The sequence below is a fragment of the Anastrepha obliqua genome, chromosome 5 (genome assembly GCF_027943255.1).
Source record: "Anastrepha obliqua isolate idAnaObli1 chromosome 5, idAnaObli1_1.0, whole genome shotgun sequence".
Lineage (NCBI taxonomy): Eukaryota > Metazoa > Arthropoda > Insecta > Diptera > Tephritidae > Anastrepha > Anastrepha obliqua.
Window position 1 is genome coordinate 62,418,368 of NC_072896.1, and position 105,616 is coordinate 62,523,983.

The following is a 105,616-nucleotide window of genomic DNA, read 5'->3' on the forward strand; positions in this document are numbered from 1 at the left end:
TTTTTTATAGCGTTTTGAAGTTTTCTATTTTCATGAGATTTTGGAGTTTTACCTGTACGCTAAATTTGACTTATAAATCGACCTTTGTTTGATTTAATCGATTTATTTTGTCATAGCTTGATGCAGAAATTTCGTACATGTACAAATAAACTTATTTTGAGAAGAACCTATATCTCAATACGCAATTTTGAATACCAAAATTTCGAAAAATTGTATGTTTTTACCATTTTTTACTGTAATTATGAAAATAATTAAAATTTCTCACTATTTCTTCTAGCAAAAATGTTGCAAAATGTACTAAAAAAGTCATTTATAAGATAAAAACGTAAAACTGAACTTTAAGTTTGTTATTTTCTAAAAAAATAAATTTTTAACAAGATTTTTCTTCATAAAAATAATTTTTTTATACTCTGCTTTACGTTTTTTTTTAAATATCTAAAAACTCTGTAGGTAAAAATATTAAATAGATTAAGTAAAAAGAATATAGACTTGAATTCTTATAATTTTTTTTTTTTTATTAAAATAAAGAATTTTTACGTACTAAAACCTTAGAGACGAGCTCTTTTCGACAATGATTGAATTTCAACATCATCATTATCAGAGTAATCAGATTCATCAGTAAAGAATTCCATGCCTGTCTCTTCTTCTTCTACCTGATATTCTTTTTCCTCCTGGTTACTCCATTTTCCTTCATTTTCTTCCTGGTCGTATTGAAAAATATGTTTACTCCACCAACATATTTCGGCTAGTATGGCACCTGGAGCTCGTTTTCCTCGGTATCTTGACTCAAATGGCATCGCAGTTTGATGGTAGCGCTCTCCTTGCTCATCTGATTCTGTCGACAATTGTTGACTAAAATAGTCCAAATGTTGGTGAAGAAAGTGAATTTTTAGCGACATATGGACCCCAATTTTGGAAAAAGCATCTAGCATTCGTCGCACAGATTCTTTGTAATTTGGAGAACGATGTTTGCCTAAAAGTCCAACTATTATTTCTTTTAACGATTCCCACGCAACGATTTCATTGTTTATTAGGACCCTGTTAAAGTCTTCAGACTTTACCAATTTGCGAATGTCAGGACCATTTTTTGTGCAACCAATTAACTAAACCAACATAACAAGCTCTACACACTATGTTTGGCGCCCAAGGTACATTCAAAATAACTTCACGATCAAAATAATGCCTGTATGCCACAGTAAAATCATCACTGATTGATCCATGCTTTTCACTCGCTGGTATGAAACGTCCACAACAATAGCAGAAAACGTTAATATTTGCAGGACAATTGTACATTTTTTATTTTCTTAATTCATAAAAAATTCACGTAAATGAAATTAATAAATTCAAATATGTTAACAAAAACCGTATTGTTCACAAAATATTTAGCGCGTCAAATGTGTTTTAGGAGTTGTTATGCACGAACCTGATCTCGCAAGACTGCTGCGATCTTAGAACAGGTAAAATCGTTGGGAACAAATTTTGGAATTTCTAAAACAAACATTTCCTGATAAGACAGACTACAACCTTCTTTATACTTTTTATTTTGGAATGTGTGCTAGCCACTTTTCTATGTACTTAACAGGCTAAAAGTCTTGTGAGACCAATCTTGCTTTTCACTACTCACGATCACATTTTGTTACATCCAATATTCATTGGAAAACCGTATCTGGAAAAAATACTAGCAAAAATAGAAAAATCTGAAAATGTGTATAACGGGTGATTACGTATAAAATTATTTTCATAATTACAGTAAAAAATGGTAAAAACATACAATTTTTCGAAATTTTGGCATTCAAAATTGCGTATTGAGATATAGGTTCTTCTCAAAATAAGTTTATTTGTACATGTACGAAATTTCTGCATCAAGCTATGACAAAATAAATCGATTAAATCAAACAAAGGTCGATTTATAAGTCAAATTTAGCGTACAGGTAAAACTCCAAAATCTCATGAAAATAGAATACTTCAAAACGCTATAAAAAAAAAATCGAGCTAACTTTTAAAAACCCAGCGAGGGTTTTGCTATTGAATAGGTATATTTTCAGAAAACAAAGGTCCGGTGCGGTTTGATTTTTGGTGTCGCACTGTGTAATCGAGGCTCTTAATATGTTAGGCGCAGGCATACGTCTCAACGAATGGATAGAGAACATGTTTAAAACTAGAATAATCATCGGTGAGGTAGGCAGCAGCACGGTAAAACGCTCTGTCAACAGGGGAACTCCTCAGGGAGGAGTCTTATCCCCTCTGCTGTGGGTACTAGTTGTCAATAATATACTTACCAAATTCAACCGAAGGAGAATTAAAGTAGTGGCACACGCGGACGACATAGTGCTTATGGTTTCAGGAATGTTTCCAACCACAATCAGTGAGATTATGGAAGGAGTTCTGGTATTACTCAGCAATTGGGCCACGGTTGTAGTTTAAGTGTAAACCCGTGAAAAACTGATCTGATGCTATTCACCAAGGTACCAAACTTTAATCTCCCAAAACTAAACGGCGTTAGTTTCACGCTAACCCAACAGGCAAAATACCTAGGTTTTATCCTATACCCCAAACTCAGTTGGAAGTCCAACGTAGAGTACAGGGTAAAGGAAGCAATATAGCACTTTACACGTGTACATTCTCTTAGGTAAAAAAACTGGGTCTCCAACCAAAACCAACCAATTGGTCCTACACAGCCATTGTAAGGCCAATACTAACATATGCGGCACTAGTTTGGTGACCTGCAACAGAAAAGAAATACAATAAAACTAAGCTAAACAAGATACAGGAACGCTTAGCGCCAGTCCTACTGAAGCGCTCAATGTACTAACTTATCTGCTACCATTAGATTTACACATTAAAAAAATCGCTACTTGCAGCGCGGCGAGACTCAGAGGCATAGGAAGTTGGACAACAAGGTCGTACGGTCACAGTAAGATCCTCCTACAGGGACCCTCGCTGCTCAAAAACAGATCAGACTACACTGTCCCCGACCTTAACTTCAAAAAAACTTTACGAGAGCCGAATGGAGCAAAGGAAGGTAATTGGAAGATACGATATCGAAATCTGTACCGATGGTTCTAAGATGAACTGTGGTGTGGGAGCTCGCTTCTATTCGGTGCCACTCAACCTATCTCAGTCAATTCGTCTTCCTGACTATGCCAGCGTGTTCCAGGTAGAACTGTTAGCGATCGGAGAAGCATGCAAACCACTAAAACTCTACAAGGAAGTTGGTGCAAGAGTATCTAACTTCTCAGACAGTCAAGCAGCTATACTAAAAGCCTTAGACTCCAACTCCATTTCATCCAAACTAGTCTTACAGTGTAGAAAGGAGCTGGAATTGCTTAGTCATTGGCTTGAAATCACTCTGATATGGATTCCCGATCACAGGAACATACGGGGTAATGAGATAGCGGATGACCTAGCAAGAAAAGGTTTGACACTAGAAATAGCAGAGGCAGTGGCAGTCTCCACCCCACTCAACACATTAAAAGCATCCATTGCTTCACACTATCATGCTTTAGCCGAAAGAAGATGGAAGCAACTAACTACATGTATTTCAACAAAAAACACATGACCGTCATACAAAATCCAAAGGACGAATGATCTGTTAGGATGCTCTCGGCCAAACATCTCTCGCATCACTGCAACATTTACAGGCCATTGGAAAGTGGGGGATCACCCAACTACCCCTCAACCTACCCTTCAATCCTATCTGTAGAAGCTTTCAAGCGGAAGGGGCGATAGAAAGTCTTTTCCACTACTTATGTGAATGTCCAGGGTTAGCTAGGGCACGACTCCGTTTCTTTGGTAAGCCTTTCCTGCAGCAAATTAATGAGATCTCAGACATCGAGATAAAGAATTTGCTGCTCACTAAATGGATCTGACTTGGAACAAAAAAAAAAAACATCATCATACGAGGACGGTGGTAGTAAAACGGTGCTGGTCACTAATTAGGATTATTTCAGTGGAAATACTCAACCACTTCAACAACAACAACAACATAGTTTAACAACTAAAATACGGTGAGGTCAAGTTGCACCTGTATTTGCTGGAAAAATGTATGCGTCGTCATCACTTTATTGCAGCGCGTGTAGTGTCATTTATCTGTGGGGCACAAGTTTATGAAATTTCGCATTATTCGTTGAATTTAATAAAGGATAAAGTTGTTGAAGTAATTTCCGATGGGATTTCTCGCTCCTTCTCAACGTATTCAATCTTGATGGACTTACGTCTAAGAAGAATAATTGATATGACTATTAATGCTACATTTATTTCGATTTTAAATGTTCCAATAGAAAGTGATGTGTTTTTCAAAATTGAATTTGCTGAGTGTTGTTGATATGTACATAGTTCTTGCAAGACTTCTAATGAAAGAAGATTTGTATGCTTATTTTCGGCTGGAGGTAGCTGCAAGACTGAGAGAATTGTTTGAAATGGCTGCGACTCAAAATTTCTTTATAATTGGTTATTAATTTTTATTGATGAATTGTAAAACTTTATAGCGTGTGTTCATTTGTTGAATAGCATCATTAATTTCTATTTGTCCCTTAAAATTATTATTATTACTATTATTATATATTAAAATATTATACAATTAAAATTATAGATTAATCTAAAATAAAAACTCTATCTACCAGGGATATCGGCTTAGTGAAGTGATAGTAAATGTAAGTCAATATAAATTACAAGACTAAATAAGTTGAAAGATATTTGTAGCTTTAAGAAAATTTGGCATTTTTATTAAATATATTTGCTTCACAAGGGATGGAGAGAATATTGATTGGATCTGCGTTATTCAGTGTTGTGGTCCGAAAGCGGGGATAGATGGATAATAATATAGTAGAATGTGGTTAAACGGTTCGCGTTGCAAAAGTTACATATTGGTATTGGTGTATTAAAAAGGTGTGGCCTAGCCTTAAATGTACAAAACATCATTTCATCCAAGTAGTAGTCGGAGTTGGCAGTATGGTAGCGGAACCGTATGGAATTACTTCTTTGTATTCACACTGGAAGATATCCCAATTGGCGCCCAGCTGAGACTTTACAGCTCTGGAGTACGAGTATATGGTCTTAATTGATGTTGTACTAAGTGGGTTACAAAAGTGCAAACCCGATTTTAAGGCAAGATTTGCGGCATAGTCAGCATGATGATTGCCGAGTATGCCCGAATGTCCACATTAGTTTTATGTTTGGCGCTTTCTTAATTAACAATTGTTGCATGGGATATATTCGGCTTATATTCATTCGAAGGTTTCTTGCAGCATTGAACACTGATTGGCTGTCGGTGCATATTAAAACCTTTGATTTAAATTTTACAAGATTTGTTGATGAAATTATGCCCTGTAATTCAGCATCAAAGATATTGGCATCCTGCGGTAGAAGTCCGTGAGAAAGGGTTTGCCCAGCTTCATTTGTAACAGCAAATGCGATGCCATTGATTTGTTTGGTGCCATCAGTGAAAACGAGATTTCAACCACTTCGTTTCAGAGGGTGCACTATGCTCCAGAAAATAGAAAATTAAACAAATATTAGACCACAAGAGACACAGAATCCTGGGCTCGTACCTACTAGAGGAGGAAGACCTACAATTGCTCCCTCCTAAGGAGCTGGTTCGATTCCTCGGTATACTAAATCATTATAATCAAGTAATTAGGACGCACAATAGATCAATCTGGTCGCAGTGCATAAAGACCTTAGCCTAACCCTTAAAAAAGGTAATTTTTAATCATATGTGCACGTGCTTTGCCACTGAGGCAAAGGTTTCCTTTTTCTGTATATCCGTCGACTGCCGTACTATTTTCAAATTTAGTATAAACAGTGGCCATTCTTTAGGATGACCGACGAACGTTGGGAGCTGTTTAGGAATCGCTTGCCTAGCAATGAGCAACGATGGTGACGGCTCTGAGTTCCGCAGCGTTAGAACAGAAATTACGGCACATACTGTAGTTGAATTACGACAGAATTGTGTATTTACTGATTTACTGCTGCTTTATTTCTATTCCTATTCCTTCCTTCATGGCGTACGGTATACCCATCAGCTGCCGTTATGTTGCAAGCGTGAATGTGTGTGAGATATAGGTTGACGAACTAGAAAAACGGCGAGTTTCAGTGACCTTACATTAGGAATACCTCGCTTGATATACCAGCAATGTTGGGGTCATCGGTTGTGACGTTATAACATAAAACTATTAGTAATTGATATTGCAGGCGCAGTTGCCATTGTGAGGACCGCCTTGGTCAATGTGGATGCCATGACGTGTGAAGCTAACGTTTATGAATTCAAAGCTGGCAATAACAGTGAAACATGCTGCGAGTTCCCTTTACATATTTCAATAGTTGGCGATGATGAAATTGTCGGTTTAACATTTGTAGCTAATTTTTTGGTTCCATCAAATATTACATATGTCGTTAGACAACAAGTAGTTTAATTTATGTATAACGCGACGGAATGATAGTGGTATTGAAGGATCAATGTCCTCCGCTCATTTAGAAATAATATGCATAGCGTTTAAAACGAGTGACTAAAAAACAATAACAAAAACAAATTTTAATAATCGAAAATCACTTTATTGTTTTTCAAAATATTTTCCATGAAGATCTATACACTTTTGCATGCGTTTGAACCAATTGTCGAAGCACTTTTGCCACTCTGAATGAGGTACCTCCAAAACATGCATTCTGAATGCCGCAACCGCTTCTTCAGGTGTCGAAAAACGTTGACCTCTCAGTTTGTTTTTTACGTACGGGAATAAAAAGAAGTCATTCGGTGCCAAGTCAGGACTATACGGCGGATGACCCATTAATTCGATGTTTTGGGCGCTCAAAAATGCAGTTGTTTGAGCCGATGTGTGAGAGCTCGCATTGTCCTGGTGAAGAGTTATCCGTCTTTGGCGATTGGTTTTCCTTATTTCTTGGAAGACAACTGGCAAACAAATGGTTGTGTACCACTCAGAATTTACTGTTCAGCGTTGTTGTAGTGGTACGGTTGCGACATGTCCAGTTTTTCCGAAAAAACAGGCGACCATTTGCTTGGAAGTGCTTCGTGCGCGAACAACTTTTGTTGGTTTTGGCTCATCTTGAAACACCCATACAGTCGACTGCTGTTTACTTTCGGGCTCATACGCGTAAATCCATGATTCATCACCTGTCACGATGTCATAGACGTGTTTCGAAGCCCCGCGATTGTATTTTTTGAGCATTTCCTTCGACCAATCGACACGAGCCTTTTTTTGAGCGATTGACAAATTGTGTGGGATCCAACGCGAACAAATTTTTTTGACAGTCAAATGTTTATGCAATATTGAATGTATGATGGTCCCACTAATGCCTAAGATTGTCTCAATCTCACGATAGGTCACATGACGATCTTGCAATATCAGTTCGCGCACAGTATCAATGGTTTTCGGAACAACAACTGATTTTGGACGACCCTTCACTGGTCCTTGATGGAGCTTCATCGCCAAAAAATGAATTAAGTTCATCCATGCAATGTTGCTGAGTTAGTCCACGTCGAAAGTTGTAAAAAATAATCGCACGAAAATGTTCACGATTTAATTCCATTTTTGGACCGAGATGAATCTTTGAAGTTACTGTAAACAACAGAAATAGCGCTGGTATTTCAAAACGTTCTGAGTACGTAAAAGCCAAAAAATGTCAAACTTTGCGGTACAGCTGTCAGTTCCCAGATTGCAACACCAGGGTAGCCAAATACCGAAATATAAAAGGCACCCCTCGTATTTGGCAATTAACTACATGAATTTTGCAAGATCTGTTGGTGTTTGACGCCGACTTTGAGTAAATGTCTCTTTATATGGAAGCCTTCTTATCACAGGATTTATGTGCATCAATAGTCTGCCTATGTGTCTTCTACTAGCGCTTTGTATTGTCTCGTCAATAGTATCGGTATCACGGTCGCGATGAATATCTATGTTAGGTATGTACCAAGGTGCATCAGTCACCTTGTATTTTAGACTGAACTAGTTGTAGTACAGGTATATTACTTTTTGTAGCAGTGCCCCAAAACCTCAATTCCATAGTTCCAGATCGGTAATTTATTTTGCAATGATAATTTGGACTGGCCCCAAGTCAGCCAGTACAATTTCCTAAAACCGTTTTTCATTTCGTTGCTTCTTTATATGCTCCTGCCAGGTTAATTTTGAGTCGATTGTAATGCCCAGATATTTTGCTTTGGTGTCAATATGCACGTCGGAATTGCCAATTCTAATTTGTTCTGTGGTTGTCCTTCGGTTTGTGTAGCTTACTTGTATTGTTTTTGTGTTAATTTCGTTGTTTCGTTTTTTGAAGCAGTTTAATGTCACATTTAACTTGTTTTGTAAACTTTGTTTTGCAAGTTTTCTATCTTTACGAGATACCATAAGACTGTGTTATCCGCAGATATTACAATCATGCTGTTCTCTGATTTCGGTACCAGTAAACCAGCCGTATATAACACCGCGTTACACACATTCTGTCCTATGAAGCAAATATACTTTTTCGGAAAGGGGATAAAAAATAAAAATACACGTGTATCGGCGATTTTCATGTACACATCACAATTTTTTGTTTTTTTGTATTTAATAACTTTAAACGAGCAATTCTTGTATGCATATCTGTATAGCCACACGATCTCAGGATTAGCTTAACGGATTTGAATGAAATTGGGTACACAGATAGTGTATCACATTTGTAGACTTTTCACCTAGGTGTTGCCTCTGACAATGTTTCACAGGGTTGCCACTTGTTCGAAATTAAAAAAAAATTGCATGAGATATGCCGATGTGAGTATCAAAAGAAAGGTATTTCACTCCGCATTACAATAGAGATATAAAACCCCGAATTTTTTTATTAATTTTATTATATTAAAATTAAAAATTGTTACATTAAAAATTTTAATGCTTTTAAAGAAACTTAGTCCTTTTATTTTTGCGTTTGTACTGTTGGTTCTCCATCCCTTAATTCGGGAACATCATCAAAAATCTCCATTGAAGCCGCTATACGTTCTTCTGGTGAGTACAGAACCGCTGGAATAACCGATTCTACATTAGCGTAGCGAATTTTTTTGCGGCGAAAGTATTGGTACCCTTTAGTTTGAGTAAAAGTTACGCAAAAGTAGCACAGTTCACTGCAGTGCTCCGTACGTGGTAGTCAAATTGTTAGTACAGAGTACTTTATTGTTGACCTTCCATCAGTAAACTTGCATAAATTTCTATAGCAATAGTCGCACACGACTTCCGGAGTATACCACAAGTAAGGAACATAAGCAGTCTTGAATATTTTCTGAAACGAATTAACCACTGTTTTCGTAATATTTTTAAAATTTTTACTTGGTGCGAATAAGTCATAAACGTAACAAAAGTTATTTCGAGTCGGGCACTGCATTTTTCTTAAGATGAAATATACAGAAAGACGTTTTCGCGCAACAGAACTTAAAACAATTGTCAAAGTATACGTCTCCTAGTAGCGCAACTGTCAGATGATCGGAACTTCCGGAACTGTAACAAACACACAAACGGCACAGAGGTTAATAAGTTGTTTAAAAATTTGGAGTCTCTTCAAGTTATGCCGAAAATTTAGAAACAAAATTTTTTTTTAGAAAAAAAAATTCAAGAAAATCTGAGAATTGATAATTTTTTTTTTTTTTTTAATTTTACATAATAAAAACATTTCCACGAGTCTGCCTGCAGAAATTCAGCGCGATTGGATCACGGAAAAAGGCTTAAAAATTGATCCAAAGTTTTTCACACAGGCGGACTACGAGCTCTATATTTTATACATACAAAAAAAAAAATCTGACGTGTACATGAAAATCGCCGATACACTTGTATTTTTATTTTTTCTCCCCTTTCCGAAAAAGTATATTTGGTTCATAGGACAGAAAAAAAGTTTGTTTTTGTAACGCAGTGTAATAGATACAACGTTGGTCCTAAGGCACTGCCTTAGGGAATGGCCGCGTTCATAGATTAGATGTCCGAACATGTGTCATTGTATTTAACATAGAATTTCCTGTCTTGGATGTAACACTTAAGCATCAGGTAAAAGTCAATAGGTCGCCGTTTTTAATTTATGGAGCAACTCAGAGTGCAATACTTTGTTAAAAGCTTTAGCTACATAGTCACAAGTCATAATTAATTTTGTTGACCACTCTATGAACCTGCTGGATTGTTGAATCATTTCGTCTAAATCCAAATTGGTGTTGCCATTAAGTAGTAGTTTTTCAAAAATTGTTGATATTTGTCAAAATGATGCCACGAGTTACAAGCGTCACACTGTGCCATTTCTTTCAACCTCAACACTTTTGCCTCAGTTGTGCTTGATATTATTTTTGTCTAATTTTTTCCTCGAGTAATAAATTTCCCTTTGATTACATCAAAAGATTTACAGAAAGTTGCGTTTATTTTATTGTGACAGTTTTTGAATTAAAATACAATTATTAATAGCGGGTGCTTTAAAACGTTTGCTTTATTATTCTCTCCAAAAATGATTTAACCTTTTACTTCACTAAAACCTTCAGAGTTCATAGCACGCTTGAATCGATCGTTCATTAACTGTGTGTGGCCCCACATGATCGTGTAACTCATTCATGTCACCCTGTAGTACTTCTCAACAGTGGTTTATCTCATGGGTATCAACAGGAACATTTGGATGTGTTTGTACCAATTATGTTGGCGGTATCTCATTTCTGTCGCCAATTGTTACGTTTTTCTCCTAATAAAACGTCTCTCTATAATAAAGGGTTTTTCAATAAGGGCGGGTAGATGTTGAAATGGAATAAAATGACGTTTTCTGTGTGGCACGTAGCGCCATCCTGCTGGAACCACATGTCATCTAGGTCCATATGGTTCAATATGGGCCATAAGAAATTGGTTATTATCGTTGTGTAGCGATCGCTGTTGATGGTGACCGCCTCACCAACGTCGTTTTCAAAAAAGTACGGACCAATGACGCCACCGGCCCAAAATCCACACCAAACGATAACTTTTTGAGGATGCATTATCACCTGGTGAACCTCGTGTGGATTGGTGTCGTCCCATATGCGGCAATTTTGTTTGTTAACACAGCCATTCATCCAAAAATGCGCCTCGTCACTAAAGATGATTTTTCGCCCAAAACTGGTTCTTTTCCAAACGATTCGAAGCCGAGTCAGCGAACAAACGGCTTTGTCTATGGTCATCCACATTAAGCTCCTGGGTCAGTTGGATCTTGTACGGGTGTAGGCCCAGGTTCCGACGCAAAATTCGCCAAGTTGAAGTCTGCGAAAGGCCAAGTTCTTTGCACGGCGAGGAATAGACTGCCTCGGGTTCTGCTGTACACTTTCACGGACCGCGGCAATGTTCTCGGCTGATCTTGCGTTCCTTGAACGTACGGGTGTTGGCTGATTGTTTACTGACCCGGTCGTCTCAAATTTGGCCACCAAACATTGAAGAGTCGAGTTTAAAGGGCCACCACGTCTACCGAAAAATGGGCGCAATGCGCGCAACGCTTGCGTTAATGAACACTCATTTTGATAATAAAGTTTTATCATTTGAACGTGCTGTTCAATCGTGTAACTTGCTGGGATGATTTGGCATAAGCAACTGAATAATAAACAAAAGATTTGGCAGATGTCACCAAAACAAAGTGGCTGCCACAGGGCGCCAAAATCGACCCGCGCCAATTGAAAAAGCCTTTATTTTACTTCTTAGTTCGATCACTGGATTGCTAAATAAAACTCATGAACTAATGGCAACACAACTTGCTCGCTTTATTTAATTTCAATGCTTAATCACTTTATATCACAAATTTTCGGAAAAGTTATCCCCTTAACAACGTCATTAGGTCTCAAAATATCAAAATATCATTCATCACGCCTTTGTTAAATAGAATTCATACCCACGATAATTTGGGACACTATACTTTTGGCATACCGCTGTGAAAATTTTAAACAGGAGAAAGTTTAGTGCAGAAATTGTATTTTATTTTTTATGAAATAAATATAAAATGTTTAAAAAGCTTTTGTTTATGGCAATGCTATCGCGAAATATATGCTCATACTAATGTACTTATCGACTTCCATTGACTGTTTTACCTGTTAGTGTTTATGATTATTTAGATTATTTTTTATGCGGAATTTTTTTTAGCATAATGTTTGTTTTTTTATACATATACTTACAATTAAATGTTAATTCTGCTTAGAATGAGATATTATTATTTTTATATAATCCGATTTACGCATTTCTGATTTTTTTTTTTAACAGTACTTTTCAAATATAAAAAATATCTACATACATATAATATTATTATTTCATTTTCATTTCGTTTTTCGTGAACGTATATTTAAAAATAAACTTGCAAGTATAATTCGATTGTCTTGTTTCTTGAAATGAAATAATTCTTGTGTTTTGTTTACAGATGCATGTAAGCAACTAAAAATTTGTACAAAATAAAAGTCTTCAAGCCAAGCGTTACATAAATTTCCTTCTCCTTGCGAATTTTTGAGTATACAAACGTAATATCGCCATATTTGTGAAAATAAATAAAAACTGTCAGGTTTATGAGCACATCTAATATGTTGTATATATTCATGAACTAAAAACGAAAAACTAAAAAAACAATTTATTTACAAAAGTATTTGTCCTCAAAACGTTGGCAATAATCGCAAATAAGTTGGCAACATCGTCCGTTATTAAAGCGGCAGCGACACTTTTCAACCTGCTTAAAAACATGCGTCGTGTATCCCCGTCCACAGCACAGATTTGCACAGTTGTCCGGATGTAAACACTGACGGTCTCTTGTGACCGAGCAATAAGTTGGCGAGGTTTCCAAATAATATAACGTGGTGTATTGTGATTGCTGAGGAAGAAATTTCTATTACACAAGCTATATCACATTTAATTTCTGCAGTTAATTCTCACTTTTTTTTTTTTCTGCCTCAACCGTTTTAACCGATTCATGGGCACGTCCCGTCGTATTGTGCGCGAGTTAGGAGCCTTTCTGATGGCTTCATTGTACTTTTGTCGTAGTAGTGTTGATGTTGCATTGAATTCAGATAATTTTTTCCAACAGGTTTTCATTGAGCAAGAACCAGAAACTCCATGGCATTTGCATTTATCTTTCATTAGCATAGATACTGCTTCTATACCGACCTTTATTTAATAGAAACATGTTTATTTAAAAATAGGTGTTTAAATCTCCGACTTACCTCGGAGTCGTGCCGCAAAATTTCAGACACTTCATCTTCATCACTGTCACGCAAATTGAGAAAGCTTCGCGTCACCCTTTTACCGTGTTTCAAATTATCATTACATCCTCCCCATTGAAAGTCTTGATCTATCCTATTCTGCTTTCGTGGGCCACAAATACATTTGGTCATGCGTCCTTCAGCACAAGCTCGTGCGATAGTGTGTGTTAGAGCTGCGGCAGTTAGAGCATGCACGAATGCTGTTTCTTTGTAAAGCTTTTTAAAAATGTTACGTTTGCCTCGGGTTTCAATGGAACAATTCCATCGGTCGTATCGAAATTGACTCTCACAGTGGGAGGTGGCTAGTCGGCGAGCTTCAAATAACGCATTTGGAAGGCCAAATTCTTTTCGACATTGGTGGTTTTGACGCCGTGTAGCAGGCATGTAAAGACATGGACCGCCCACTTGACCTTGCGACGTAAATACTGCCATTACAGTGTGTTCAGATATAAAATGTTCCCTGAAAATAAAAATAAAATATCATAATTATAATGTGTTTACAACGTAGCGAATGCTAAATGGCTAACAGTTTGACTAGATGCTCAAAAAAGAGTTAAACTTACTTAAGGAATTTCAGAACAGGTGAGACGTTATGAAAAATAAGCTGAATAAAAGTCAGCAGCTTTTTGTACGAAATTCAACTTATAAATTTTGTTTTATTTAAATCGATTTGTGCTTGAAAATTAAATTAAAAAAGAAACTAAAAAATCAAATATTTGTGTCATATAATGTACCATATATTATTGCCAGGGCAAAGTCATTACTTAAGTATGTATTAAATACGGGAGAGGTACTAAATTCTGCTTTTCAAAATTCTTTTGGATGAAAATTCTGTAAAAATCAAAAAAAAAAATTCTGTCCAGTCTAAATTCTTTTGGTTCAATATGCTTTATTTAAAATTCTGTATGATCAATGGAGAACTGAAATTCTGTATATTAAAATTCTGGAATCAAAATTATTTTCGATCAAAATGCTGTAAAAATAAAGTGTGTTTTTTTTAGAGGTTAGGTTTTCAAGTTGGCACTACTTTTTTCGTAGATGGTCTTTTTGACAGCTGTCACTTGATTTATGCTCAGTTTGGTTTGCCATTTCATAATGAATAGACTTACACCTGAACAACGTTTGCAAATCGTGCAAATTTATTACGAAAATAATGGCTCGGTTCGCGCGACGCATCGAAGAAAATTTTGTTCAGCGATGAAGCTCACTTTTGGTTGAATGGGTATGTCAATAAGCAAAATTGTCGCATTTGGAGTGAACATAATCCACAAGCCATTGCTGAGACGCCGTTACATCCTCAAAAAGTCACTGTTTGGTGTGCTCTATGGACAGAGGGAATCATTGGTCCATATTTCTTTAAAAATGAAGCCGGCCATAATGTTACAGTCAATGGAGAGCGCTATAGAGCCATGATTAATGACTTTTTCTTGCCTGAATTGGACGATGTTGATGTGCACGACCTTTGGTTCCAACAAGACGGCGCTACATACCATACAGCCAACGCAACAATCGATTTATTGAAGGAAACTTTTGGTGAGCGCATTATCTCGCGGCGTGGACCTGTGGCGTGGCCTCCAAGATCGTGCGATATAACACCGCTGGACTATTTCTTGTGGGGCTATGTGAAGTCGCTTGTCTACGCAGATAAGCCCGAGACGATTGACGTCTTGGAAGAGAATATTCGGCGCGTTATTGCTGACATACGGCCCCAATTGCTGCAAAAAGTGGTCGAAAATTGGGCCTCTCGGCTGGAATTTATTCGAGCCAGCCGCGGCGGCCACTTGCCCGAAATCATTTTTAAAACATAATGGCAAACCCTTATCTTTATAATAAAGCTAAATTCTTGGCCATAACATTAAATTATATACGTTTTATTTCATCTTGAAAACCTAACCTCTAAAAAAAACACCCTTTATTATACAGAAAGTCAAGCATTTATCTTTTGATCTGTTCCCACTTCGATAAGTTCTAAATGTGTCGGACATTTGTCCAGAAGTGTGAGCAAACCTTTAACCCTTTTTTAGTTAGCGACTGCGCGGAAAAACTATGTGATATTTGGTGGGCATAATACCAGTTTAACCCAAAAGATAAACATATGCAAATGCCAGCCAATTTTTGCCCTGAGTGCTATCTCTGATTTGTGTAGGGTAGGCCATGTAAAATTTGCTTTTTGAATCGGCTATAAAAAAAAGCTTAACAATATTTTTTCAAACTTTTTTTTTATTTTGAAGATTGAACATTGTCATTTATGAATAAAAAATAATATCGTTCAAATGACTGCCACGACTGGCTTTACAGGAGGTCATTCGATCAACCCAATTTTTAAGCACATTTTCGATTGTTTGAGCTCCAACTTCATGAATGGCAACTTCGATTTCGTGTTTTAAAGCATCAATCGTCTCTGGATGGTTCGCATAGCATTTGTCCTTAACGGCTCCCCACAAAAAATAGTCCAACGGGCTTAAATCACAGCTCTCGGCTGATTATTCGGTTTTCAAAAACGGTAGCCAAAAGTTCGAGTGTAACTTTGGTAGTGTTACAAGTTGCACCGTCCTGTTGAAACCAAATGTCGTCCATGTCATCCTCTTCAATTTTTGGAAACAAAAACTCGTTGAGCATGTCACGGTAACGCTCGCCATTTACTGTAACCGCGGAAGAAGAAGAAGACTCACCACTTTGGAAATAGGTTTTCAATATTTCCCAATTTTGTTCAAGCGTATAGCGACAAGACTATTGTCAACTTAACAAAACCATGTGCTAGATAAAATGAAGCCGTAAATAAAAAGGGGAGTCCGAATAACAATTGTTTCCCGAACAATAAAATTAGCACCAACTTTACGATTTTTACGATAGTGTTTATATAAGACAAGTGAAAACGATTTCCACTTTGGGCTGTTCTGTTGAAAACACTGGATCTTTTAGAAGTAGACATACAGGTAGGTCAAATTTTATGTGACGGGATTTTGATGCTCAATATGCGAGTTAAGCGCATGACTTTCAGAATAAATGCCAAAGCTTGATAGTTGATAATAAATAGTATTGGATTATTAAATAATTGTATTCGCTGTTTGCTCATCTACCTCACTATACGTCATCTAAAGCCACGCAAATCGCGGTATATGCAGCACTTAACAACATTTACAAGTTAAGTTAAACTTCTCGATTGAACAGACGTGCTTCTATTAGCTCTTCCTTTGTGAAAGTTTCGTAGTGAATCTACCAGTCGTACAATATATAAAAACACACAGCGATATAGACGCTTTAATACTGCAACACAATACATCTTGTGCTATCTTAGCCCAACTTTTGTTTTGCAAATATAGGGTGATCAATTAAGAGGAGTTTTTTCATTTGCGTTTTTTTTACAGATCGCGCGCGAGTTGTGGCAAACTGTCATCGTGGATTTGTTGAACAGCGTTTGGCATTTCATCATGGAAAGACTCACACCGCAACAACGTCTACAAATTGTTCAACTGTATTATGAAAATCAGCGTTCTGTGACAAATGTGACGGAGCCACTTGCCATACAGCTCGTGAAACAATGACTTTATTGAGAAGTCATTTCGGAGAGCAGCTGATTTCACGTTTAGGACCTGTGAGTTGGCCACCAAGATCTTGTGATATCACACCTTTGGACTTTTTTCTTTGGGGATTCGTGAAGTCCAAGGTCTATGCTGATAAACCAGCTACGAGTCGAAATGCTCGAACGAGTGATTGAAAATTGGACCTTCAGAATGGACCACCTTAAGCGTAGTTGCGGCCAACATTTGAATGAAGTCATATTCAAAAAGTAAATGTCAAAGAATGTCCTTTCAAATGATAAATAAAGGTTTTGAACATAATTTACATTTTTGTTTTTTTTTAACTATTGGAAAAAGCACCTCATGATTGATCACCCTATATAAATACAAACAAAATGAAAACATCAAAATAATAAAAACAACTAGTGAAAAAATGTAACATTTAAAATGCCTCCCAAAGAGAGGCTCCGCTCACCAGCGCAAAAGCAACTAACAAGTGCTAACTCCAGCTACAATATTCCGTTCTCGGCAAGTGAAATAAAGAGTAAGTCGAGCTCTACAACCTCACTTCGCAACCGCCGTTAAGTCTATACCCACAACTCTTCTCTCATGGAATGAGTAATACCAAACTCCAATTGATCTAATCAGCATTTCTCATCACACCACTTGTCTGGTAGTTCTCACAAGCGCAACAACAATCACAACAGTTACAATATCAGCATCAACAAAGCAGAACCGCTTCTACAAACTCTTCAATGTTCTCATACTCGCCAATCATGTCTACATGCCCAAATATAGTTATGCAGGCAAAAGCAGGTGAGCGCAACAAAGAACTTTCTCCTCCAAAGAGAACACGTAATTCTCCAGATAAGAATACAGAAACAACAAAAACCACCAAAAAAACATAAAACATTAGCAAACCAAAAAACAATCACAACCTACTGGTTAAGTAAACCAACAAATAACAAATCAATCCCGCATACTCTGACATCAAACAGATATCATATACTCTCTCTTGATGATGAAAAAGAAAAAGTAACACAAAACAGTGGGACAAATAACACTAATGAGCAGCAAAAATCTAAAACTCCAAACACCAACATGGTTTAATGCTTGGAGTATACAAGTCAGTAGTGGCAAAACAATTCATGTATCATAGTTTATTCTAACAAGAAAGTAGGACACAAGAATCTGACAATAAACAATTCACAAATCCCGATAGACACCAAAGCAAGATACCTTGGAATGACTATTGACTCCAAAGTTCTCTGGAAAGAACATATCACGTTGAAAAGAAATGAAACTGTCATTGCTGAATAAAACCCTATATACGAAACTGTGATTGTCCAATCTGGGCATACGGCATAGAAATCTGGGGAACTGCAAGTAAAAGTAACATTAACATTATTCAACGACTACAATCAAAAATACTTAGAACTGTAACCAATGCACCTTGGTACGTCCCAAACATAAATATTCATCGCGACAGTAGTAGAAATCATGCGCAAACGCAGCACAAATCATATTGCCCGTTTAATTAACCATACAAATACTGACATGCGACAACTCCCATCAGCAGAAAGGGCAAACTCCAGGCGGCTCAACCAACCCCAACTCAGCTGATAACTATGTATTATAGAATAATTTAAAGTTATGTACATACACTTGTAAGCTCACACAAAAACTTAACCAAAATATAATATTGATAATGATTAATGTTATGAAGTCCAAGCTGTAGAAAGAATTACTTAGTGTAATACGACAGGTGTAATTAATAAAGGAGACAAAAAAAAGTTACATTGAGTTAGGTTCAAGCTTCACAAACGTGGATGCAGACATTGCAAAACACCATAAGTTTCAACTTATTTTCTTCCATTGCAAGAAGTACCTTTTTATAACAGGCCGTATCTTGCAAAGCATGTTCGATTGATGTAATTATATTTGTAACATCAGCTAATATATTCCATGGCGTTTTCACTTTTCAAAAGGCCCATCTTCTCGATGGCTTTGGTTTTACGTGTCCTGGCAGCTTTTGGATTCTTCTTTTTGCCCGGTAAGCCCAACTCAACGCATTCGATGATTTGTCCGCCATCTAGAGGAACAAATTCAACTGGCAACTGAACACCTTACAAGACACCTACCGGTTTTATTTGTTCCTTAAACTGCATAAAGTTCGCAACAGTCTAAAATAAGTTAGCCAGTATTCATGAAATAATTCCTAATACCTCCCATCACATGTCCCATAGCACTCGTCTTATTTTCGAATGCTTATTCTAAACTTTAAATTAAAAAAATATGTATATGCGTTAGAGGTGTTATTATATTATACTTAATTTCTCCCAACCATCGCCATCAACATTTGAGTAATTTTGCTTCATTTATAACAGAGATATCACATGTTTTCTTTTTTAAAATTTACATTATACGTATAGAAGGTAGGCATAGTTATTGAAGGATTTCCCCCATTTTCAATGAGAGAAATTAATTTACCAAGCTTCGCTGGAATATGTATATAAATTTTTACATGAGTTACCGTGCTCACGGACAGACGTGCAGACATAGATAAATCGACTCCTCACATCAATATGAGCATTTTGGTATATGATTGCAATAGCTAAATGGATTAAAAAAAACAACGAAAAACAAATAAATAAAAGTTTGAAATTTGCGAATACATAATAAATTAACAATTTTATTGGAGATAATAATAATCAATGAACATAAATTCATTGTATTATTTACAATGAACTAAAAAAAAGTATAAACCAAAAATCATAATCACACAATATCACCGAGAACCAAAATGCATAAGGGTATGGATTAAGAAATATAGGGTTATTCAATAGGTGCGCTTCAAGTTTTTTCCGATAGGGAGGGCGAACGACGCAATATTTTTTATTTTTCGCTTGTCATTTGAAAACTTCATTAGTATACATTTCATCATGGAACGCTACACACTTGAGCAATGATTGCAAATCGTGCAAATTTTTTATGAAAATAATCGTTCTGTTGCTGCTACTTTAAGAGCATTACGGCCATTTTACGGTCCATTTAACAAGCCGTCCCGTTTTGAGGTTATGTGAAGTCATTGGTCTACAGTAACAAGCCGGCGACGATTTGTGAGCTCAGAGCCAATATTGAACGCGAAATTGCTGGAATTTCGGCCGATTTAAGCAAAAGAGTGGTCGAAAATTGGGTTCAACGATTGGACTTCGTAAAACGTGCACGCAGTGGTCATGCAAAAGAAATCGAATTTCATACTTAAATGTATATGTTCAAACTCGATAATAAAAAAAAAATAGTTAAAAAAGTCAAACCGTTTGTGTTTTATTCAAACAAGTTCAAAAGTTGAAGCGCTCTTACTGAAAACCCCTATACAAACCAATAATTTAAAATAATCATCTATATATAAATATATACATATATATATGTATATAATACTGTGGGCAAAAAGTAAGGTGAATTTATTTGTATAATTGAATACTATATACAGTAGGTTCTGTTTTTATGCGGCTTTTTTTTATGCGGTTTGAAATAGTGCGTTTTTTTTTAAATTAAAAAATGCATGTCGACCTATCGGGAATTGTACATATAAACAAGATTCTAAACCAGCTAAGCAAAAAATGCGCAACATGTGGGTATTGTCTGATTCTATTTCTGACTTAAATTTATATTTCGATTATGACGTTTCTTAAATAAAGATATAATTTTCAAAAATACAATATTTTGTTTATGCGATTTTATTTAATTATTTCAGATTCATGCGGTCTATGGAACATATGTATCTATAGTTATAATATGGGACTAGTGCCCTTTTTTTATGCGATTTTATTAAATTATTTCAGATTTATGTGGTTCTTAGCACTTTTGAAACGTATCTATAGTTTTACTATAGAACTGGTAGCTTTTTTTATGCTGTTTCTTTTATGCTGTTTCTTGCGGAACGTATCTACCGCATAAAATCAGAATCTACTGTATATAATTGGCGCATACACCCTTTTTGGGTGTATGGCCGAGCTCCTCCTCCTTTTTGTGGTGTGCGTCTTGATGTTGTTCCACAAATGGAGGGACCTACAGTTTAAAGTGATTCCGAACGGCAGATATTTTTTTATGAGGGGCTTTTTCTTGGCAGAAATACACTCGGAGTTTGCCATTCCTGCCGAGGGGCGACCACTATTAGAAAAACGTTTTCTTCATTTTGGTGTTTCAACGAGATTCCAACCTACGTTCTCCCTGAATTCTGAATGGTAGTCACGCACCAGCTCATTCGGCTATGGCGGCTGCCGAACAAATGTAATACTTCAAATTAAAAAGTTGTATAAGTAAATTACGAAAAAAATGTGTTGATGCTTCACGATTCATACTTTTAGGCAAAATTCTGTGCCTATGAATGTGCGCTGGAAGCATTTTTAGCGAATCGTAATATTTATGCTGTGACAAGTGCAAGGAGCCGAATGCTATATGTACACAAGTTCACATATCTGTATTTACATATGTATGTATGTATGTCATCTTGCTGCGTGCCTGTGCATATATAAAAAAATACTCATGTATGCGCATTGGCTTTTTGTGCGCTTATATGGATAATTTTCATTTGAAGATATTAAAGTGATTTGGTTGAAGGAATTTAATAATATTGCAACAACAGTTTTAACAAATTACACTGTTGGTATATTTTTGAATGATTCGCTCTTGATAATAATGGCACTAATAGCCACTATTGAATTTTGAATACTGCTTTTTAATGATATTTTTATATTTTATTGAATGACTAACGAAATGTGAATTAGTTCCAAAGAAAGATTTGTAAATGAACTGAAAAATAGATAGAAAAAAATTAAATATGTATGTAAATATGTAATGGTCATATTAAGGGGTTATATTAAGGGGTTATATACAATTAGAATTTTCAAAAAATTGATTTTTTTTAATTTTATTATTTTAATGTACATATATTTACGTTACACGCATATTTGAAAAGGCGTTTCAGAGTGCTTGAAAGTATGATACAAGGCCGGAGCGGCAGCGCTACCTGAAACGCTGTCCCTTTTATGCACCAGCCTATTGTAAATGTTCCCTTCTAATGTATTTAGATGCGTAAGGCAACAGTGTGTTATTTTTTTTACCTGAAAGATAAATTTTTATTTTTTATTTCCAAATCACCAAATTGGGGGACATCAGAATTCGTTTTAGAGGTATGGTTCCTTCGGCAAAGTTTCTTATTTTGATCCCTAGAATACGATTTTCACAGAGCAATGAGCGATTTTTAAATCGACCCGCCCTAATGTAGGTGTATACGAGTGATATAGGGCTATTGGGCAACCGCACCCTAAATACTAACCTCAATGTTGGTGTGGAAACTTAAAATTCCCAATTTTGGTTCAAAAATACCCAATTCATGTTTCTACCGGTGTGGCAATAATGGCGAATGTTATAAAAAAATACACATTTTTCAGCGCTCTCATGAGAAAAAGAGTTTCCCCATCTAGTCATCTATGGTCTGAACAACAACTGATTGAACAAGTGTGTGAATATAGGCGGTGACATGGCAAAGGGGGATTTACGAAGAATGCAGATGATAGAACAAAATGGCGCCGAGTCGCTCCCAGCTTTGCATGCTGTTCGTTGGCTTTAAAAAGGCTTTCGGCAGAATCAGACGAGACGCAATATGGGTGGTGTTGAGTAGAAAACACGATAAAACAAGACATACATACATACATATGATGGTTAACGGTTGCCCGGTGGAATTTGTCGAAAGCTTCTGCTACCTTGGCTGCACTATCACGGCAGACGGCGGAGCAGATGAAGATGTCAACTGCAGATTAAACAAAGCAAGGGTGGCGTTCGGGCGAATGCATACAGCTTGGGTGATTTTCCAAATCTCCAGACGCTGTAAACAGCGAATATTCAGCTCATGTGTGAAGTTAGTATTGTTGTACGGAATTTAAATATGGCTGGTCTGTAACACCATCACAAAGAGCCTACATATGTCTCCGCATCATCTATAGAATATTCTAGCCGAACACCATAAGAAACGACTCGCTGTGGAGATTAACCAATGGCTGAAATTGGCGATGGATAGGTCACACGCTTAGAAAGCCGCCAGAGAGTATAACGGGAATGGCACTGGACTAGAACCCGCATGGAGCAGAGATCGCGGTCGGCCAAAGAACACTTGGAGAAGGTCGATGTTTCGCGAGCTCGCAGATGCCGACATCAACAGGAAGAGTCTTATCGAGGCCTTATGCTACGGAAATAAATGTTAGATGAGGATGGAAACACTATTTGGCTTCTTTTACATTTTTAAATAAACGATGTTTTGATTGGAATATTTTCGCGGCAACGAATTGAACGCGGCTTGACAAAGTCGGCAGCCCTCGTTGACTAGGTGTAAAGAGTTCTTATGTACTCGTATAAGTACATATGAACATACGCATAGTACTGCACATACGATAAACATTTCGGGTTCTTCGCAACGAATATTACCGCTATATTGAGTCAGTGAGTAGGTCAATATCGACACGTATGTATGTACATATGTACAAATTTATATATGTACGTACATATTTATCTACATATTTATATGCATACGAATACATTCGTAAAACGATAGTCTAATATAAGTTAAGATGTATTAGTGTGCCATGAGCGAAATAAGCGCATTTTCGTGCCCAACACCCACACTCAAAGCAAACAAAGGGCATTTGAGGCATTCAAGACTTAAGTCATCAACTCCGGTACTTGAATTTAATTCTATCATTAAACTAAGGGATGATGGTTGCATTAACCTTCGCCCTTGCGAAATTCGCCGCCGCTTTTGTCGATTTGCCCTCCTTTATTATATAACAACATTTTACGAGGGCTCATAAAACTTTCGTTAGGGGATTTGACTGTTTAAACTTGATATTTTGGGGGATGCGTAGGGCTTTTAATGAAATACTTTATGGCATTTTTATAATGAACTCATTGCTATATACCACATAAAATGCATTCAGCAGTATAAGAGCAGTGACTTTGAAAATGTTGGGAGGTGGATGGCAATAAACACGCGCCGACACTGTTTTCTGTTGCCCACCCATGTTGCTGATACTTGCTTCGCTGGCATTGAGTCATGACAATCTCTTGCACAATTCTAAATGTTCGCTGCTGGAGGCTGCTGCTGCATTTTACAAAATGATGTTGCTGTACATTTCTTATTATTACATATATCCAATTAACTAATTCATAGGGTCCTAATATTTTGTTCGTAAAACAGTTTTTGTAATGGTATAAAAGAAGTGTGAGCAATAAAAAAAGATGTATGAGTACATATACATATTTATAAACATGTAAAAGGAGCATACTAAACCTAATAAAGGGATGATTTCGCAGTATAAAAAATATTCAACTGAAACAATGAGTAGAGCAAATTATAATTATTTTCGACAAATTTAAAGCGAGTTCTCCATTGATCCTTAGATGGTAACAGGATCATTTTGGATGCCAAGCTTAAGGTAAAACAAAGTTTTGGAATGCGCTCAAATGATTTTAAGTATTGAACGATATTCTGTAATCGACTAAAGTGCTTTGTAGAAATTTATACATTTATAAAAAAATGATCCGGACCGAAATTTATATAACCGCGTATACTTAAGAAAAATTTAATTTGGACTGGCTGTTAATTACAATGAAACAAACGCATACCTGTATACAAAATTTAGCTTTTACATATCAGAAGCGGCCGCCTTAGCCGAATAGCTTGGTGCTTGACTACTATGCGGGAGTGCTTAGGACTATGATGAGTGACTGAACGTGTCTGAAACATTACAATGGCTCAGGCAATAATATATACTAGTATTACCCAAGGCATATTGAACACAGCAATAGTAGCAGTAGAGCAAAAACAAAAAAGAACAAGACCTATGTATTATGCAAAGTCAAAATCTATAAACAAAGATTGATCGTTTAAAGTAATTTAAAAAGAGGTTGTCTGTAAAGTCGGTTTACTGACGATAGTTTAACGTGATAACGTCATAAGAAAATACTGATTGATTGGTTGCATTTTTCAAAAGAAAATTTTAATTTTATTTGTTTGATAGATATTTTGTATGGATATAGAGAATGAGTCAACATTAACATAACATAACATAACATAACATAACATAACATAACATAACATAACATAACATAACATAACATAACATAACATAACATAACATAACCTAACATAACATAACATAACATAACATAACATAACATAACATAACATAACATAACATAACATAACATAACATAACATAACATAACATAACATAACATAACATAACATAACATAACATAACATAACATAACATAACATAACATAACATAACATAACATAACATAACATAACATAACATAACATGCTGTTCAAGCAAGATAACGACGAATGAGCAAGATAACGACGCATTTTTTGGTGCGTGCAGCCGGCTACATAGAATTATAAGACGTTATCACGTCAAAAAATAATAATAACATTAAAACAACAGGTATTATTAACAAACTTGGTTTTATTTTAAATTCTTCAAGTAAATCAAATTAATAATAATCAATAAGAAGGCATATGCAAATACAAATACGTGAATTTATATATGTACATATGCGCATATACATACACATATACGCTCACTTAAGTAGGAGAGAGCAAGATGTCGAACGTTGCCGTTCGTTTGCTTTGTCGTTCGCTCCGCGCTTTCGCTTGCAGTTCATTCAAGGTAACGGCAATGAGCAAGGTAACACTAATGAGCAAGGTAACGACACATTTTTTCGTGCGTGCAGCCTGTTAAATCGAATTATAAGACGTTATCACGTCAAAAAAAAAATGACAATTTAGAGACCAAGTAAATTGAAAAATATGGAATCAATTGCTCTACCTGCTCAATGTGGCTTGGTTACTACCACAGTTTTTCCAATTAAAAATAAATCACGTATCTGATGTCCAATAAACAAAATTATAAACGAAGCTAGCCCTGAAAATCGTTAGCTACTACCTTATAAACCACTTCTCCACCTATATTTCAAGATGTTTCGGTCAAATAAAGGAGCAATAATTTTGTAATATGATGGTTTGGGCCAAGATACGTCTCTCCAACTAGGTTTGGAGGAAGAGCAGCAGAAGAATATACTGAAGTTGCAGTATTGAAATTAGCGCCGCTAATAAAAGTAAGTGCCATCCACTGTGCGATACGCTGTACTTAATCTCAGTTTGCCCATGCAGAACCTACAGTGGTCACGCAATTTATTCGTACACCCTGCGTGGTATGTAAAAAAATTTAGCTTTGCGCAAAATATTTGCTGTGGCAATATGTTACTTTTGGGTCACTGTAAGAAGGTTATAGTTAATACATTCCTAATAAATTGCCACAAACAAAACTCCCGTTATTTCAACTTACATTGAGGGATTCCAAGGAAAGCAGGCAAACGTGGCAAAATGCTGCAAGGCATTTATTCGTACACTTTCCGTTCATGATATTGTTGCTACAAACAGTAAAAATCGTTGGTGTTTTTAATAATATTGCTGAAAACAAAATTAGATTGGTTTTTCTTAGTTTTTATCGCCGATTCAGTTTAAGTTGCGCGTAATATCTCGATTGAAAGTCACAAAATGTGACGAAGTGCGGATTTAGCATTAGAAATGCGTAAAATTGTTATTAAATTGTACATGGAAAACAAGGCATCTGTGCGAAATCGACAAAAAATTGACAAATCGCGTTCTGCGGCAGTAGTGTTATTGCTAATTACGTTAATTGGAAGCTAATCAGCACCAAGCCGGAAGGCGAAAAATATTGACTTCACGTGAGGTACGCAACTTAGCAGCATCAGTCGCGCAAAATCCAAAAATAAACTCCACGTTACTATGCCGAAATATTCAAGAGTATTTACATAAAAAAGTTAGCCCATGAATGCCGTAATTGTCTGTATAACGCTGGTTATCATAGTAGAGTGGTACGCCGCAAGCCGCAAGCCCTACATTTCAGATATCAAGAGAAAGAAGAGTTTCGAGTTCGCCAAACACTATAAAATTGAAGCAGATTCTTTTTGGGAAACCGTCATATTCAACGATAAGTCGAAATTTAATATTTTCAGATGAGATGACCCTCCAAAGGTTTGGCGAAAAGAAAATACGGAACTGAATGAAAAAATCGTATTTCTATCGTTAAGCATGGAGGAGGAAATGCAGTGGTTTGGGGGTGCATAGTTGCATCTGGAGTAAGGAAAGATGGTTTTATTGATAATAAAATGTACAAACATTTGTATTTAAACATTTTGAAGAATAATTTGCATGATAGTGGCGTTAAACTTAGACTGGATGCTAAAGGGTTCTTGTTTCAACAAGATAATGACCCAAAACACTCATCTTGTCTCGTGTAAGAATGGCTTATTTACCACTGTAAGCAACTTCAATCTCCACTTCAATCACCGGATCTGAACCCAATTGAGCATGTCTGGGAGCTCTTAGAAATGAGAATCAGAAAGCACAAAATAACATCAAAAGCATCATTAAAGACAGATTTAAGTGTTGAGAAAATTCCAGCTAGTGAAACCAAGGTATTGGTAAAAAGTATGCAACGACATTTGGAAGCAGTTATTAAAGCTAAACGCGGCTCAACAAAGTACTAAATACTCTTTTCTTTCATTATTTTTCTAATAAAATATTCCTTATATGGCTATGTACGAATACAGGGTGAACGAAGTGTTACCAACTTCACACTGCTTGTATCTGTAAAACAGCTCATGACATCAACGTCAAAATTGTTCTAATGACAGTTCAATATATTGTTTATAAGCCATCAAAAGCATTTGCGTCTCAGTTTTATTGAATTTTTGTTTTCTGTAATGGAATTCAAACGTAATAGTGTGATTGCGTTATATTTGGCTGAAGAATCACAACCCGCCATTGTTTGTGAGCTCAGTCACCTCAAAGTGAATAAAATGTTTGTGTATCGGACTATAAAACGTTACAATGATACTGGTAGCATTGCAAAACGCTATGGAGGTGGACCAAAAAAAATCGCAACAATGCCAGAAATGGTTGGGAAAGTGAAGGCTCGACTTGAACGAAATCCACGTCGAAGTGGAAGAAAAATGGCCAAAGAACTGAAAATATCGCAAGACAGCATTCGACGCATATTGAAAATTGAGCTCGAGGACAAGGCTTACAAGTTCCAAAAAGTACACGATCTTTCACACCAGCAAAAAAAAGTTCGGTGCGAAAGAGCAAAGGAGTTGTTGCACTTGCACAAACGTGGCGAATTTCCTAACATTGTGTTTTCTGATGAAACAAATTTCCCAATTCAGCAGTTCATAAACACTCAAAACGATCGTGTTTACTTGATCGAAAGCTCATATGAGAATTTGAGCCTACGTATGGCCACTCGAAGCAATTTCCCATCGCAAGTAATGGTTTGGGCCGCAGTGACCGTTGATGAACGCTGTCCAATCGTTTTTATCGAGCCTGGTGTCAAAGTGAATGCGACTTATTATCGGGAAGCTGCTTTAGAGCCGGGGACTCGCAAACATTTCGGTCGTAGACCATGGACGTTCCAACAGGACTCGGCAGCGTCTCATAAAGCTCGTGTGGACCAAGAATGGTTAAAAAATCATGTTCCACACTTCATTTCGTCCACACAATGGCTTTCGAATTCGCCAGACGCAAATCCGGTGAGCTATTCCATCTGGTACATTTTGGAGAGCAAGGTGAGGACTAAAAAATATGCCAGTATGGATGCGCTGAAAAGAGCGATTTTACGAGAATGGGCCAAAATACCTCAAGATCGCATTCGTGCAGCATGCAACTCATTTTTTGACCGTTTGAAGGCTATAGTCAAGGCAAAAGGTGGTCATATCGAGCTAAAATTAATATATGCTCAAATTGTAATCATTTTTGAACAATTTTGTCTTTAGCATCAATAAAAATTATTTTCACACAAAAAAGTTATGGTGTTTTGAATAGGTAACACTTCATATCATTCACCCTGTAATATTTTTGCATGAAATTGTGCCTTATTTCGTTATTGCCTTAAGTTCTCTAATTCCAGAAATGAATCTGAAAGTTTTTGTTCATTAAATATTGAATCAATATGTTATTTTTTACAAACATGTCGAAATTTTGTTGTTTTTGTATCTATAAATCATGCTAAGTATCAAGTACATCTGTTTATAAACTGTGAGTGTACGAATAAATTGTGTAATCACTGTGTGTACACTACGATCATTTAAAAAGTAGAAAAATCAATTTCGTCTCTTCCCCTCTAGCCATATTCCGATGCTGTGGTTCAAATTTTATTTGGAACCGATCCCGCGCACTGACGCCTGCAGACCCACCATACAATTGGAAGGAAGAAGAAGACATGCATCAACTTCTATCCTCAACATTCAATATTGAGGACCTTAGCGTCAGACATTCGCTGCCTGTTGAAAGAACGATGACGTCAGAGATAAGCAGTTACTTGAAAGTACAAAATGACGAGTCGATTCCAAATAGACCCCAATAATTATATGGCTGCTTTACATAGAACATTGAGAGAAAGATAAAACGTGACACAACGTTTGCAACCACACATAAAGGGATCATCGAAGGGTACTTAAGCAAAGGTATGGTACTTGGATGTCAACCCAAGTAAACCTAAATAATTACTTTTTGTTTTCGACGCTGCTTCTCAATTAGAAGGGGTGTCTCTGGACTCTATGCTATTGAAGAGACCACAGCTCTACATATCACTACCTTCGATTTCATTTAATTCTAGAACACGTGCAGTTTCCTTTGCGGAGGTTTTTCTACCAAGTATGGTTGGGAGAGGAATCGACCGCCTGAGGAGCATGAGATGCGAGGGATGATTTTCGGTGCCCTGCTCGGCGCAATATATTATTAGGCCAAGGCATGCTCGTGCGATTAAAGCTATTTGTGATCACCATTATATTATATTAATGATTTTGTATACAGTTTTGAGACGATTGAAGAGGCCATAGATATCCCTAGGCCAGTTCGTGAAATTCACAGCGATGGTGGGTTTTAGTTGCACGGACTAGTATTGTGCTCAGAGAAAGTGGTTAAAGAATTGAATAGCAGTACGGCAAAGAAACAGATCTCATGCGGTGAGATCAAAGATACATTTTTAGGCTATATTGGGAGTCACAAAGCGCTAATTTCGAATTCAATCTGAAGTTCCGTCCCACTAAACAAACAGTAATCACAGACAAAAAGGGTCCTACGAAAAGAGAACAGCTTAGTATTATTGTGCCCACATTTCACTCATTGGGGTTCTTAAATCACTTTATCGTTGCAGCAAAATGTAATATATTAAGCATTATTTCATTCATCATGAGCCCATTTTCAATGATATGAATGGCCAAAGTGTGGCTCCAGCAGATGCACAAAATAGTGGAATTCCGCATGCCGTGATTCTACTTCTCACATGGTGCGCCTGCTGGAGATCAAGACTGGTGAAGTTGATGTTACGTTAGTCTTGGCGAAAACGAAGTGCGACCCACTAAAGGTCGTAACCATTTCACGCCTGGAACTACAACCAGCCATCCTGGGAATACCTTCATGGGAATTGGTACTGGAAAAATACCAAAATGGCCTTGGACCATGATTCTTATAGAGCGGCACCAGAACTCTCTTGAAGTGGATTGGCAGCGAACATCGGCCGTATAAACCGTACGTGGCGCAGCGCCTTGCAGAGATTTTAGATGGGAGTAAAGTTTGTTAATGGCGCAGGGTGCCGACGGAAGACAATGCAACCGACGATGCGACAAGAAGCCAGGAGCGATAATTGCTCACTAAAATTTCACTGCCCACTGGCCTGCTAAAGAAAGCATCAGCAAGATCTTCAAGCAGATGAAGAACTCCATTATAAATTTTCTTTAATTGCCAACAACTACAATCTTAAAACTTATTTAGATTAAAAAGAGCAGTAGCGTGGGTGCTTCAATTCATAAATTGCTATGGTAAACGGGAGCTTGGCGGCCGCCGTAGCCGAATGGGTTTGTGCGTGGGTACCATTCGGAATTCAGAGAGAGAACGTAGGCTCGAGTCTCGGTGAAACCCCAAAATGAATAAAAACATTTTTCTAATAGCGATTGCCCCTCGGCAGGCAATGCCAAACCCCGAGTGTATTTCTGCCATGAAAAAGCTCCTCATAAAAAAATATTTGCCGTTCGGAGTCGGCTTAAAACCGTAGGTATCTCCATTTGTGGAACAACATCAAGACACACACCACAAATAGGAAGAGGAGCTCGGCCAAACACCCAAAAAGGGTGTGCACGCCAATTATATAATATATATATACAAGGTGGCGCAAAAGTAACCTTGCGATGTTTTTTGGCTGTAATTTAAAAAAAAAAAATTAAAAACTTTGATTCTTCTTGTGGATTATTTTTATTTGGTCTTTTAATTTTTTTTTTACATCAAGTCGAGAATATGATGTCATGTAAATGGCCGCCGCTCAGTTGATTGCCATTTGAGCCCTTTTTATGGCATTTTCCATCACTTTGGCCAAAACTTCCGGCGATAGGTCCTCACATTCTTGACGGATATTGTCTTTAAGAGCTGCAAGAGTCTGAGGCTTGCTAACATAAACCCGCGACTTCAAAAAGCCCCACAAAAAGAAGTCTGGAGCGGTCAAATCAGGCGATCTTGCTGGCCAGTGCAAATTGCCAAAACGGGAGATTAGGCGCTCGGGAAATGCATTCATCAAGTTGCGGCAAAAAGAACTCGTTGATCATTGCTCTGTAGCGCTCACCATTCACAGTAACCGATTGGCCCGCGACGTCTTCGAAGAAAAAAGGTCCGATGACTCCTCCAGCGAAAACAGCACACCATACAGTGCCTTTGAGCGGGTGTAATTGCTCTTCGTGGGTTACACGCGGATTCGGGTACTTTTTCCCCCGGGCCCGGAGTTTTCAGAGGGGCCCGGACTCGAGGGTAATTCCAAGAAATTTCCTGCTTGAAAATATATAGTAAATAATACTTCTACCAGAGTTCCGTCACAGACTTTTTTGGTGTCACCATATCGAATGTTATGATCACGATTACGAAGAATAAATATATAAGAATATAATATTAAGCTGTTATTAAAATGGAACATAATTAATAATTATAGTGATGATTAGATTAAATTTAGATAGTTGTATTTTAAATGAAGACCAATTTTGAAGTTATTTTTATTTATTATTTATATTTTGTAGTTATTCTTTAAAGCAATTTGTCCTTACGTTGATAAAGAATTAAATGTAGAGATAGCAATAATACTTTTCATAGACTAGAAATTTTTGATTTTTCACTGGGTATGTTATTATATAAATAATTTTTAAATTCGTTTCCCCAGTCAATTTCACACTTTTATTTTCTTTTTTTTATGTTTCGGCAACTAATGCGTGGCCCCTTTCAAGAAAAGTTTGCTGTGTGAAATAACGTTACATTCTACAAACTTGGATACTCTGTTCCCGAACATCTGCATTGCTTTGCGAATATTCTGTACCCTGCCAGTATCGGTTGCCGGCGTCGAAAGATCGTTCAGCGCTTTATCAAGGACCAAAGACTACCATCGTTCTTGTTCAACTCAGAGTCGAGTAACAGGATTGGCAACTTTGTATTTGGAATCTGAGTTAGCAAGGAAACTCGACTTCGATAATATTATAAGAGCTTTTGCTTCAGCTAAAGCAAGAAAATCAAAATTCTAAGCATCGTGGCAGTCATTTTCAAATATTTGTAAGGCTCACAAAATGAATAAAAAATTTTAACTTTTTTCAGCTGCGTTTTTTATTTCAGATCTGCTGAAGAGTTTTCTAAAATTCATTTTAATCAATATTTCATAATTAATTCTATCAAAAATTTTATCAATGAGTGTTTTAATGTTTAAATGTTATATCACTATAACATAATACGCATTTTGATAAATAAAAAAAATTTGAAGGGGCCCGCATCTCAAGTTTGCCCCGGGGCCCGAATACTCTCTCCACGGCCTTGGGTATCCTACCTGAGGATCGTTTGAATCCCCATATGTGACCCTTTACCTGTACGGGACAGGACTATTTTGGGCCTATTCGGGTTACAATCGTGCCTCACCGTGCTCACGTCTTATAACTCGATTTCTGTATAATCGTCATGGCCTGAGGAACGTCTACGACCCGACAATGGTAAAATCTTCACTGAGATCAACGAAGAAGCCAAACGATTTTCTGAAGTTGCTAACATTGGGCGAGTACACAACGAATTGTCCCCAACGGAGTTGAATGGTTCTTCAACTGGCCCGCCAATCCATCTGAAGGAAGAGTTTGGGAAAGAATGGTGCAGAATATTAAGAGAGTTTTTCAACATTCATGACATGCCTGGAAAATACCGAAATAAACCTTGCGCACTCATTCTTCTTCGTATTCCTTTTGATCTCTCTTTTACCTTTATACTTGTAAGAGCGCTGCATAAACGGTCATTTATTCTAGAGCGTTCATTCAACGAAGAATGAGTGCAAAACTGCTGTAAGGTTTCTCAATTAACAAATTACTATAATATAATGTACAATATTGAAATCGTTTCAGTATAAACATTCATACACGGAAAAAACATTCATATATTCGGAAATTCTTCTGTAAGAAAGTCGTTTACTCTTACCGTAAACCGTTTTTCAGGGGAAACGACTTCACGATGCTATGGATGTTTAAAGGTAGTAACTTTCTAGGTTTATGTAAAAGCCCTTCATGCCAAATCTTACCAAAAGCGTGGGCACCATCGGGAAAGATTGCCAAACAATACTGTTTTTGTTCAAACGGCTTTCTCACTTCATTGGTAAAGCTATTAACCTGTTCAATAGTCTTTTCTCCAAAAATCCAAATCACTGTGTTGGTATTAGGTTATGATTATTAAGGGAAAACGGCTGCAGTAGCTGAATGGGTTGGTGGACCGTTCGATAGTGTCCGGGTTCAAAATACGCTATGGGCACGAAAACGGTAGAATTGCATAAAATATTTACTCTAAAAGTGGATGTCCCCCGGCAGACATCTATATTTGTTGAACAACATCAAGACAAACAAATTGGAGGAGGCGTTCGGTCAAACAACCAACAAAAGATGTAAGGAGAGGTGACTTTTTTACTGGTGACTTTTTTACTCGCTTTCTATTGAGAATAGCTTTGAAGAGATAATTTCTTTGCAAACTTATTCTTGTTGTTTGGTTTGTTACACTTTATGCAATGATATTTATTTTATTTATTTATTTATTACACGATACTTGAAGGTGATCGGCAAAGTGAGAGAAAAACCGTGAGAGATAAACTATGTTAGTCGAATCTTCTCTTCTTAATTGGCGCGATAATCGCTTAAGCGATTTTGGCCGAGCTTAACAAAGTGTGCCAGTCGTTTCCTTCTCGTGCTAACCGGCGCCAGTTGGACACACCAAGTGAAGTCAAGTCCTTCTCAACCTGATCTTTCCAACGCAGAGGAGGCCTTCCTCTTCCTCTGCTACCACCAGCTGGTAACGCCTCAAATACTTTCAGGGCCGGACTCGGACCTTATGCTATCATCCGACCATATTTTGCATAGAAGCTGATGCATGCACCTTACCAGCTCCTCGCCGCCATGTTTGAATAGCTCAGCCGGCAGTCCGTCGGTACCCGCGGCTTTATTGTTCTTTAGCCGCGTTATCGCTGATCTCGTCGGCGTCATAATCGGGTAGCGGAACGGCAGTTCCGTCGTTGACGATTGGTATATCGAGATCTTCACATTCTCTGTGACATGCGCACCTGTCACTATTTAATAGGTTCGAGAAGTATTCCCTCCATAATTTATGTACACTCTGGATGTCAGTCACCAGTTCGGCGCCTTTGTTCTTACAGGAAAACGCCCGGTCTTGAAACCTTCTGTAAGCCGCCGGGCGTTGTTCTTATTGGCCAGCATCTCAAGCTCCTCGCACTCACGTATTTTGGCATCTCGTTTCTTCTTTCGGTGTTTCGTTGTGCAGGCTGAATTTTCCGACTGTGGGAGCGAAAATTCCCTTCTTGCCCACCCTGGTGTTGAATTCGCCAAGCACGATTTTTATGTCGGGGCGGGGGGAGCGCTCATAGGAATGATCCAAGCGCTCTTACAAGGAATCTTTGGTCGCATCGTACTTCTCTTCCATCGGGGCGTGGGCACAAATTAGTAGATGTTAAAAAAACGGGCTTTGATGCAGATTATTGCGGGACGCTCGCCCACCGGAGTGAACGACAATACTTGGCGACGAAGTCTCTCTCCCACAAAAAATGCGACACCGAATTTGCCCTCCTTTACATGGCAGCTCTAGTAGACGTCACAAGGTCATATATTTTTCTTGCCTTGGCCCGTCCATCGCATTTCTTGAAGGGCAGTGACGTCAGCCTTTACTCTCACGAGGACATCAACCAGCAGGGCAGAGACACCTTTCCCATTAAGGGGCCGGACATTCCAGGTGCATGCCGGCAAATCGTATTCCCTATTTCGTTTGCATGGGTCGTCATCAGTATAGGAAGTTCTCATCCGAGGTTTTGTACATCTTTTCATTGAGAGGGATTTTTAAATGGCGGGTCCCAAACCCAGCGCACAACGACCAATCCTGGGATGCTTCGTCTTCTCACGTTAGCTCACTCCCGAACGGGTGTTCGGAAGCTACCCAGAGAATACGTGGGCTGATCCCGGACGTTGTGAGCTGCTTGAACCATATGCAGAAGAATCGTCCTGACCACTCCCAAGTGAATGGCGATTAGTAACTTTCCCCACTTGCGTGGACTTCTACATATGGAACCATCCTCCGAATCAGTCGAATCGGCTAACATTAATCCATCCAGCTAGGTAAGTCTATAGATCTGCCATTCTTTCCGACATCCTCTTTTATTCAATGTCAAGAGACTCGACCTGATTGTAATTTTTTTGTTTGTTTTTCTCTAACAGCAATGATTTTTATGCTGAATTATAAATTTGTATATATGTAGTTAATGCTTCGAGAAACGCTAGGCTGACTGATAATTGCGAATTGGCCATTTCCTACACAACTTTGTTATGATCCATTGCAGAGGAAATACATACTAAAATAAAATACAGGAAATGCTAATACCTGTGTGTCTTTTTGAAGTGAAAACTTCTTTAGAATCGTTGGGAGTGATTTGAGAAAAAGTGAAACGAAAAAAGCGACACTCTTGGCTACGAATATTACATATAAACGTAGCGACGAACTAAATAACTTTTAGGCCAGCGCCGACAGCATGGCGCGATAGCCGAGCGGCTAGCAATGTGAGCTTCCGATCCAAAATTCTTGGTTCGAATCACAAGAAAAAAAATTTTTTTATACAGTTATTTTATTTTATTTTATGATATGTTTATGAGGAGCTTTTTTTCATGGCAGAAATACACTCGGTGTTTTGCCATTCCCTGCTGAGGGGTGAGCGCTATTAGAAAAATAGTTTTCCTTAATTTTGGTGTTTTCACCGAGATTCGAACTGACGTTCTCTCTGTGAATTCTGAATAGTAGTCACGCACCAAACCATTCGGCTACGGCGTTTGTTTAATTTTACTGATGCAAAAATGAGGAAAAATATATGAATAAAGTTTGCTTACTGTTTACACATTTTCCAAAGGTGACGGAGAACCAAAAAAAAAGTCGATTTTCAAACAAATACGAGTGCATATGTGTAATTGTGTTAGAGTTTCGGTCACGCCCCAGCAAAACCTGCGTGCATATGTGTTTGTAACATTCAAAAAAATGTAATTGTGTTAGAGTTTCGGTCACGCAGGTTTTGCTGGGGACGCTCATAATAGCAACCGCGTGTGTATTTTTATATTCGTAAATATTTTCATTTTTAAATATTTACCGCAATTATGCCGAAAAATAATACAGAAAAGTGTCGTGAGTATCGACAGAAAAAAAAATCAATAAATAGCATCACGGAATTCATTCACGAAAATTTAATAAAGTATGCACCAGAAGTATCGCGGATACTTAGAAAAGATTACAATAAAGTTCCAATGATTTTAAGTGGGGATTTTAACGTAAATTTTGCATTGGACACAGCGGTTCCTTTAACTGATTTTCTCAATACAACATTCAATTTAAAAATGTGTAACAATCGCACTGAATCGACAACACGATCAAAAACAAGAATTGACGCGGTATTTCAAAGATATGTTGACAATATCGAAACCAAAGCATTTGTATCATATTTTATCTATCATAAGCCACTCTTATCATATGTTGAAATTGAAAACATTGAGGATGAATAATAATAAAATGAAGAAAATAAAAAATGAATTTTATAGCAATATTATAATGGACCTATAATTATCCCGCTCCTAATGCTGCTTTCGTCTTATTCTCTCTCAGTTTGTTTTACGGAAGGTTTCACTTCTATCGCGTCTAACCGTTAGACTGGTATTTTTTTAATTATTAACTAACTCGAAATTCTAACGAGATTCCGCGTGTATAAGTACATTTATTATGTGGCTGTGATAATCTCGCAGCATAAATATTTGGGAAACAAGAGATCACTTTCTGAATAGGAAGAAGTGTTCGGAAAATAAGATTTTATTTGACAAAGTTTCTATTAGTGACTAGATACGATTTAAAACGTTTTAAACGTTAATAAAAACCAATCATAAACTGACTTCAAAAGAAAAATGTTGTCTTTTATGGCTTTGGCCAGGGGTTACCACCCTGATAAAAGAAGAGGAAGAATCTCCCAGGGAACTGTAATTTGGCATTTAATCAGTTTTCAAGCACTCCACAGCATTTTTTAGCCCTCACAACCGAAAAAGCTTTAAATATTCCATGATCTTATATAGCGATTTCTTTTTGAACCACCTATTTTTTTGAGAATGGTAACACAAATGACATGTCAAATGTGTTCATTATTTACTTAAAGGTTTGACATTTACGAAATGGGACGCTATACGCTTGAACAAAATTGGGAAATATTGAAAACCTATTTCCAAAGTGGTGAGTCTTCTTCTTATTTTCCGATTTTCACATCGGTGGCCTACTGTAAAGCCAGTCGTGGCAGTCATTTGAACGATATTATTTTTCATTCATAAATGGCAATCAATCTTCAAAATAAAAAAAAAAGTTCGAAAAAATATTGATTTTTTTTTTTTTTTTTATAGCCGATTCGAAAAGCAAATTTTACGTGGCCCACCCTGTATTATTTATTAGTTATTAAATGAAATATCTAATTCGCTACTTATGCTACCTTCAATATTTTTCACTTAGAGAGTTAAAATGTAATAGCTACCCTTAAAGTACACGCAAAATTACTCTTTATGAAAATAACCGCATCTGTGCAAAGACTATCGCTTATAAAAAAGAGCAAAAATTCAATAATAATGACCATGACCATATGTGTCACAGCTATGGCCAGAGAAATATCGCAACTACATATAGTGGCCTTTATACGAATTCTTATTTCTTAGAAGATTATCTGATATTTGTACATATTTTTACTATATACCAATGTTTAGTTGGGCACTTCACTCTAATATCGGACAATAAATTAACTTTTTAAATGTTTCTTTTTGGCTGCTCACTTAAACAGAAAACCATATTTTGGTACCTTTACGAAAGACGTAAAATGGTATACAATGTCATCAAATGTATTAGTACAGACAAAAATATACTTGAAAGAAATAAAGTTCGAAATATCACTGCGCAAAATACTACAATTGAGCAGGAAAATGTAAGCGTGGCCATTGTAAGTGCTCTTAAGCAGACTTCTATGGGCGTGTAAGCTGGAAAACCCCGTTACTGTCGAAAAAAATATTTGTCTTTTGAAAATGCCCATAGAAGCAAATGGAAAATCTGGAAAAGAATACTGTTTACGGATAAAACTAAAAGTAATACGATTGGCTCTGATGAGTAGGCTTTTGTTCATGGTAAAAAAAATTAAGACTTCAGTCCCCAGTACACAACAAAGAGAGTAAAGTTTTAGGATCATTTCCTTGGGATGAGGTTGGACCAATACTGAGAATAAATGACAATATGAATAAGTTTGCTTATGTTGATATTCTCAAAAACGTGGTGGAGCCATATTCCTTCGAGTCCATGTCACTAAAAAATTGGTTTTCCAAAGAAAAAAATGCAGTTTGGTCAGTACAAATCCCCGACCTTAATCCCTTTGATTTGCCTATAAACAATGGCAAGGAGTACAAAAATCGTGGAGCTCTATTTCTATTTAAAAAAATATTTTTTTTTTGTTGCATCAGTAAAGGTGCGCTATTTTACTGTTCAGTTCGCGATTCATTCGATTATAGATATTGAATTATTATTTATTTTGTGTTTATTTATAATACTGAAATAAAAGAATAGACTTTTGCAAAAAAAACTAGTTTACTGGGTCATCCAGTAAAAATAATCATCATTATTTATATACACATAAGTCTACATCGTTGGACTTTTTATCATGAGCATAGAACACGTTTTCGCTACCTGATCTTTGGATTTCTTTCATTGTATGTTAAAGTAAGAATTAGAAACAATTCTCTTATTTACTATTTTCTAAAATTAACCATGCCTCACAACATTCGTCTCCGGCACTAACTTTTTTCCACTTTGTTGACTACAGGTGCAGTTAATGCTTAGTTCATATTTGTTTTTTCCTGTTTATTACAGGGAATGTGTGTTGTGGCTCTTTGATCTTCACGATTTGTTGCATCAATTATACCAACAAAAACCCAAACAAAAGAAACTACACCACCTTTTCCCTTCAGTTGAGCTAAATGCATTTTACGATAGTTTACATTCACAAAAATACTTCCTAAAAATACTTCAATGCATAAAATTTACGTTTGTTTTGTATACATGTGGAAAAATCAGATTTGGTAAGAAGTGGGAAATATGCATGAATGTATTCTACATGTAGGTATATTGCAGTTGATATGCTGCGCCAATACATATACACCTACATATATGCATGCACAGAAGTTAAAAAGTTTTTGTGCAAAGTTAGTTGTAGATATGTAGATCTTATACACCTTAGTACTTATACATACTACATATATACTGAACTCATAATGAAGTTCTTATGAAAAATTCTTTTAATAATAATATATGTTATGTACATAAAACATACACAATTAGCGTGTTTTCTTGGATTATGTAGCACACTATTCTGATCAATTCTCATGGGAACGATCTGGTTAATTTTTATGGGTGTTTGCAGCACTGATATAAATTTCTGTTTTAGTAGCAATAATAAATACATAGGTAAAGTGAACGTTTTCTTCACAACATTTGCTGCTTGGAAAATGACAGCATTGAAGATGAAACATGAATAGAAGGTGAAGGTGAAAGACCTGTAAGTAATATGCATTTTCAAGAAAACAATATTTCAACTGAAAATCGTCGTAATAAAGGTTGTCAAAAAAGTCTTGCGGTATTTCCGCAAGCTTTTCTTTGCAAGCGCGTAGTTCTAGTTGTATTCGTCGCATCGGTTCACGCTAGAGATTTTTCACGCTAGAGCTCTTTTCATGTGCTAACACGTGTTTGATTAATTGTTGTTTGCTTTTAGTCGTTCGTGAGTTATAGCGTCGCAAACATGGAGCAAAATAAAAAGAAAATACGGCATATTTTACAGTACTACTACGATAAAGGCAAAAATGCATCTCATGCTGCCAATAAAATTTGTACAGTTTATGGACCCGATACAGTTTCCATTTCCACCGCACAACGATGTTTTCAACGTTTTCGTTCTGGTGCAGAGGTGATCAAAGAAGCTCGATGTATGGGTGCCACACGACTTGACGCAAAAAAACATTTTTGCCCGTATGGATGCATGCGAATCGCTTCTGAATCGCAACAGAAACCGACCCGTTTTTGAAGCGGATGGTGACTGGCGATGAAAAGTGGGTCACTTACGACAATGTGAAGCGCAAACGGTCGTGGTCGAAAAGCAGTGAAGCTGCCCAGACGCTGGCCAAGCCTGTATTGACGGCCAGGAAGGTTCTTTTGTGTGTTTGGTGGGATTGACAGGGAATCATCCACTATGAGCCGCTCCCCTATGGCCAAACGCTCAATTCGGACCTGTACTGCCAACAACTGGACCGCTTGAATGCAGCACTCATGCAGAAGAGGCCATCTTTGATCAACAGAGGCCGAATTGTCTTCCATCAGGACAACGCCAGGCCACATACATCTTTGGTGACGCGCCAGAAGCTCCGGGAGCTCGGATGGGAGGTTCTTTTGCATCCACCCTATAGTCCGGATCTCGCACCAAGTGATTACCACCTATTTCTGCCCATAACGAGCTTGGTAGTCAGAAGTTGTCCTCAAGAGAGTCCTGTGAAAATTGGCTCTCCGAGTTTTTTGACAATAGGGAAGCGAGCTTCTATCAGAGGGGCATTATGAAGTTGGCATCTCGTTGAGAACTCGTCATCGAACAAAACGGCGTATATTTGACTTAAATCGCATTATTATAACCAATTTTATGAACAATTGAAAATTCAATAAAAATACCGCAAGACTTTTTTGACAACCTTTATAAAGGGTGATCGATTTAGAGGTATCGGATCATAAATTGAAATAGAACAACGAAAATTAAAATTTATTGAAGAATATTTATTTTTTCTATGTAGAAAAAGTTTTTTCTAATAGTGGTCGCCCCTCGGCAGGCAATGGCAAACCTCCGAGTGTATTTCCTCATAAAAAAATATCTACCGTTCGGAGTTGGCTTGAAACTGTAGGTCCCTCCATTTGCGGAACAATATCAAGACGCACACCACAAATAGGAGGAGGACCTCGGCCAAATACCCAAAGAGGATATAAGCCCCAAGTACATATATATACGAGGTGAAGTCCAAAATAAACAAGACTGGCGTCATAAAAATGGTTTTGATGGCCCCATCTTTTTAGTGAGTTAGTGCGCTTGAAGCTACACCGCTACGGTGAAACGTTTACCGAAACATTTGAATTGATAAAAAAAGTTTGGCGATGATTGTCTATCTCGTGCCAGAGTTCACGAGTGGCTTACTCGTTTCAGAGATGGGTGTGAGGACATAAATGACAAATAACATACGGGCCGCCCAAAATCAGTACTCACCGAAAACTCCATTGAAATTGTTCGTAAATTTATCAAAAATTAACAGGTGGAGTTCATGGAATCGGAGTTGAATATCTTCAAAACATCGATTTATCGCATTTTAACTGAAAGGTCTGTGCACGTTCCATTCCGCACAATTTAACTGAGGACCAAAAATTGCTCAGAATTCAACATTAGAAATACCTCATTAAAGAGGCGAGAAAAGACGACAATTTGCTTTACAACATTGTAACTGGTGAAGAAACGTGGTGTTTCCAACATGAACTTGAAACTAAGCGTCAAAGTGCCGTATGGCCCCAGATGAGCCCCCACCCAAAAATCGCGTTTGGAGAAGTCAAAAATCAAGTCGATGTTCACTTTTTTACGATTCCAGGGGGATTGACCACATGGAGTTCGTGCCAAACCGGGAAAAACCGTCAATGCAATTTTCTATCTTGGCGTTTCGTAGCGTTTGTTGTATCGCATTCGTCGAATTCGCCGTGAATACCGCGGAGGAGGAAGCTTGCGCTTATTGCATGATAATGCACCATCTAATCGATCCACTCTTGTGACTGATTTTTTGTCTAGAAATCGCATTTTAACCATTAACCTTCTATCCATTCAGAAAATTGCATTGGCCATGAAACGAAATGAAAACGTTTTGCGTCCATAGAGGCCATCCAAAAGGCTTGTAGCGACATCCCGAAGAACATTCCGTTCAATGACCTGAAACACTCTTTCGAAAAGCTTCTAGATCGCGCAAAACAGTGTATCAAGGCCAGAGGGGACTATTTTGAATAAATAAAATCGAAGTTATCAGAATAAAGCTCCTGCCATTTTTATTTTAGCTCAGTCTTGTTTATTTTGGACTTACCATTGTATATGTGGACTCTTGCCCGTCACTGTATATCTGAAGCAGAGTTGCAACGCATTAATTTCACCATAATAATTGGCAATAATTCAACATAACTGTTGTGTATGTATATTGTTTTTAGATGGATCCGCATAGTCACGGAATTTGAAAGAATTATATATTATATATTTAGATTTTATCTAAAAATGTGGTATATTCCAAAAAATATTGGTAGATTTTTATTCAAAAAGGAATTGTTCTTAGTACATATGAAGACAAGCCAGAAAGCGATATCGTAACCGGTAACCATTCACAGTTTGTGTCGTTTCTCTGATAGACGGAGTGGTTTCATTGGGACTTAGAAGGGGGAACTTGAGTCTAAGCTAATGTTTCGCAATAACCTCCAGAACTAAATGGACCACCTTTAGACCAAAAAGTGACATACAAAAAAAGATCCAAAATATCAACAACCCGGTCCCGGTCTTGGCTTGCTGTATGATTAGTATTCAGTTAGATATATCCTTCGATTAGTCTTCAGTTCGATATATCCGGTTGGTTATACAGTTCTTGAACCTCGGGATTAAATCGTGGTATCCAAATGGCGTTTTCACAAACATCAGCAAATAAAGGATTTCACGTTAAAAAACGTTGAGTTTTCGCTCATCGGCTCTGTTTAGTGTCCAAGTTTCACTTGCGTATATGGTGATTCATCCAGAATCCAACTAGGGCTTGCGCACCATTAAACTATTTATAACAAATATTCAAAAATTTCAATAGAAAAACTCCGAACTACGCAGAGCTCTGACCGGAATATTAAAGAGCATCCTCTCAAAAAATACCGGACAGTCAATAGCGCCACGAATTAAGTAAAAAATGAAAGATAAAGATAGATTTATTGTCCTGCTCTGCAATGATTTCAAGTTTATTAATAAGCATAGCGCTTTATATGTATGTAGGGATAGAATCTAGAAAACGTAATTCTAGCAGCATGGCACGTATAATCCGGACACCAAACGAAGGATGCATACTCCAGTTTGGAACGCACAAACGCCGCATACAAAAGCTTCAGCGTATAAGGGTCGGAGAAATCGGAGCTATGACGCCTAACAAAAGCAAGCATGACGTAAGATTTGGCAATAATTAAATGTATATGACTAGTAAATGCAAGCTTCGAATCAAATATTACACCCAATTATTTAATTTCACTTACACGTGACAGGGGTGTTCTTAATATGTGATAAGAGGAGTCAATAACAGGTGCACGCTTAGAAAAGGTAATTTGAAAGCACTTATTTATGTTCAGCGATAGATGATTATTGATACACCAGTTTCATCAATTCAGAATCGAGGGAGTTAGTGATCGTCGAATAAATCTTAACGTCGTCTGCATAAAGCAGAAATCTTGCTGACGAGAAGAAAGGATAAATATAGGGTGGGCCATGTAAAATTTGCTTTTTGAATCGGCTATAAAAAAAAAACTAATTAATATTTTTTCAAACCTTTCTTTTATTTTGAAGATTGAACAATGTCATTTATGAATGAAAACTAGTATCGTTCAAGTGACTGCCATGACTGGCTTTACAGTAGGCCATTCGATTAACCCAATTTTTAAGCACATTTTCGATTGTTTGGGCTCCAATTTCATGAATGGTGGGCAATTGATATCGGAATTCAAAAACGGTAGCCAAAAGTTCGAGTGTAACTTTGGCAGAGTGACAAGTTGTACCGTCCTGTTGAAACCAAATGTCGTCCATGTCATCCTCTTCAATTTTTGGAAACAAAAACTCGTTGAGCATTCACGGTAACGCTCGCCGTTTACTGTAACCGCGGAAGAATAAGAAGGCTCACCACTTTTATGAACACTAATTTATGAACACATTTGACATGTCATTTGTGTTACCATTCTCAAAAAAATAGGTGGTTCAAAAAGCAAACGCTACATGGCCCACCCTGTATAATTGATAAACAGATCAAAAAGAAGCGAGCTCAGAATACTACCTTGTGGAACCCCAGAGCAAGCAACGAAAGGAAGAGACCTAAAATTGTCGACGCCAACCAAGCAATGGCGATTGTGCAAGTAAAATTAGATCCAACTTAAGAAGGCTGAGTGGAAGCCAATGTAGGCTAATTTTTTTATTAATATTATATGGGAAACCCGATCAAATGCCTTAGAGAAGTCGGTATAAACAGTGTCAACCTGATTGGAAGGCAGCAATACGGTTATCCGAAAATACAGTTAAATTACACATTGACAGCAAAATGCAATTTATCCTGGATGATGCATTCAAAAAGCTTTGCAGTGGTGGAAAGCTTTGAAATAGGCCTGTAGTTACTAATATCCTTTCTATTACCGCTCTTGAAAATGGGTGAAATGAAAGCCAATTTCCAGGCATCAATAAAAGTACCCGAAGTTAGTGATTTGTTAAAAATTAACAACAGAGGGTATAGTAAAGAGTCACACAGCTTGAATAACACCGCTGACAAACCATCAACATCAGTGTTTCAAGAGGGTTTAGGTCGAGTAATGCCTTTAAAGACATCTTCAAGGTTGTATCATATATCGAAGGAAATATTTTCTTCACTGTCGCAAGCCGATACAAAATTGGACTTAAAGAACTCAGCGAAGAGATTAAAGTATCAGCAGCTTTGCACCGAAAAAAAGAACGGACGGAATATTGGAAACAGATTTCTTCGAATTTTCAAAATTCCAAAACGCTTTTGGATTAGATTTTAAACTTTCTTCAAATATTTCTTACTATGCATGACTAAATCCAGTCTGTGCGATTTAAACAAATTATTAGGTTGTTGACGTCTAAGCCAGCAAGTTGTTCAAGATGCTCGCACAGTAGTTTGCACAAGGTTGGCATTCTCTTCTTCCATAAGGAATGGCATTCACAGAGGAAATGGCAAACCGTTTTCTTTTACTCAGGTTATTTAAATTAGGGTAGTGTCTGTTGTGAGGGATGCCCGTTTTGTCTGTTTGTTCCTCGATAGATCATAGATTGATAGGCCCACGATAGAGGAAGCTCCCGTGAAAATGAACGTGGAGTCCGGCATTTCGAATGGGGGCAGTGCTGATGACGCCCACTCTCAAGCAGGGTCTGTCTTCAGTATCGGGCAACTATTCGACAGGGAGTGGAGGAGAGGCTTCTGGCCTCGGATACTGGGGATGGAGAAGATTATAAAGAAGCGACGTCTGGCTTGGGCAATTGACCTTTTCAGGCCCTTCAAATCACTTAGGCCCGATGACATTATACCTGCTCAACTGCAGAAATTTGCTGAGGTATCATGTTGTTGACTTTTCCCTATGCAAGCGAGCTGTATAGCTACATACTCAGATCTTGGAGGGCAGTGAGAGATACTTTCACACCACAGGCAGGTAATATCTCACATGTTCCTACTGGACATCCTTGAGAGGTGGATGGATCTGAACATAAGGTGTAAAATTCCCCAACATGCCTTCTGGAAAGGCAGATCAGTAGAGTTTGCCTTGCATACTATTGTTAAAGACATCGAGGTGTCCCTCTGTCAGAAGAAATTCACTGTGGGCTCCTTCCTCGACATTGAGGGGGCTTTTACAATGTCCTCGCGGAGGCAATCACCAGGTATCTGGTTAAACCAGGAGTCAGAATCGAACTTATTAGAATTATCCACAAGATGCTTAGCGATAGAACGGTCGCGGCAGAGTGGGGCGGCACCTCTCTCCGCTGGCAAGTGAACAAAGGTACTCTCGCCACTACTCTGGATTGTTGTACTTAACGACTAACTGGAGGAGCTGGACAGTAGAGGCTACAATGTGATTGCTTAGGCGGATGACGTGGCACTTATTGTCAGAGGAAAGTTTTTAGATACTCTGAAGGAATAGATGCAGCGTTATCTGAATCTAGTTGTGAAATGGACCGCAAAGTGCCGCCTCTCCATAAATCCTCTGAAGACGGAGCTCGTCTTATTGGCGATGGGGTCTCTCGCCGAAAGTTACGTTTTGGCTTTATAACACGATTATAAAACCAATTTTGCTGTACGGAGTCCTTGTCTGGTGAAACTCGTTAGAAAGAAGTTGGAGAGGGTACAAAGGTCTGCCCTTATTGGAATCAGTGGGGTCACTTCGTACCACTCCTACTTTAGCGCTTAACGTTATGCTGAATGTGGCACCCGTGGACATTGCAGGAGAAACGACCGCTGCACGCGCCGCAATCATATTGATGTGTTCGGGCTATAAGCTAGACGTAAGCTACGAGCACTCGAGCATTCTTAAAAATTTTGAATTTTCACAAACATGTAATTTCTCTTACTTTTGTTTGTTTTGTATTGCGAAGGGAGCTGACGTCGGAGTAAAGTAACTGTTTTTTTTAATGGCGCCACCTTCAGTACTCAATTCATGTACAACATGTGGAACTGTTTTTGGCCGACTCCGAATGGCAGATATTTTTTATGAGGAGCTCTTTCATGGTAGAAATACTCGCGGAGGTTTGCCATTGTCTGCCATAGAGCGACCGGAGTAGTTTCATGCACAGAAACTCGAAACTACGCACTTCCGAATGGAGAATTAATGGTTAATTCAATAAAAAATCTTTAACGCTTGCTAAATACCTCTTACTTAAACGCGAAACACTTGGTTTCGCTTACTTTTCGTTTCTTTTCGCTTGTTTATTTTCTAAACTTACATATTCTATTAAGCAATGTTGTACATAAGCATATACAGGAGAAGCGCTAGTATGGGGAACATTTTTCTATATATATTTTTATAATGGCATACCAATGACAGAGATGGCCCCAGCCTAATCAAAAGAAAATTTACGCAGTCGTTAACAAACTTTTTACATCCAAGATTTGTACGTTTATAACTTGTTTTTAACTACAGTACTAAAGTAAAGTAATAATAACAAGATCGTTACTGAAAATCGTTTTATGTCATCAAATACATTAAGAGCACTATAAGGCCAAAAACGGTAGATACTCCTTCCCAAGGGCCGTGACGTCAATACAGAAAACAAACGAACAGAGGGAAGAAAAGGTGTAATAGGTATGTATGTGTAAGTTCATGTATGTGTGGACTACAATATTTATTCTATCATTATTGGCTTTCCAGTTACGTGTACATATACCATATATCTTCGCACAAAGGTTTGTTTATTTTCTGTACTGTCGCCACTCAGTTCTCCAATTTGTCAAAAATAAAGAGCGGTTTTAGGAAGGCGCCAGCTTCTGTATTTTCTATATTGTCTCTAATAGCGTTATAAGTTATCTTTTTTGAAAGCAATGGAAATGATTTCAAATCGATAAAAATACTAACAATAACCAAGCGTGAATACAAGTGTATGTATAAATGTGTGCAAGCTAACGGCAGACCTCACATAGCGGCATAGATGATAAGCGGAATTAATGACTTAATTCGGGTTTATCTAAGGAATTAAGTACAACTAATGCGAATTGGCAACTAAACTTATTTCCCATAATTTAAGTTGATTAGGGGAATTTTCGATGGCAACATTACCGAAAAATGGCAGTTAATATCCCTTCTGAATGAAAAATTATGAAACTTTTAAAGAGAAGAACAAGATAGACTGAAAGCAACAATTGCTTCATTAAAATTCTGGAGCAATATGATGAGCACAACTGGAGTAAATTGTACTTTGTAGCATTTCCGTTTTAAGTTTAAAAATTCGTTTTTCCAATTTCCAAGGCCGCAAGCAGAAATAAGCGTTCAGCCGGGATGCAGAGTAAACGCACAAAAGGTTTGCGGAGGGCAAAAAGAAATACCCACAAATACAGCGCGTTGCAGATCCACATACAAAAAACGTGACGAAGAAATACCATTTTTTAACTAACTCTTTCCATATTACCCATTGCCTTCTTAATTTTTGCAGAGAAGGGAAGAGCAAAATTGGTCTATCAGGCGGAAGCTCTTCAACTTACAGACACTTTTCTGCTGTGCATCGCTTTGTGGGCGGTACTGCGAAGAACACTGCCCCCACTATTCAATCATTTGCAATGGTAAGAATTTACATGCCATATTATTCAGTATATTTTCGTAAATTTACAAGTTTTGATTTTAGAATTCAAGCCTGCTGCAAACGCCTTTACCTTCGTCACTGCCGTCACCGACAGTAGTCGGACCGCCAGCGCCAGTTATGCCTCTAAATGAGGTTCCAGGGCCATCGTTACCGCTGTCACCATTATCACCTACACAGACCGGACTGACATCACCGCTAGCTGCAGTTACAGGTCCATCCTCGTCGGCAACTAGAAAGAGGAAAAGAAATGGTCCATTGAAGCCGTTATGGAGCAGCAAAAGAATTTGTTAGAGAGTGTCATTGAGGACACGAAAGTCCTAAGGAATCAAATTGTTTCTGCTGTAGAACAAAACAACTCTGCATCAGCGAGTATAATTTCTCTCATGGAGAAATTAATTGACAAGACCTACGTTTTAATCTAACAAATTAATTGATAAGATCTAATTTTGAATTTTTACCTTTTTTAACGGATTCTATGAATTGTTAATTTTGTTTTCAGTGTGTATGTATTTTAAGTTCTTGATGATCTCATATAATGAAGTAGTATAAAGCTGTGATATTTGTATATGAATAATATCTAAATTAAGTAAGACTGCTGTTTATAAGTAGTATTAAGCTTTTGTGATACATATGAACTACCGATCAACCCAATTTTTAAGCACATTTTCGATTGTTTGGGCTCCAATTTCATGAATGGCAACTTCGATTTCGTGTTTTAAAGCATCAATCGTCTCTGGATGGTTCATATAGCATTTGTCCTTAACGGCTCCCCACAAAAAATAGTCCAAAGGGCTTAAATCACAGCTCCGAGGCGGCCAATTGATATCGTAATTCAAAAACGGTAGCCAAAAGTTCGAGTGTAACTTTGGCAGTGTGATAAGTTGCACCGTCCTGTTGAAACCAAATGTCGTCCATGTCATCCTCTTCAATTTTTGGAAACAAAAACTCGTTAAGCATGTCACGGTAACGCTCGCAATTTACTGTAACCGCGGAAGAAGAAGAAGACTCATCACTTTGGAAATAGGTTTTCAATATTTCCCAATTTTGTTCAAGCGTATAGCGTCCCATTTCGTAAATGTCAAACCTTTAACTAAATTATAAACACATTTGACATTTCATTTGTGTTACGATTCTCAAAAAAATAATTGGTTCAAAAAGTAAACGCTATATGGCCCACCCTGTACTAGAATCAAAGTACTTTGCAGAATTTGTACTTACGAAAACTCTGAGTCATTGCTTTCCTAATAGCCGATGCCGTTACGTCGTTTTCGCCGACTTTTGTAACGGTTGATTTTGTGGAAGGCAATTCATCATTTTCCGCCTTTAAAAAACTATGCCAATTACAGCATGCATGTATTATTGTGTTAACATTTTTTGGGGCTACTTGGATGCCTCTGCCGATTTTTCTAAATCGAGCTTTAAGTTCGCCGAATGACTTCTCTACTACACGGTGGCACCTGGGCAGCCGGTAGTTAAAATACTTTTCCACATCTGGCTGGTTCGGTGAATATGGAAGAGGCTTCATCAAACACTTTCATAACATTTTTTTAAATAGCTCATTTCAAAAATGTACCAGTCGTTCTTCCTTCCACTGGAATGCACCAATGTGAAAGCACGTAAATTTCGATTGGCGCAAGAGCGAGAGAATAAGTGTAAATAAAACAACCGCAAATAAAACAACCGCATATCAGCCTTTGTCTATACCAGTCTGCATCCTCTTTTCTTGACTCAATCTCTAACAATTCTTCAGAATGTGGAGGATATGAATTGATGCAGCCCGCAGAATTATCGCATACTAGGCTGCAAAAATCCACAACTATTTCTCCCACAGTATTTCGCCCTACACCAAACAAACTTGCAGCATTGCGGTATTCAGCCGATGACCCTAGCGCGAGCAAGGCAATAGCCACTCTTTTATGGAGTGGAATACAAGGTCTTATGTTGATATCTGCCTCCTCTATTCACTGATTCTTTTCAGATACTTTTCGGAAAGCATCCTTACTAAGGCGAAAGTTCTCCTTGAATCTGGCATCGTCCATCGACATCCTGCCAAAATATCCCATTGCGGCCCTTCATGAGTATACGAGTATGATATGAATTACAACTCTATAAATTATATAATATTAAACTTACACCATAATTTTAATCAGAATTAAATGCGCCGGTAATCCCGATTAACGCCGACGTCTGTCTAGGCTATTAGAATTCATAGTAGATAGCGCATAGTAGCATAGGTACATTTGTAAACAATAATGTATTGGTATTTCATTTCATAACCCTTTGTTCATCTGCCAAGCTAGTTTTATTATGTGGAGTATGTTTTCCTCTTAAGTCACCTCTCGGCGTACCAGATTGCTGCTTTCTCTTTAATGCATTTGTAATGGTTCCGTCGCATACAGCCAGTGTCCCTTTAAAGAATTTTTTGCAAACAATTTTGTCTTCCCCTTGTTCACCTCGAAGCCTGTAGATTCTTGTTTTAACCCTACGACTGTTTTCATTTTTGGTATATTTTCTTTTAATATCTGTAACCTCAATTTGACCAGCAAGGAAAGAGTGTTTCATGGGCCCATCCATACTGTAAAATCCCTTAAAAATATCTCTTCTTCGGTCTTCAGAAATCTTTTGAGAACAGTGAAGTACACATCCACATTCTGATAAGTCACACCGTTTTTGTGGAATGAGTCGTCCTTTTGTAGATAGATATTCTTCACCACATGCTAAAGCGTGCATGTTTTCTAATATATTTTTTATGTTTGTGAGGCTGCCTGACTCTCTTTCGCCCTTTATTATTCTCCACGAGCTGCTCGTCATTCTCTCCCATGGAACATAACCTAACTTAAACACATAAAATATTTTGTAAGCCATGAACTTGGTTAAGAATACATGAAACTATAATACCTGAGACCTCATCTGAAGGTAAGTAGTCTTTGTCTTTATCACTATCGTCACCTGAAAAGTCGGATAACGAAAACAGCATGTCGCTCGCGGCCGCCATGTTTTGATGGCTAAGCAGAAATGGCCCAAATAACTTTTGACATATTGAGATTGCCAAAACTGCCCATAGATGTCAGTCTTGTCTCGTTCAAAAATTAGGGATGTGCAACTTTAGCACGGATAGTTTGGAGTATTTCTAAGTAGTGTCGCATAATAACTCCAAATATGAAATTTCGAATGTTAGGCAAGGATGGCACTGAGCCACTCAAATAAGCATACAGATTTATTATCGTAGGAAGTTCTAAAAGAATTACACCTTAACAACACGGAGCGAATTGATTTTTTGAAAAAGACGACATTTTCTATTAGAACACTTACAATTGTAATAATCCTAGCATTGGTGGGCATATCAAGTATTCTCCACAGACGTGAATCCATCACGATTAAATACGTTGAAAAGAAGCAAGACAAATACAACAACTCTATTCAGTAACGGCAACAAACCCGTGTGGAGTTGCCTGATCTCCCATCGGGCGCGTCCCAGGTGGTGGATAGGGAGCCCTGGCATCACAAGAGTGGCCTTCCCTGATGGGGTGGGTTCAACACTCGTGTGATGACTCAAAGTTGGCATAGAATCAGGGTGCCAGCCGCGAACCAAACTGGCTAGGGAGGAGTCCTGAACAAAAACCAAAAAGGTAATGGAAAACGATGGATTAACTACTCCAGGTGGAATCCACACAAGTGGCAATCCACCCGCTTCGGCGGCAGGGGCATGGATTCTGGAGGCCCCAACCATTACCCAAGTCTCTCAGCTCTACGAGCGAGAGCGCATCCTGGAGGAGACGGGGGTTGCTATCGCAATCTCCTCTCCTTCAGAGTCTGAAAAACGTTTCCCTGCTTCTGAGGGCCTGAGTTGTGAGGTCTCTTCGGTGGCTGCACGACCTCCCAAAGAAGCAGGGAAATCGAAGAGCGCGGCAAGGAGGAAGAGAAGAAAGCGGCGGGCTGAGCTCATGCGGGAGAAATCCTCATGTGGCTCTGCCGGCCCTTCTGCGTCTGTGTCTTCCAAACGACCTCGGTCAGCGGAAGTGACACCCACGGAAGCTACCGGGTCTTCGGTGGGCACAGGCACTCCCAAGTTGTCTCGCTCTCGAGGCAAGCGGAGAAGGACGGCGGCTGAAAGCAGCACACCTCCCTGCCCTGCGGTTGCCGCCAATGGCCGAGCCACGACCCCCCAAGGTACGAGCGCGGTCTTGGCGCCAGTCAATGTGGCGGGAAAAGGTTCTACTGAGCCACGTCTCTATCGGCGCCTCGACAAAAAGTCCAGCACAGCTGTCTGCCCGGCGAAATCTTCGTCAGTGGAGGATCGGGAGCTGGACCTTCGCCCAAGCACATCCAAGGGTGCGGCCAAGCCATCCTATAGCGAGAAGGCTGCTGGCCCACGACCTGTGGCTGTGATTGGAAAACTGGGGCCTGACCATCAGCTGACGGATGCAGAAATCAAACACTGCAAAAGCCAGCTGATGCGTCGGGTTATTGCCTCCGGTCCGGAAGCCAACGCGAAGGGCTATGAGACAAAGGACGGCACCATAAAGGTGACGTGCGCGTCTCTGGCCAACTTCGAGTGGATCAGGACTGTGGTCAATAACGTGCCCCCCATGGGGACCACCCGCTTCGCTGTCTACAGCGAGGAGAGTGTACCCCTCAGGAAGGCCATCTGCTGGATTCCGGATCCAGACCTGTCTACGGCGGATGTCCTATCCTGTCTACGTGCCCAGAATCCGGGCATCAACACGAGGCTTTGGCGAGTCGTCTCGTTCACCAAGAGTAAAAACCGGGACGGGAAGGTAGGTGCTACTCTTGTGGTGCGAGTGGACGAGGCCAGTGTTGATGTCATGGGCTCACGGTACGGGAACCGTCTGAGTCTCTTCTTTGGGACGGCCAGCTTCCATGTCTTTCCCAAATGATTGACTCGGACGATTCCTGTAGCTATCGTCCCTTGACGGTGACGCAAATTAACTTGCAGCATTCCAAAGCCGCTACTGCACTACTAAGTAGAAGGCTTTCCCAGCTGCACACATTACCCCACATAACAGCAGTGCAAGAGCCCTGGGTCTTTAGGGGCCGTCTCTGTGGCTTAAGTGCGCTGAAAGGGGCCACGTTACTATATGACAGGAGTTCTAGCAGACCTAGGACCGGTCTTATAGTATCATCCCATCTCACTGTGACGGGTCTTGAGCAATTCTGTTGCCAAGACCTGGTAGCGGCTGAGGTGTGTTATAGAGGTAGACGCGGATGGTCGAAGTTTGTGATTGCATCTGCTTACTTTCCTTACGATGCTCTGGAAGGGCCACCACCCGGGAAGGCCACTAGTCTCGTGAGGTTCTGTGAGCGGCGCAGTCTGGGCCTCATCCTATGTTGCGATGCTAATGCCCAGCATACAATCTGGGGCAGCAGCAAGTGCAATGGACGGGGCTCTCGACTATTCGAATTTATCGCGTCCTCCTGCCTAGACATACAAAACAAGGGCTCACAGCCAACGTTTGTAACGTCTAGAAGACAGGAGGTGATTGATCTAACCCTATCAAACTCAAAACTTGGGTGGTCAATCAAGAACTGGAGAGTCCTTGCCGAAGATTCGTGCTCGGACCACAGGTACATTGAGTTTCAGTGTGGCGAGGAGGCACATATGCCATTGCCCTCTAGAAACCCAAGAAAAACAGACTGGCAGAAGTTTAGGGAGGCGTTGCGGGACCTTGACGTTGCGCCACCAAGACTTCGAAAAGAACAGGCCATTGAGGCGGCTGTTGAGAAACTTAACGCTGCCCTAACCGACTGTTTTGAGTCAGCCTGTCCAACTCGACCTCTCCCGAGCCGGACTCCCGTTCCGTGGTGGAACCAAGAGCTCCAGATGTTGAGGCGTGAGTCGAGAAAACTTCTAAACCGGGCCCTCAAGACTAACCTTGCAGAGGACTGGGAGCGATACCGTGATGTTCAGAAGAACTACAAGAGGCTTATTCGGGAATCGAAAAAAGCCTCATATAGGGAATTCTGCAGCGGTATTGAATCTCTGAGTGACACGGCGAAGTTGGTTAGGATCCTGAAAAGGGACCCAACGGCAAAGCTGGGGTCACTTAGGAAATCTGATGGCTCCTTCACGGAGCGGAAAAGTGAGACACTCAGCTTGCTGATGGAGTCTCACTTTCCTGGTAATCAGATAAGCATCAGCCGGCAACAGCCCTTATTGATAGAGGCAGTTGTCAGAGCTGCTACACCTTCTCGGCATGACTGGTTCGTTGCCAGATCTGTGGTGAATGAGGCCGCCATTCGATTTGCCATCAAATCTTTTGACGACTACAAGTCGCCCGGGCCAGATGGCATATTTCCTGCCATGCTGAAGGAGGGTGCAGAGTTCGTGACAGCAGCCCTGAAGAAAATCTTCTCGGCATGCCTGGCACTGGCTTACATACCACGCTCTTGGAGGATGGTGAGGGTCGCTTTCATCCCAAAGGTTGGAAAAGACGACTACACCAGCCCCAAAAGCTTTAGACCAATCAGCATGACCTCTTTCATGCTGAAAAGTCTCGAACGACTGGTGGAACTGCGCATACGTCAGAAGTCGCTGAAGGCTCACCCTCTGTCTCTATTTCAGCATGCCTATCAGAGTGGAAAATCCTGCGAGTCGGCACTGCAAAACCTTGTTGCTAAGATAGAGCTGGCCATCGACAGGAGGGACTACGCTATGGGTATCTTTTTAGACATAGAGGGGGCGTTTGATAATGCCACTTTTGATAGTATGTGTAACTCTGCTAGTAGGCACGGCGTAGACCGGGTGCTAGTAAATTGGATTCGTTCGATGCTGGCCCAAAGAATCGTTTCGGTGCGAGCAGAGGAAGATCTGCTGGTGTCATCTGGGGTTAACAGAGGCTGCCCCCAAGGCGGCGTGCTGTCTCCGTTACTCTGGTGCATGGTAATCGATCCTCTGCTCACCACCTTAAACGATTCGGGAGTCTACGCACAAGCATATGCGGACGACGTTGCTTGTTTAGTAACAGGCTCTTCGCTTATGAACATCTGCAGGAAAGTGCAGAAAACTCTGGATCGGATTGACACTTGGTGCTGTGCGAACGGGCTGTCGGCAAATCCCGCCAAGACTGGTATTGTCCTCTTTACCAGAAGGAGGAAGCTTGACGGAATAGTTCTGCCAAAGCTAAAAGGAGTCACAATCCAGCTATCCAAGGAAATTAAATATCTAGGAGTAATCCTCGATAGTAAGCTCCTATGGAAATCACACGTTGAGACAAAGGCATCCAAAGCGCTGACAGCCTTCTGGCAGTGCAAAGGTGTCTTTGGGAAAACGTGGGGTCTCTCTCCTAGCAAGGTCCTATGGATCTACACAGCTATGATAAGACCCATTACCACCTATGCATCAGTGGTCTGGATGAGTAGACTATCCCTAGTGGGAGTCAGGAGGACCTTATCGAGACTACAACGCACTGTGGCCATCTGTTGCACCGGAGCTTTTCCGACTACTTCAGGCCCGGCACTAGATGCTCTGATTGGTTTACCACCACTTGATGCTTTCATCCGAGGAGAGGCCCTGAAGGCCATCTGCAGACTGAAACACAGTGGGAACTGGTACGGCCCTTGTCCAGCATTGGAACACAGAGAAGGCATGGACATCGATCCAACGATTCTCTCCATGCCCCTTGACTCAATGCCATCAAGAGTCGTACTTGAAAAGAGATACAGTGTAGTGTTACCAGAGGCTCAGTTGTGGGGAGACTCAGAAAATGAGCCCGGCAAACACTGTTTTCGCATTTTTACGGATGGCTCCAGGACCGAGCATGGCTCCGGCTCTGGGGTCTACGTGGAATCCAGCGGGACAAAACTGCACTTTGCTCTTGGAATGCATGCATCTGTGTTTCAAGCGGAGGTGTATGCAGTTCAAGAAGCGATGAACTTTGTTGTGGAAAAACGATGGAGAGGCAGATCTATTTGTGTCTGCAGCGACAGCCAAGCAGCGCTTATGGCCTTAGACAGCCCTCAAACCACATCAGGGGTAGTGAAGTCCTGTAAATCCAGGCTGAACTATGTCGGCAGACATAACAGCCTGATGCTAACATGGGTCCCGGGACACGTGGGTATCGCGGGTAACGAGACCTCTGACTCCTTAGCTAAGATGGGCTCTGAAGCCAACTTCTTTGGCCCAGAGCCCGCTTTGCCACTCCCCTCTGCGGCCATCACGGCCACGGTTAGCAAATGGGTAACTACTACCCACAAGCGAGCTTGGCAGGCTGAGAGAGGCTGCAGATGGACAAAACTGATGTTACCTGTCATGTCCGATCAACTGTCGCAAGCCCTTCTGTCATTAAGCAGAGGGGAGTGCAGACGGCTGGTTGGACTAATGACGGGCCACTTTCTGTGGGCTAAGCACATGGAAAGGTTGGGCATCTCAGACAGTGTACTCTGCCCAGCTTGTGAAGAGGAGGATGAGACGGCGGACCACTTCCTGTGTGTCTGCCCCGCCTTCGCCCGAATCAGGTTTGAGGTCTTTGGCACTGATGTGTTAAGAAGCGACCATCTTGGCTCCTTGGCACCACAAGATCTACTCAGATTTCTTCGGAGATCGGGTAGATTTAAAGAAAATTAAAAGGGAATCCAAGTGTAGTACAATGGACTCAATTAATGTCTGAGTGCTGCACTTGCTAGTTGTCCCGACAAAAAAAAAAAAAAAAAAAAAAAAAAAAAAAAAAAAAAAAAAAACGGCAACAAACCCCCGGCCTTTGTTAAATTCAGCGATCTACCTTACTTTTATTGACCGAGGGGGATAATTTTGCAAGGGGGATAGTTAACACATCTAATGTTGCAACAGCGGAAACACTGCAAAATAAGGCATCAAATATCATATTGCGATTGTATCCCACGGGTTAACGACATCACACGGCCAACAATAACAGATAACTCTGCGTTTGCCAAATTCAAGCTATTTCCAGCAATTACAAATACAACGTGACTTGACCAAAATTGAGGTATTAAGTAGGAGTAAGAATAATTGTAAAGTTAGTCTTAAATTGACATAATTAAAATAAAGACGTGGACTTTGAGTTCACGGTTTTTTTAAATACAACCAATAAAATAAAATATTAATTTATACTATCCGTAGATAAAAACTGTTTTTGCATTTGTTAGGCAAGAATTCGATCATGTGGGTATTTACTGTTGAATTCTAGTATGTAGACATGACAAGGCGATGCATTTTGAGGTAGATTGGAGTTGCTTAAGTACATACAATACATACATACATATGTATATAAGAATGCACATTAATTAATAATAGGTATGCATAATGTATGTACTTATAGTATGCTGATGACAAATGAGTTTAAAAGTTGTAGTAACCCCTAATAAAGTTTTAATATAAATCATTTTTTTATGCACAAACAAAACATTTAATACTTTCACTTTTCTGCAGTTGCATTTCTTAAATTCATTTAACAAAATTCCAGGAATGTTTGACTTCAAAAATATTAATTTTGTTTAGATCAATAAACTATTGAAACCGGGAACAGAATGCATTTGTAAACAATTATTGGAAATTAATTTTAAGTTATTTTTGTCAATAATTCTTTAGAATTGATTTTTAATTTTATTTTTATTTGACATTTTTTGTAATTACCTAGTAACCATTTATTTTGTACTTAAATTGAAGAAATTGAAAAAGTTAAACCAGTCATATTCTCTGTTTCAAAAGTGAGAAATAAATCAATTAGTTGTTTGTTAACTCCTAATTTATTCTAATTTATCTTTTAAAATGTACAAACATTTTACTAAGTATACTTTATAGTTGCAAATGGTTTTCCAATAACAGGTTTTATGAATCAATGGATTGCGCTATCGAGAGATGATTAACGATTTTTTATAGCCGCAATTGGATGGTATTGATCTGGACAACGTTTATTTTCAACAAGACGGCGCTACGTGCCACACAAGCAACGAAACCATTGATCTTTTACGATCTTCGAGGTGATCACAATTGGCCACCGAGATCTTGGGATTTAACACCTTGTGACTTTTTTCTTTGGGGCCACGTGAAAGAGAAGGTCTACGCTAACAGCCCAGGGTCGATTCAAGACCTCAAAGATGGAATTCGTGAGGCTATCGAGGACATAGGGCAGCCACTTTGCAATTCGGTTATGGAAAATTTCATGAAAAGGATATTGTCCTGTAAGCGTTGTTGTGGTGATCATTTACCTGATGTTATTTTCCACTATTAACGGCATACCTTCCTCTTTATAATGAAATAAACATTTGATCATTTATATTAAAAAATAACATTTTTCTTTGAATATCAAAATAACACCTCTTATTGGAAAACCCTTTACAAGGCGGTCATAAGACCAATTTTATCATACGAATCGGTAGTTTTGTGGAAAGCTCTACAATCAAAAATGCTTGGCAGAATACAAAGATCAGCCTTTGCAGTAGCGGTCGGCGCAATTAGATTATGTCATAGAGAGGTTCTTAATGTACTGACACAATAATAATACCGGCAGATCTATTACTTTTTTTATTGAAACGTAACAAAAATAGCTTAACATTTCATAGTATTACACCTAGCAAAGCTAACAGTAATAGTTTTCGTTATACAATAATTAATTGATAACATACACACAATTAAAATTGTACAAGATAATTAAAGGGTGGTTTTTTTATAGCTTTTTTATAGCAAAAAGCGAATTTTACATGGCCCACCCTATATAACCGTTGGCCACATATGCAGTAATTACCAATAAATCCGCAAAATTAATCCACCCGTTCACATATGGCAGATTACCTACAAAATAAGCTGTCCATACTCGAAAGGCTTTTCCTCATAGAAATTGCTGTGTTGGAATATTTCGGTGTTTTTGGTTTACATATTTACCTATCATTAACCATATGAAGAAAGACAAGGCGAAGGAATAGCTTATTTAATTGCGCGATTGGCTACTAGTAATAAACAGTTGGAGGAAATTCGTTTACTGAGGTTTCAAAAAATTATGGCACGCATTGGAAATTTGATATTACAACGATAACAAAGCGTTTATGAACACACGCTTTTTTCTGTTATATGATTGCATAGTTAATAATATCTAACAAACATGTTATTAGAGTTATGTCTACAAACCTGTTTTCTTTGCCGGCATCCATTTTATTTAGTTTTTACTTTTATTTGCATTCGTAAAAATAATTATCTATAACACAGAAAGCACGTGTATGTAAAAAAGTTTGGTAATAATCTAGGATTATTTTATAATCTCACATTTCGTGAGAGAAATTTTGTGTGGGTAATCTAGCTTTTTAATCACGGATTGGGAGTTAAACTCGAAAAAGCAGATAATCTACTTGTACTATATGTGAATGTATTATAAGTCTCGAGGCTTGGTTCTTCGTAGTCTTCTTGTGTATATGGCTTCCCTAAGTACGTTGTGACGATCGGTATTCCTTATATACCAAGGAGCATTGACCATGGCTCTAAGCACCTTATTTTGTTGGCGTTGTATGATTTCGATGTTTGAAGCAACGTCACGTCCCACAATTGAACGCCGAATGTCCTTATCGGCTTAAAACTTGATTGTAAATAAGTAATTTGCTTCGTATTGACAGTTTAGAGTTTTTGCCAATCAACCATTTAAGCTTTTATTTTGACATGTTCCTACCATTTACCCTCGTGTCCAATATCATTTACAAATATTTGGCAGTATTACTATAGGGTAAGGTAAAGGAGGATACTTTCACCGGAATATAAGTAATCTTCTTTCTAGTGAAGTCAACTTGTACCGATTTGCTCTCATTTAGTTTACTGTTCCAGGTTTTAGTCCACATAATAATGTCATCTACCGATGCTTGTAGCTTTCTGTTTGAATCGTGCTCGTTGTCGTCAACAGCTAGTATACTCGTGCATGTACCATCAGCAAATGTGGCTACTCTGCTTGTAGTAGAAACTGGTAAGTCTGCTGTGTAGAGTTAATATAGTACCGATCCAAGAATATTGCCTTAAGGTACGCCCGCTTCGATTTCGTTAATGTTTGAGTAAGCTTGATTTTGTTTTACTCTAACATACCTATGAGCAATATATGATTCGAGTAACTCGGTGTATTGATATTAGCAGCATCGTTTTAGTTTGCAGATCAGACATTCATGCCACATTTTATCAACTGCCTGGACTACATCAAGAAATATTGTTGAACAAACTTGGTTGTTTTCTAAAGATTACTCAATGGTGTATACTAAGCGATGTATTTGATCGATCGTGGAATGTTTTCGCGAAAACTGGTGAGAAGATATTAGTTGATTGTAGTCTCTTATTTGCTTTAGGCGTTTGGAAAATAATTTTTCAAATAGTTTTCCAATTAGTGGAAGTAATGCTATTGGGCGGAAGGATATGACCTCATTAGATTTTTTCTCGGCTTTGCAATCACTTTAATTTCAGAAATCTTCCCGTGCATTGGTATATATGTATTTGAATTTCAAGCATGCATTCATCATTGAAGTGAGTTTTATTAATGCTTTATGTGATATACAATAATTTTTAAAATATCGGCTGTTATTAAGTCATATCCTGGGATTTTCTTTACTTTTCAGTTTGAAATTTCCTTGGCGACGTCATAACCTGATTGCTTACTATCTTTTTCCCTTTTTTCTTTTTCCTTTTATTAGTTCAATTATATCTAATGAATATCTGTGTTGATCAATGGTTCGCTCAGTGAGTGGAGTACTCAACCATGCAGCTTGTTCAATCCATGTTGTCAGGTTAGCTGTTTTGCTTTCAAATTCAAACTCGTCAACATTCCTGAATTTGTGAAGGTGTCCAGTCCAGCTTGGTTTTACAAAATTCCCGATCTGTGAGTTTGTTTGAGAGATATCAATTGTTTCCAGTGATTCTGATTTCACCATTAAGTGTCATGAATATTACCTGTGGAAAATACTTCGCATCCACATTTTTGTGCTGCTTTCCATAATTCCCGACTTTTAGCTGTTGTTAACCGTGATCCCCAGTTTACATGGCACTGCTAGATGTGTTGTATATAGTTTCCGTGGATTTGCCCAACTGATGGGCAAACAGTTTCATGCACAGAGGTCGGTTTTATATATTTACCTCTCTAATGAACCGCTCGTATTTTCTCCTTGAGCTCAGGTTATCTGGTCAGGAGGATGTAGCAATTTGCCTGTTAATATAAAACCCAGTAGAAGAAATTCTCTATATACTCGTAGTTTAGGCAAGATCAGATATTTGTACTCCTGCTGGAGTGTACAGTGGTAGACCCCACCAGGTTCTGGTGATTTATATAGACGAAACGTACGAGTATATTCATAAACTTTCAGCGTACAAATATTATTTGTATGATAGTTAAAGAAGGTTTTCTGAAGATGTATCGCTGTTGGAAAGTAGTGGTACATTAACTCTCCTTTGTGAGTGTTATTTTCGAAAGCTGAGCGTAGTTGTGCAGAAGACAGTACTTTCTATTATAGATATTAAATTATGATGCATTTTTAAATTAAATTAGTTTTATTTATTCATGTAAATATTAAAAACAAAAACACTTTTAATTTTCATTCAAAATTGTTGTTGTTGTTTTAAGAAAACTTTTATTGCAAACTGTATACATACATACATTAAGCATTATTTATGGAAAAACTTTAACTAACAGCTCGAGAATTTCCATCGTTTATGGGATGCACCAAATGATACAACCCATTTCAGTTTTTTCCACTAGAAAAGGGGATCTGTGGTGGATTTTCTTTTGAATTGGCTTATTAAAGAGTTAGGGTGAACTTGGAGCCTTGTCAATATTCATGGAAACCGTGGGTGCTGCAATAGCCACGGTTTCCATGGATATTGGCAGCGCTGCTCGAACTAAAGATAGTTTGAGACTCTCCGAATTTCTGTGAGGTCTTCGACAGGCCATATTCTTCAATTCTGACCACAAACTGTAGTTGCAACGGATTCAGATCTGGACTTCCAGATGGCCAATCTTTTGCGGATATTAACCTAGGATTATTGTTTTTCAACCACTGCTGGGTGGTTTTTGCCTTAAGCACTGCCACCGAAGAAGTTGCTTGCATCTGTCGACTCTAATTTTTTTCAAGTGTGTTGTCCAAGGATGAGCAGTTGAGCGACGGAAGGTTTTCATGTGGAGATCATCTCTAATTAGTCTTGACAGCGATCTGGTCAATTCGCAAAATATGCCCAAGGAATCCACCGCACATTCATAGGCATACCATTGAGCCATTGAATTATGAATTATGAAGCGTCAACAAAATTATTTCATAATTAACAACTTTTAAAGTATTTAAACAACTTTTAAGGTCTTTTCATGAAGTAGTACATTATTATTCGATATATGAATTTTACTGTTCAAGAAGAAAAGAATGTAATAAATTTTAGAAAAAAATGCATATTAATAGATCATGGTTGCTGCAGTACATACATGTGTAACATTTTAAGAATTCAAGATGCAATTGAATTTTTTGCTTGTACGCTCTATGCATTCTCGCCTAAAATTAGTTTCAACACAAAAAATTAGCAACAATTTTCACCAAATTTGTATAAAGTTTTAAATTTACTAAAACGCACGCACCAAAATGTGAGGTCGTCATACAATGTATTTTGCTTATCTCGCAATCTTCTTTTCTAATTAAAGCAGCGATCATTACAGTTACTTCGATTTTAAATGTTGGGCTTATAATTCGAATATATGTATCTTTGAATGTACATTTAAGTTTTTTGAAAATATAAATTGAGTAAAATTTGGTTTGTCAACGAAATCATACTTTCTATTTTGAACGTCTCTCTTTTGAAGCATAAATATTTTTTTATGTTTTTAAATTGTTTGCTTGACATCTTGCATCAACTGCATTCTTACTCCAATAACTTTCTAAAGAAGGTTAGGGCGAAAGCGACTGGTAAATTAAAATACCAATATATTGTTGATTAGTTTTGAATACTATGTTTGTATTTTCACGGAAAGCTGGCCAAATGGTTTTTTCAACTGTTAATTCAATACATATATTCGTTCTTAAAACAGTAGTTGAAGAAATCGATGGACTTTAAGACTAGTACTAACTCCACAGCCTTGAAATTTCGCCAGCAACATACATTTGGCTCTCCGTGAAATGTTGCTTGCAACATTGATTGCCAACTGAGAATAAACGTCAAAATAAAAATTGAACAATTACCACCAAACAAGTTTATGGACAATGCCCTAAAAACAATCGGTAAGAAAAGTGTTTTTAAACATAATATGTAATATACCTATTATCCGGGTCCGGCACTCGAAATGTAACCAACTTCAGACCGCTCGCACAGCTGATGCACGGGATCAGCCCGCACAGGGCTAGCTGCCTGTTAGTTGGCTAAATGACAGTCCAGAGTACTGTTTAGAAGTGCGCTGAAGCATTTTGCCGAGAGTGAACACGAAAAAAGAAAATTAGTAATGGATTTCAAACGTAACAGTGTGATTGCATTATATTTGGCTGGAAAATCACAACCAGCGATTGTTCGTGCGCTTGAGCACCTTAAAGTAAATGAAGTTTTTGTTTTCGCACCATTACTCGTTACAATGATACTGGTAGCATCGCAAAACGTCATGGAGGTGGTCATCAAATGACTGCAACGCCACGTGAAATGGTTCAAAAGTGAAGAAGCGACTTGAGCGAAATCCCCAACGTAGTGCCAAAAAAACTGAAAATATCTGACTGTAGCATCCGCCGCATACTGAAAAATGATTTCAAAGTCAAGCCTTACAAGACTCAAGAGGTGCATGATCTCACAGGAAAGCAGCAATAAATCAGACTTGAGAGAGCGAAGGAGTTGCTTCGATTGTGTTTTCTCACGAGAAAATTTTTCAAAATTGAACAATTCGTAAACTCCCAAAACGATAGGTTTATTTGACCGACTGTTCATCCGAGAATTTGAGTCATCGAAATTTTAAAAACTTATTTCGATTCTGTTTTATATTGTGCTTTAAAATTAAAAATTGATTCCATGATTTTGGTGGTGATAGAAGCTTGCAAAACTATCCAAATGCTGGTAGTGTAGTAAATGTTCAAAAGAATATACCGGGCCCGGCACTCGATGTATAACCAATTAAAAGGGCCATAAATTTAGCTTGGAAAATTACTTTTATTCAATTCAAAGTAAAATAGAAAATTCAAAGTAAAAGAAAATAACACAAACTCAAGAATCAAACTACTTTTGCTCGATATGACCACTTTTGGCCTTGACTATGGCCCTGAGACGATCCAGAAACGAATCGCAGATGCCCGAGTGTCACTTGCAGGTATTTAGTTCGGACATTGGCCTCTAAAATGACTCAAAGAGAATAATCCATTGGATTCGAGTCTGGTGAATTTGTGAGCCATCGATCCAATAAAATAAAATAAAGTAAAAAAATATACATTTAAATATAAGTAAATAGTAATGAGATTATCTTGAAATAAAATAGAACAAAATTAAATTACATTTCATTAATTCGTACTTATAAAGAAGGATCCTTAAACTTGAAATTCTAAGCTATCTCTGCTTTTCTTAACTCCACAATACCATACTTTTGCTCTACAATTTTCTCGGCTGAAAATTACAGAGCTGCAATTTGCCGATGAGGTCTCGACGTCTGAATAGGAAAAGTGTTTATTTCATACTTGAAAATGTTCTATAATATTCAAATTAACACACATATTTATTGGCACAAACAAACGTAAAGAAGATTTATCAACACTCTTTGTAAAGGCGCTTCGCTTAAAAATGCCACGTCTTTGTAGTATTCGACCTCAGACACTTCACACGCAAAGTTTAGATTCTCCAAATCGCACGCACTTCTCAATTCGTTGACAATTTGATCAATTTTTTTGTGCTTTTTTCGCTGCCTGCCCCAAATACAGAGAGTTCTTTAACTGCCACTAATTTCTTCCTCTCTTCAAGGAAAAGGGGAAAACGGTTGATTTGAGTTCTTAAAGTTTTTATTTTTAAATAAAGCTACTTCTTCTAATAATTTGTTAAATTTTAAATTTTGCTCAATTTTAAATTTCACTCAATTTTAAATGACGTGAGTATCTTAAATAGGTTTGAACAAATGTTGCGCGGTGTTTTCTCGGCGTAAACTGAGTACTACTTTAGCACGAGATGCATATGAAATTTTACGCATATTTGACGGCAATGCAATTTGTATGGATTTAGAGAGCAATATCACGTGAAATGCTAACTTAGTACTTTGCTTTACGAGTAAGTCTCGAAAAATAGTACGCAGTCAACTAAATTTAAAATGTTATGCGTGGAGTTCTCATAAAATAAAACTTAAATATTGTTATTTTTGTTGAATATATTTATATAAAAGTTAAGTGTAAAGAAAATAAAATGTTGATTGATATTTTTTTAGTTAGTAAAATATTAAAAATACTTGTGCTGTTCAGTAAAAACGCTGTTTTATTGCAGTTGCAGTTTTACATGAAAAACTATCCGCTAACGGAAATGGCCGGACGGTTATTGTGTTTCAAGAAATAAATTATATATTTATTTTTATGAGTGTGTAAAATAAATTATTTCACCTTTCCAAATATAGTTTTTCAAGTCAACTTGGTACAGCAATTTTTCTACATACTGAAAGAAAAATAACTTTTTAAAATAATTTTTGTAATCTAACTTGGGCACTTCAACTTGGAACTTCTGAAGTATATAATTTGATTAACTTCCAACTACACTGAGCTATTTCTATTCGTTTTTCTACATTGGGAAAGGGATTATAAATTATTGACTTCCACTACATCTTGCTACAGTTTTTTAAGAAACACTTTTTTTAAGAAAAAGTTTTTTACCGAAGTTCTAAAAAATGCAGGCCATTTCCGGTTTTGAAAATATGCTAAAAAAATAATGCTAAAAACAAAGTCTTCCTCGATCCCCATCTTTACGCAACTATCAGGTTTTCAGAAACTAGTTTGCTAAATTTACATACTTATGTATATTTTGAAAGGCTTCTATTAGTATACAGGGTAGCCAATATTCGACGGACCCATCTGGAAACCCTGTATATTTTGACAGAGACGTCAGATCGCTTAATGGCACACCGCGTTGGAAGCGTCAGTCTAAGCAAATTTTTACCATGGAACAGTACACGCCACGCGAGCGCTCCCAAAGTGTTGAAATTTACATTCATGCGTATAAAAAATTAAATAATGTGAAAAGTGCGCTTTCTAAGAACACCATTAAATAATTGTAGGAAAGGTATGACCAAGGCGATCGGATGAGAATACTGCTCTTGTACGGGCCAGTGTTGAGACGTCGCCAAGGACATCCCAAAATCGCTGTTCTCAGCAGTTGGGCATTGCTCGGACCACTTTACAACGGATTATCCGCATTGATTTCCATTTATTCCCGTATAAGATTCAATTGACGCAAAGATTGTTGCCTGCGGACAAGCCTCGTCTTTTTCCTTTTTCCTTAAATAACATATAGCTTTTTAGTATGTACGTGTGTATTTTCTTCTATATTCGCTTTTCAATATAAAAATATTTTATTTTTCTTCTTGAGCTACTCTCTTCGCCAAGTAAGTTTGTAACCTTAAAAATTCACAATAAGTTAAAACATATTCGAAACTTTCAAACGCGTATGCTGTCGAAAAAATTTCCGAAAAACGTTGTGAAATTTCCGCGTAGAAAAGAATTTGAATATCTATAATATTTCCTTTTGATATTAATTAAATTGTTTTTTTTTTTCTAAAAAGAAAACAAAGTTTCAACAAAATATAAATATAATAAAGGGTGATTTTTTAAGAGCTATGGGAAAGTTTAAAAAAAAACACACGTAAAATTCAGAAAAATGCATGAAATTTTTATTTAATTCGATAGTACAGTCCATATAATTTAATATTTGAAGATTATTTCATGCAAATCTTGACCGCGACTGCGCTTCAAATGATCCATCCGCTTAGTCCAATTTTTGCATACTCTTTCCAATGTTTCGGCCGGTATCTCACATATAAATGCTTTAATGTTGTCTTCCAATGCGGTAGGTCGTTCGGCTTCAATTCTTGCACCAGCTGTATTTTGAAAGGCTTCACACCTAAATCCTTTCGCAAAATTTTCCACGTTGTTGAGTAACAGAGGCCCAATTTCTGCGAACGGCGACGAATCGATAATTGATGGTCATCATTAACACTGGCCGATACAGCTGCGATATTTTCTTCAGTTTGCACTCTATGTAAGCGTGTTGGTGGTTTGATGTTCAATAATGTAAATTTGGTTCTAAATTTAGTCACAATAGCTCGAATAGCCGCTTCAGTGGGTCGATTAAACTGACCATAAAATGGAAGAAGCGCGCGATAATAAAATAAATTTTTATAATAAAATTCAATGATTTGCAAGCGTTGTTCGGTTGTAAGACGATTCATGGTTAAATTATAGACCAAACTAAAGATGTTTGACAGTGAAACAAAACACGAAACGTGCGTCAGCTGTTTAAACCAACTGTTTAAAAAGATAATAGCTAAAAAATCACCCGTTGTTATACTATTTTGAAGAACAAGCTCTACAGTTTTTATCTGGGTATTGGAATGTAAATGTAATTAATACTTCAAAGTTTATTTGGGCTTAGCAAAACCTGAAAATACATTAATCTAGAGAAAAATCATGTACATGTATATTTTGACTGAGGTGGTGATTTACTAAGAATTCAATTAGTGCTTTCGCACCATTTTGTTGCCGACTATATCCATTCTATGCGTTCGAAAAACCTTATACCAGCTCTTCGAAGTTTCAAAAAAGAGATTGCCAATATTGCATTTTCGATTACACCCAGTGGTGTGAAAACTGATTCTGCAAGAATGTTGTGCAGAAAACTTCGGATTATTGACTCTAGAAAACTATCGCTTACATGAAATGTCCAGTTTTGCACCATCCCCCAATCAATCATCTTATTGGTAATCATGTATGGGCAAAACGCGATCTGGATAAGGTTGAGCTATTCGCACAACACCGTCTAAACATCTTTGAACCACATGAAAAGGAAAGCAGTTGCCTTCTCCCACTGGCCAAGAATCCCTTGAAATTGAAAAGTTTACCATTGATGATGTCACCAAAGAAATTTCAAACCTAAATTAAAGAAACGTTCAGGATATGACTTAATCACAGTCTGCTAAAAAATTTATCACCTAAAGCATTAGTAAAACTAACTTCGATGATGAATGCATGCTTGAAATTCAAATATATACCAATGAACATTTCTGAAATTAAAATGATTCCAAAGCCAGGAAAAAACCCTACTGAGGTCACATCCTACCGCCCAATAGCATTACTTCCAGTAGTTGGAAAACTATTTGAACAATTATTTTCCAAACGCCTAAGGCAAATAAGAGAATACAATCAACTAATATCTTCTCACCAATTTAGTTTTCGCGAAAACATTCCACGATCGATCAAATACATCGCTTAGTATACACCATTGAGTAAGCTTTAGAAAACAACCAAGTTTGTTCAACAATATTTCTTGATGTAGTCCAGGCAGTTGATAAAATGTGGCATGAATGTCTGATCTGCAAACTAAAACGATGCTGCTATATCAATACACCGAGTTACTCGAATCATATATATATATTGCTCATAGGTATGTTAGAGTAAAACAAAATCAAGCTTACTCAAACATTAACGAAATCGAAGCGGGCGTACCTTAAGGCAATATTCTTGGATCGGTACTATATTAACTCTACACAGCAGACTTACCAGTTTCTACTACAAGCAGAGTAGCCACATTTGCTGATGGCACATGTACGAGTATACTAGCTGTTGGCGACAACGAGCACGATTCAAACAGAAAGCTAAAAGCATCGGTAGATGGCATTATTATGTGGACTGAAACTTGGAACATTAAACTAAATGAAATTGGTACACGTTCACTTCACAAGTAAGAAGATTACAGTGCACCTTATTCTGTTTTTACACTGTAATTGGTTCCAAGAAAACCCGTGTAAAAAAAGACACTGATCGTATGCAAAATAGGTGATTGGTTCCTTATCTCTAAAACCTATTGAAATTAGTGAAAAACAAGGATTTTTTTAAGAACAACTTTTCAGGTTTTTTTTATTAAATCACATATAGAATGTGTTTTTCACCAGCATAGTTATTAAAAAAAGATATGTAAAAAAAATGTATGTCAAGTTCAGGAACTAAAAACAATTATGTTGTTAACAAAAATAATAGATTATTCAATTTTTAAGGTAAAAAAATTAAAATGATAATCATAAATATGGGAACATAAATTCGCTTACATCGAATGCGTATAAAATTACTATCATAGCGGAAATAATTTTGAACTGCACTTGCTCTTGCTCGTTCGGAATCTCCATTTTTAACAGTGAACTTTGTTATGAGCCGTTGTTCGCCAATTGTTGCTACCTCTTTGTATAATTCTTTGTAACGAGCCATACAAGAATTCAGCTCACGTTGGGGTTGTGCAGCTCTTTCGACATTGGGATCGTTTATAACGAAGTTGTATCCTAATATGTTTGCAAGTTGAAGTCCTTCTTGGATTAAGTTTGGAATAAGTTTAACAGGTTCTTCCCTATCGCTGCTTTCTATAGCATCAGCATTCTGTGTAATAGCAAAATGTAATATTTCGTCTTTGCCAAGAACTTTATCAACCAGCAGTTTATCAATGTCATCGAATACCAAGTTATCAAAACCCTCCCCACCAACGGTATGTGCCAAAGAAATTATGTTCCGATATTCGTTTGTATTTGGATCCACATGATTTTTACTTTTAACATATTCTGGCCAAATTAATCTCCAACATGCGTTTAAGGTTAATGGTCGTAAATATGATAATGCTAAAGCAGCATGTTTAACGCAATCTTTAATATTAAACTTTTTCAAACACTTTTTTCAAACACTGTAAGAGTTTTATCCTTATCCGAAGAGTTCAAAATGTACTGGAATGTTGGTTTGACGGTGAAGTTTTAAATGTTGCGATAATTCCTTGGTCCAGTGGTTGGATTAGGAATGTGGTATTCGGTGGCAGGAACAATACTTGTACATTTTCGTTTTCCAATTGAGGGGTGCATTGTCTACCAACAGAAGAACTTTAAATTCTAAGCCTTTTTCATTCATATATTGTATTTCCCAGTTTCCGGCACAAAATATTTAATGAACCCTTCTGTGAAAACTGTAGTTGTCACCCATGCTTTTTTATTGACCATCCAATTGACCTGATGTTGGAGAGCATCGTACGAGCCGCAGAACTTAATCGCTCAGGCACAATTTTGTATAAGAGCGTACAATTGCTGCTCATCGGCCTTAAAAACCGCGCTGTTAGTTCTGCATTCTCCAAACTGGATAAAGAGGCAAAGCGAATGGGTCTGGTGGTGAACGAGGACAAAACGAAGTACCTCCTGACTTCAAACAAACAGTCGGCGCACTCGCGTATCGGCACCCACGTCACTGTTGACAGTTATAATTTCGAGGTTGTAAAAATCTTCGTTTATTTAGGAACCAGCATTAACACCGATAACACTTTAAGCCTTGAAATCCAACGTAGAATCTCTCTTGCCAACAAGTGCTACTTTGGACTAAGTAGGCAATTGAGCAGTAAAGTCCTCTCTCGTCGAACAAAACTAACACTCTACAAGACTCTCATCATGCCCGTCCTAACGTATGGCGCAGAAGCTTGGACGATGACAACATCCGATGAAGTGACGCTTGGAGTGTTCGAGAGAAAGATTCTGCGTAAGATTTTTGGACCTTTGCACGTTGGCAACGGCGAATATCGCAGACGAGGGAACGAGGAGCTGTATGGGCTTTACGACGACATAGACATAGCGCAGCGAATAAAGATCCAGCGGCTTCGTTGGCTGGGTCATGTCGTCCGAATGGATACAAACGCTCCGGCTTTGAAAGTATTCGATGCGGTACCAGCTGGTGGTAGCAGAGGAAGAGGAAGGCCTCCTCTGCGTTGGAAAGATCAGATGGAGAAGGACTTGACTTCACTTAGTGTGCCCAACTGTTGCCGATTAGCACGAGAAAGAAAAAAGGCGCGCTTTGTTAAACTCAGCCAAAATCGCTTAGGCGATTAAACCAATAAAGAAGAATGTATACTGCGGTCGCCGTAGCCGAAAGAGTTGTTGCGTGACTACCATTCGATAGCGCTTAGTTTCGAAAACCCCGCACTTGAAACATCAAATCATAGAGAAAGTGCTTTCTAATAGCGGTCGCCCTCGGCAGGCAATGGCAAACCTCCGAATGTATTTCTGCCATAAAAAACCCATCTGCCGTTCGGAGGTGGCATAAATCTGTAGGTCCTTTCATTGGTTGAAAACCATCAAGTTGCACAGCACAAATAAGAGGAGGAGCGCGGCAAATACCCAATTAAGAGTGTGTGCGCCAATTATAAACTTATATACGTACATATATATTGTATACAGCTGTGCAAAAGCTCTATAGCTCACTTTATATTTTGCCAAAGGGCCAGTATCCGCTTTTTTTCTTTCGTCCGAATTTTAAATAAAATTTTCCGTTTTGTATTTTGCTCTGCAAAAACTTTTTACATACGCAGCAATAATTATTTAGTTTTTCCAAACAGTCATTAAATTTTAACATAAATATTTTTTGTTTACTTTAGCACTACACTTGGTATCGTAACTTCTGAGCATTCTATGATAACAAAAAATTTTAGCAAGCTTGAAACATTTCTTATGTAGATACTTACATGCATACATTCATGCATACATATACGCATACATACAGTTGGAATTACCATCGACCCCACAAACTGAATATTTTGCATATTTCTTTTAAATAATGGTTATAATTACCCTTAGAGGTAAGAAATATTGGGATAAAATGTTCCTGAATTCTAATGGACTATGAATAAGTTCGTGCGGTTTTACAACAGATGGCGTAACTTGATTATTATTCCATCGATCCACATTTCCAAACATTCATTGGAGAGCTACTGTCGTAAGGCACAACGTCAGTATAAGTTTTTTATTTGAAGCGTAAACAACAATATTTTTACCACACTTGAAAATGTCGAATTTCGTGCCAAATAATGTGTTTTTGCGGGGAATTCTTCTTCATTATTTTAATATGAAGAAAAAAGCAGCCGAAAGTCATCGTATCTTGGTGGAAGTTTATGGTGAGCATGCTCTAGCTGAGCGAACGTGCCAGAAGTGGTTTGCACGCTTTAAAAGTGGTGATTTTGGCTTGGAAGACGAAGAACGCGAGGGTGCGCCGCCAAAGTTCATGGATACCGAATTGGAGGAATTGCTCGATCAAGATCCGGCTCAAACGCAAGAAGAGGTTGCAAAAACTTTGGGAGTTGATCAATCAACCATTTCCAAACGTTTAAAAGCCATGGGAATGATCCGAAAGGTAGGCCATTGGGTGCCGTATGAATTGAAGCCAAGAGACGTTGAACGCCGTTTTATGGCATGCGAACAACTGCTTCAACGGCACAAAAGAAAGGGTTTTTTGCATCGAATTGTGACTGGCGATGAAAAGTGGGTCCATTACGACAATCCAAAACGTCGGGCAACGTATGGATACCCTGGCCATGCTTCAACATCGACGTCGGCGCAGAATATTCATGGCCTGAAGGTTAGGCTGTGTATCTGGTGGGACCAGCTGGGTGTTGTGTATTATGAGCTACTGAAACCGAATGAAACGATTACGGGGGATGTCTACCGACGACAATTGATGCGTTTGAGCCGAGCACTGCGAGAAAAACGGCCGCAATACGCCGATAGACACGACAAAGTTATTTTGCAACATGACAATGCTCGGCCACATGTTGCACAAGTGGTCAAAACATACTTAGAAACGCTCAAATGGGATGTCCTACCCCACCCGCCGTATAGTCCAGACCTTGCGCCATCCGATTACTATCTCTTCCGATCGATGCAACATGGCCTGGCTGACCAGCACTTCCGTAATTACGATGAAGTCAAAAAATGGATCGATTCGTGGATTGCGGCAAAACCGACCGAATTTTTCACAAAGGGAATCCGTGAATTGCCAGAAAGATGGGAAAAAGTAGTAGTAAGCGATGGACAATACTTTGAATATTAAATTTGTAACCATTTTACGTCAATAAAGTTTCAAATTTCGAAAAAAAACCGCACGAACTTATTCATAGTCCTATTTACCCTCGTACATTTAGTAAAATTTTATTTGTGCTGATTGCTAAATTTTTCAATCAAATTAACTCCTAGACAATAGGAGTTATAGTTTGCAGCAGCGACCGAATAGACGGAATTATACTATATTTATGTCGGATCTAAATGAGGTTGGGAGCAGTAGGTGCCCCAAGCTTATATGGGTTTTATTAACCTTCCAGTGAACGCCCTGTGCATTTTTCCTTGGCGCAAATTTTACGTGTTTTATTTGTGTACATATACAGGGTTCGCCATATAACTTTACGGAATTAAAAATGCTATAAAAAAGAAACTACTCAATATTTTTCCAAACTGTTTTTTTTTTTATTTTGAAGTACAATCCTTCCGATTAATGATGGAACACAACTTCATTCATATGGGTACCATATGGCGTCATACCAAGGTCTTTACGCAAAATTCGTATCAATGATGTCTCCGAAATGTCCAATTGTTGAGAACGACGGTGAACTGATGTTCAGTTTCTCTTACTTTTTTCGCAAAGTAACGCACATACGCTTCATTCGGTGCTTTTCTTCTTCCCATTGCCGTACGTAATTTTCGTACACATTCTGCAATATTACCATGATTTTCAAAGTAATGTCGCAATATTTCCCAGCGTTCTTTGATCGTATACACAACCATTTTTGTTCAGCGGAAGAATAAAACTAATTTTCTGTCAAATCAGATGACAGCTAAGTGTTACCATTCTTCAAATAATACCTAGTTCAAATCCGTAACGTTAGATGTCGGGCCCTTTATATATATGGTGACTGTCGAGAATTGATGTGAAGGTATGAGAAAAGGTGTATGTAAATTAACAATAGTTATAAAAATGTATTTGATTTTCAACACAAAGCAAGATAATACTTAAAAAAATTATTGGATGAAAAAAATTAATACATTTACCTACATTTAGTATATACTTGTAAATGTCAGTATATTTTCCAAATATCTCAAGCCTAGAGAGACACTAACCTTCGAATAACTCAAAGCATTGAGTAATTGGTAAAAGTATGGAAAGCGATAGCTGTAGGGAATTTTACGACAGCCTGCCCGCTGCAAGGTTAAGCCATTATCGGCACATGTACCGAAAAGTGGACATTGACGATATATAGAGTGGGCCATGTAAAATTTGCTTTTTAAATCGTCTATAAAAAAAAAAACTAATCAATATTTTTTCAATTTTTTTTTTTTTTTATTTTGAAGATTGAACATTGTCATTTATGAATGAAAAATAATATCGTTCAAATGACTGCCACGACTGGCTTTATAGTAGGCCATTCGATCAACCCAATTTTTAAGCACAATCGTCTCTGGATGGTTCGCATAGCACTTGTCCTTAACGGCTCGCCACAAAAATAAGTCCAACGGGCTTAAATCACAGCTCCGAGGCGGCCAATTGATATCGGAATTTCGCTGATTATTCGGTTTTCAAAAACGGTAGCCAAAAGTTCGAGTGTAACTTTGGCAGTGTGACAAGTTGCACTGTCCTGTTGAAACCAAATGGCGTCCATATCATCCTCTTCAATTTTTGGAAACAACTCGTAGAGCATGTCACGGTAACGCTCGCCATTTACTGTAACCACGGCTCCTCGCTCATTTAAAAAAAAATGGCACGATGATGCCGCCAGACCAAAAACCGCACCAAACAGTGACTCGTTGTGGATGCATTTGCTTCTCTACAGTAACGTGTGGATTTTCTGAGCCCCAAATCCGACAATTTTCCTTATTGACGTAGCCACCGATGTGAAAATCAGAGAAGAAGAAGAAGACTCACCACTTTGGAAATAGGTTTTCAATATTTCCCAATTTTGTTCAAGCGTATAGCGTCCCATTTCGTAAATGTCAAACCTTTAAGTAAATTATGAACACATTTGACATGTCATTTGCGTTACCATTCTCAAAAAATAGGTGGTTCAAAAAGCAAACGCTATATGGCCCACCCTGTGCAAAGCAGAATCGCAAAACCTCGTAACGCGTTTGCACAGCTGAACAAGATATGGAATTTTACATTAATTTTCATACATAAAGGGTGTTTTTTTAGAGGTTAGGTTTTCAAGATGAAATAAAACGTATATAATTTAATGTTATGCCCAAGAATTTAGCTTTATTATAAAGATAAGGGTTTGCCATTATGTTTTAAAAATGATTTCGGGCAAGTGGCCGCCGCGGCTGGCTCGAATAAATTCCAGCCGAGAGGCCCAATTTTCGACCACTTTTTGCAGCAATTGGGGCCGTATGTCAGCAATAACGCGCCGAATATTCTCTTCCAAGACGTCAATCGTCTCGGGCTTATCTGCGTAGACAAGCGACTTCACATAGCCCCACAAGAAATAGTCCAGCGGTATTATATCGCACGATCTTGGAGGCCACGCCACAGGTCCACGGCGCGAGATAATGCGCTCACCAAAAGTTTCCTTCAATAAATCGATTGTTGCGTTGGCTGTATGACATGTAGCGCCGTCTTGTTGGAACCAAAGGTCGTCCACATCAACATCGTCCAATTCAGGCACGAAAAAGTCATTAATCATGGCTCTATAGCGCTCTCCATTGACTGTAACATTATGGCCGGCTTCATTTTTAAAGAAATATGGACCAATGATTCCCTCTGCCCATAGAGCACACCAAACAGTGACTTTTTGAGGATGTAACGGCGTCTCAGCAATGGCTTGTGGATTATGTTCACTTCAAATGCGACAATTTTGCTTATTGACATACCCATTCAACCAAAAGTGAGCTTCATCGCTGAACAAAATTTTCTTCGATGCGTCGCGCGAACCGAACCATTATTTTCGTAATAAATTTGCACGATTTGCAAACGTTGTTCAGGTGTAAGTCTATTCATTATGAAATGGCAAACCAAACTGAGCATAAATCAAGTGAGAGATATGACAAATGTGTTGCTATTACTGTAGGCCTCTACTCAGTGGCGTAACAATAGGGTGGTATGGGTGGCAAAATGCCACGGGAACCCGACCCAAGAGGGCCCCGGGCCAACAGGCCGCGAGCTCAAGATTTTTTTTTATATTGTACATGAGTAATTTATTTTATGTGAAAAGTATATTTTTATAAATTCTGCTTAAAATCCAATCAATAAATCCTTAATCATTCCAACCGAACTTAACAAAAAGATGTTTATTCATTTTTAGAGAAGCACGCGTGACGAGTAATTTTACTTACTTATAACCGTCAAAAACCCGTGAATCAAAATACCGATAATTGCAGGTTCTTATTCATTTTAAAATGCATCCTTTGGTTTCTACATTTTTTGGAGCGGAACGTTGGCAGCGCGGGTTAGCATTAATAGTCGGGGAATTCCCCATTTAGTTTTGTTTTCGTCTCGCTACTGGGGGGGTGAGTTGGCCACACTATGTTAGGGGAATCCGAGTATTTTAACGATTGGTGATTGGATGTTTGATTTTGTTATTTTATTGAATATGAAAATAGTGGCAAAGTAAAGTTTATTGTGAAAGTAAAGTTTATTGCAAATATTAAAATGTCTAGTTCCAGAAAATATTTCAGTGGAAGTGGAAAAACGAAAGAGAAAGAAGGAAACTGAAGAAAAAAATAAGAAGCTGCCTAAAATTCAGTACTTGAAAAATGATGACTTAAATAATAAAAAATCGATTGAGCAGTGCTCCAGAAGTGAAGAATCGGAGCTTACTAAAAGTACACCAGTGTTATCAGATGCAGCACCCAACATCAGTGAATATCCAGATCCAGAACAACCACAACAAGGTACCGCCAAAAATCAAAGAGAATTATATTCTAGCATGAAAAATATTGTATCTTCACCATATGTTACTGATAAGGGTAATTTTAAAGAGGTAACTAATCAAGTGGAAAGGTTCGTGATTGAAAACGGGCATTGCAAACCTAATGGCCCTTTCTTAAAAGATAGTAACAATAGATCTTTTATAGAAAAATATTACTATATTGTTTCCAAGTCTGGCGTCAAGCTGGAACGTACATGGCTTACCTATTCTTTAATACTTCAGAATGCGTATTGTGAACCGAGTTGGTTATTCGCAAATCGGGCATCTAATAATACACAAAATGTTTGGACTGAGGGCTATGACGACTGGAAACATACTGTAGATGGCATACAAAGACACGAGACATCAAAAATTCATCTGGATTCCTGTCTTACGTATCAACAGTGGCGACTACATGGAACACTCGATGAAGAGCAAGAGTCTATGATCAGAAAGGAAAAATCCATTTGGCGATAAGTACTTTCTAGGCTCCTTGATTTTACTCTGACACTTTCAACATGTAATTTAGCCTTTCGTGGCCACAAAGAAAATGCAGATAGCAGTGATCCAAGTTCCAAAAGAAACTTTTTGAGTATTGTTGAGTTACTAGGAAAATACGAAAAAATGAGCTAATTTCTGTCCTGCTTTTAAAAGTAGAAAGAGAATCTTTTTGAAACAATTCAACAAATTTATAATTTTTTTGGGCATAGTATCAAAAGATGGAATATTTTATCAAGTTTGCTATCTAATGAAGAAAGTGAGTCTTCAAATTCAATAACACTCAAAACAATAAACCCTACTAGATGGGCAGGACGTTATGATGCCGTTTTTGCTTTAAAAGTTCGGTTTGTTGAAGTGCAAAAAGCGCTAACGAAAGCAATTCTGTTAAATTGCAAATCAGATGATTGCAAGATTGTAAGATCCTACTTACTATCGGTGCAGCCTCTAAAGCACTTCAGTCTAAAGCCACCGATCTTTCAAATGCCGTAAAACGTTTGAAAATCTGCCTAGAAGTATTGAAAATGTATCGACATGAATTTGAAAATCATCCATCACCCCTGAATTTTCTAATACTCGTCAGAGGAAGGTAAAATACCATTTTTACGAGTTCTGCGAAGATGAGCGCCTCCAAGATCCGGAAAGTTTGTTCAGAGTGAATATATTTTATCGAGTATTGGATATTATTATAAACCAACTGAAATCGCGTTTCATTCCAATGAATGAAATTGTTTGAAATTTCAATGTTTTACAGCCTTCCACGTTAAAAGTTTTAAATGACACTGATCTATTAAAACATGCTCTAGAATTTGTTGAGATTTATAAAAAAGACATATCTGAATCATTTGGCAGAGAAATTCTAAGCTTTCGATCCACCTTCAGATTCATAGGACTATGAATAAGTTCGTGCGGTTTTTTTTCGAAATTTGAAACTTTATTGACGTAAAATGGTTACAAATTTAATATTCAAAGTATTGTCCATCGCTTGCTACTACTTTTTCCCATCTTTCTGGCAATTCACGGATTCCCTTTGTGAAAAATTCGGTCGGTTTTGCCGCAATCCACGAATCGATCCATTTTTTGACTTCATCGTAATTACGGAAGTGCTGGTCAGCCAGGCCATGTTGCATCGATCGGAAGAGATAGTAATCGGATGGCGCAAGGTCTGGACTATACGGCGGGTGGGGTAGGACATCTCATTTGAGCGTTTCTAAGTATGTTTTGACCACTTGTGCAACATGTGGCCGAGCATTGTCATGTTGCAAAATAACTTTGTCGTGTCTATCGGCGTATTGCGGCCGTTTTTCTCGCAGTGCTCGGCTCAAACGCATCAATTGTCGTCGGTAGACATCCCCCGTAATCGTTTCATTCGGTTTCAGTAGCTCATAATACACAACACCCAGCTGGTCCCACCAGATACACAGCATAACCTTCAGGCCATGAATATTCTGCGCCGACGTCGATGTTGAAGCATGCCCAGTGTATCCATACGTTGCCCGACGTTTTGGATTGTCGTAATGGACCCACTTTTCATCGCCAGTCACAATTCGATGCAAAAAACCCTTTCTTTTGTGCCGTTGAAGCAGTTGTTCGCATGCCATAAAACGGCGTTCAACGTCTCTTGGCTGCAATTCATACGGCACCCAATGGCCTACCTTTCGGATCATTCCCATGGCTTTTAAACGTTTGGAAATGGTTGATTGATCAACTCCCAAAGTTTTTGCAACCTCTTCTTGCGTTTGAGCCGGATCTTGATCGAGCAATTCCTCCAATTCGGTATCCATGAACTTTGGCGGCGCACCCTCGCGTTCTTCGTCTTCCAAGCCAAAATCACCACTTTTAAAGCGTGCAAACCACTTCTGGCACGTTCGCTCAGCTAGAGCATGCTCACCATAAACTTCCACCAAGATACGATGACTTTCGGCTGCTTTTTTCTTCATATTAAAATAATGAAGAAGAATTCCCCGCAAAAACACATTATTTGGCACGAAATTCGACATTTTCAAGTGTGGTAAAAATATTGTTGTTTACGCTTCAAATAAAAAACTTATACTGACGTTTGTGCCTTACGACAGTAGCTCTCCAATGAATGTTTGGAAATGTGGATCGATGGAATAATAATCAAGTTACGCCATCTGTTGTAAAACCGCACGAACTTATTCATTGTCATTTATTAGAGACCTTGCTGATTTATTAATAATACAAAATTATTTTATGTCTTGCAGCTTTCCTGAAGTATGCATTGCATTAATGTTGTTTCTCACAATTGATAAATTGATAAAGACTTATTTAAGAAAGTCTATGAGACAAGACAAGTTATGTAACTTGGCTATTCTGTCTATTGTAAATTCTATGGCCCGATTTCTAAACTTCGATGATGTTATAGACACTTTTGCGGAACAGAAATCTCGAAAAAAAGATTTTTCTTAATAAATAACTTATTGAAATTAAATTGTTGTTTTGTTTATTAAAATCATCTGTTGAAATAAATCAAATTGGGGGGCATCAGAATTCGTTTTAGAGGTATGGTTCCTTCGGCAAAGTTTCTTATTTTGATCCCTAAAATATGATTTTCACAGAGCAATGAGCGATTTTCTTGCCTCCCCACAAATCGACCCGGTCTTATATATATATTTGCATATACCTATATATGATATATATATAATTGGCGCTTATACACTTTTTGGGTGTTTGGCCGAGCTCCTCCTATTTGTAGTGTGCGTCTCCGCAAATGGAGGGACCCACAGTTTCAAACCGGCTCCGAACGGCAGATATATTTTTATAGGGAGCTTTTTCATATCAGAAATACACTCGGAGGTTTGCCATTACTGCCTTAATATTTATTGCAGTATTTGTAAGAGTAAAACTGTGTTCCAAAGTTTTTGTAATTTACCCTTATAACACAGTAAAAAAACGACTTAAGAGTTGCAAGATCCATAAATAAATCCTGATTAATTCATTAAAGATAAACTTGCAGGTGCGATCGTAGAGTAACCAGAGGGATTGAGATAGGACTGTCCCAAACATAGAGTGGAATAAAATAAAATGTTTGTTACAATAGCAAATGGAACCCTTTTACGTAGTTGTAATTTTTTGCAGTGATATTGGCAAAGATTCCGCATAAGTGATTTATTAATCCTTTCCATCGGGATGATACATATGTATGTATGTATATGACTTAAAGTTCAAGCACACTTAAAACTTACAAATTTGATTTATATATTACTTAAATAACTTTTACCAATCAAAAAATTAATTTCAGCATTACTATTCGAAAGTTGGGTCGAATTAAATATGTTAAGGCTCTTATAAATAAAAAATCATTACGAAAATAAAATATTGTTCGTGGATTTTACAAATTATAAACTTTGGTGCATATAATGATATATAATACATAAGGTTTTTTTTTTTTTGTTTTTGTAAATACTATTCAGATTTTACTGCGTCTGCTGTACCGATGCAACAGTGCCGTACTCTAAGTACAGGGTGTCCGTTGGCAGAATGAGGAATTAAAAAAGAATTTCTAATAATAAAAGTTTATTTCAATAACGATTAGAAAGAAGGCAATAGTCGATTTTATTTGTTTTTTTATTATTTCGTGTATGGTAAACGTTGGCCGAAACGTGCTTGCCCTCGACGAATTTCAAAAATATATGGTCCAAATATTTTTCTGCTTGACAATGCACACGAAACCGCCTGTTTAGAACTGTCAAGTTACTGTTGATGTTTTAATAGAGAGCTATGTATGTCCTTTGGATTCCCAATAATAGCAATTTGGCTTATCCACACTTCCATTCAAATGAAAATGGGCTTTACCACTCCAAAAGATAATGCTACCCATAAGAAATTGTTTAAAGATTGTCTTGTATGCATTTTAACGCAAATTGTAATCGTTAGGCTTAACCAGTTTCACGATTTGCTATCATCGCGCTCTTGCGCACACACTGACGAGGATTATCGTGCTAACTTGTACCGACGAGTTCAATATTTTCACCTGTTCTCGATCTACGACGAGCAGTTCACACGGATCATTGGCCTTGAAATATGCTGCGATTGCGAACGCACGTTGTTCACCTGTCCACTGTGACATCGTGACTAAATAATCTGCACGAATAACGAAACTGAAATCTTAAATATAAACCTAATTCTGCCACCGGATACCCTGTATTACTACATATTTTGTATTCTTTTAATGCATTGTTTTATACATATCGCACCCTAAATACAAAAGGGTCACAACTCAAAATGTACTTCTGCTCAAATATGAATGAGACGTTATCAATAAAACGGTCCGCGGATGACATATGGCAAAAATTAATTTTTTGTTTTTTGGTAGAACTGTTATAAGCATACATGGCAAAATTCAACGTGATATGTCACATAGTTTGTTTTCTGTGCTACTGTAAACAAGTCAAGCTCGAGTGTGGAAAATTTTGAGTTGTGACCCTTTTGTATTTAGGGTGCGATATGTATGTAGATGAGGGTGCACCCCTCCTCCATATTGGTACTGTTTTTGCATTGGAATTAAAAAATTTATTAAATTTTAAGACTTTCCCTTAAATATTTCGGAAATATATAAATGTTTAAATAAAATTAGGTTTTTAAAATATTCTTTTCAAAAAATCACCGCAGAGTTTAATCTTAAACGATTAAAAATTTTATCAACCGAACTAAAATAATGATGTTTGCGAAGAGAATATTTGGGTCGTGGATGGGTTAATTCTCGAAGAAATCAAAAGGGTGGGAAACTACCTTTGCAGTTACATCGTACAAATGTAAACTGATCAAAATTTCTTAAGATATTCAAGTTTTTATTAAACCTATTTTCTAAAGAATGGAAAAATTACATAAAAAATCTGATTATTTTGATTGCGTTCACATAATTTTTTAACATTTTTATGCAGACTTCTTAAGCTTAAAGTCTTCTATTATCTGAGGATATTTTTTGGACAAATTTCTTAAACACTAATTTCACGTAAATCTTAATTACTTTTCGAAATGTTTAGCGCAAGTCTTGAAATTTAATAAATTTTATACGTGCAATGCAAAAACGCCAATTTTTGTTGGCGAGACACCCTAGAGTACATTTATATTTATGTATATATTTGATTATTTGTATTTAATATAAAATTGTAAAAATTGTACTCACAGGTATGTACTCTGTCCCCCGTTACTACCGCTAATATTCGTAGTGCCCATTGGGGTGTTATCATTGTCCCCTTTTGTATAGATTTTACGTCCTAAGCTTTCTACTGTGCGTGCATAATCTCCACCGTTTGCTTCTTTTTTACTAGGTATAATAATTCCCAAATTGGCCAATCCAGCTAATGCATGACCATATTGTTGGCCATGCGCTTTTGTATGCTTAAGCCCTCTATATGGACCAGTGGAAATTCCATCTTGGCCATTGATTAGTTCAGGAACTGTTGCTGATGGCAAGCCACTATCACCTATTTTGACACCTCCTCGATCCGCTTCAAAATTTGCAGCGCTTCCTATAATGGTTTCACCAAAACTAGTACGAGTGGTTATGGCTTTGCTCGTGGTTCCGCCGCCACTCAAAATTGTGCTCAGCATGCTATTGTTAATATTCATTCCAGTAAGATCATGCCCATTTGTAGCCAGATTGCTATTAAATATACCACTATTTCCAACCATGTTTCCGTTTTTACTTCCACTTACGCTGATACCCAATAAATCAAGATCATTGCAATGGCTGAGCTGTAGATGTAACAGAGATAATCCTATAATACTGATGAGCCACAGCAGGTGCATTTTTACCGGATTTAAATTGACAATCTGGTTTAGATGATTATATTTTATGTAAAGTTTCCCATGTATAAGAACACATCCAAAATTAAGATGGGTAGGAATATTTTTTTGGTAAGTCCTTCATGTGAGTATGTATGCAGTTTTAATTAAGTACGGACGATGGTTTTTAATAGATTTGTATCGCATCCTTGCTGTTGAGATTGCATACTGAAATGTATGTAGTATTTACGTAGGTACGTACGTATTGTGTAAATATTTATTCGTTCAAAAAAGTATACAATGCGTGACCGCATTTGTAGATATCCACACCCTGCACATAGGTAAAAGCATATTTCCACTTTTGAAATGTGCATATGTGTGTACATATGTACTTACATATACTATATTAGCTTACCAATAAATTAAAGTCAATGAATTGATATCAGGAAATATTGCTAAAATGCTCATTCTCTATTTTCTGTTTTTAAATAGACATGTACATTAATATTTACTTATTCAAAGTATGTTTATATTAGTAGGTATTTTTTTCTTTAAATTACTCGCGCATAGTAGATCTCTTGTACGAGTATTTAGAAAAAATTGTTGGTCGCTGTTATTCTACAACACATACATACATATGTACATGTACGCCTGTACTATGTCAGCGTCTATTTTATAAAGGGGTGCATCTGGATTATGCTTTGTGCAATCTACATATCCAAGCATCCATACATACATACATGTATGCGAGTGTTAGATATGCACATATACATATGCACTATAAAAGCGCAAGCAGGTGCATAAGCAGCAGATTACAGAACAAAACGAACCGACTCTTAACTTGGGGCGCTTAAAGGTCAATGTAAGCCGACGCAATTTGAAATCTCGTTCGCACGTGTGTATTATCGAGTAATAGTAAACTGATAAGCAGTACGCCATAACAACAACAAAGCTATTTTAATGTAAATAACTTTTTTAAACAAATCATTACTTTCATTGAGTCAAATTACGGTACATACTACTAAAGTAAGTGGTCTGGCCTTTACGAGTACCATTGAAATCGGCGTTCATTTATCAAATAGTTCAGTAACAAAGTGTTCACAGTGTTTATTGCGTTTGTTTCTATGGCGACCAGTCTATTACAATCAATTCAGCGAATGGATCGCATTCACTGAATCTTGAGCCCGAACAGATATGCAGTATATATGTATTTTTAAGTTATTTGTTACGAACTAATTTAAAACACTTTTTCGTGTAATACTACTGTATACCGTAATTCCTATGACTATTTGAATATTACTATACACGAGCGTTAATTTCACGTGTCGCCCGATTTCCGGTGCAATCTGATTAAATAGAAATTATTCTAATCAAGCGTCAAAATACATGTTCTTTATCCGCACACACATTCGTCACCGAACTCGTTCGCATCTCAACTGCTGATGTTGCGTCTTACCTAACAAGCATACATCCAATCATAGCGCTGTTGGCTTTCTCGATTTAGTTTGGTTGTATCTTGTTGCTCAGCTGTTGCGTGTTGTTCCTTTATTCCAACCCTCACATTATAGATATTTGCATTTGCTGACATGAGTACTAATTTGATATTCGTCTTCTGCGCAGTCGAGAGGTACGCACATTAACGTTTGCGCGCCATAAAAATTTTGTGTGTTGCTCATTTCTGCGTTCGCTCGGTCGTATATTTATTATGCTGCTACATATATACATATATATATATATATATATACATCGGTTTGACAGTCGTCGATATCCATTTGGTGAGATGTTTGTCGGCATAAAACAGTATTATTTTTTCACCACACTGCTACATCAAACATTCTTGAACTTACACGTACATAACGTGGCAGAATGATAGAATGCAAGATTGCGTCTTTACCAGGACAGTGAAGTCAGTACAGAAAATAAACAACCAAAAACAGAGGAAGAGTAAGCTAAAGCAAGTGAAAACTGTCAAACACAAGAAAGTACAGGGCCCGCCATCTATCGTTACGGATTTGAACTAGGTATTATTTGAAGAATGGTAACACTTAGCTGTCATCTAATTTGACAAAAAATTAGTTTTATTCTTCCGCTGAACGAAAATGGTTGTGTATACGCTCAAAGAACTCTGGGAAATATTGCGACATTACTTTGAAAATCATGGTAATGTTGCAGAATGTGTACGAAAATTACGTACGGCAATGGGAGGAAGAAAAGCACCGAATGAAGCGTATGTGCGTTACTTTGCGAAAGAAGTAAGAGAAACTGGGTTGCTTATTGACAAACCAACGCGTGACCGACCAAAAACCGTACGTACACCCGAAAATATTGCTGCTGTGGCCGAGAGTGTTCGTGAATCACCAGGAACATCAGTTCACCGTCGTCCTCAACAATTGGACATTTCGGAGACATCATTGAGACGAATTTTGCGTAAAGACCTTGGTGGGATGGTGCATCGCTAGCCGAGGCAGCCATATGAATGAAGATGCAACTATTCGTGCACCCTGCGTAGTTCGTAAAAAACTTTAGCTTTGCGCAAAATATTTGCTGTGAAAATATATTACTTTTGCGTCACTGTAAGAATGTTATAGTTAATACATTCCTAATGAATTGCCGCAAACAAAACTCCCGTTATTTCAACTTACACTGAAGAGTTCCAAGGAAAGCAGGCAAACGTAGCGAAACACTGCAAAACATTTATTCGTACACTGTCAGTACATGATATTGTTGCTACAGACAGTAAAAATCGTTGGTGTTTTTAATAATATTGCTGAAAACGAAATAAGATTGGTTTTTCTTAGTTTTTATCGCCGATTCAGTTTCAGTTGTGCGTAATATCTCGATTGAAAGTGACAAAATGTGACGAAGTGCGGATTTAGCATTAGAAATGCGTAAAATTGTTATTAAATTGTAGATGGAAAACAAGTATCTGTGCGAAATCGACAAAAAATTGACAAGTCGCGTTCTGCGGCAGTAGTGTTATTGCTAATTACGTTAATTGGAAGCTAATCACCACCAAGCCGCAAGGCGAAAAAAATTGTGTTCACATGAGGAACGCAACATAGTAGCATCAGTCGCGCAAAATCCAAAAATAACCTCCACGTTACTATGCTGAAATATTCAAGAGTTTTTGCATAAAAAAGTTAGCCCATAAACAGTCCGTAATTGCCTGTATAACGTTGTTTATCGTAGTAGAGTAGCACGCCGCAAGCCCTACATTTCAGATATTAAGAGAAAAAAGAGATTGGAGTTCGCCAAACGCTATAAAATTGAAGCAGATTCTTTTTAGGAAAGCGTCATATTCAACGATAAGTCGAAATTTAATATTTTCAGATGAGACGACCCTCCAAAAGTTTGGCGAAAAGAAAATACGGAACTGAATGAAAAAATCTTATTTCTATCATTAAGCATGGAGGAGGAAATGCAGTGGTTTGGGGGTGCATAGTTGCATCTGGAGTAGGAAAGATGGGTTTTATTGATAATAAAATGGGCAAACATCTGTATTTAAACATTTTGAAGAATAATTTGCATGATAGTGCCGTTAAACTTGGACTGGATGCTAAAGGGTTCTTGTTTCAACAAGATAATGACCGAAAACACTCATCTTATCTCGTGCAAGAATGGCTTATTTACCATTGTACGCAGCTTCAAACTCCACTTCAATCAACGGATCTGAACCCAATTAAGCATGTCTGAGAGCTTTCAGAAATGAGAATCAGAAAGCACAAAATAACATCAAAAGCGTCATTAAAGACAGCTTTAAGTGTTGAGTGGGACAAAATTGCAGCTAGTGAAACCCAGATATTTATAAAAAGTATGCAGCGACGTTTGGAAGCAGTTATTAAAGCTAAAGGCGGCCCAACAAAGTACTGAATACTCGTTTTCCTATTATTTTTTTAAGAAAATATTCCTTATACTCGTATGGCTATGTACGAGTAATATTTTTGCACACAATTGTGCCTTATTTCGTTACTGCCTTAAGTTCTCTAATTCCAGAAATGAATTTGAAAGTTTTTGTTTATTAAATATTGAATAAACATGTTATTTTTTACGAATATGCACCGCGTTTAAGTAAGCGGTATTTGACAAGAGCTGAAGTTTGTAATCAAAACTTCATTAAATTTGTTTACTGGTATGTCTGCTGTCGACAAAGGAGTGCTTGGATGGTTCCAGAAGTATGTTAACTTTTTGTCAAAACAAAGAATCTTGTTTTAATCAAAAATTGCTTAAAATAGTTCCTTAGAGGAATTATTCTTATTAATAATGCTCCAAGGAAGGAAACTTAAAGTGCTACGACGGCCAAATATCGGTAATGTTCTCTGTTCGAAACTGTACGGCTCTAATACAGACCACGGATCCCACAAAACGTTATAAGGCTTACTAAATTGAACTACAAAAAATGCCTCTTAAGTCACATTGTTGCTCACAGAGCAATTATCGATGTGCCATTGCCAAATATCGACCTGAAAAATGCAATATGCTTTTTAGCTGGTGCATGGGATGCTCTTACTGCAGCTTGAATTCAGTCATCGTTTTAAAAACTGTTTGAAAAAACATCTGACTGGGATTTTGATGATATCATTCCTCTTTCGAAATTATGATTGAAGATAGCTGATTATGCATCCAATATTCAATTAATTAAATTCATGTCATAATTATTCAACTTTGCCTCCGGAAGCAGAACCATTACAGTAAGCCTCCCAATCTAAAATCCAGGAGTGGTTTGTTGAACCATATTCGGAACAGGTTTAAATGAAGAATATTTTAATGAAGACGACGAACCAATCGGTGCAGGCGATGTGATGCTAAATACGAATAAAATGTTTCTTTAATTGTTAATTTCTTCAATTTCAGATGAAACGTATCGCTTTAAAATGTATTTAAGTAATAAAACAAATAGACTGAGATTGCTATCAACAAAGAAACTATTTTAATTTGTATGGGTACTTGGGAAAACCTGAAAACTTGCGCCGAGCCCGGTTTTCATTATATGTAAGAATTGAGTTTCCACTGTAATTCGAAAAGCTTCGTCATAAAAGGTGTAATTTTAATAGTCTCATTGGACCTTTTAGAACATGTTCCTGAATTCTGCTATTGGCAAAAAAATTTTTCTTTTTGACAACGTTTGCTAAAGCTTGTGTGAAATCATTATCAGTCAAGACGTTCTGCGGGCATTCAAGAGCATTGCCGATATGATGACCTATATATACATAGATCGGTGTCATATTTATCACGAAACCATACAATTTCCGATCGCCACCATCTAACCATCCACCATGATCAATGCCAAAGAGTTAAAAAATAGATGACTAGATGCGAAATTCTTTTTCTCATTAGAGCGCTGAAAAATGTGCATTTTTTATAACATCGAATGGGTATTTTTTAAACAAAAGTTTTTAGTTTCCACACCACCATTGAGGTTGGTATTTAGTGTGCGGTTGCCCAGTATCCTTATATTATCCGTATGTACCTACATGTAATAAAAATAAACCCCATCAGTATAAAATACATAAACAAGCAAAAAATTCAAAATTTGATACTTAAATGAAATTATTTAAAATTTAAATAATAAAGTAATGAACACGAACTTTAAATAGTTGAAAAAAGTATGTTTGTAAAATATCTGACACTCAATTTCAATTCCCTTAACTATGCTTTTCAACCATAAAATATTCACGTATATACAAATTTACAGGCATAAACCAACACAAAGTTTTCAATAAAATTGCCTGTATGTAAAATGTATTTATATAAGTATGTATAATATATAAGACGAACTAAAAGTAAAGCCGAAAAGAATATAAGAGGCAGTGGAAAATTCTAAAAACTCACTTCAATTTAAATTATTACGTTCCAATTGAATTCATTTTAAAGCAAATAATTATCAATTTTTCAATCGCGGCATTTTTCGTTCGTTTAAGCAGAACCAAATTGTTTTCGTTAGTTATTTTTGGTGCCTTAGTTCTGGTAGCCCGCCCGCCGTTTGGCTTAACAGCTGTTCATCATAATGCGTGAAAGTCTTGAAACCAGCTGATAGACGCGCTCTCACTCAAAATGAAGGGATTTCAAATAGCGGTCGCCCCTCGGCAGACAATGGCAAACCTCCGAGTGTATTTCTGCCACGAAAAGGCTGCTTATAAAAAATATCTCCCGTTCAGAGTCGGTTTAAAACTGTAGGTCCCTCCATTTGTGACACAATATCAAGACGCACGCCACAAATAAGAGGAGCTCGTCCAAACATCCAAAAAGGGTGTAAATGCTAATTAATAATATTATATACATGTTTTTTGTGTTCATTACTTTTGAGTTTGAGTTTTGAACAATTTCATGTAAACTTCCATTTTTTTTTTTTTGTTTTCCTTATTTATGTAATTTATACTGATTGTACTTATTTTTATTGTACATATGTATGTGTGTATGGGCGATATACGCTTAAGAATTAAATCCGAAAACTTATTACCAAAAGCAAGTAATCGATATTGACGCGGATTAATGAATTTTGGAGTTGCTCGTTCCCATAGCTCCAAAACCTTTATTTTGCTGTTCGTGGCGTTGATAAAGCTTTTCAGCATAAATGCTCGTTTTAATAGAATTACGTTATAATCAGTCCAGTCAAAATATGAAAAACTATTTCCCTTTTGAAATTTGCAATGATTACTGAAATTACCAAAACAAATTTATAAAATGGTTCAAAAACCAAAGATATTTCAGTTGCAAAAAAATTTACGGCAATGTCCAAAATACTTGGATCCCTTGAATGGAATCGCTCATATGGTATTTGTATATTTAGCAGCAAAATATAGCCAAAACGAATACTTCTCTTTTCAAAACATAAGTCACTTTTTAATCATTTTAATTACTTCACTATAAAAATAGGTCAACTTTTAATGGTATTTCTTTTTTTTTCAATAGAAATAAAAATTAAAAAATAACCTTTTTTTCGAGACATTTGTACCCGAAGCCATAATCGGTTGGGTCCTTGCTATCTGAGTGCAGTCTTTAGCTGTGTAGAACTGATAACCATCACGTTTCGCTGGGTGTTTCTTTTTTTACATCCTAATTTTGTTACATCTGTCCATGGTCACTTAGTAATTTCTATAGCTAGGGTGGGAGATTAATTGTTGCTTGAAATCAGATTTTAACCAACATCTTTCACTGAATAGTTACATAGCTTAGATTTAATATAGTTATTAGCAACAGTAATATGCTTAATTATAGTTTATCAAAATAGTTTTTGTATATGCAAATGCTATAGGTGTGATTCGATTTAGTCTTAATTTCTGTGTCAGTTCCATGTACGCTATTTTTTGTACCCTTTGTTCGAATGGGTTAGTAATTTTTGTGTGTGTTTCATGCTGAATTTCTGGATTACGTCTTTTATGAGATACATTTTTAGGTCGCGGTGTACCTGTAAGTCTATATTTGTTATATACCAGGGTACATTTACGATAGTCTTTAAGATTTTTGATTGAAGTCGTTGAATTATTTGTATGTATATTTGATTTGCTTGCTGTCCTCCATAGTTCTGTGCCGTGTTTCCAGATGGGTATTATCATGATGTTATATATTAGTAGTTTGTTGTATACTGACAGTTTTGAGTCCTTGTTGAGTAGCCAATACAGTTGAATCTGTTTTTCACTTCGTTCCTTTTTTGGATTATTTGGTCCTTCCAGGTCAGTTTTGCGTCAATGATCATGCCCTGGTATATAGCTTTTGCGTTTTTTTTTTGCGATTGGTTTATATTACTTAGGCCGTTTTGTCTGCGTTTAGAGGAATTCTCCATTTTGCGAACCAAGTCAACATTGTGTCAATTAGATTTTGTAACTTCGATGAAGCGACATTTATATTCGTATTAGACGTAATTAATACTGTGTCGTCAGCGAAGGTAGCAATCATGCTGTCGTCATTTGGATAGGCAATGTCATATGTGTAAATTATATACAACTATGGTCCAATACGCTGCCTTATGGTACTCCGGCATCCATTTTTAATACCTCCGAGCATTCGTCCTGATTTTTAACGTAGAAGTACCGGTCGTTTAGGTAACTTCGCAGTAATAGATAGTAGTCAAGTGGGAATACTTTTTTTAACTTATATAGTAGTCCTGGGTGCAAAACGCTGTCAAAAGCCCTCGCTACGTCGAGATAAGTTGCGACAAAGTAGTTTTTCTTGTCAATTTATGACTTATGATTTTGTTAGTTATAGTCCAGTCATATGATAGTTTGACCTGGAAAGTTTTGCGTGAGTTTTGAAACTGGATAATTTTTATAGATTTTCGGCATATTGGCAAAATGGCGCCAGACAGTTTTTTTACAATATCTCCATTCCGACGCATTTTATGAGAAAAATATATGTATACAAAATTAAACTAGAGATAATTTCCTACATTTTATGTTACTGCGATTTTTTTGTAAAATCAATAGTTTTTGGCGTATGAGCGCTACAAAGTACATTTTAATATACGTTTTCGAAAAAAACTCATTTCCACACCACCTGGAGGTAGAGTAAGCGGCGCGTTTTTTTTTATCGTGGTGTTCCCTGTACGCCTAATCCACATATGATGCACACTTTCGAAAATTTAGCGCAATCTCCTACGTTTTACCGTTGCTGATGGACCAGGCGTTGCGAGTTCGTCTTGGGCACCGATCAAGACGTCTCAGACTGAAATCTCGTCCGCATCATCTGCGAGACGATTATCAGACTTATCACAATCCTCTTCGTTGTCCGTTTCATCAAACGTTTGGTCTAAAATAGTCGCAGTTTCTTCTTCTTCAGCGTAATCCAGTTGCACTTGCAAATTTTTACAAGCACCACTACAATGTCTGCATATAACGGAGCATTATAACCCAGTTTTTCTGCATCCACAGGCCTTCTGACATCCCTTTTTACATTTACAAGAAATAAGTTTTAACAAGGATTCTGGAGCTGGGGGCTCGAGTGTCGTACCAGGAACTAACCCATTTTTGTTTCTGTTCTATCCCCATTGTTCTGCACTTTGTTCATACCCGTACGACTGCTGAACCTGGTGATAGGTTCGGAATGAATGCTGTCGTGCTGCTGCCTCTGTTGGTGGTGAGGACACAATATTAAATTTATTTTTATATGCTGATTTTGTGAAGCATGCATATCTGTACTCATTTAAAGACATGATTTTCTTACTTTTCAGATCACTGCAATAATCTCTGGATCGACGTTTGGATTTTTAAATACCTGAATTACCTGGTTTAAATTAGGATTTTTTCGGAGTACATTAATGAATTTCATTTTTCCTTGATAAAAGAGTGAACATGTTGTATCACAGCCACTGAATGCATGCAGAAATAGAATATGATCTACAGCTGTTTGATCTATAATAATTTCAGTGGAATATATTTGTTGGGTAATTTTACCTTTCCCTGGTTTGAGAAAGTACACGTTTGGTCACGTGCATAGAGCTGTCAAAAGAATAAGAAGATCTACATACATATATCTTCGCCGACCACTATTACGGTGTCGAACGCTGGTGAAACACGTATTGCGGTATTGATGATTAGCGTATCCGCATCTTCCGTGGCTTGTGAGACCATGAAATTCTCAGCTTCAAATTTTGTTTTCAACATTTTAATGAGGCGGTTCTTGTGCGCATCATTTTCCAGAAATTTATCTTGTGACACAGTTGGAATCATTGTCTCATCAAAAAGTATGTCTACTGAAGCAGTTATTCGTGATCGTCGGGATCGCTCCGCAAGTTTAGTACTACAGTTTGCTACATTTTCAGGACATCCCTCGAATACGATTATGGCATTGGATTTATATTTAGATCGAACGTACGTGATGTAGTTACTGCAAATAGATGAGAATGGTTCACCACGATGCCAAATGGCTCGGTTTAATAAGTGCCCTCCGTCGATGACATACATGGCATCGCCAACATTTATGTCTCCAGAATGTTGCTTAAATGCCTTGTACATTGAAGATTTAACGCATTTACGCATGCCTTCATCATTGAAAAGCGATAAAGGAAATGGAGCAAATTCGTACGTAAGAAAGTTTTTAAGTTCCTCTTCAAATTCTCTTGCAATGCATATTCTTTGGAAATTTAACAATGGATTAATCAGAGCAATGTCACCTTCTATCACGATACCTGCATTCATATGCGACTTTATTCTGTCATTCAGTTTGAATTTTACTGTATAAAAAGCGCTGCCAATGATTTTAGAAATGCCAGTACAGCCAATTGCTGGAGCCATGTGGCAGTTTATCTTTTCGTCTCCGACAACTTCAGTGCTTATTGACATGATATCCTTCATTTCTGGAAAAGGTGGATGGTTGTACAACCAATCCATCAATTTTTTTAAATCATCAGAGAGAAAGGGACCCTTCAACAAAGGCGACACATTACCCTCATACCTGCTTTTCTAAAACCTGCTATAGTAGAAGATTATTGTAGAGAAATATACGAAAAAACGTGGTGGTGTAGGTGAATATTACTTTGTGGCGCTCGTACGCCAAAAACTATTGATTTTACAAAAAAATCGCAGTAACATAAAATGTAGGAAATTATCTCTAGTTTAATTTTGTATATATATATTTTTCTCATAAAATGCGTCGGAATGGAGATATTGTAAAAAAACTGTTTTTAGGCGTCATTTTTTCAATATAACTCCCTTTTTTTACCAAATGGCTGGACTTTTACTCGGTGCACTTGTTGAATGGTCGAATGTCGGAATCCAAACTGGTGGAAGGGAATTATGTTATTCGCTTGTATGATGTGGTCAAGACGATCATGGATCAAGTTTTGAAATACAATAGTTTTGAAAGAATTGGTAAGAGGCTTATAGGTCTATATGAGAATGATTTACTGGCATCTTTATTTGGTTATTACTTCATCGTCATGTAGTTCTTTTGTCCATTGATATTGTCATATCCAGGAGATTTTTTGTTGTTTGTGGCCTTGATTTTGCGTTGAATGTCGAATGGCGAATTGAATACGGAAGACGTCTTTCCAAATCACGTTTTTGGCAAGTTTGACGTAAAGCTCCTCACCAATACAAAACAAATGAAAAAAAACAAACAAAAAGAGGAGAAACTACATGTTAAAATTCAGTGAATGGCTTAGCATTATTGTGATTTGTCGGATTTAAAATAAGCAAACTAATGACAGACTAATGTGTTAAATTGTGAAAGCACAGATTTTTTGGGTTTTTATGCGGAAGACGCCAGGGCAAGACAGTGTATGTGTGTGTATATATAATTTTTTTATGTTTGGTAGTTTCTATTGCCTACTCGTAACCCAGCGGATCGGGGGAAAAAATACATCCGCGCTAAGGCATGCCTGTCGTAAAATGTGACTAAAATCCGCCATGAGGGGAAGGAGGATCGGCGAGAACCTCTAGCGACAGGACTGTAAAGCTCATCAGCATCGATACCAGTAAGAACCTGATTACGGTATACTGGACAATATTTCAGGTTAGTCTATGGGCTGGTGAAAGTAGTATTCTCAGTTCAGTAGGGTGACACCTCACCGAAATGGCTGATAGGCTAATGCTTCAATCACCTCCGTCCCGTTAAAACTCTGACAAGCCTTCGAGTACGTTCCTCACATGTCACCATTAAGTTGGTATTGCACGCTCAGTTGAAAAATCCTGACTAGTTCCTGTCTTGGATCTGAACGCTATTGCCCATGAAGCTAAGAGTCAACCCTCGCATGGCCTCCTTGCTTGCATAGATAACCATAGGGACACTTCAGGATACTGCATTTTCGTGTGAGGATAGCGGCCTGAAGTCGAGACTCTAAAGACTTTAAATATGAATAACTAAAATCAAAAACAAGCAACCGAAGAAAATATAGTAGAAGAAACCAGAGATGTTCGAAATGACAACGTAGTACCCTACGTTCAGAAGTAGTAGTAGAAGGCACCCATTCTGAATACAGCTAGAAGCGGACCAGTACTGTAATATTCTATTGCTGCATTTGCCATAAACGGCTCCACCCGAATTCCACCTCGGTTAGGTGCAATAAGTGCAACAGGTGGGGCCACCTTAAAACCTGTTCAGACCTTAAGTCGCATAGGGAACGGTATGTGGCCCCGTGTTGCTCCCGCAACTACACCTCCTGATAGACCGGCACTACCAATCGCCACCACAACACATACCTCCACGGTAAGGAGCTTATCGGCGCAACACACACTTCCCCAACACTTCCCTTCTGCTCCAACCACAGTGCGGGGACAAACCACCAGCTCTTGGTCTCCGGCACAGTCTGTTCCGTGTGTCAGACCAAAATACCTCGGAACCTGACATCTGCCAAATGCAATTTTTGCAATGGCTAGTGCCATTTCCGGAGATGCTCTGACCTGCGCACGACCCGTAAGTGGGCAACTGCCGACGTTGCCCGCTGCTGCAGAGCCCTGCCGAAAAGCTTCAAGCTTCTGCAATTTAACTGTAACGGAATACCGAGAAAGGTAGATGAGATAGTCGACTTTATGAGCCGACACGAAATCCCAATAGCTGCGATCCAAGAAGCCAAGCTGCACGCTAGCTCTTCTCTGATAACCAGGGATGGCTATAACATGCACGGACAAGATCGCGAGCGAGACAACGATGGTGGCCTAGCGTTCATAGTCCACCACACAGTGCAGTACCGTCTGATCGCCGAAAGCATCGACTGCAGGGACAGCAACTTGGAATTTCAAGGTACAGCTCACCGGTCAGGCGCTGCCGAGCTCGAAATTTTTAACATGTATACCATATACCCCCTGTAACCTGCTGCCCGGTATGATATCACCCTGATATAGGTGTGCTCATCAGAGGTAAAAACCAATTATTTGTAGGTGACTTAAATGCGCATAATGATATTTGGCATACAAACCTGACAAATGATCGTAAGTGACATCAATTGGCAGGACAGATAGACGAATCGACATTCAGCACTGTGAACGACGTCGCCCCACCAGGGTAGTGGGCAATTGCAGCAGCTCGCCTTATAAAGGGTGGTTAAATTTTAAGGGCCGATATTGAATGTGAACCACACCTAAACGTCAAGTTGTTTTCTGCATTTCATTTGACATCTTTCAGCTTCGGGCTAACTCAAATTGAACCATGGAAAGATACACAATCGAGCAACGCATTAAAGTTATTCAGCCGTATTATGAAAACGGGCGTTCAAATCAAAATGCATATCGCGCACTTCGTGATTTTTTCGGTCAATTTAATCATCCAAATGTGTGTACAATTGGAAAAATTGTGCAAAAGTTTGCGCAAACCGGGTCTGTAGGAGATGTGAAAACACCAGTGCATGCTCGTACAGCTCGTACTGCAGAAAATATTGCTGCTGTTCGCGATAGTGTGGTTGAAGAGCCGTCCATCTCAACTCGTCGTCGTGCCCAACAATTGCACCTCTCACGCTCGACGTTGATGAGCATTATGCATAAAGACTTGCATTTACACGCTTACAAGGTGCAATTGACTCAAGAACTAAACCTCTTGACTATTTCAAGCCTCGTCAATGGTCAGAATGGTGGCAGGAAATGGCAACAGTGAATGACCAATTTTCGAAGAAAATCATCTTCAGTGATGAGGCACATTTTCACCTCAGTGGATTCGTCAATAAGCAGATGGCCGCATTTGGGCGAATGATAATTTAAGAGTGATTGCCGAAAAACCAATGCACCCACAAAGACTAATTGTTCGGTGCGGCTTATGGGCCGGCGGCATCATTAGGCCGTATTGTTTCCAATATGAGGCCGGTCAGGCAGTTACTGTGGATAGTGTTCGCTATCGTGAGATGATAACGAACTTTTTATGGCCCGAATTGAAAGATATGGAGGACGATATGTGGATTCAACAGGACGGTGCCATTTGTCACACAGCTAACGAAACAATGGCTCTTTTGCGCGAAAAATTTGATGGCCGAATAATCTTACGTCGCGACGATGTCAATTGGCCGCCAAGATCATGTGATTTGACACCGTTGGACTTCTTTCTTTGGGATTATTTGAAAGAAAAGGTGTACGTCGATAAGCCAGTAACAATTCAAGAGTTAAAGGATGAGATAATTCGTCACATTAACAGCATAGAACCTCAATTATGCCTCAGCGTCATCGAAAATTTGGACCATCGGATGTAGGTGTGCGCCGAGGCCGCGGCGGCCATTTGACCGATATTTTGTTCTATACATAATTGAGCCATACCAATACTGGTATCATAATAAAGAGAAATGACAATAATTTCCTAAAAAAATTATATTTTATTCAAAATCAACACCGGTCCTTGAAACTTAACCACCCTTTATAACAATAGCTACCGCTGGTCTGATAAATACCTTAACCTGACGACCTACATATGATTGAGACTTGCGGACTTTGTTTCTGCGAATCATCGGTCTTATATTAACTTTAACAAAGCTAATTGGGCCGGCTTCGCGGAATTCACCGAAGACACCTTCGCCGCTCTTCCTATCCCTACTGATGTGCGCGTAGGCGAACGCGCATTCCGCAAGGTGCTCACAGCTGCTGCGGCTCGCTTCATCTCTGCTGAAAGGCTCTGGGACATACGTCCATTTTAGCCGACGATTCACACTGCACGCTCCGGCCGACAGATCCAAGCGTCGTGCCACCAGACGGCTGCACACACTGACGAACGACAGTGTGCCACTTACTTTCGCCAGTGATGAGGTTCAGGGGGCCATCAACAAGTCCAAATCATCAAAATTCATTGGGGATGACGGACTGAACATACTGATTCTGAAGCACCTGGGTCCTTTGGGAGTAGGATTTCTCACAAGGGTTTTCAATCTGTTCTTCGCCACTTTCATTATCGCTGACAAGTGGAAAGCAGGGAGAGTGGTTCCACTACTGAAACCCGCCCACCAAGGCGAATCTTATCGGTCGGCAACTCTCCGTTCCCCAGTAGTGAAGGCACTTGAAGCCCTCCCACTCCCACTCTTCACGAAATACCTGGCTCGAGCCTCACATCAGCATGGTTTCCAACGAGTGCTCAGCACCACCACAGCACTCACCGTCGCAAACACTGGAGCTGAACCAAAACCGCCCCTGCGAGAGGACTATCCTACTAGTAGTTTAACTTGAAGAAAGGAAAGGAGGTCAAACTGCAACTTACGGTAAAATTCGATGACACACCAATTCGACTGTCAACAATTCCAACACTTGTACTCTTCGACAATTTGTCTGCGCATACAACCGCAATTGCACTAAAGACCAAAATCGCAAAAAGGTCCTCAAGACAAAGAACTGTTGCTATCGATATTTAAGGCAATTGACCGGCCCGTTCTAAACTATGCTGCGCCTGTCTGATCGCCTGGAACTAGTGACACACAGTGGATAAAGCTTCAGACTTGCCAAAACACTGCTATTCGGACAGCGACGGGTTGCCTCCTGATGTCTCCTCTTCAACACCTTCAAAATGCGGCACAAATGCTCCCTGTAATGGAGCATAATAAACTGTTCAGCAAGCAGTTCCTGTTAGGATGCTACCGCAGGTTTCACCCTCGCAAAGACCTGCTTGAGCCAGAGCCGCTTCTCAGGCACGTCAGGAGACACCTCCTCAATTACGCCGACGAGATCCAGGACAAAACGAACGGACAACTACTGGACCAGACAGTGTTTATACAGACTTCCTAAGCTCCCGACTACCGAATGCCGTAATCGGAGTCCAACCACCACCTACAGCAGATGAAGAGCTTCAGCTTCCCCGTGAGAGCCGCGTAACACTGGCACAATTACATTCTAGATATTGTAGCAGGTTAAACTCCTACTTATCCAGAATTGACCCCGACATACCAAACGTATGTCCTGCATGTGAAGGCACCCGCTCGACACTAACCATCTTTTCACATGCCCCTCAAAACCCACTCATCTAACACGCCTTCCCCTCCATTCAACGGTTATCGAGATTGAGCGGTGTCTGCAGCGAGAAATTAAGAACACTAGGCCAAAGGAATTGCCTTATATTGCAGTCGATCGAATTTAACACAACAATTCACTCTGTAACAAAAAGGAAACTCAGCGATATTTCTTTTCAATAGGACGGAAAGAATAAATTCCCAAGGTCAGACTGATTTCCAAAGTAGAGCCCACAAAGAAGAAATAATAATAAAAGAAAAAATAATAATAATACAATTTAATAAATAGAAATAATAAAATTGTGTAAATAGAAATACTAAAAGTTAATAAATATAATAAAGTGTAATAAGCAAAATAATAATATTTAGTAAACCTTGCGCAATAACTTTTCGATTGGCGAAAACTAATCTGAAATATTTAAAATTTTTCCAAATCATTATTAGACAGATTAATTTTTATAACGGGTGTAAGTGGCCTCAATGTCTACAATTACGACTCTCCTACGGTGATGATCGGACATGGGCGTGGTTGGATCCTGAATGTACACTTCAGGACACTATATGAATGGACACTAATTCAACAAAGTATTGAAGAAATTGAGCGAGTCAACGCAACTCGATATACACAAAAAAGATGTGCGAGCGGTACTGCAATGTCACCTGAATCAAATAGAGCTTCGCCTAGATGAGCTACATATGAGTAGATCAAGAGTAACGCGCTCAATCGATTGGATTGGTTCAGCATGGGAGTGAATCGCTCGGCCCCCATAGGCAGCCGACTGGCACTACATTTTGCGAAGTATGAGCGATTTGATAATCAACAACAACCATCGGTACCGCATCAACGCGAAAATATTTAATGATCATAAGAGGCAATGGCGAAAGCCAGTGAAGTTATGCTGCATATCAAAACAATAAACCGAAACATTAACGAAGAAAACTCAGAGCTCCTGGATCTGAGAAAAGTTTTAATTTAGGTTTATCTTGTCTCAATGCCAAAGTGAAGCCAGAGAGCTAACAACTTTCAATTACACAAGCTAGTGTTTTAAGGGATCAACAAGTCGAACTAAATTTAAAAAAATTCTGGTAAATGAAGAATAAACGTTTGGTCTAGACGAAAATTGCTCCTCCATTGGTATTTCAACAACTTGCTCCCCTAAAACGCTAACCAATCTTCCTAAAGACGGATATCTAACTAGACTAGCAAAAGGCGGCGACACGAAATGCTACTTTGACAATCCTGGCAGCCACATGCTAGATCACCTGGAAAAAACTTACAACTACAATCAACTTTCCAAGGCTAAACCACGAACTAGACCAGGATTAGCAAACCGCCCATTCCGAGAATATTCCATAAAAAAGGGGGTTAGTTAACACGGTAAATATACTCACTATTTTAAATATGCTGACATCGCCCTTCCTTAACACGCGCATAATCAGGTGCAGGCAATGCACCCAATGAAACTAAAAGGCAATTCGCTCAAAATACTCGTATAATTCATGGGAAGCGCAGTGTCAGTAATAAACAAATAAGAAATAAACCTTTTAGGCGCTAAGAAACAGAAATAAAAATTTCATTGCATTTATTCTAGATTTGGAAGCGGAATTAAACGGTAATTGTATAATTAATTTAGTTTTTAGTTTTTCCCTTAGAAAAGACCAATCGCCCTGCATCCCCCAACTTTAATTTTTCAGGAGTTGTCCTGGCTGCTCGTTAAGTTACATATATCCTTTAGCAATGCGAGAATTCGTAACTCAAGGAACCAAAACTCTGCTGTGAAACGGAATCATTAGACCATCTCCATCAGTACATATTTAATTCTTCAGAAAATTATACGTTTCTAAAGAAAATAAATATTAACAGTCATTGGAAATTGAGCGCTATCGCGAAATCAGACAAATACTATCTGAAATTAATCTCTTTTCTCAACCTGAAAAGTGTATTCCACCAGCGTCCCGTGAAGGAATCTAATATTAAGAAAACCGTTTTCCCAGCCAGCAATGGGAAGTGAGAGTTTACCAGACTCCCAATTGGTATTGGCAATTTCGCTCCACTGTTCCAGCGAGACTTATACGAGTATGTATACCTAAAATGCAAGTGCAATGCCCTTGCCCTTGAAATTGCTAATTTATAATTGCTTAAGCATAGGTATGTATATCCAAACATACTATCTACACACATTTAATTTGTATTTCTTTGTTGCAAACACAAACACAGTATCGTTCAGCATTGTAACAAAAAAAAGTTTCGCCAATTTTAACAGAAATAATTAGATGTGAACCTAACTGGTAAGTTCTAATCAGTGTGTGCATGTAAGTGCTTAACTACGTATGCAAGAATAAATTATTTTAGTTGAATCCTTGCACATTTAGTTTATTTGATGTCTTGCACTAATAAAGCGCAGTTAAATTTATACTTTGTTTTATTTGAAATGCTACCTTAACTGCTTCGTTTGAGGATGAGACTAACCTGATTCTGTATTTTCTTTATACAATTTTTATACATGTTTGTCAAGCTTTTTATCAAGCAAAAGCTTTATTGGTATTCTGTGGCAACCTTGATAAATTAAAAAGCTGCATAATTTCACCATAAGGTGAACAGTTTATAGTTATCAAATTTGAAAAAGATGGATGACGAAAAAGAGTAAGTTTACAAATTTCATTGAATTGTTAATGAAAAAATGTAATAATATTCTTATTATTAGCAAAAAATGTAAATACGATCCCACAACACACAAGCAACTTCAGTATTATATTAATTTCAATATATGAGCAACATGAAATGAATAAAATGTACATATATATGATGCTTTCCATTTCAATTCAACCGGGCTATTCGGGTCATGTTCTTCGATTTCGATGTAACTCAAATATGTTGCTCTCTGGTCAAAATAATGAGACACGTATTTTTTTGTTCGCCCGAAAAAAATTTTTTTCAAGAGTCAAAAATGAACCGATTTTAATAATTCTGGGTTCAAAATGATCGTAATTACTTACACGAGCGACTTCATGTAGAAACAATTGCAAAAAAGTAGTTGAAAATTTTTTATTTAGCAAAAACAAAAAAAAAAATGAAATTTTTTCGAAATTCAATATTTCAAAAAGGGTATTTTTTTCCAAATCAAAAGGACATCCCAAACTTTAATTGAGCTGAATGCCCAGTAGCTAAAACGAGTTGTTTTTGAGTAATGAATTTTTGAGTAAAAACCCTGTTTCGCACTTTTTGTTTTTTGCAAAATAAAAATTTTTCAACTAGTTTTTTGCAATTGTTTCTGCATAAAGTCGCTCGTGTAAGTAACTATGATTATTTGGAACCCAGAATCATTCAAATCGGCTTATTTTTGACTAAGTTATGAGTAATTAAAAAAAAATTTCTTATATAGATTCTTTCCATTTCAATTCAAAAGGGCTATTCGGGACATGTTCTTCGATTTCGATGTAACTCAAATATGTTGCTCTCTGGTCATAATAATGAGACACGTATTTTTTTGTTCGCCCGAAAAAAATTTTTTTCAAGCTTTATCGGCAATTTTGTTTTTCGACTCAAAATCGATTTTTTTTAATTATATAAGAAAAAAATGTTTTTAAATGCCCATAACTTAGTCAAAAATGAACCGATTTTAATAATTTTGGGTTCAAATTGATCGCCATTACTTACACGAGCGATTTCATGCAGAAACAGTTGCAAAAAAGTAGTTGACAATTTTTTATTTTTAAGTAGAACTGAGTAAATTATTGAACTAATTTTCAAAAAATTTATATTTTACATAATTAGAAACATTACATTTGAATTAGAAAAGGCTAGAAAAATGTCAGGAAGAAAGAACTAAAATATCCTTCATTTATTTGGAGAACTTATAGTATAACCAATTTGCTATCACAAGAATAGAACGGGTACAAAAAATGTTTCTTTGCCCTAAGATCTCTAAAGTTTTCTGTCCCATATCCCTTTTATGGCTCCCGCTTGTCAGCAATTGGATTAAAGTCGCGTTATTTTGTGTTTAGTTTAATTGAATTATATTGATTGTGCGTTTTGCAACGCATCAACTTTCTTATTCCGACAAGAGCTTTACGACCCATACCTTTTTTATCTCAAGATGTTCAATGCATCTATTGCTCGGATCCTTCAAGAATTTAATGAGATATCGATTGTTAGATTTTGCATTAACTAAAAATGAATTCTTTTTTTTTTGTTGAATGCAGCATTTAATTCGGTAATAAACTTGTTATTGTTTTAATCAAGTTGTAAGAACCTTTATATGTTTTGATATAAATAAATAAAAACTCCGAGACTAGAGAAAAAAAAAATGCTAAACCAAGTTACGAAAATGGTAATGTTATCAGATCACCAGACTGATCGTCAATTGGACTAGTGGGATGTCACGAAAATCAGCTGATACTATCAAATTCGCTGAGAGCAAAGTAACGGGACCACGATAGGCGCCACCTCATTATTCTCTCCATGGTGTATTCAACACACTTACTCTTACGCTCTTAAAATCGGTCGTTGTTCTGGCATCAACAAAGCGACATAAGTGGCCGCTTCGCTAGTCATTTTCGTAATTTTCGTGTGGTCTCGCGGTCCACATCCAATGGCTGTGATCGGAAAACTGGGGCGTGACTATCAGCTGACTGATGCAGAAATTAAATACTGAAGCCTACGCAAAGGGCTATAAGACAAAGGACGGCACCACAAGGGTGACGTGCGCGTCTCTCGCCAACTTCGAGTGGATCAGAACCGTTGTCATTAAGGTGCCCCCGATGGGGACCACTCGCTTCGGGGTCTTTAGCGAAGAGAGCGTATCTCTCAGGAAAAGCATATACTGGATTCCGGATCCAGACTAGTCTACGGCGGATGTCCTGTCCTGCCTGCGTGCCCAGGATCCGGACATCACCACGAGGCTTTGGCGAATCCTCTCGCACACAAAGAGTAGCAACCGGGAACGAAAGGAGGGGGCTTCTCTTGTGGTGAGAGTGGATAAGGCCAGTGTTGTTGTCATGGGCTCTCGGTACAGGAACCGTCTTCTTTGGAAGTGTCACCTTCCATGTCTATCCCAAATGAGTAGCTCAAACTGTGGTTCCTGTAGTTATCGTCCCCTGACCGTGACACAGATTAACTTGCAGCATTCCATAGCGGCTTTGGAATGCTGCAAGTTAATCTGTGTCACGGTCAGGGGACGATAACTACAGGAATTGCACTCTTGCACTCTTAAGAAGACTGTTTATCCAGCTGCACGCATTACCTCATATAACAACAGTGCAAGAGCCCTGGGTCTTTAGGGGCCGCCTCTGTGGCTTAAGCGCGTTGAAAAGGGCCACGGTATTATATAACAGGAGTTCGAATATACCTAGGACCGGTCTTATAAAGAGTGATTTTTTTGTTGAATACTTTTATCTTTTTAAACAGTTGGTTTAAGCAGCTGACGCAGGTTTCGTGTTTTGTTTCACGGTCAAACATCTTCAGTTTGGTCCATAATTTAACCATGAATCGTCTTACAAACGAACAACGCTTGCAAATCATTGAATTTTATTATAAAAATGCGTTTTCTGTTAAGAAAGTTTAAGATCCACTTTTTTATCGAAAAATTGTGTTCAGCGACGAAGCTCATTTTTGGATCAATGGGTGCGTAAATAAGCAGAACTGTGGATTTTGGAGTGAAGATCACCCAGAAGAATTGCAAGAGCTACCAATGTATCCAGAAAAGGTCACAGTTTGGTGCGGTTTATGGGCTGGAGGTATCATTGGGCCGTACTTCTTCAAAGATGCTGCGAATCGTAACGTAACTGTGAATGGTGAGCGCTACCGTGAAATGATATCCAACTTTTTTTTGGCCCAAAATGCAACACTTGACTTGCATGTCATGTGGTTTCAGCAAGACGGTGCCACATGCCACACAGCACGCGTAACAATGGACTTGTTGAGAGGCGAGTTCGGTGAACATTTTATTTCACGTTCGGGACCTGTCAATTGACCACCCAGATCGTGGGATACAACGCCTTTAGATAATTTTTTGTGGAGCTATGTTAAAGCTCATGTCTATTCAGACAAGC

General features: G+C 38.0%; 1 protein-coding gene across 7 annotated transcripts; it reads right to left on the bottom strand.

Moving 5' to 3' along the window:
* Positions 1 to 11,979: 11,979 nt before the first annotated feature.
* On the bottom strand, positions 11,980 to 85,148 carry LOC129248329 (protein Wnt-4). 7 transcript variants are annotated; one of them, XM_054887833.1, is made up of 5 exons: positions 84,999 to 85,148; positions 83,126 to 83,697; positions 13,163 to 13,661; positions 12,876 to 13,106; positions 11,980 to 12,813 (listed from the first exon to the last, which is right to left on the bottom strand). In XM_054887833.1, the coding sequence occupies exons 2-5, from the start codon at positions 83,632 to 83,634 to the stop codon at positions 12,577 to 12,579; spliced, it is 1,476 nt and encodes a 491-aa protein (XP_054743808.1). In that variant the 5' UTR covers positions 83,635 to 83,697; positions 84,999 to 85,148; the 3' UTR covers positions 11,980 to 12,576. The 7 variants fall into 7 exon arrangements, with proteins under 7 accessions (XP_054743808.1, XP_054743806.1, XP_054743803.1 ...); XM_054887831.1 differs by having other exon boundaries at positions 83,126 to 83,939; XM_054887828.1 differs by having other exon boundaries at positions 83,126 to 83,955.
* Positions 85,149 to 105,616: the final 20,468 nt, after the last annotated feature.

What these genes read in the sequence shown, in the direction of transcription:
- LOC129248329 (XM_054887831.1), bottom strand. Translation starts at nt 83,751, where the DNA reads ATGCACCTGCTGTGGCTCATCAGTATTATAGGATTATCTCTGTTACAT. An exon ending in GGGGGACAGAGTACATACCT is followed by an intron (nt 13,662 to 83,125) that starts GTGAGTACAATT and finishes TTTTATTTTCAG; the next exon opens with GGAACATTTTATATCTGAAC. An exon ending in TTTTGCGGCACGACTCCGAG is followed by an intron (nt 13,107 to 13,162) that starts GTAAGTCGGAGA and finishes TATTAAATAAAG; the next exon opens with GTCGGTATAGAAGCAGTATC.